Source organism: Microcaecilia unicolor, chromosome 1, assembly GCF_901765095.1.
Source record: "Microcaecilia unicolor chromosome 1, aMicUni1.1, whole genome shotgun sequence".
NCBI lineage: Eukaryota > Metazoa > Chordata > Amphibia > Gymnophiona > Siphonopidae > Microcaecilia > Microcaecilia unicolor.
The window spans coordinates 41,968,439-42,112,617 of NC_044031.1; the positions used below are offsets into that span (position 1 = coordinate 41,968,439).

Here is a 144,179-nt window from a genome sequence, read left to right on the forward strand (position 1 = left end):
CAAATAAAACACGTGCTTTCCCCAAAGCACTTCCAAATCGTGGTACAAGCTTTGGTACTAACGATCCGAGATTATTGCAATATCGTATACCTGGGGCTACCAAACAAATCATTCAAGACACTACAGATTGTAGAAAATGCACCGGCAAAACTGATAGGCAATGATGGCGTGACCACGCCACCCCTTATCTAATACTACACTGGCTACCACTTAAAGCTAGAATAGAATTCAAACTCATGACACTAACCTTTAAGGGAATATGGCTCATTACAAGAATACTTACAACAATATTTTAAAGTATATCAACATAAAAGAGCCCTCAGATCATCATCACAAGACATAAAACTATCTCCTCCTAATCGTAAAGCCTGCCCTTTAAAAAAGGCCTCCAACACAACACTACCAGGAAAAGGAGCCGAACTATGGAACACCCTACCACCAGAAATCAGATTAATATCGGACTATCTAAGTTTCCGCAGACTATTAAAAACCTGGCTGTTTCAAAGACACTACGACAGTCAAAACAACTCAAGATCCCAACCTTGCCTAAACTATCCTACAAGACAAGACTATTTAAAGTTTTTGACTGAGACTATGTAACTCTAACAATTTACCATCATTGCTCAGTGTTCCAACCTTAATTACTTCTATAATAATGGTGTTATTACAAACACTGCTAATACTACTACTACTATTTAGCATTTCTATAGCGCTACAAGGCGTACACAGCGCTGCACAAACATAGAAGACAGTCCCTGCTCAAAGAGCTTACAATCTAATAGACAAAAAATAATCAAATCAATTAATGTGTACAGGAAGGAGGAGAGGAGGGTAGGTGGAGGCGAGTGGTTACAAGTGGTTACGAGTCAAAAGCAATGTTAAAGAGATGGGCTTTCAGTCTAGATTTAAAGGTGGCCAAGGATGGGGCAAGACGTAGGGGCTCAGGAAGTTTATTCCAGGCGTAGGGTGCAGCGAGACAGAAGGCGAGAAGTCTGGAGTTGGCAGTAGTGGAGAAGGGAACAGATAAGAAGGATTTATCCATGGAGCGGAGTGCACGAGAAGGGGTGTAGGGAAGGACGAGTGTGGAGAGATACTGGGGAGCAGCAGAGTGAGTACATTTATAGGTTAGTAGAAGAAGTTTGAACAGGATGCGAAAACGGATAGGGAGCCAGTGAAGCGACTTGAGGAGAGGGGTAGTATGAGTAAAGCGACCCTGGCGGAAGACGAGACGGGCAGCAGAGTTTTGAACTGATTGGAGAGGGGAGAGGTGACTAAGTGGGAGGCCAGCAAGAAGCAGATTGCAGTAGTCTAAACGAGGTGACAAGCGTGTGGACGAGGGTTTTGGTAGAGTGCTCAGAAAGAAAGGGGCGGATTTTACGGATGTTGTAAAGAAAGAAATGACAGGTCTTGGCGATCTGCTGGATATGAGCAGAGAAGGAGAGAGAAGAGTCAAAGATGACCCCAAGGTTTCAAGCTGAGGAGACAGGGAGAATGAGAGAGCCATCAACAGAAATAGAAAACGGGGGGAGTGGGGAGGTGGGTTTGGGGGGAAAAATGAGAAGCTCAGTTTTGGTCATGTTTAATTTCAGGTGGCGTTGAGACATCCAGACAGCAATGTCAGACAAGCACGCTGAAACTTTGGTTTGGATGCAAGGTGAGATATCAGGGGTAGAAAGGTAGATTTGGGAGTCATCAGCATAGAGATGGTAGGAAAAGCCATGGGATGAGATTAATGAACCAAGGGAAGAAGTGTAAATAGAAAAGTAACCAATCAGTGTTACTACAAACATTGTTAATACCAAACAGATTCAAACTATCCCACACCACACGAAAAGATTGGTTACCTTCAACTGAGACTACCTAATTGCTTATTATGTAACACTTTATCCTATCACTGTTCAGTCAATGGCACAACCTGCCTCCTCCAAAACTGCTTATTGTGTAACTATTTCTTAAAAAGAAAAAAACCCTCATTCAACTGTTTCTTAAAACCTCGTTTACTATGTAACTGTTACCTATTTTATGCAACTTGGTCATGTGCTAGAGAATGACATGGGGATGGGGAACTGCAGTAACCACAGGGACGGGGATGAGGATAAGTACATAAGTACATAAGTAGTGCCATACTGGGAAAGACCAAAGGTCCATCTAGCCCAGCATCCTGTCACCGACAGTGGCCAATCCAGGTCAAGGGCACCTGGCACGCTCCCCAAACGTAAAAACATTCCAGACAAGTTATACCTAAAAATGCGGAATTTTTCCAAGTCCATTTAATAGCGGTCTATGGACTTGTCCTTTAGGAATCTATCTAACCCCTTTTTAAACTCCGTCAAGCTAACCGCCCGTACCACGTTCTCCGGCAACGAATTCCAGAGTCTAATTACACGTTGGGTGAAGAAAAATTTTCTCCGATTCGTTTTAAATTTACCACACTGTAGCTTCAACTCATGCCCTCTAGTCCTAGTATTTTTGGATAGCGTGAACAGTCGCTTCACATCCACCCGATCCATTCCACTCATTATTTTATACACTTCTATCATATCTCCCCTCAGCCGTCTCTTCTCCAAGCTGAAAAGCCCTAGCCTTCTCAGCCTCTCTTCATAGGAAAGTCGTCCCATCCCCACTATCATTTTCGTCGCCCTTCGCTGTACCTTTTCCAATTCTACTATATCTTTTTTGAGATACGGAGACCAGTACTGAACACAATACTCCAGGTGCGGTCGCACCATGGAGCGATACAACGGCATTATAACATCCGCACACCTGGACTCCATACCCTTCCTAATAACACCCAACATTCTATTCGCTTTCCTAGCCGCAGCAGCACACTGAGCAGAAGGTTTCAGCGTATCATCGACGACGACACCCAGATCCCTTTCTTGATCCGTAACTCCTAACGCGGAACCTTGCAAGACGTAGCTATAATTCGGGTTCCTCTTACCCACATGCATCACTTTGCACTTGTCAACATTGAACTTCATCTGCCACTTGCACGCCCATTCTCCCAGTCTCGCAAGGTCCTCCTGTAATCGTGCACATTCCTCCTGCGACTTGACGACCCTGAATAATTTTGTGTCATCGGCGAATTTAATTACCTCACTAGTTATTCCCATCTCTAGGTCATTTATAAATACATTAAAAAGCAACGGACCCAGCACAGACCCCTGCGGGACCCCACTAACTACCCTCCTCCACTGAGAATACTGGCCACGCAATCCTACTCTCTGCTTCCTATCTTTCAACCAGTTCTTAATCCATAATAATACCCTACCTCCGATTCCATGACTCTGCAATTTCTTCAGGAGTCTTTCGTGCGGCACTTTGTCAAACGCCTTCTGAAAATCCAGATATACAATATCAACCGGCTCCCCATTGTCCACATGTTTGCTTACCCCCTCAAAAAAATGCATTAGATTGGTGAGGCAAGACTTCCCTTCACTAAATCCGTGCTGACTTTGTCTCATCAGTCCATGTTTTTGTATATGCTCTGCAATTTTATTCTTAATAATAGCCTCCACCATCTTGCCCGGCACCGACGTCAGACTCACCGGTCTATAATTTCCCGGATCTCCTCTGGATGAGGACAGAGCTTGTGGGGACGGGGCGGGGACAGATCCCACGTGGACAAACTTTGTCCCAGAGTCATTTTCTACTTTGAAGCCTGTTAATGAACCAGACTGTTATTTATGTTTGATTGATGCCTACAAAGATATTTTGATTTTTTGGAAAAACAAGCAAACATACTGGCCACAACTAGCAAAATTTGAATGGGGGATCCTGTACATCCTGCTACCAGCACATCTTCTAAGAAGACAACTTCTATTCCAGGAAGGATTGTGGAAGACAGGAGAGCTAGATTGAATCCTGAGATTGTTGATGACTTCTTATTTATCCACAGATTAAAAAACCCTAACAGTGCTTCATAGGGCATATTTTTCCCTTCTAGGGCATATAGAACGGGTTGTATTTTGTATCCCTGGACATTATAACAGGGTGGATTAGGATTCCTTGGGGTAGTAGAAGTCAGCTATTGTTGGGGTTCGAAGGGTAGAGGGTGGTGGTGGGAAGGAGGGTTATTATAGCGGCTCATTGTTATTATTGTTTTCTATTTGTAATTTATACACAACAGTTGGACAGCATATTATTCCTTTTTATACTTTAATAAAAAGATTTAAATATAAAATCGTAAGTGTTCAAGGCTTCTGCAGATGAGGATAGAGCCCACAGGGATGGGTAGGGATGGGGACAGAACTTGCTTGTCCCTGTGTCATTCTCTATCATATGCCATGAGCTTGTTCAAAATATTTTTTGTTCTTCGCCTAGAGCTTAACGGTTAAGCGGATTATAAATGTCAAAATTAAATCAAATCATCTTTTCTTATGTCCAGGCTGGGCTGACTCAAAGCCATGGCTGCAGGAGATTTGCAAGGCTACAACATGGTCATCTGTCCACACTTTCATGTCTCACTATTGACTTGACCAAGAAAACCGACATGACAGTTGGTTTGGGCAGGCAGTCCTGCAGAATTTATTGTGTCTAGAATCTAACCCCACCCCCTCCTAGGCCTTGTTTTATTATTCCAGGCTGCACCTACGCAGCTAAGTGTATGTATATATATATATATATATATATATATAAAATTTCAGGTTGATTGAAGTTTCAGTCTCAACATTTCAAGACTATAATCTTAGCTTTGTTGCTTTCGGTGAGCCTGGTAGCTAGGGAGTCCCAGCTGTGAGAATAAGAAAGCCTGCTTGTCTTCAGAGAAAGCAAAGTTACTCACCTGTAGCAGATGTTCTCTGAGAACAGCAGGTTGATTATTCTCACATACCCTCCCACCTCCCCTAGGAGTTGAAGTTTTAATCTTTTGCCTGTTTCAGCTGACTGAGGTACCCGAACTTGCACATCAGGCAGGAAGACACCAGTGCATGCACGGTGGGATGCTGCTAGAATCGTCTGCATTACTGGCTAGTCAAAGTCCACACTGGGCACCGACAGATGACGTCATCCCAGATGTGAGAATAATCGGCCTGCTGTCCTCGGAGAGCACCTGCTACAGGTAAGTACCTTTGTATTATGTACCCTGCCTTAAGCATTTTGAAAGGGCACATTAAATATCTAATAAACGAAAAGAAGTATCGAATCAAGGGATGTGAGGACACATAATCAAGTCTACAGTTTCTTACCCTTAATTACTTCTTGAATATTTCTAAATTGTTCTTTATGTTGAAAGTGCATAGTTTATAGTGAAGATCAGTGAAAAACTACTTTAATGCATTTTGTATTTTATTTTTTAGACAGCAGAATGTGAAAGACATACAAGGGTGTGAAAACTTTTACAAGGCACAGTAAGTATTGTTTTTTCCTTTGCTGTTATCCTCTTCTCAATTATGTGGACCAAATTAAATTATTTTCCCTCTTGTTGCCTTTTTTGTTCCCCTTAAGGGTATCAATTTTCTGTGCTGTCATAGCATTGTTAGAAATCTTGAAAATTAAAAAAAAAAAAAATATGGAGGTTGAAAAATATTAACATCTCTGATCTACAAACACTCAAACATACATGTGAACTGGTAAGCCACCAACCAGAGAATCACTTGCATTCACCCCTCCCCCCATCCCCTTGTGAAGAAGTGCCTCCAACATGCAAGGTTCGTTCTCACAGCGCAAACCACCTAGCACTTTAGAAAGGCTTCTGCAAGAACCCCAAACAGTACACAGAGGACTGGGGGCCAGTAAAGGTAGTACCAGAATCACCCAACGTGCCATCAAGGGTTAGAGGTGGCAGCAGGATACACGAAGAGGGATAAAATAAAGGTTAATTCTGTCCATAGTAAAATGCATTTATTTTGCCAATTTAAAAAAAATGAATTACATGCTTTGGGGTATATTTCTTTAATGGAGTTGTCCAAATTGTTAAAACTCACTAAGTCACCACCCATAAATTATTTGTGAATCAAAGTGACCTTCTTAAAAATGTACACTTACAGATTTCACATTAAAAACCTCACTTGCAGACAAGTCTGCAACGGGTTGTGTCTCCCCTGGGACTTGCACGGTTTCCTCCCCATGGGCTGCTGTTCTAATGAATCCCAACCTCCTGTAGCAAGGCAGCTTGCTTCTAAAAACTGTCCCTGTGCCAGTAGATCTAGGTGCCCCTGGGCAGAGCAGTTTTTTTTTTTTCTTTAATAAGCAAAACATGTTAATAAGATTCGTCTCTTGTAATCCATTCAGTTCAGATCCAAACCCTCTGTCCTGTTCCTGGGGTCCTGTGGGTGAGGAATTGCTGACAGTCCCCATATTCCCCTTCCCCCAGCCAAACATGTTGGTGTCAGCTAGTGAAGGAGGGAAGAAAGGGGCTATTCCTACACATACGAGGGGTTCATTTATAGTAATCATTTATAGCAAAGACAATATAAAAACCAGGCTCCAGGGCAAAGTCTGCTTTCTTTCCTTCAGATCCACACTGTAGCCATGATGGTCATTCCAATAATTTGACTTATATGTCCCTTACTTCGCACATCATCTCCCCTTTAACCTCCTCAGTTTCTCTGATAAGGATTTCATGGAGATGACATAAAACAAAATTTTTAAAAGATAAGCAAGAGTTTGGGGAAGTACGTACATACATTATTTTCTCTCATTATCTTTCTTCACTCAATTTGGTTCAGCTCACAAAAAGCACAGTTTTGTCCTCATCATTTGATGCCATAGAATTTCAATGTATCCGAGAGCGCCCACGCGAACGCCCTTTGTTTCGCGACCGACTTCCTGACCAAGCCACTGCTGGTGGTGCGGGCTGTCCTGGAGAGCTCGGGCTAGGAGTATCATGTTGCGCCTGATCCGGTGAGCCGGGGCCAGAAACAGAAACAACAGGCTGCTCCTGATCCGGGGAGCCAGTGCCGGAAGTGGCAGGCTGCTCCTGATCTGGGGAGCCAGGGCCAGAAAGGGCAGGCTGCTCCTGGTCCAGGGAGCTCAGGATAGGAATGGCAGGCTGCTCGACAGCAACAGGTGATGCCTGTGGTGTGCCAGGGGCCTCTCCAGAAGAGCTAATGTAGGTTTGATTCTCCTGGCTGGCTGCTCGCTGCTCTCTCAGATGTTTGAGTTCATCCCGGATGTCAGTGAGAACACTCAGCAGCTGCAGCTGTAGCTCCCGGTCCTGTGCCCGTTGTTCACGCTGCTGAAGTCGATCTTCTTCCCACATGACCAGTTCCTGGTGGTAGAGGTGGTCCCACTGCTCCTCCAGCTCCAATAGACGGTGCACGTTAGTCCTCCACATTGTCCTCCGTTCCTCCCTCATGCAGGAGCAGTCTGCCCTTTCAGGCATGGCCGAAGATCCCGCTAGCACATTATCGCCCTCTTGTGAGGCTGAGGAAGGTAGAGAGTCCTCCCGGGCATTCTCACTGCGCTGCGGAGAGCCAGACTGCTGCTCCCACTCCTCCTGATGCTCCTGCCATGTGGGTGGTGCTAACACTCCTCCAGGCAGGGAGCTCATCTCCATTCCTTGGCTGCCGCCGCCAACTTCATTCTCCTCCTCTTCCTCTTCCTCCTTCAACCTCAGGGAATCAGATCCATGCAGCAGGCCCAGGGTAGGGTTCTCGGCATTGCCTTCTTGACCCCAGTCTGGATGAGCTGAGAGATGGCCCAGAGAATCTTCTGGTGAGGAGATCATTGAGCCCTGGGAGTCACAGCGAGAGGGTACATCCTGAGCTCCTGGCAGCAGGCCAGCATTGGCATCTTCTTCCACAGGTGGCCAGGTAGTCGGGCAAGGCTTGATATCAATGTCCATGTCGGGGCAGGGCTTGATGTCAATGTCCATGTCGGGGCAGGGTTTGATGTCAATGTCGGTCTCGGGGCAGGGCTTGATGTCAATGTCTGTGTTGGGGCAGATCTTGATGTTTGTATCAAGGCAGGGCTTGATGTCAATGTCTGTGTCGGGGCAGATCTTAATGTTGATGTCTGTATCAAGGCAGGGCTTGATGTCAGTGTCGGTGTCAGGGCAGATCTTGATGTTGATGTCTGTATCAAGGCAGGGCTTGATGTCGATGTCGGTGTCAGGGCAGATCTTGATGTTGATGTCTGTGTCGGGGCAGGGCTTAATGTCGATGTCTGTATCAGTCAGCATGGCATCGCCATCGCCATCAGGAGGCTCCTCCTTATGCCCTTCCTCACCCACGCCAATGAAGATTTGAGTTGCACCAACTACAGCAGGGGAGATCGCAGGTACTTCTGGAACTCTAGGTTCTGTCCGGGACAACACTGTATTGAAAAACAAAACACAATGTAACAGTAAATAAAACTGTATCACTATCTAGGGCATTTGGGTGGGGAAACAGAGAAAGTCAATTCCCTTCCTCTGGATTTATGTTTAGAAACACTTTACAGATGCTTCAAGGCTGGTTTTAACCCTTTAGTGTCCAATGTTCCTGTAATAAGCCATATGGGAACAGATTGATGGGAACATTGGCACCAACCTTGGACTATTTAGGTAGGCCTTTGATATAGATTTTACCTTGTTTGTCTCAAGTAGTCAGGTATGTCTTCCCTTGTTGGGCGGGGGGGGGGGGGGGGGGGGGGGGGAGGGAGCGAACTTAGAGTGCAAATATATATTTTTTTTCTTCTATTTGCTGTACTTTATTGATTGCAAATTTACCTTACACTACTGCTTGTTTCTATTTTGCTTTACTCTGTGTATGCATTATTTGTTTTTCCTTATAATCTGTAGTTTATTCAAATTTGTAAATTGTTGAGATATATTTCAATTTTGGTGGTGTATCAAGTATAATAAACCATAACCAAAGCTGATTTTTTTTTTTTAAATTTCCCATCCTATACTGTATGCTCGGCCAACATAAGTAACCAAAAATGTTGTATGGTAAAAGGGGTCCCCTCTGAGGCTAACCCTCAGTACTTTCCTTGTTTTGTTTTTTTTTTTTTTTTGGGGGGGGGGGGGGGGGGAGAAGGGGGATGGGGAGGGAAATTGCTGTTGCAGCTGCTCTCTCTCTCTAGGGCTGAGAACTGGCTTACAAAGTGTAATCTGCCCCTAGCAATATTCTCCACTTTGGTTCTGTGATTCTTACACCCACATCGCTGCTGCCTCCTGAAAACGGAACAAAGTTCAGATTTCTGTGGCTAGGATTACAAAGCAGTGATCCATGCAGTGGCTAACTCAGTGATTTTCAAACCTGTCCTGAAGCAACCCCAGCCAGTCTGGATTTCAGGTTCTCGGAGGACAAGCAGGCCATAATTCTTACGAGTAATGCGGTCCCACACTACCTGGTCCAGAGCTTATGACAAGCTTACAAGAGCTTTGTGGAGCACAAGACACACTCCACCGACCTTGCGCAAGTGTTTTCCTGCCCACCACAAGCGCATGGTTTCTACAGTTATTCTTCTACCCTGGTGAAGAGTGGCTGCTTTTGGTGGCAGCTCTTAACAGTCTGGTCTGGAAAGAGCTTTTTGGTGCCTTTCAGCTTGTTTTCCGCTTGGTTTCGGTGTGCTCGTGTTCGGGTCCCCTTTTCCTCTCCCCATACAGTTTTAGTTTCTTTTTTCCCCAAGTTTTAAGTTTCCTTTGTTTTCCATGTCATTAGGCCACGTTTAGGCTTCGATTTTAGTTGTTTTTTCTGGTGTCTTGTCCCTTTTTCTGGCACCATTGCTTTGTTGATTTACCTGCAGAGGTTTTCTATTCATGTCCACTCAAATTCCCAGTGGCTTCAAGAACTGTACCCGGTGCAATTGGACCATCTATGGCAAAGACATCCATTCTTAGTGTTTCCATTGTTTAGGGCCCGACCATAGCCCTGCTGTGTACTCTGTCTTTGGATGAAGAAACGGACACAAGTTGCCGGAGAGGCTCAACGCAAGAAGATTTTTGGAGCCAGGTCCAATTTCCTCAATATCGAGTACTGCATCGGAATCGTCGGTATGTATGGCTGTTGATAGGACTGTTGATACTGGAAGCAGTGGTGTGTCAAGTGGGTCTCTACCTGTCTTGATGCCCCCAGGACCATCCAGCGTCGGACCAGACCCTGAGGCAACGTGAGGATTTGACGTTGTCCTCGTCAGCACAAAGGAGCCTTGATGCAGAGCTTCTGGTGAAGGCCAAGAAGCATCAGTATTGATCATCCTCTATGAACGGTGCTGAGAGCTCTGGGACATCGAGGGATTCAGCACCCGAGAAGCGTCGCCACCGGGACTGCTCTCCCTCCATTCAGGAAATACCAATGCATTGGTCTCCTAGCAGCCTGGACCCAGCTCCCATCTTGGCCCTGACAGCTCTGCAATCTGTCTGTGAGCCAGCACTCCAGCTTTTCCCGGTGTCGGCACTTGATGAGCACATCCGGGCCTTTCTCCCTGAGCTCCTGGATGATCTCTTGCAACAGTGTGCATCGGCATAGGAGAGCCTGCCCTGCCTCCTGTTACACCACCGTTTGGCCCTCAGCCTGTGGTGCAGCCTCCAATGTCGACTGCTGCCCAAGCTGGCACTCCCTCGACGTTGGTGGAGAAAGCTTTGCCAGAGTCCAGGTGGGAGTCGACTCCTCGACATCCTTAAGGACATGGTTTCTCCAAGTCTACAGGCAGACTTGGTCTCAGCCCTCCCATGAGGAGGGATTGTCTGATACCGATAAGAAGCGCTCATGGCAGCTGGAGGAGGATCCACGGTACTTTTCAGAGGATGAGTCCTATAGCATTCCCTCCAAACCCTCCCCTCCATTTGAAAGGAGAAGATCCCCTCTGGAGAGCTTTTGAGGCATATTTTCAAAGCACTTAGCCTTCCAAAGTTCCATAGGTTTCTATGGAACTTTGGAAGGCTAAGTGCTTTGAAAATATGCCTCATTCTCTCTTTTGTGAAGGAAATGGCTAAGGCATTCCATTTCCTTTAGAGGTGGATGATGAGCCCAGAGCCAAGATGCTTGAGGTCCTGTACTACGAGTCTTCTCCTAGGGAGACTGTGACTGTCCCTCTCCATGAGGTACTCCAGGAAGTTCTCGTTTGGAAATGGAAGTTCCCTGTATCACTCCCGGTACTGCCAAAGAAGATCAACGCTATGTACCAGATCCACAACACACCTGGATTTGATAAGCCCCAGTTGCCTCATGATTCCATGGTGGTGGACTCCACCCTCAAAAGAGCCAGGATTTCTAGAGATTATGCTTTGGTACCCCTAAGCAGAGAAGCTCTTCACGAGCGTCTACTTGCGGAACTCAGTGCACATGATGCTGGACTTGACAGACTCTCTCCCAAATTTCTAAGCTGCATACAGTGCTGACGACAGATGCATCTCTCCTGGGTTGGGGGGGCTCATGTAGATAGCTTCACCTTCAAGGTGCTTGGTCCACCCAGGAAACGGATGTCTAGATCAATCTCCTGGAGCTTTGGGCGATCTGAATGTTCTAAAGGCTTTCAGAGATCTGATGTCTTACCAAATTGTACTCACTCAAACAATCAATCAGGTTGCCATGTACTACACCAACAAACAGAGGGGCACCGAATCACGCCCTCTGTGTCAGGAGGCAGTCTGGATGTTGTGTTGGGCTCGTCGGCATGACATGTACCTTCGAGCCACTTATCTGGTGGACAAAAACAACAGCCTGGCCGACAGACTGAACAGGGTTATGCAAATGCATGAGTGGTCTCTCAACGTGGGCGTTGATCTTTGCCACTCATATGAATCACAAGGTCCCTCAGTTCTATTCCAGGCTTCATGCCCACGACAGGCTAGTATTGGATGCCTTCCTCCTTCATTGGACAGGCCTTCTGTATGCGTACTCTCATATTCCTCTCATGGGAAAGACTTTGCTGAAACTCAGGCAAGACCGGGGGACCATGAGTCTGATTGCGTCTTACTGGCCTCAGCAGATCTGGTCCCTTCTTCTTCTGGATTTATCCTCCAAAGAACCCTGGAGATTGAAGTGTTTTCCATCCCTCATCAGGCGGAATGAGGGATTTCTGCATCCCAATCTTCAATCTCTGGCCCTCACAGCCTGGATGTTGAAAGCCTAGAATTTGCTTCCTTGGGTCTTCCAGAGGGTGTCTCCCGGGTCTTGCTGGCTTCCAGGAAAGAATTCCACTAAGAGGAGTTACTCTTTTTAAATGGAGGTTTGCCATCTGGTGTGAGGGCAAGCCCTAGATCCTATTTCCTGCCCTACACAGACCCTGCTTGAATACCTTCTGCACCTTTCTGAGTCTGATCTCATGACTAACTCCGTAAGAATTCACCTCATTGCAATTAGTGCTCATCATCAACGTGTAGAGGGTAAGTCCATCTCTGGACAGCGTGTAGTCGTTTGTTTCATGAGAGGTTTGCTTTTGTCAAAGCCCCCAGTCAAACCTCTGCCTGTATCATAGGACCTCAACGTCATTCTCACCCAGCTGATGAAAGCTCCTTTTGAGCCACTGAATTCCTGCCATCTGACCTGGAAGGTGATTTTCTTGGTGGCTGTTACTTCAGCTCGTACAGTCAGTGAGCTTCAGACCATAGTAGTGGATGCATCTTTTACTAAGTTTCATCACAACTCCGCATGCACCCTAAGTTCCTGCCAAAGGCTGTGTCTTGACTTGGGGAAAATCCACTGCTTATTTCTGGGATAAGCAGCATAAAATGTAACTTTTTCGGGATCTTGCCAGGTATTTGTGACCTGGATTGGCCACTGTTGGAAACAGAATGCTAGCCTTGATGGACCTTTGGTCTGTCCCAGTGTGGCAATACTTATGTAGTTTCATCTGAACCAGTCGATTGTCTTGCAAACATTCTTTCCCCAATCTCATGCCCATCCTGGCGAAAGTGCCTTGCACACCTTGGACTACACACGAGCATTGGGCTATTACATGGAGCGGACTGGGCCCCACAGTCCGCCCAACATTTTGTTTCTTTTGATCCCATTAGGATGGGGGTCGCCACAACATTCTTTCCCCAACCTCATGCCCATCCTGGCAAGAGCGCCTTGCACACCTTGGACTGCAAACAAGCATTGGCCTATTACATGGTGCGGACTAGGCCCCAACTTTTTGTTTCTTTTGATCCCAACAGGATGGGGGTTGCAATTGGGAAACGCACAATCTCTAACTGGCTGGCAGATTGCATTTCTTTTATTTGGCTGGGCTGACCCTGGAGGGTCATGTCAAGGCTCACAATAAGAACCATGGTGACCCTCAGGGGAAGGAATGCTGGCTTCGGCCTAACCCCTGGTAAGCCTTTCCTTGGCTGAGAGGTGCCCAGCTCTACCACCGGCTGCCTTTCAGGTGCTGTGGAGGCCTTGCAGCTCATCTGCATATCCTTACAGTCTTCTCTGGGGTGACTCCCAGGTCCACTACGATCCACTTGGGGCCTCTGCTCTAGGTGTCCAGCGCTCCCACCAGGTGCTGTGGAGGACTTGCAGCTCTTCTGCATATCTTCACAGCTGTATCCGGGGTGACTCCCAGGTCCACCCCGATCTTCCCAGGGCCCTCGCTCCAGGTGTCCAGGGTTTCCAGGTGCTTTTTGGCTAGGATCAGGCAACCCTCAGGGGGAGGAATGCTGACTTCAACCTAACCCCTGGTAAGCCTTTCCTTGGCTGAGGTGCCCAGCTCTACCACTGGCTGCCTTTCAGGTGCTGTGGAGGACTTGCAGCTCATCTGCATATCATTACAGCCTTCTCCGGGGTGACTCTCAGGTCCACTCCGATCCACTCACGGCCTCCGCTCTAGGTGCTGCGCACCATCGCATTTTCTCTTTACATTTATTTTTCTCCCAGTTACTACTTATGTGGCTCCAGTACACTTTTTCTTCTTGGTACTGTCCCTTCCTAATCTGTTTCTCCATCTGAAACCACTGTACACTGCAGGAACACATTGTCCACCCTCTGCACTCATCATCTCACCATCTCTTTTTTTTCCTCTTCCTTTTTCTCAGCTCTCAACCTTCAACATTTCCTTCCTTCCATTCAGCCATCTCCTTTCTATCGGAGTACATCTCGCCTTCGTCGCTGTCGTCATACCTCTAGTCCTACTCTTCTCCGTACTCTCTTGCTCCTTCTTCTGCTCTCCGCTGGGGACATTAATCCCAATTCTGGTCCTCCACATCAGCTCTCATCCTATTTGTGCAGGTCACACCGTGATATCTCCTATCTAATTTCTGTTCCTCTCCTCCCCCCTTCTTCCTTGCCTTTCTCTTGCGCTCTGTGGAATGCCCGCTCTGTCTGTAACAAACTTTCCTACATCCATGACCTCTTTATCTCTCGTACTCTCCATCTGCTTGCCATAACTGAAACTTGACTTTACCCTGAAGACTCTGCTTCAGTTGCGGCTCTATGCCATGGAGGTTATCTTTTCTCCCATACTCCTTGTCTGGTGGGCCGCGGAGGTGGTGTCGGGCTACTACTTTCACCCTCTTGCAGATTTCAACCTCTTCTTCCACCTCAGTCTCACTGGTTTTCTTCCTTCGAAGTCCACTCCATCCATCTATTTGCTCCTCTGCCTCTCCGAGTAGCAGTCATTTCTTGACCACCTGATAAGTCCCTTTCTTCCTTTCTCACTGACTTTGATGCCTGGCTTTCCTTCTTTCTTGAACCTTCATCTCCTTCCCTCATTCTTGGGGATTTTAACATTCATGCTAATGATCCCTCTGACTCTCATGCTTCCCAGTTTCTTGCTTTAACATCCTCTTTCAATCTTCAACTGTGCTCCACTGCCCCCACGCACCAGATTGGCCACTGTCTTGATCTTATCCTCTTCTCAAACTGCTCACTCTCCAGTTTCTCTGCCTCAACTCTTCCCCTCTCGGACCATCATCTGATAACTTTCACACTCTCCTCCCCAGTCCCGTCCAATCTTAACCAATACATTTAGGAATCTTCAGACTATTGACCCTTCTACCCTTCCTCCAGTGTTTCAAATCTCTTCTCTACCACTATGTTATTCAAGTCTGTCAATGAGGCTGTCTCTTCCTATAATACTATTCTCTTCTCTGCTCTGGATACTCTCGCTCCTCCCATTCCCCGTTCTGTAAAACGTACCAAACACCAGCCTTTGCTGACCTCTAGAATCCGCTACCTACGTTCCTGTGCCCGCTCTGCCGAACACCTTTGGCTGAAATCCCGTGCCCATGCTGACTTCATACATTTCAAATTCTTGCTGACCTCCTTCCAGTCTGCTCTTTTACTTGCCAAACAGGACTATTACATCCAGTTGACAAATTCTCTTGGCTCAAACCCTTGACGTCTCTTTGCCATACTGAACTCTCTCCTCAAAGTGCCTTCACCTCCAACTCCCCCCTTCACTTTCCCCCCCAGACTCTGGCTGAGTACTTTCATGATAAGGTCCACAAGATTAAACTTGAATTCTCAACCAGGTCACCTCCACCTCTCTTTCCCTTAGTCCATTCTCTCAACCCTCCAACCCCTGCCTCCTTTTCTGAAATCACTGAACAGAATACTACACATCTTATTTCCTCTTCAAACTAACTACCTGTTCCTCCGATCCTATTCCCACCCATCTACTTAACACTCTCTCTCCTACTGTCATATCCTCAATCTTTCATTTTCCACTGTGACTGTTCCTGATACCTTCAGACATGCTGTAGTCATATCACTCCTTAAAAAACCTTCATTGGACCCTACCTGTCCTTCCAACTATTGCCCCATCTCCCTCCTCCCTTTCCTATCCAAGATACTTGAACGTTCTGTTCACCGCCATTGCCTTGACTTTCTTTCATCTCAAGCTATTCTTGATCCACTTCAATCAGGCTTTCGCCCTCTTCATTCAACTGAAACAGTGCTTGCTAAAGTCTCCAATGATCTGTTCCTGGCCAGATCCAAAGGTCTCTATTCTATCCTCATCCTTCTTAATCTATCTGCTGCTTTTGACACTGTTGATCACAGCCTACTCCTTGATACGCTGTCCTCACTTGGATTTCAGGGCTCTGTTCTTTCCTGGTTTTCTTCTTATCTCTCCCAGCGTACGTTTAGTGTATACTCTAGTGGATCCTCCTCTACTTCTATCCCACGGGCTCTGTTCTTTCCTGGTTTTCTTCTTAGCTCTCCCAGCGTACGTTTAGTGTATACTCTAGTGGATCCTCCTCTACTTCTATCCCACTGTCAGTTGGTGTACCTCAGGGATCTGTCCTGGGACCTCTTCTTTTCTTCATCTATACTTCTTCTCTTGGTACTCTGTTCTCATCCCATGGTTTTCAGTATCATCTCTATGCTGATGACTCCCAGATCTACCTCTCCACACCAGAAATCTCAGCAGGAATCCAGGCCAAAGTATCAGCCTGCCTGTCTGACATTGCTGCCTGGATGTCTCAGCACCATCTGAAACTAAACATGACCAAGACTGAGCTTCTTATCTTTCCCCCCTAAACCAACTTCTCCTCCTCCCCCATTCTCTATTTCTGTAGATAATACTTTCATCCTTCCTGTCTCATCAGCTCGTAACCTTGGGGTCATCTTCAACTCCTCCCTCTCCTTCTCTGCACATATTCAGCAGACTGCTAAAACCTGTCGTTTCTTTCTCTGTAATATCACCAAAATTCGCCCTTTCCTTTCTGAGCACACTACCAGAACCCTCATCACCTCCTCTCGCTTAGACTATTGCAACTTGCTTCTCACAGGTCTCCCACTTAGCCATCTCTTTCCTCTTCAATCTGTTCAAAATTCTGCTGCATGACTAATATTCCTCCAGTGTCGTTATGCTCATATTGGCCCTCTCCTCAAGTCACTTCACTGGCTTCCTATCCGTTTCTGCATACAGTTCAGACTCCTCTTATTGACCTATAAGTGCATTCACTCTGCAGCTCCTCAGTACCTCTCCACTTTCATCTCTCCCTACATTCCTCCCCGGGAACTCCGTTCACTGGGTAATCTCTCTTATCTGCACCCTTCTCCTCCACTGCTAACTCCAGACTCCGGTCCTTTTATCTTGCTGCACCATATGCCTGGACTAGACTTCCTGAGCCGGTACGTCAAGCTCCATCTCTGGCTGTCTTTAAATCTAAGCTAAAAGCCCACCTTTTTGATGATGCTTTTAACTCCTAACCCTTATTCACTTGTTCAGAACCCTTATTTTATCATCCTCACTTTAATATTCCCTTATCTCATTTGTCTGTCCTAATTAGATTGTAAGCTCTGTCAAGCAGGGACTGTCTCTTCATGTTCAAGTGTACAGCGCTACGTACGTCTAGTAGCGCTATAGAAATGATAAGTAGTAGTACTAGTCGTCGTTGGTAGTCCACTTGCGGTCAGCGTCCACTGAAGAAAACTGCAAAACTATGACAAGGTCTTCAGTCCACACATTCACATCTCATTACTGCATTTAGCAGGATATTTGACGCAACAGTCGGTTCGGGCACTGTTGCAGACTTTGTTTGGGGTCTAGAATCAAACTCCACTCCCGGCCTGTTTTATTCTATTCTAGGCTGCACTCTCACTCAGTTCATATATAGTTTCAGGCTATTCTGAGTTATGTCCTCGTCACTGCAAGGCTTAATTGACCAATGTTTGTTGCTTTCTGTGCACCTGGATGCTAGGGATACCCACTTGTGAGACTTATGGCCTGCTTGTCCTCGGAGAAAGTGAAGATACTTATTGTAGCAGGTATTCTCTGAGGACAGCAGGCCTTATATTCTCACAAACCCACCCACCACTCCCCTTGGAGTTGTCTCCTGTTCTTCATTTTTATGCTGTAGTATTTAACTGCAGTAACTGTGATTTTGTGGCGGGCGGGAAGGCACTCTTTTAAAGCTTGTCATAAGCTCTGGACCAGGCAATGTGGACTGCATTACCCACCCACTTGCGAGAATACTTGCTACAGGTATCTTCGCTATATCCACAATGAATATGCATGAAATAGATTTGCATACCAAGGAGGCAGTGTATGTAAATTGATCTCATGAATAGTCATTGTGGCTATCTTGAATACCTGACAGGCTGGGGTTCACTCAGGACAGATCTGGGAATCACTGGGCTAAGTTATGATTGCACATAGGAGATCTATCAAATGCAACCCCTGTGAACTTTCATGTCTGATCTGTGGCCCTTACATTTCCTTTGCCTTGCTTCATGTGTGATGTCCATCAGGTAGATTTCCTATTTCTCTAGCAACAGAAGCTCTATAGAGACAAAGACAGCTAGAGATACTGCCAAACCTCACCAAGACAACGAACTGCAGGCCACATGGAGTTGCCTGCTGTGGAACAGGAGTAAGAGTTGTGAACCTTTAGAACATAAGTCTAAATGGCAGAGACCTACAGCTGTGATATCTCCTGTCAGTTCTATGCAGAGGGACATTTTTTGCCCTGTATTCAGCAGCATCATGGATCAACCTTGAGGACCAGCAGAACACAGGAGCAAAGAATCTGCTGGTACAAGACACAAAGTTAAATATCGACTCTCCTTTGTTTAGAGCTGAAGGTAGAACCGAGGAGGATGTCAGGGTGCAGCTGATCCTGGTCATACATCAGTTCTGCTATGCCATTCTCCCTAAGGTAACCAATGACTTCAGGGCCAAGACTTTACATGCTGAAGGTTTATTTAAACTTGTCTCTACATGAACTTGCATCCAATAGGAGGCACGACAGACTAATGGGAAGATAATTATACGAATTAATAATTTGTTGAATCAATATGTTGAGATCACCTCTGGAAGTAGATAGCTTGTTAACATATATGGTACATTAAGAAAAAAGGAACAGAGAAAAATTCAGAATCCTGTCTTTGTTTTATTTGGCTACCTTGATCATCTTCTGCAATAACTAGAAAGATGGCATATAAAACATTTTAAAATCAATCAATCTGCAGTAAGTCGTAAGTTTCTAATCATATATAAAAGTAGTTGGATTTATGACAGTGGGGTCTATGTGTTTACACTGGAAGGGGGACACCAGGAAGAAGGGAGCTGAGCTGGAATTATCTCAGATCTTGTGACTGGTGAAGCGAGAGTAATTGGGCAACACCCTGTGATTTAAAGAGTAACAAATGTTTCCAAATTTGGGTAATCAGAACAAATAAGTGCTATGGAAAAACAAAGGCAGATGTATTCTAAACGCTCCACCAAAACCTTCACAAAAGGCTTTTGATAAATGTCTTCTACTCATTTTTAGCCTGCTTCCCACGGTGGAGGGAACGGCTTGTTAATTTGTCCGTTTCCCACTAATAACTTTTCCATTCAATATCCTATCCAAGCCAGGGGGACAAAGATTTTAAAGGAGATAATTATTTTCAATCCAAATATTTAAGGATTATGAATGTGAATGCGTCCTTCCATAAAATCTCTTTTTGTTCTTTCCTACCCACAGATGCTGGAAAGAAATTATACAAAGGATCACAAAGTGGAGTGGAGGCTTGAGACCACTGACTTACCCATGCCTACTATTACTTCATTTCCTCCGGAGGAAGCCCTGGCAAAACAACTTCGTACAGAGGATTTGTACTGAAGACAATTTGAATTGAACAGATGTTATTTGATGGAACGTTTATTTATGGTATTGATAATTTGATCTCTACTGAGGACATATTTGACATTTTGGATTTGCTCTCTGATATCACAGTGGATACCACCCTTCTTGTGTAGTTGTGCTAGAGGAGAACCACCTGTGACAAGATAAGTTCTGATATACATTTATGATTTTGGACATTTTTCTGACTGTTGCTATCAATGGCTACATGTTTAGGTGCTGCTGCAATGACTGAAATTAATGAATGCCAGAGGTTATGGTATTCACTGATGGGTCTCCAGTTGTACAGATATTCAGGTGACCAGTTTTGTGAATTCTTTTCCCCTTATTATATATATTTTTTGTATTTTCCAAAGTAATTCTTACAATTCAGTGGAACAGGACTACATTTGGCATGGGGGAAAAATGGCGAACAGAGTTCAAACATCAGCTAGATCAGACTAAGGGCTCCAGCGAAATAATGCCTCCCCAGAAAATGGACCAATGCATCTCTATGGGAGAAGTAGCTCTGGATTCTGCAACACAGAAACTCTGATACAATTAAACAGGAAAAGCATGTGGAACATGGCTTATGAAATGCTTTCCGACTCCTCTGAATTGGTTTTGTTTTTGGGTTTTTTTTTGCAGCACAGATACTATCCCTTGGTAACTTTTCTGGCTGAATTAAAAAAAAATATATTGTGCAGCTGAGGCACAAGAGACATAACAGAGGGAAGGATCTAAGGCAGAAAGGGGGGGGGACTATTAGGGGAAACAGCATTTTCCATCATTTCTCCAATACATTTTATTTTAATGTACTGGGGTGTTTTACTGGTGCTTATTAAACATAGCATTAAAAGCCCCTATAGGAGAAATTGTTTTAGTAAATTCCAAAATGCATAGACAGCATAATGTTTTAAAGTAAATGTGATAACATAAAATGCCATGCATAATATCTACATTTTAACAGCTTGTTGTGTTATTGACTTTCTGTGAAATTACTCATTCAGTTCTAGGTTTTCTTTGATTTCTTAAATGCCAGTGGTAGGTTTCTGTGTACTGTGGCTGTGCTGTTCACAGGCCTTAGAACACCATGGCCACCTTGGCCAAATTTAGAACATAAGGCAGGAGTCTGTTTTTTTTTCTTAATGCAATCAGCACATTACATCCACGCTGCACATGATTATGGAGTTCAATGCCAAGACGAGTTGCTTAAATGTAAAAAAACAAAACAAAAATCAAGACATGACTGGTCAGATTCAGTGAAATAAGAAGGGAAAGGGACTTGACATACCGCCTTTATGTGGTTTTTTGCAACTACATTCAAAGCGGTTTACATAGTATATACAGGAGTAGCCTAGTGCTTAGTGCAGCGGACTTTGATCCTGGGAAACTGGGTTTGATTTTCGCTGTAGCTCCTTGTGACTCTGGGCAAGTCACAACCCTTCATTTTCCCAGGTACAAAATAAGTACCTGTATATAATATGTAAACGGCTTTGAATGTAATTGTAAAAACCACAGAAAGGTAGTGTATCAAGTCCCATTCCCTTTCCCTTATTTGTACCTGGGGCAATGGAGGGTTAAGTGACTTGCCCAGAGTCACAAGAAGCTGCAGTGGGAATCGAACCCAGTTCCCCAGGACCAAAGTCTGCTGCACTAACCACTAGGCTACTCCTCCACCTCATTCTGCTTCAAGAGCTGAATTTCAAGGATAAGAAGAAAGTCTTTAGAAAAGATCATTAATCACCCCCAAAAAGTGGTAAAAATTGTCAGTTTAATTTGTAATGTTATATTTGGACATACAGTAGATTACCCTGTATTCTGAACTTGGCAGGAAGTTTATTTTAAGTTTAGAGACCGAGTCCACCAGGGACAGAGAAAGTACCTTCATATAATAAATGTAAACTGCTTTTGGTTGCAGCATAGAAAGTTGGAATATCAAATCTATGACTCTTTAGCCTTTAATTATAATTTTAGTCGGCTCTTAATCACACAAGATGTTTCTTCTGTTTCTTAACTGCTCTAAATGTGTTTGATAATATTGTATTGAGTTGTATGTATGGTAAGATTGGCTATTTTACTATTATTTATGTTTTATATGGGATGGGCTTTATTTACAATGCTATATACAATTTACTGTTCACACTGGCTAATAGGGTCAGATTTTTGTAATTGTATTTGTGATATATAATGCTAAGAGAACTGTAGTATCCTGTATAAGCCTGTGGTTGATTATAACCTGCACCGATTGGGTAATTACACAGTGAATAGCAGAATATAAGAATTGAAGATAATTACATTTTTAACTGTAAACATATTACTTTGGCAACACATGTAAAATGGTCTGGGCCACTGCCTCCCCAAAACTCCACTGAATGGATCGCAGATGGTAATGAAGTTTTGTTGAAAGAAAAATAAATAAATAGAAATGTCTAATTAAGATACATACTGGTTAAAACTAGGCAGCAGTTACTGGGGCAGGGCTTCTCAACCCAATCTTCGGGGCACATCAAGTCCCATTGGGTTTCCAGGAATATTCATGAGATAGATTTGCATACCAAGGAGGAACTGCATGCCAATCTCATGCATATTCATTATGGATATCCAAAAAAGCCAATGGGACGTGGTGTGCCCACAGGACTGGGTTGAAAAGGCCTAGAATAAGGGAGCAGAAATGCTTCCTAATTAGTGATGAGTATGAGGGGGTAGAACAGACCACTCGACCCACTGTGCAATTTAATCAACAGGGCCAACACTGGCTCCCAAGAGATTGAACACGTGAAGATGGGACCTTTGTGGTCCTGACTGTGCATAGTAACATAGTAGATGATGGCAGATAATGCATGGCCCATTCAGTGTGCCCAATAAGATAAACTCATAGCATGTGTTGTAGTATAACATTTTCTTGATCATGATCTCTCCTTACCATTTTCAGAGCACAGACTGTAGAAGTCTACCCTGAACTAAACATACTCCCTAACTACTGGTGGTGCTGTTGAAGACCATTCCAGCTCTCCAGATGTGTCTAGCCATAATCGGGGCAAAGACAGTAGAAGTCTGCATGGCACTGGCTTCATTTTCCAGTTACTGAAGTCACTAAGCACTGTTAAGGTTTCTTTTGCTTCCATTCTCTTTCCATATCCTTTATGAATCCTTGTGTTTATCTCATGTATTTTTGAATTCTGATACTGTTTTCGTTTCCACCACTTCCCGTGGGAGGTTATTCCAGGTATCCACCACTCTCTCTGTGAAGAAGTACTTCCTGACATTACTTTTAAGTTGATCCCCCTGCAACCTCAATTCACATCCTCGTGAGCTGGAACGTCTTTGGACGATCCTTTTGTTGGGCCAACGAAAGCTGTCATATACCGCAAAGATCCAGCCTTCTCCAGGACCAATCCAATTATCATAACTCAGTGATAAGTTCATCCTCCAGACAGCTGGTTTTCTCATTTTATCTAATTTAACTCTGGAATCCTATCTGCTTGTATGGCAGTGATATTGGACAAGTGTATTACTGATGTTAATCCTAAAAAGTCAGGTGGCTCTCCCAACTGTCAGATTTCATTTTGGATGACAGGGAAGCTTGGGACCCGGTCTGAAACTCCCCCACCAGCTCATATCCCTGCTCAAAGAATAAAGTCCAAAATGCTGCCTAAACCTTCCTCATCCACTAACTTTCATGACCAATCCTACTCAAAGATGAGAAGTCTGCATGCACAAAAACCCAGAAGGCATAACTCCAAGAACTTTTATGAGAGATCATGTGATGTGTTTTGCTCCGACCCCCCAAAAAATAAAAAATCTGGCCCATCCATGACTAAAGCTCATTGTACTATCTACGCTTTTGCTAGTATCATGCATCTGGGCTTGTATGGATAGATATTTGGCCAAATCAGCAGAGGTGATGGCATCTTCAGGCAACAAGAACTCAACAACCATGCCTTTATAATCAGAGCTTTGAGAGAACATAGTACAGAACTGCTGTACCACATAACAGTCAGCAGGGTACTCCTTAACCCCTAGTCTTCCATAGTGGGATGCTGGACTAGTCTAGCAGGACTCAAGGAAAGGAAATTAACAGGTAAGAATAATTTTCATCTCCCTTATCTAGCTAGACCAGTCCAAACCAGTAGGATGTAGCAAAGCTTATATCTCCAGATGGAAGACAAGGTTTCCTATACAACTGCTTTACCAAAGGCATTATCACCTCTGACCCACTGAATCAGTTTGTAATACTTCACAAAAGAATGAAGAGAGGTCCAAGTCGCCGTCTGGCAAATGTCCTCTGGGGAGGCAGCCTCAGCCTAAGAAGTGGCACCTCAAATATTGTGTTCAATTCTGGTCGCCGCATCTCAAAATAGATATAGTGGAATTAGAAAAGGTGCAGAGAAGGGCGACGAAAATGATAAAGGGGATGGGACGACTTCCCTATGAGGAAAGGCTAAAGCGGCTAGGGCTCTTCAGCTTGGAGAAAAGGCGGCTGAGGGGAGATATGATAGAGGTCTATAAAATAATGAGTGGAGCTGAATGGGTAGATGTGAAGCATCTGTTCATGCTTTCCAAAAATACTAGGACTAGGGGACATGCGATGAAGCTACAATGTAGTAAATTTAAAACAAATCGGAGAAAATGTTTCTTCACTCAACGTGTAATTAAACTCTGGAATTCGTTGCCAGAGAATGTGGTAAAGGCGGTTAGCTTAGTGGAGTTTAAAAAAGGTTTGGACGGCTTCCTAAAGGAAAAGTCCATAGACCGTTATTAAATGGACTTGGGGAAAATCCACTATTTTTGGGATAAGCAGTTTAAAATGTTTTGTACATTTTTGGGATCTTGCCGGGTATTTGTGACCTGGATTGGCCACTGTTGGAAACAGAATGCTCCTTTGGTCTTTCCCAGTATGGCAATACTTATGTAGTTAAATGGGTTTCAAGAAAAACTGGAACCACCTTATTTGCCAAAATATAAGCATCCTCTATGGCAGCCAAATTTCAGTTTTGGTGCTAAAACTGGCCCAAAATCCATTTTCTGCATGGTTTCGGTTTCAGCTGAAAGGGTAAAGCCACTGTTTCAGTTTTAGCCAAAACTCTCTGTTTACAGTGGAAGCCAAACATTTGGGCTTTGTCCTGTTTCCCTCCTTTCTTCCTCCTTCCTCCAATCCATTTTCTGCATGGTTTCGGTTTCAGCTGAAAGGGTAAAGCCACTGTTTCAGTTTTAGCCAAAACTCTCTGTTTACAGTGGAAGCCAAAAATTTGGGCTTTGTCCTGTGTTTCCCTCCTTTCTTCCTCCTTCCTCCAAACAGGAATTACCCTCCACCTGCCCTTTGGCAGCACTCACCAACGAAGAGGGCTCTGAGTTTGGGCATGTCAGAGCTCTTCCTCTCAGGGGGACTTCAGATATTTCATAGCAATCTGCTCTAGCCAGAGAGCCTTCATCATTGGTCAGCTGCTGAGCTCAGGCATGTCATGGTCCTGCCCCTCGACAGCACAGCACATACTGAGTCTAGGTTCTCTAATTTCTTCAGGACCACCTCTGAAAGGTCCCAATGGAGGGGGAAGCTTTTCGATGGTTTACGGTAAACCGTGAGGATGGAGTGTGTCCCTTGTCTCCTCTGAGGGTGAGGTAGATAATCAAAGAATCTGTAATTTGATCAATATGGGCAAGAAGCGCATCCTGCCTGAAAAGCCTCACCCACAGAGGAATTTTTTTTAAACGCCTTTATTGGGGCTGCAGCCAAGGCTACCTGTAAAGCCTTCTCAAACTGATTTAGATAAAAAAAAAAAAAAGTATGATCACGTGACACCTCTTTTGGTGTCTCTTCATTGGTTGCCTGTAAGACCGCAAAGATTTTTTTTTCTAATCTGAACTTCTCTCAACATACAAAAATACACTGATATTTTTAAAATGCTTTAATTTTACACTTTCCATCGTTGAATTTTTGAACAATTTTTCTCTTTTCAGGCAGTCCAGATATGGCATGCATTATCCTCCTCAGACAGAACATCGTGCTACTTTACTTTCCAAAACAATTAAAAACGTGAGAGAGAGAGAGAGACTAATGGGCTCACCTCCTGCCTGCTGGAGACTGAGAAAATACTGAGGCTAAGGTCACATGGCCAGGGCTCTTATTGGCTCTCTAGAGTCACAGTTTTTTTCTCAGTCTCCACCTGCTGGAAGACGAGCACAACCCATCAGTCCAATCCTGGTCCAGTCCGGAGGGACGCAAAGGAAATTTCTTTAGTTTTATCATTGGTTAATTCATTGTGACCTTTTTTTTTACCTTACTGCGAACTGTTTTGGACCAATTATTGGGATTAAGTGGTCTATAAGAAATTAGATTAAAAGGGGAAATTAGGTTCTTACACCTTGATAATTTTCTTTCCTTTAGTCACAGCACATGAATCCATTAACTGATGGGTGTTATCCGCCTACCAGCAGGTGGCGATGGAGAACACTGAAAGCACATGGTGTTCCTGGATGCCCAGCCCCCTCTGCCTTCAGTATATGAAGTTTCCAAAGCAGAGTGAATAAAAAGGCAAAATAACAAACTTTCCTCACAGAGAACAAACGCCCCATGAACCGGAGCAATAACCAAACAAAGGAGGGACATTATCAACCTCCTGCAATAAAAACAGCATGTAGTCACTCTGATAGCTTGTCTTCAAGTACTCCTGATGAGGCACAATGTCTGTATCCAACATCTGTTAGATTGTAAGCTCTTTGAGCAGGGACTGTCTTTCTTCTATGTTTGTGCAGCGCTGCGTACGCCTTGTAGCGCTATAAAAATGCTAAATAGTAGTAGTAGTAAAAGTCAGACAGGTTTAGGGGGAAAGATAAGAAGCTAAGTCTTGGTCATGTTTAGTTTCAGATGGCGCTGAGACATCCAGGCAGCAATGTCAGACAGGCAGGCTGATACTTTGGCCTGGATTTCGGCTGAGATTTCTGGTGTGGAGATGTAGATCGGAGTCATCAGCGTAAAGGTGATACTGAAAACCATGGGATGAGATCAGAGTACCAAGGGAAGAAGTATAGATGGAGAAGAGAAGAGATCCCGGGACAGATCCCTGAGGTACACCAACTGACAGTGGGATAGAAGTAGAAGAGGATCCACTAGAGTATACACTAAAGGTACGCTGGGAGAGATAAAAAGAAAACCAGGAAAGAACAGAGCCCTGAAATCCAAGTGAGGACAGCGTATCAAGGAGTAGGCTGTGATCAACAGTGTCAAAAGCAGCAGATAGATCGAGATGGATGAGGATAGAATAGAGACCTTTGGATCTGGCTAGGAACAGATCATTGGAGACTTTAGCAAGCGTTGTTTCAGTTGAATGAAGAAAAAGCCAGATTGAAGTGGATCAAGAATAGCTTGAGATGAATGGGTTGTGTCCGCTCGTAGACAACTTCTGCTCCATGGAATGCCTCGTGTGGGGTACCTCAGGGCTCGCCCCTCTCGCCAACCTTATTTAATGTTATGTTGATACCTTTAGCCTCTGCTCTATCTAAATTAGACCTCAATCCTTTCATTTATGCTGACGATATTACCATCTATATCCCCTTTCATACCACCGTTGCACAAATCGCTACTCTCATCGATGCTTGCTTCTCCACTATTGATCACTGGGCCCAGGTGTTTCGCTTTAAACTAAACCAGGACAAACCTCAATGTCTTATACTCTCGTCCACCCATTCCCAAATAACTAACAGACAACACTTTCAGTGAAGGGTCACACTCTTCCAGTTGCTAACAGTCTTCGGCTTTTAGGAGTGCACCTGGACAAGCACCTCCAGTTGGATAACCATGCGTATCTGGTCTGTAAAAGAATGTTTAGTGCCATGTGGAGGCTCCGACGTATAAGATATTTCCTAACCAGAGATCTGTTCCGCACATTTGTGCATTGGCTTGTCCTCTCCCACCTAGACTACTGCAGCGGTATTTATGCGGGTTGCAAGGCCTCTCTACTGAAAAAGTTCCAAACAGTCCAGAACACTGCCACGAGACTGATTCTGGGTGGACACCGTTTTGCACATGCCGAGCCATTGCGCTTCAGACTCCACTGGCTACCTGTACAGGAGCGTATTTTGTTTAAGCTCTGCTCCTTAACCCACAAAATCATGTATGGGCTTGCTCCGGTCAATATGTTCCCCTTGACTGACCTTCCGCCCAGGAATGCTGCGCCTGCATCACGATCTTACCTCCATCTACACTTTCCAAGCTGCAAGGGCGTCAAGTATAAGAAGATTTTCTCCTCCTCTTTCCGCTACTGGTGCCCTAAATATTGGAATGCCCTCCCGCAGCACCTCAAAACGCAGGTGGACCACTTCTTCTTCAAGGAACTGCTGAAGACTTACTTATTTGCTAAAACTTACTCCCTCTACTACTCTGCTGATTGATATGCCCTTCATGATCCCCTCCCTGCTTAGTTTTTATTGTTAGTTGATGCTCCCCCTGTTTACTCCTTCTTCTCTCTGCTCTATTTTCCTACATTGTATACTTTCCTGCCTTTTTTTTTTTTTACTTACTGTAAGCCACATTGTGCCTGCATGAGTGGGAAATTGTGGGATATAAATGAACCTTAAATAAATGGACACAACCCATTAGTCTGGACTGGTCTGGTGTAGATGACAAGGAAATAGGATTATTCGTGGGGTTAGATATAGTAGAGGAACACTTTTTCACCCTACCCTGGAGAGGGAGAGATTATACACACATCACGAGCTCATGGAACAAATGTTGCTCATTGATTATATCCTAGTATCATGAGGGTTGCTTTCAAGGGTGTGGGAAGCCACACTGGGACCTAGTGAGATGTCAGACCATGCTCTCGTATTGGTGGATTTGGAGGGCTTTAGTGACGCCCCAGGGACGGCTGTTGAGAGATTCCCTGCGTATTTATACAAGGATAAAACTTTTAGGGATTACCTAGGACAGAAGTGGGAAACCTTTTTTGAGCATTGCCATCAGCATAATGACCAACCTATATGGGATACAGCAAAGGTAGTTCTAAGAGGATAGATCATTGCATATGTGAGGAACAAAAGGGGAAAAAAAAAAAAAGATAATGAATGCAATACTGAGGGTGAAAGAGCAACTGTGAACAAAAAGAGGAACCCTACTAGGGAGAACAGGGACAAGTAACTTGCCACACAATTCTTTTAATATGATTCTTCACGAAAGAAAAAAAAAAAAAAGTCACATTTTCACAATTATAGCACGTACAGACTCGGCAATAAGCAAGGTAAAAACCTTTTGCCCCGGCAACAAAAGTATGGACAAGGACAAAGTACGTCTTGGTCCTGAACTCCTCAGAGTGAGGGTTGGCAAATGATGCCATAGCTATTTCTGTGGTATTTAGAATCTTGTTACTAGAAGATCTATACTGAGGCAGTTTCTGAATAGTTGGCAACAGTAACTGGGTGTGATTATGCCTTAAATCAGGAGCCTGAGATTAATGCACCAACTGAGGCCTGAGAGCTGCAGCGAACCATTAAGAGTCTTTGAATTCATAAGGCTACAGACCCAAATGGGCTCATTGGACAGTTTAACAGGATCTTACAGCTTAAGATATGTGGGCTGCTGCTGAAATATTATCAAGTAAATAAAGCTCCAGAGGCCCCTGTATCTTATAAATCCATGTCATTGTTGAATATGGATGAAAAGTTGCTAGATTAAATAACAGCAGAGAGATTGGATAAGTATATCCCTCAACTGGGTGATGACGCCTAAGCGTAGTTTGGAATGTGCATAACTTGCTACCGATAATGGAGAGTACTTGTAAGGCAGCCACTCCAACCGTGGTATTAAATTTTGATGCCAAAAAGGCAACAGTGAGTTGGTCCTATTTGTTTAGTGCGTTGAGTAAGTCTGGCAATAAGAGTTATTATTTCTGCAAGTCCTGGAGGCTCCATATGTGAGTCCAACAGCTTCAGTGTGGGTTAATGGAATGATGTCAGACACATTCAAGTTGTCACGAGGGATGACAGAGTGTGGGACGTCCCTTTGACCTCTTTGTTACACCTCCTTAGAATTGTGCTGGCAAAATTACACACCAGTGAAGATACTGTAGGTGTACAAGTGGAAGAGCTGCAGATTAAATACTGACATTTTGATGACCTTAACAAGGACAAGGGACTCACTATGGAGTATTAGAGGTGTCTGGAAAGTCTTAAGCCTTAAATTTGTTAAATCAGAGGCTCTCCCACTGTAGAAAGGCCATAGGGAGAAATGGGGGGGGGTGGGGGAGAGGGGGGCTTTTCCCTTGAGTTGGGCAGTGGACACTATCACATATTTGGGTATTAAAACATAGTAAACATAGTAGATGACAGCAGAAAAAGACCTGCACGGTCCATCCAGTCTGCCCAAGAAGATAAATTCATATGTGCTACTTTTTTATTTGTACTGTCCTCTTCAGTGCACAGACCGTATAAGTTTGGCCAGCCCTATCCCCGCCTCCCAACCACCAGCTTTGGCACAGACCATATAAGTCTGCCCAGCACTATCCTCGCCTCCCAACTACCAGTCCCGCCTCCCACCACCAGCTCTGGCACAGACCCTGTAAGTCTGCCCAGCACTATCCCCGCCTCCCAACTACCAGTCCCGCCTCCCACCACCAGCTCTGGCACAGACCGTATAAGTCTGCCCAGCACTATCCCCACCGCCCAACCACCAGCCCCGGCACAGACCGTATAAGTCTGCCCAGCACTAGTCCCGCCTCCCAACCACCAGCTCTGCCACCCATTCTAGGCTAAGCTCCTGAGGATCCATTCCTTCTGCACAGGATTCCTTTATGTTTATCCCACACATGTTTGAATTCTGTTACCGTTTTCATCTCCACCACCTCTCGTGGGAGGGCATTCCAAGTATCCACCACCCTCTCCATGAAAAAATGTCATGCTAGATGAAGATCTCCGGCCTCTGCATTTTATTTACTTTGGAAGCATGGAATCTTCTGGCTAGTTGTCAGGCATTACCTATATCTTTAATAGGACACATATTCCTTACCATATGATGTTGCCCAAATGGCTTTGTGTGTTCCAGGTGTTGCCACTGGCCTGAATTTGAAAGAAATGCAAAATTGCATCAAGTGCTGGGGAAATTTTTATGGTAAGGGGAAAAGGTGAGGATCTTCCTACAAGTTCTTTAAAAGTCTGCAGGCAAATAAGGGCTGGAGCTTCCAGATCTCAGGCACTATCCAGGGCTGCCGGGGGAGGGGGGAAACATTCCCCCGGGTCCTGCCACCAAGGAAGGCCTGGTGCTAGCAATAGAAAAGCCACTTTCTTCAGGCTTCTGGTGGTAGGCACAGGCAGAAGGCTAGATTGATCTCCTGTTCCTGTGTGCTGGGGTTATTGCGTTAACTCTGCTTTGCCAGCCACGTCCCACCTCCTATGTGAAGTACAGGCAAAAGAGGACACGACAGGAAGAAGGACCCATGGCTGGCAAAGCAGAGTTAACACGATAACCCAGCACATAGAAGTAGAAGACTGATCGAGTGAGCAGTAGACTATTGCCAGGTGGAGGGCCAGTCCTCAAGATTGATAGCCCCGGGTCTGGCCTCTCAGTGGCCCTGGAACTACAGTCTTGCATGTGGTATGCAACATGTTAAGTTGGTTGAGGCAGACTAGCCATTACTCAGTTAAGGAGATGAAGGAGAAAACCTGGGGCCTATAGATTCAACCTATGTGTTGTAAGTACTGTAATGCTTATTGCCTAAGGAGATCAAGCAATATATCTTGGTGAGGGCATGTCAGATGAACATGGGGGAAGGTGGCTCTTCCTACACTTTTTGAGGATTTCACAAGCTTTCCAAATATGGATGATGGATCTACTTGTTGGTATGAAAGGATATACCAATCCAGTTGAGAAAGCCTGGAACGCCAGACATAAGTCTGTGGAAAATAAAAACGGTTTAAATAAGTACATAAGTAATGCCACACTGGGAAAAGACCAAAGGTCCATCAAGCCCAGCATCCTGTCCATGACAGCGGCCAATCCAGGCCAAGGGCACCTGGCGAGCTTCCCAAATGGTGATGCTGGACAAAATGGTCATGAATGAGAAGAACGTAACCAGTTAGGAGAGATTTTTAGGTGTATGGGAACCACTTTGGAACTTCTGCCTCATAAAACTAGAAACTCTTTGTTAAATGTGGAGAGTTCCTGTTGATTTAGATTCAAGGCAACTTTATATATTAGTAGTCTGGGACAGGTTGAGCCAAGTTACTGTGCTTGTGTTGCTTATAATGCTGTGTTAGGGGTAGTTTTTGTACTTCACTGTTGCTTGAGAGGCTGGGACATGAAAGAGCCAAAATGCACCAGTTGTATTATATTTAAGCAAATTTAATAAAAATAAAAAAAAACTTAAAAAAAAATTAAACATGATTACTTGGCTTTTCTTAAAGTTTTAAAATCTTTCCTTTTCAAAAATATTGCTCTGAATTGATCCTGGTGGCTAATCTCACCCTTATGTTTTATTATTGAATGGGTTTATATGTTTGTTTCATATTTTGTAATGACTTTTTAGCTTGTTAGCCACATTGAATTCAAAATTATGTGGGGAAAATGTGGAGTATAAATGTCAGGCTCACCCTACTCCCCTTACCTGTACTGTTCAGTCTGTCACCTCTGCTGAGCTCGCACATTCCTGAGGGGGCCCGGCACTGCAAGAATATGGACTGTCTTGGAGTACCTGCAGTTTGTAAGGATAAGGAGATGTGTTTTTGAGTTTATTACAGCAGCCTGCTAGAGCAAGGACTCCCATACCATGTACTTCCCATACAGCAACCTGCCAGAGTGAGGACGACTACTTCACCTTCCAGATCCATTGACATCCCATGCTGAGCATCCCTGGACACAACTCAGTCTTTCTTCCCAGACAGGAAACACCCAGGGGCTACCTTTAACTGAGGAATAACTCATATTTGTGACAATCTCTGGGAAACCATGACTAAAATCAGCAGAAACAAAGGTATTTAAAATATTGTGTTCATTTTTACTACTTGTCTAATATAATAATTTGCTCCTCCAACATTCCAGTGTGTCTCACTGGGATCGTAACCACCTGCTGACGTTACTCCTCCAACGTTCTCCGTCCCCCCTCCCTCCCAGTTCCATGGGACCCTGGTGGAGGGGGCAGGGGAGAGATGCTGCACATGGATAGATGGAGGGGGCCTTGTAGCGCTATAGAAATGCTAAATAGTAGTAAATAGTAGGGGGCAGGGCACAGAGGACGATGCCTGCATATGGATGAATGCAGGGGAGGGAGGGGACCCTGAAACTCTGAGGCAAGGAGGGAGGGGGACGACCCTGGAACTGGGAGGGAGGGGGGAGCCCTGGCACACACTCTCATGCTCACATACACACTCTCTCTCTCCCACAGACACACTCGCACCCAGTCTCACTCTCTCTCTGTCAGACACACGCACATTCACTCTCTCTCACACAGTCATTCCGAGGAAAACCTTGCTAGCGCCCGTTTCATTTGTGTCAGAAACAGGCCTTTTTTACTAGTAGATTAAATAATAAACCAAGCATGGAACTTAAACACAATACTGATTTGGACCCATGATATATCTGCCATTCTTAACATTTTGGATCCATGCTTTCAGTTATGTTTTTCCGGAGACTTGTCACGTTTACTAAAATGGTGAAATTAGATCTTACCTGCTAATTTTCTTTCCTCTAGACCCTCCAGACCGGTCAAGACGCGTGGGTTATGTCCTCCTACCAGCAGAGGGAGACTGAGAAAACACTAAGCTTTTGAAGCCTGTATATATAACCTGTGCAGAACCTCCACTAGCCAGTATACCCCTGACAAAGCAGAGAAACAAAAAACACTAACAACAACTAGCAACCCTGTACGTGGTCACAGTAAACTGCAAAAACAAGAAACATCTTCCGCTTGCTCTTACGGAAACATGTTCCTTTGCCTTTGATAAAACAGTTGGGCTTCTACAGGTGGACTATCAAAGAAGAGCCCCACCTGTCCCGGACTCCTATCACAAAACAGAAATAAACAGTCTGCAATTAGAGAAACAACAATTTACAGCAGCCAAGAATTATCCAACAAACACACCTCCTGGCCTCCAATACAGACAGGGCGGGCTCTTGACCGGTCTGGAGGGTCTAGAGGAAAGAAAATTAGCAGGTAAGATCTAATTTCACCTTCCTCAGCGACCCTCCAGACCGGTCAAGACGCGTGGGACGTACCAGAGCAGTAACTAACTTATGGGAGGGACCTACTAAGGCCAGAGGTCAAAATTGCTGCCCCAAAGCGCACCTCGTCCTTTGCATGCACAGGAATCCTATAATGCTTCACAAAGGAATGCAACGAAAACCAAACCGCAGCCTGACAAATATCTAACAGAGAAATCATACTATTCTCCGCCACGAGGCTGCCATTCCCCTAGTGGAATGAGCAGACCAGCCCCTAGGCACCACAGGACCCTTCACCAAGTAAGCAGATGCAACCGCCTCCTTCAACCACCGTGCTATGGTCACCTTAGGAGCCGCTGCACCCTTCTTTGGGCCACCATGAAGAACGAACAAACGGTCAGAGGCTCTGAAGTCCTGAGTTCCAGAGAGATAACAACTCAAAACTCTCCTGACATCCAGCTTGGCAATACCACGCTGCTCCGAATCTCCAGCCATATCACCCAACACTGGCAGAGAGATGACCTGATTAACATGGAACTCGGAAACCACCTTGGGCAAAAAAGGAAAGCACCGTCCGCAACGAAACCTTTCCCTCAGAAAGGACAAAAATGGTTCCCTAAAAGACAAAGCCTGAAGCTCTGAAACACTCCGTGCTGAAGTAATCGCCACCAACAAGACCGCCTTTAAAGATAAATCCTTACAAGATGCCGATACCAGAGGCACAAACGGAGGCCTGATCAAAGCATCCAAAACTAGCTTCAAATCCCATGGAGGCACCATCCGTCACTGAGGCGGACGCAGCAACTTAACACCCTTCAAAAAACGCACTACCTCAGGCACAGACGCGAAGGACTTTCACTGAAGCTTCCCACGAAAACATGACAAAGCTGCCACCTGAACCTTCAGTGTAGACAAGGCCAGACCTCTATCAACACCATCGTGCAAAAATTCCAAAACTTCCGCCACCGAAGAGTGAAACGGCCGAACTCGATGGTCTTCACACCAGTGCTCAAAGATTCTCCAAACCCGGACATACGCCAAGGAAGTGGATCGTCTACGGCAACTCAACATCGTAGCAAAGCCACTGGACGAAAGCCCCTTCTTCTTCAACTTGTGCAGCTCAAGAGCCAAGCCATAAGCGAAAACCGAGCCGGATCCGGCATGATTATCGGGCCTTGACACAGAACTGATCCCAACAAAGGCAGGGCCGCCGCCCCTGCCAACCGCACCAGGTCTCCATACCATGGTCGACGCTGCCAATCCGAAGCTACCAGAATCACCCGACCGGAGTGATGTTCGATGCGCTATATTACTCGACCGACTAACAGCCACAGAGGAAACACATACAGTCACTCCCGAAGCCAAGGCAACAGAAGAGTGTCGATTTCCTCCGCTCAAGGGTCTCTTCAGCGACTGAAAAAAAAAAATCTCTGAACTTGCGCATAGCGAGCCGTTGCCCTAAGATCACCGAAAGTCCCCAGACCGACACAACTCACTGGAACACTGACCGAAGAAAAGACCACTCTCTGGGATCTAGAGTGTGCCTGCTGAGATAATCTGCATCTATGTGACCTACCCCGGCCACATGCGCTGCCAAGAGAGCCTGAAGATGAGTTCAACTGCGCCGCCAAGGCTCTTTGTTCCCCCCTTGACGGTTGACATATGCTACTGCCATGGCATTGTCACAGAGCACTCGGACTGCCTTGTGGCGAACCACCGACGTCAAGGCCTGGAGCGCCACCCGAATGGCCCGAGTTTCCAGCCGGTTGATGGACCACTCTGCTTCTGCCCGAGACCACCGGCCTTGAGCTACCTGACTGAGACAATGTGCCCCCCAACCTTGCAGACTGGCATCCGTGACCATTACCAGCCCCTGTGGGGACTCCAACGGCATTCCTTTCCCAAATTGCGCGGACTGAGCCACCAGCGGAGACTGAGACGAGGGGCCACCGACAGCGGACAACACATTTCCAAGTCCTGCGACAGAGGGGACCAACGACTGAGCAGAGCTGACTGTACCTGACGCATGTGCGCCCTGGCCCACGGAACTACCTCTATGGTCGCCGCCATCAGGCCCAGGACCTGACGATAAGTACGGGCCGTCGGCGCCTTCTCTGCAAGGAACCGACGAATCGGACCCTGTAACTTGGAACCAAAAGGCTGCACAAAGGAAAGTGAAGATAAGCTTCCGTCAAATCCAGGGAAGTGAGAAACTCTCCTTTCCTGACCGCACCAGTGACCGACCGCAACGTCTCCATCCGGAAAGAGGGCACCTTGAGTGCCGCATTGACCCTTTTGAGATCTAAAATGTGACGAAAAGTGTCCTCTTTCTTGTGGACCACAAAATAGATCAAATAGCACCCTGAGCGTTGCTGATCTGAAGGAACAGGAACCACGGCTCCCAACGCGAGCAGCCACCGCAGAGTGTCCCTCACTGCTGCCCTCTTGCTCCAAGACCGACAGAGGGATTCCAGAAACACTTCGGGAGAACAGCTTTCGAATTCCAGCGCACATCCGCCTCGAAACACCTTGAGAACCCACTGATCTGACCTGATTTGGGCCCAACTCTGGTAAAACAGACTCAGCCGAGCCCCAACATGCACCAGAGCCTGAGCCCGCACACCTTCATTGGGAATTGTGGCCTGAATACTAACCTCCCGCGGAAAAGCCACGCCCTCCGCGACGACTCTCACGAAAGAACTGTGTGCGCTGGAAAAACCGACCCCTAGAGGTCCTACTACTATTAAACATTTCTATAGCACTACTAGACTTATGCAGCGCTGTACAAATTAACATGAAAAGACAGTCCCTGCTCAACAGAGCTTACAATCTAAATTGGACAAACAGACAGCTAGGGGTAGGTCCCACTCGATCTGCCCGGCCTATACCGCTGAGCCTCCCTAAACCGTCCCAGAGAGGAACTAGTTCTGGCCCCTGCCTTGAACCGAAAATCTGGAAGCCATAGAACCTTGGTATCACTAAGACCTCACACTAACTTGTCCAAATCTTCTCCAAAGAGCATAGCTCCCTTAAGTGGCAGAGACCCACAACCATAGCCATATTTTTTGTCTGAAGTAGGCAACAAATCATAAAAGCCTCAGACAAAAAGGATGAACCCATGTCCAAGTCGGCTAACTCCTGACCCCCAGAAGAACCAACATCTACCGAATCATCCAGGAGCTTCTCGGCCCAACGAAAACATGCCCGAGCTACCAGACCCCCACAAACCGAGGCCTGCAGGGCTAGAGCCGACAAAACAAAACTACGCTTGAGAAAAGATCCCAACTTCCTATCCTGAGGATCACGGAGAGCCGTTCCTCCATCAACCGGGATAGCCGTAGCTATAATTACTGCCGTCACTACTGCATCTACCGTGGGAGCCTTAAAGGAATCCCTATCGTCCTGAGGGAGGGGATAAAGCCTCGCCATTGCCTTTGCCACCTTACACGGCAAATCCCATTCCTGACAAATCATCTCCCGGAGATCCTTGTTCATAGGGAAGGATCACGCCTGACGCTGAATGCCCTTCACCAACGGATCCTGGACAGTTTCCCCCAACGCCACCTCAGGACCAAACTGAAGGGTGGACGACACCTGATCTATGAGTTCTGACAGCTCATCTCTATGGAAAATCCGCACTACTGAAGGATCCTCTCCAGGAATCCAACAATCCTGCTCCTGAGAGCCGTCAATTCCATCTGACTCCCCCAGATCACTAAGCGCAGCTTCTGCAGCTACAGGAGAAAAACATTGCCTGTCCTCTGACCACTCTAACCGTGGTCTCTCAGCCAAGATGGAAATAGCCCCCTCTTCCAATTGGGGGGGGGAGGGGGGGGTCCCGATCTCCAGGCCTGATACCGCGTCCAGACAAAATCTGGAGGAAAACCCACCATTCCTGGACCGTCATTAGGCCCTTTTGTGCCAAAAACGGAGGCCGCAGGCCCAAAACCAGCCGGCTCCATGGGCCGCGTCAGACTCAAGATGGCGGCTGTTCCCGCCGAAACTGTTCCCGCTGACAGCGGCCCTGCCTACGCTCCCGCTGACCCGGAGACTCCCGACACCATCGATCCCTCCGCGGTCAAGTCGGGGGGTGCCGCAGCCACCTTTATAGGTGCACCGCAAAGCTACACTGAGCGCCCGGCGCCTCTACCCCTCGCCACGAGCGACATCGGAGGAGCTGGGCCGCCATAAACCACGAGGGAAGGGAAAAGCTGTTCCACAAACGCGCCAACCAAAAACTCACTCACACTGCAAAAGCACTGGAGAAAGCGCTGCTCTCTCGTTCCAGCAAGGAATCAAAACCCCCGTTCGGTCCGCTGAAAATAAAGAAATAAATGCCCTTAAAGGCACAGTACTCCAACTCTGGCAGCTGGAAATTGTAAGGCACTCAAGGCTACAATACTGAGAAAGCAGCCGAGGCACAAAGCTGCCAAGCAAAACGAAATAGAATAACTGACCTTAAAGGCACAGTACTCTAATTCTGGCATCTGGAAATTGTAAGGCACTCAAGGCTACAATACTGAGAAAGCAGCCGAGGCACAAAGCTGGCAAGCAAAATGACATAGAATAACTGACCTTAAAGGCATCGTACTCTAACTCTGGCATCTGGAAATTGTAAGGCACTCAAGGCTACAATACTGAGAAAGCAGCCGAGGCACAAAGCTGCCAAGCCAACAGGGGGAGGGACCCAAACATAGGTGTAACACCCCAGGGGGAAAAACTGGGCCCCACCAGACCCAGGGCCCCAAAGCACTTTTTTTTTTTTTTACACACACGTACAGGGTACTGCAACAGAATAAAGTTTGGAAGGAAAAAATCCTACGACCCAATGACAAACTACCTCACCAGATTATTGGAGACTGCACAGGCTGTCAACTGCTACCTCTGCTGAGACTGAGAAAATACTGGCTAGTGGAGGTTCTGCACAGGTTATATATACAGGCTTCAAAAGCTTAGTGTTTTCTCAGTCTCCCTCTGCTGGTAGGAGGACATAACCCACGCGTCTTGACCGGTCTGGAGGGTCGCTGAGGAAAGTCTAAATTAGGCCAAGAACTGTGATCCTGAAATGCATTATCATCAGTGTACAGATTTAGGACTGAAATCCCATGCAAAAAAATGTAAAATTTTAAACTCTCTTGCATCTAGGAAGTTACTCAAATATAGGGATGTGCACAGCCCAAAAAGTTTAGCTAGTATTTATAGTTTCCAATTTTTGTGTTTATCTGTACATTGGTTTTAAATGGGCACTAAAACTTTGTGTGTGAAAATCAGCTATACTCATGCGTTAATTTATAGGTTTAAGAGCATACAAGCAATTTATACATACACAAACGTTTCTGACACCCAAATGAAACATATGTGCGATGATGAATGCACATTCCTACTAAACTACTGTTAGTTCTGCACTCAACCAGCATAAATTAGCTGACTCCCGCCTTCCTCAGAAGAAATCAGCCACTACCTGCTGCCCGCCCAACCTCTTCCCATCTCTCCCTTCTGCACTTCCTATGGCTGTACCACTGAAAAGCTGCACAGGAAGATTATGGATAAAAGATAGCCTGCCATATGCACTCATAGTACCACCAACAAAACGCATGCTTCCTTTCTGACCAGAGTACCAAAACCCTTACCCACTCTTACTGCAGCTTGCTCCTCACATGTTTCCCACTGGACCAGTCTCCGGGACACACCTAGCCAGTCAGAATTTCACTATAGCCACAATGGATATACAAGAGATAAATCTACATTCATTGTGGCTATCCTGAAAACCTGATTGGCTCAGTGTGCCCGAGGACTGAGTTGAGAACCATCTCTCTCCACTACAGTCTAATCAACATTTGCCTGCACATCCCTCTTCCAATGTCATTACTACCATTCACCTCTTCTTCCCAGGTCTCCAAGCTGGCTCCCACTTTGCAACTGCCTTACACCTCTAACCTCCCCCTACACCCCTCCTCATGAACTCCACTTACTCGTGCCCTTTCCAACTCCACACTGCACCAAACAATTGGAACAGACTTCCTGAACTGGTGCATGGTGCTCCCTCTATGTCCTTATTAAATCTAGTTTAAAAATCCACTATTTCCACAGTTGATTTTAATACATGAACCCTGGCTCTCCTGAAACATATTTTCTATAAATCGGTACACTTCAATGAGTTTGTCTCATCTTGGTCTGTTGACTACGATGTAGCAGGGACTTTCTCTTACATATCTATACCACACAGTGTATGTCTATTAGTACCACAGAACTTAGCTGTAGTAGTAGTTACTCCTGAAAGAATCCTGCGCAGGCAGCAGATCTCCTGGATCCCTTCCCGCACTGCAACCACATAGCGAGAGGCAGGAAATGACTGCACATCGGGCCATGTCCTCCTCCACCATCCTAGGCCCAACCAATTATTTGAACTGTGTGGGTGTATGGAGTCCTGTAGAGTTCAAATGAGCACTCGAGACCAAGATGGCAGAGGAGAACGTGGCCTGATCTGCAGCCATTTGCCACTTTCTCTTGCTGCACAACTGCAATGGGAGACGGGGGAGGGGAGTGAGAAGAGAAGGCAGAACAAGCTGGGGTATGTAACACAGGAATAGGGCTGGAGCACACTGGATGTGTGCAAGATGGAAAGGAGGGAGTGAATGCATGGGGGTGGGAAAGGAGAGGTTAGGGTAGGCACTAGGGGGGAAAGACCTTGGAAAAGAAGAGAACTCCCCTCCGAAGGGACACCACCTTGTAAGTGGTGGAGGGGCTATGCTGCAGGGTTACCCATATCAGACAGGCCTCTGAGGAGAAACCAGACAAAGAGTGTCCCAACCCGGAGGATCCAAGACGGCGTTGAGGGAGGACGTACGCTAGTTGAGTTCCGGTTTTACACCAGAATGCCTGAAGAAGAGGGCACGCTCCCCAGAGAATGGAGAAGAGAAAAGGCAAAGCCGTGGTCCTGTCCTCCTCGAACACGGCTGAGGTTCCCACCATTTCTCAGTCTATTTTGGAGAGATTCGGGGTCATAACGTCGGGGATATTGGTTCTTGCTTCGGGGAACAGCAAGGCTTTATTGCCAAATCTCAGTGGAGGGAGTGACTTTGAGTCCCCCTGTTGGCACGACCCCTCCAACACCCGGAAATAGTAATGCTTCGCTATGGAGGTCAATAATGGAAACGCCCGAAGTGGGTTAGGATTTTCATGTGACCCGAGGAGGTCCTGACGCAGCATCGACTCGGATAATAAACCAACTGGGGGATTGGAGAGTGAGCTCTTCTTCCCCCCCCCCCCCCCCCCCGAAGATATCTGGAGCGGTTTCTGTGGAGAAATTGGACTTGGTGAAGCCTATAATGTCGTAATGGACGTACTATAGGAATTGCAGCAGAATGTGAATAACTCTTCTTCAGATGTTTAAAATTTTTCACTATGTGAGTTAAAGAATTTATATTAATACTTATCTAACAAAGTGGAAGTCCAAGATATAGAAATACACACTTTGATTACGGAAATGGCTTCTCTATGAAAATCAGACAATTTGGTAATGAAGAATAGTTATCTTTCTTGTAAAAATTGGAATTTCTGGAGAACCAATTAAGGGAAAAAAAACTTGAGAATGATAAATTTACCTATAATATCCTATACGTCAGCTACTGCATTCTTGAAGAAATATTTCTCTGATACTTTGCTAATACCTTCTGATAGCCACCTCTTGGTGACTAAAATTATATTTCCTTTAAAATTTTCTTTATCAGAGAAAAGAGATGTAAGTTTAACTGACATTTTGGAAAATTCAGAAGTTATAGAGTTATATTATTAGTGACTTTCGTCTTTGATTTAGATAGGAACAATGTTTTGAAATTGTATTTCCGATACATGGTTGATAGTTTTTTGGGTTCAGAGATGCATATATTTCCTGACACATCAAGGGAATCGCAGACTGGGAGGTGTGAAGTCTTGGCTTTTAAGCCAGGAATCACTGCCCTAGGTGGGACCTTCCTAGCGCGATTCCCTTGTGTTTTATTTCCTTATTTGTTTGAACCTAAGAAATTATAAGAGTTGTGGAAACAGATGAAGAATCCTCTGCAGCAACTTCCTTCAGTTACCACTGTACCGGCTGCAATAACCGATTAACATTCGTCCCTCAGAAAATGTGAGTTTTTCTTATTTTCTTTAAGATTGTTTTCCTGATCTTGGATCTTCCAATTGTGGACAATTATGTAAATACTAGTAAAAAAAGGCCCGTTTCTTAACGCAATGAAACGGGCGCTAGCAATGTAACGAGTTCCTGCCATTAATGTTTCCACGGCTGTATTCTGAATATAATTGTTGTTTACATGTGTAAGATTTCTTTATATACAATATTTTTTGTGTAAACTGTGTTACAATGTGGTAAAAGTTTTCCTTGTTCAGGCTCTTCAATCAGTTTAACAATCACATCAGAAGAGCTCCTTACTTGTGAGAATGCAACATACAGTTGCCCATGTGAGAGACTTAGAGTGATAGTGTGTTTTACAGACAGTGTAAGAGAGAGATACACACAGAGTGATTGTGTGATGTGTGTGAGTGACAAAGTGATTAAATGTTTGTCTTCCCTTCCGTTCTGTGCACTTGCCTCCACTGATGTTTGTACCTCCCTGTATATGATTGTTTGTTAGAGATTCAATCCACTCCACTTCCCTCCTCCAAGTTCCGTTCTGTCTGATTGGTTCTTCGTTCCTTTGAGTTGCGTTTGTTTGCTTGGCAACTATGCAGCATTCCGTTTCCTCGACATGAGGGCGGGGACAGTGAGAGCCAATGAAACACAACTACAGACTTACGAACCCTACACTGCCACAGTGCCACTGAGTCAGCTTCAGAATGATGGAGGTGCTTTTTATTATATAGGATATATTGTTGAGAGAAAATGTTTTCCTTTTTATATTAATTTCTGTATTTCCTTACATTTATGTGATAAATGTGAATGTAATTAAGTAAAATGATAAAATAAACAAATTAAAAAAAAAAAGGAAAAGAAGAGAACTGGGGGTCTTTCTGGTGGTTAGAGATTTTCGGAGAGAAGAATGTGCTGGAAGGCAGAAAGGGAGAAAGCTGGGAGGTGTCCACCCTAGACAAGGGGTACAGCAACCTGAGGGCTGAACCTACCAGAAGGGAAGAGGTTCAATTTAAATTGGGGAGAGAGCTGGGACCTGGAGAGTGATATTGCTGGGGAGGGAAAAGGCAGCGGGGGGGGGGGGGGGGGGGATTTCAGGCATTATGATAGAATTCTGCACAAAAAAAATAGACTTTTGCAGAATTTCAAAATACAGCGAGTTGGGTTTTTTTTATGCAGAATCTCCCAGGAAATATATACTGTGACAGAGGACTGCAAAAAATTGATGCCAGGCAACCAATATCCTCAGGACAGAGCCAGATGTCTTTTGGAACCAACTGGAGTATGAAGGAAAATGCTGCAGCTCGATATCTTGGAGTTACATGGTGAAGATGAGGTGCATGACTTCTGCATCATTCCCAGCTCCATTTGCAAACCTAAAGCACTCAGCTTGCCAGAGTTTTGCTCTTCCACTAATACCCCACTCTCTGATGTTATGAACTGGGCTTCATGATCCAATGCCATTCTGCAGCAAGTGCACATGCAAAAAAAAAAAAAAAAGCTGACTTCATGTAGAAAACAAAGTACCTGGCAGAAATCCAATTAATAGCAACATTCCATGCTACCAGTCCTGAAGGGGCAAGCTGTGGCTTCCCCCATGTCCATCTCAACAACAAACTATAGACTTTTCCTCCAGGAACTTTTTCAAACCTTTTTTAAACCCAAATAAGCTAACCGCTGTTACTACATCCTCCGGCAATGAGTTCCAGAGCTTAACTATTCTTTGAATGAAAAAAAAAATTTCCTCCTATATGAAGTATTTCCATGTAATCGGTCTTTGTACTTCTTGAAAGAGTGAAAAAAATTGATTAAAATTCTACACCACTCAGGATTTTATAGGCCTATTTCCTCTCAGCAGTCTCTTTTCCAAACTGAAGAGCCCTAACCTCTTTAGCTTTTCCTCATATGGGAGGAGTTCCACCCCCTTTATCATTTTGGTAGCTCTTCTTTGAATGTTTTCTAATTCCGCTATATCTTTTTTGAGATACGGAGACCAGAATTGAACATAATACTCAAGGTCAGCTATTATAGTATTTTCAGTCATTTACCATCCCTTTCCTTATAATTCCTAGCAGCCTGCTTGCTTTTTTTTGGTCGCCGCCTCACACTGGGCAGAAGATTTCAGCGTATTGTTTACAATGACACCAAGATCTTTTTCTTGGGTGCCGACTCTCAAGTTGGGCTAGCATCAGGTAACTGATTTGGATTCTTCTTCTTTTTTTATTTGCTGCATTTGTATCCCACATCTTCCCACCTATTTACAGGCTTAATGTGGCGTACATTATGCCGCAATGGCAATCGCCATTAACAGGATGAGAACTTCAGATTATTGATACAATTAAGGTACATAAAAGTAACAGAAAAATAGGGGGTAAATAAATAAACAATTCATATCAGGCATATGAGATCAAGGACAAGGTATAACATTCAATAATAATAATATGATTAAAGTAACCTAATAATAAAAGAGTTCAATAATGGTTTGTTCTGGTGTAGTTTTGAAATTAAGTCTTTTAAGAAGGATTCATTTCATAAGTCTCTTTAAACAGGTTAGTCTTCAACAGCTTCCGGAAGGTTGTCAGATCATGTGTTGTTTTTATAGCATTCGGTAATGCGTTCATATTTGCGTGCAGATGTAGGAGAAGCTAGATGCACGTATTGCTTTATATTTAAGTCCTCTGCAACTTTTTGTATTTCTTGCTGGTAAATGTACTAGATCTGACATATATGATGGGGCCTCTCCATGAATGACTATGAACCAAGGTGCAGATCGTGAATGTAATTCGATCTTTTAGTGGGAGCCAATGTAATTTTTTTCGGAGGGGTTTGGCGCTTTCATATTTCGCTTTTCCGAATATGAGTCTGGCTGCAGTGTTCTGGATAGTCTGGAGTTTCTTAATAATTTGTGCTTTGCATCCTGCGTAGATGGAATTGCAATAGTCCAAATGGCTTAATACCAGTGATTGCACCAAATTGCGGAATACCTCCCTTGGGAAAAAAGGTTTCACTCTTTTAAGCTTCCACATTGCATGGAACATCTTTATAACATTTTTCACGTGACTATCTAAGGTAAGATTTCGGTCTAATAGGACACCCAGGAGTTTCAGGGTGTCTGCAACAGGGAAAGAGTGGCTTGGTGTATTTATAGTGGTATAGTTGGTTTTATTATATTGCGATGAAAGGATAAGGCATTGTGTCTTTTCTGCATTAAGCTTTTGAACGGGATATATATCGTATCATCAGCATAGATGTACGGGTTTAGGCTTTGGTTGGATAATGATTTAGCCCATGGTAACATCATTAAAGAGAATTGGTGAAAGCGGCGATCCCTGAGGCACTCCACATTCAGGTCTCCATGGTGGTGATATGATCAATTTGGATATCACTTGGCATGTTCTTGCAGTTAGGAAGCTACAAAACCAGTTCAATACATTTCCTCCAATTCCGAAGTATTCTAAAATGTTTAATAGAATACCATGGTTGACCATATCAAACGCGCTGGACATGTCGAATTGCAAAAGGAGAACGTTACTACCAGCTACAATTATTTGTTTGAATTTGGTTAGGACTGTTATAAGTACTTTTCTTTTGAAATTTCCTCGTAGATGTTTAATTTCCTTAAATTCGATTATGTTTTTTTTGAACTTAGGAAAATGCAGGAATTTATAGTTTCTAAGGAAAGTGGTGTTCATAACTTGGATACACCGACAGTTTAAATGCTGGAAATCGCTTGTATTAGTACTGCATTCTCCCTCTCAGTTATATTACATTTATAATTTCCTTATATCTTATTACCTTGTATCTTGTCTTAAATTGTTGTGGACGAAAGTATGATTAGTTTTCCATTAATGAACACATTCTAAGCTTTTCCTTGTTAATCTTTACTAATTTCTGTGCATTTGTGTATAAGGAATGTAAAATTGAAACTCATAACTTACCGAATATTTGAGTAATTTCTCAGTATTTACATGCATCTCATTAGGAAATTTCAAAAGAAAAGTTCCATTAAGGGCGATGATTCTTGGCTTCAAATCCATGAATTGCCGCCTTCTTCTTTTAGTTTCCTTACTTAAATCAGGAAATATTTGTATTTTATTACCGAGAAACAATGCAGCTATATATCTAACATATAAACGGAGTATATTGTTCCTGTCTGATTCAAAAGCAAAAGTCATAATAAGAGTTGTTTGGCCCGTTATTACCGCAAGGGAACTTTCCAAGAATTTAGTTAAATTTAACCCTTGTTGAGGTTCATTGGAAGGCCGAGTAATAGAAGTAATATATTGAGCTTTAACAATTGGTGGTATCGCTTCCTTCGGAATTGTCAGTACTTCCATAAAATATTTCTTCAGCATTTCAATTGGAGTAATCAAAGGAGATTTTGGAAATTTAAGAAATCTCAGATTGTTTATCAAGGTATTCAAGTTTCTTAGTCATGACATTACTATCATGAATAAGTGCTCCAATGGAACTTTGCAATTTTTTTCATCTCTACTTCATGCTTATCAATTTTTTGTTCATTTAGCTGGACCTTCTCAGTCACAGTTTGCTGAGAATATTTCAATTCAGACCATTCTTGTTTCATTGAATTAATTACCTGTAGGAATGATGTGTTCAGAGTCTGGAGTGGACTGCACCTCACAGCACTTCGAGAGTTACAACAGCTGGTCTTTGTATAGTCCCAGGACACGTAGAAGCAGCTCCCAGGCTAGGAGAAAGCAAGGGTATATCCACCCTTGAAATTCCCTTCGATGTTGAATCAACCGGGGTTGAAAAGTCGGCAGGGCCTCCCCTAGCTAACGGAGTGATATTATCCACTTCTGGGAAATCACTCCGCAGCTCTGCTGTCGGTGTCATTCTGCTTCCTGGCCTCAGGGGAGCTGGTTGTAGAGGCAGAATTAGTGAAGCCGCTTCCATGCTGGGGTCCTCCTGCAACACAGAGGAACCAATCATAGTAGTAGTCTGCTGCATTCCCGTTACTTGGGCTCCGAAATTATCAATCGTTGTCTGTCGAAGAGTAGGAAGTTTGCCGGGGTTTGGGGAAGCTATCGCCCTGAGCTTTCCTTTCCTCTTCCCCATTCTGTAGGGGAGAAGTACAAATCTTTGAAGACCGTGCTGGTAAGTTCAGGAGCACTCAAGTAACGTCTCCTCACGTAGGCGCCATCTTGTCTCTCCCTGGATTATTCTTCTTAATGTGTATCACTTTGCATTTCTCCACATTAAATTTCATGTGTCGTTTGGATGCCCAGTCTTTCAGTTTCCTAAGTTCTTTCTGCAATTTTTCAGTCTGCATGTGTTTTGACAATTTTGAATAGTTTTGTGTACTCTGCAAATTTAATCAACTCATTCATTCCATTTTCCAGATCATTTATATGTTAAATACCACCGGTTCCAGTACAGATCCCTGTGGCACGCCACTGTTCACCCTCCTCCATTGAGAAAAATGGCCATTTAACCCTCCCCTCTGTCTTCTGTCCAATAATCAATTCCTAATTCACAACAGGATTCCCCTCCTATCCCATGACTTTTTCATTTTCTCAGGAGTCTCATGAGAAACTTTGTCAAAAGCTTTCTGAAAATCTAGATACAATCCATGATGACTCTTGTCCCATCTTCGACTCCTCCCTCTCCTTCTCTGCGCATATCCAGCAGATAGCCAAGACCTGTCGCTGCTTTCTTATATCAGCAAAATTCGCCCTTTCCTCTCTGAGCACACCACCCGAACTCTCGTCCACTCTCATTACCTCTCGCCTTGACTACTGCAACCTACTCCTCACTAGCCTCCCACTTAGCTATATATCCCCCCTTCAATCCATTCAGAACTCTGCTGCACGTCTTATCTTCCGCCTGGACCGATATGCTCATATCACCCCTCTCCTCAAGTCACTTCACTGGCTTCCGATCAGGTACCGCATACAGTTCAAGCTTCTCCTACTGACCTACAAATGCACTCAATCTGCAGCCCCTCATTACCTCTCTACCCTTATCTCCCCTTACGCTCCTACCCGAAACCTCCGCTCACAGGACAAATCCCTCCTCTCTGTACCCTTCTCCACCACCGCCAATTCCAGGCTCCGCCCTTTCTGCCTCGCCTCTCCCTATGCTTGGAATAAACTTCCTGAGCCCATATGTCAAGCCCCCTTCCTGCCCATCTTCAAATCCTTGCTCAAAGCCCACCTCTTCAATGTTGCTTTCGGCACCTAACCATTATACCTCTATTAAGAAAATCTAGACTGCCCCAATTTGATTGACTGCACATTTTGTCCATTAGATTGTAAGCTCCTTTGAGCAGGGACTGTCCTTCTTTGTTAAACTGTACAGCGCTGCATAACCCTAGTAGCGCTTTAGAAGTGTTAAGTAGTAGTAGTAAACCATGTTTATGTTCTGTAATTTTATTCTTTATAATAGTTTCCACTATTTTGCTCCGCACTGAAGTCAAGTATTTTTACATGAACAACATGCTATAAGTAGAATGGAGACACTTACCTATTCTATATATAGTGCCCAAAATTGGATGCCAATTCAAGATGTGCACTAACTGGCTCACACACCAATTAGTGCCAAAAATTGGGTACTACTCAGTACCAATTTGGATTTGCACACACACCTTGCTACGTGCTATTCTTTAACAATGTGACCTCATTTCCCATGGTGCCCAACTCAAGAGGGTGTGGCCACAGGAGATACTTGGGCAGATCAGGGGCATTCCTAAAATTTAAGTGAAGTATTATAGAATACTGGAGTTGTAATCTGCGCACTAGGAATAACACCAGGTGTAAGTTTTGCCGCCTAAAGTTGGGCGCCGACATTAGTATTCAACGCTATTCTATAATGTACAACCATCATTGAGTGCCCTTTGCAGAATAGCATTGAGCGAATCTAGCCCTTTAAATTTTATTTAAGTTGCGATTACCTTAAAATGTCCCATTCTGGCAGGATTCCAAACTATTTATTAGGATAACAGTTATAGTCCCAAAATAGCATTTTGGGGGTCGTTTAATGCATTAACACTATCAGTATATGCTGCCTGCCTCAGGGCACCGAGGGCACATGCTGACCATTAGCAAATGACCCTCTTTGTATACCTCCTATTGCATACAAGTTGACAAACAGAAGAATCACAGTATTGTTCTTGGAGCCCTACAATAAGTGCTACATCCTACCAGATCTGCCATTTTGGATGGGCCCATCCTCCCCTTTTGTTCTGCATCTCTCTGCGCAACCCCTCCCCCCCCCCCCCCCCCAACAAGTCCCACTCCCCTTTCTACTTGGGAACCACCGGTGCCAGCAGCGATTCACATCTTCTGCCTGCACTGGCTCCGCAGGCTTCCCTCCTTCGCATCCCGCTCTCATGACATCACTCCATTTCCTCTCCGGTAGGAGGCAGAAGAAGGAAGAAGCAGGGCCAGCGCAGGCAGTGGATGTGAATCACTGCTGCCACTGGCAGTTCTCAGGTAGAGCAGGGGGTGGCGGTTCAGGGAGAAGTGGAATGTGCCAGATCTGACGCAGGAGAAGACAGGGGAGTGAGGCGGCCGCTGTGGAAGTGCTCTGGGGGCCTCACTGTCACTGCATCCTACAAGACATTAACATGTCATAAAATATCTCTGAATGCCATATTACTGTGCCTAACTATAAAACTGCAGCAGAGAAAGTATCTCCTCAGATGAGATAGTACTGGCAGGATGCCTCTCCCAAATTAATGAACCTATTAACTTGCTGATGGCCAGCACAGGTAAAATGCCAATGGCTTCCTTCTATGCTCTTACCTGGGTCAAGGTACATGCCATCTTGCTCTCCATCAAGGCTGGAATGATGTCCGATTGTAGAGGCCACAAGCTTCTCCATGGGTGTGAGACGGGAATCGTTAGGCGTTAGAGTCCCACTGGTGCCACTGCTGGCAGAACGTTTGGAGGTGATCTTCCGTTTCACATCTAGCCGGAGGTCCCGCCACTTGTGTTTCAGGTCATCGATGCTGCGAGGGGTGTAGCCCAGTTCATTGACATGCTTCTGGATCTGGTTCCAGAGCTGGCTCCTGCGCTGGTTCCTGCGGGTGGACTCTGTCCGCAGAGCCTCAGAGCCATACAGGGCACTGAAGTGCTTCACCACATGTTGCACCAGGGTTTCTGTCTCCTCGTTTGAAAAGTTGGCCTTCCTCTTCCTGCCTGTTGCTGACATTGAATCCCGAAAATGAGAAGTGACAACAGCACTGGCAAGAGTGATGGTGGGGGCTGCAATGGTGGGGGCTGCAATGGTGGGGGCTGCTACGGTGGGGGCTGCTACGGTGGGAGCAGAGGTGCTGGGGGCTACAGCAGCTGGGGCAGTAGAGGTGGATGGAGAAGAAGTGGACAAAGAGGGGGATAGAGAAGGGGTGGGCAAAGAGGCGGACCTGATACTCCGAGTAGAAAAGGGCAAATGAAGTTCTTGCACAAAAGCCCTGGCTAAGGAGTAGGACAACATTGTGGGGGTGGAGGAAGTCGAGGGAGCAGGGGTTGAGGTATTTGAGCTGGAAGCAGCGCCAGCAGCATCCTGCTGCTGGCGGTGAAAAGATCTAGTCTTTGTCCTCCAATGAGAAAAGCTTCCCTCAGACGACATGTTGGCGCCTCTCTCACAGCAGTATCATGACATCAAACCGGGAGGGGTGAAGAAGCCAGTCTCAGGGACCCTAAGAGCTTGCAAGAGTGTCATTACCTCCTCCAACTTGAACACACCTACAAAAAAAAAAAAAAGCAATGTTTGGGTGAAAGAATCCATACCAATAAAAAGGATGTGCTGCAGCAATCCTGACACCAGATGAAGACTGCAAGGCCCACCCAATCTGCCCACAGCAATGCCACATGCCCTCTTCAATTTCCTGCTTTCCCCCTCATTTCCCCCACAACCCCTGTAGTTAACCCCAAGCTTTCTTCCATTCTGATACTGTAAACTAAAGGTCCATCGAGACCAGTATCCTGTTTCCAACACTGGACAATCCAGGTTGCAAGTACCTGGCAAGTTTCCAAAAGAGTAAAACAGATTTTATACTGTTTATCCTAGAAATAAGCAGTGGATTTTCCCAAGTCCATCTTAACAATGGGTTATGGAGTTTCCTTTTAGGAAGTTATCCAAACCATTTTTAAAACCCTGCTAAGATAACTGCTTTTACCACATTCTCTGGTAACCAATACCAGAGTTTAATTACACGCCGAGTGAAGAAAAATTCTCTCTTGTTTTAAATTTACCACTTAGTAGCTTCATTGCATGCCCCCTGGTCCTAGTTCTTTTGGAAAGCGTAAACAAGCAATTCACATCTACCAGTTCCACTCAACTCATTATTTTATAGACCTCTATCATATCTCCCCTCAGCCGTCTTCTCCAAGTTGAAGAGCCCTAGCCGCTCTATCCTTTCCTCACAGGGAAGTCATCCCATCGCCCTTCTCTGCATCTTTTCTAATTCTGTTATATCTTGTTTGAGATGCAGTGACCAGAAATGCACACAGTATTCCAGGTGCAGTCACACCATGGAGCAATACAAAGGCATAACAGTGGCTCCCAAACCTGGTTCCTGGAGGCATCCCAGTCAGTCAGGTTTTTAGGATATCCAAAATAAATATTCATGAGAGAGATTTGCATGCAATGGATATTCATTAACATCCTAAAAATATGACTGGTTGGGGTGCCTCCAGGAGCAAGTTCTTAGATGCCGCTGCACAGTGAGCAGAGTTTCAACCTATCACCACTGATGACACCTAGATCATTTTCCTGGACGGCGACTCCTAATGTGGAACCTTGCATCACGTTGCTTTTGTTTGGGTTCCTCTTTCCCATATACATCACTCTGCACTTGCTCACATTAAATGTCATCTGCCATTTGGATGCCCAGTCTACTACTACTACTACTTAACATTTCTAGAGCGCTACTAGGGTTACGCAGCGCTGTACAAATTAACAAATGAGGACAGTCCCTGCTCAGAAGAGCTTACAATCTAAAGTCTCATAAGGTCCTCTTCAATTTTTCACAATCCTCTTCCGATTTAACAACTTTTAATAACTTTGTCTCATCAGCAAATTCAATTACCTCACTAGTTAGTCCCAGCTCTAGATCTGTGAAGAAATAATTCCTTAAATTACTTGTGAGCATACCCCCCACCTCCTATTCTACAGCTCAATCTGCAATCCTGGAGGTCTGAAAACCAATCTGGTTTTCAGGATTTACCTAATATTAATGAAACATATTTGTATGCAATTCTCATTAGGGATAATCTGAAAATCTGACCAGTTTGTCTGTCCCCATTTTAGCTTTTAATGCAGAAAGTATACATGAAATCTATTTGCATAGATCAGTGGTAGGGTATACAAATTGATCTCATGCATTTCTATTGTGGAGATTCTAAAAACTCAATTAGGTTGCTGCTCTATGGAGTTGCAGACAGTAAAAATGTAAAAGCTTACAACCCCCCCCCCCCCCAAAAAAAAAAAAAAAAAAAAAAAAAAAAAAACTTACATTATAAGGTTTGGTAAATATATCATTTTATGCATATATTTTTTGTCCTGGATCTAAAGCAGTAGTAAATAAAGGAGAAATTAGACCTTACCTGCTAATTTGCTTTCCTTTAGTCCCTCCGGACCGGCCCAGGATTGGACTGATGGGTTGTGCACGCCTACCAGCAGGTGGAGACTGAGAAAAAAAACTGACTCTAGAGAGCCAATGAGAGCCCTGGTCCTGTGACCCTAGCCTCAGTATTTGAATAACCAAGCAGAAAGGAAAAGAAGGACCTATATTCTGTGCCCTGAGGAATTTAAGCAGCCAGGAAGCACAAGAGAAACCAACGTGCTTAAACTACGGCTTCGCCGTGACCCTGGGCGCACCAATAACTCGGTTCAGAGCCGTGGCATGGCCAATTATGTACAGAAATGTGTATCCCATAAACTGTGCAAGTTGTATAATATTATGAACTGAATAAACAGATGAACTGAATAAACAGAGAACTTGCAAAACATTTAACTTGTAGAACATAATGTATTTCTTATAGACCATAATGTATCTCCTTTAACTGTCTAACTAGCAGAACAGCTCTGTAGACGACAGTTGCATCTCTGTACACAGTAAAGTTGAGAACCATAGAACACGGGAGGGTCCTGGGCCGGTCCGGAGGGACTAAAGGAAAGCAAATTAGCAGGTAAGGTCTAATTTCTCCTTCCTTAGCGTCCCTCCGGACCGGCCCAGGATTGGACTGATGGGACGTAACAAAGCAGTAGTCCTAAGGGAGGGACCCCAGCAAACCCGCTGTGAGTACGCGAGATGCAAAGACGGTCTCCTGACGACACTGTACATCTAGCCTGTAATGCTTAGAGAAAGAATGAAGTGACGACCAAGTCGCCGCCTTACAGATCTCTGCTGGAGGCACCAAGGAACACTCCGCCCACGAGGCTGCCTGCCCCCGGGTAGAATGAGCTTTAAGTGCTGCCGGAACTGGTCTGTCTGCTAAGAGATAAGCAGACGCTATCATTTCTTTGATCCACCGAGACAAAGTAGGCTTAGAAGCTGCCAGGCCCTTGCGGTGACCAGCAAACAGCAGAAAGAGGCGGTCCGAGCGACGAAAGTCCTCCGTAACCGCAAGATACCGTTTAAGTACTCTCCTAACATCCAGAGTATGCAACTTTCGCTGCTCCTGCGTTCCAGATGAGGATCCCAGAATAGGAAGAAAAACCGACTGGGACATATGAAACCGAGATAGTACCTTGGGCAAAAAGGAAGGAACCGGCCGAAGGACCACTCGCTCTTTAGAAAATTCCAGAAATGGAGATCTACAGGAAAAAGCTTGCAACTCTGAGACTCTTCTAGCTGACGCGATAGCCACCAAAAACACCGTCTTAAGCGTTAAATCCTTCAGAGAACATGCTTGTAAAGGCTCAAAAGGAGGCTTTGTCAGCGACGAAAGCACCAGATTAAGGTCCCAAGATGGAAAAACCGATCTGACCGGAGGACGAAGAAGGCTGACCCCCTTCAAAAAACGAGCCACCTCGGGAAGACTAGCCAAAGACTTACCCCTTATTCTACCTCTGAAACAGGACAGAGCTGCCGCCTGCACCTTCAGCGACGAAAGAGAGAGCCCCTTATCAAAACCTCGCTGTAAAAAGTCTAACATCTGAGGTACTGACGCTCGAAAGGGAACAATGTCAGCTTCTGCACACCAATCCTCAAAGATTCTCCACGTGCGAATATAGTTTAGAGAGGTGGAACGGCGACGAGACTGCAGCATGGTAGAAATCACTGGCGTTGAAAATCCTCGCTTAGTTAAACGAGCTCGTTCAAGAGCCAAGCCGTAAGACAAAATCGAGCTGGATCTGGATGCGAAACTGGTCCTTGAACCAGCAAAGTCTTGTGTGCCGGAAGACGAAGAGGAGACGCCACGGACAGACGCTGGAGATCCGCGTACCAAGGACGCCGAGGCCAGTCCGGTGCCACCAAAATGATCGGCCCCCCGTGGTCTTCGATCTTCTGTAGGAGACGACCTATTAGTGGCCATGGAGGAAACGCGTAAAGAAGGCCAGAGGGCCACTGCTGCAAGAGGGCGTCTACCCCTGCCGCCCTCACATCTTTTCGGCGACTGAAGAAGCGAGGAACTTTGGAGTTGAGCCTGGAGGCGAAGAGATCTAGTACTGGAAGACCCCAGCGCTGTACTATCAACTGAAACGCCCGATCGCTCAGAGCCCATTCCCCGGGATCGAGAGTGTGACGACTGAGGAAGTCTGCTTGCACGTTGTCCACTCCTGCCACATGCGAGGCTGAGATGGCCATGAGGTGAATCTCCGCCCACGCCAGAAGACTCTCCGCTTCCCGACACAGGAGACGGCACCTCGTACCTCCCTGGCGGTTGATGTAGGCTACTGCCGAGGCGTTGTCCGAGAGAACTCGCACAGCTGTGCCCTCCAGAAGAGAACCGAAGTGGAGCAGAGCTAACCGAATCGCCCTGGTCTCCAGAAAGTTGATGGATTGACCTGCTTCCAGCGGCGACCAGAGGCCCTGGGCCCACTTGTCCAGGCAATGAGCCCCCCAGCCCCGGAGACTGGCATCTGTTGTTAGAGGTATCCACCGCGGAGGCTCCAACGGCATCCCCACAGTGAGATTCTGCATCCGTAGCCACCAAAACAGAGAGATTCGCTCCCGGAGCCGCAAAGGCAGTCTCATCAGAAGGGAATCTGTTTGAGCAGACCACCGGGCCAGGAGAGACCACTGAAGAGATCTCATGTGAGCTCTGGCCCAGGGAACTACTTCTATCGAGGCAGCCATGGAACCGAGAACCTGAAGATAGTCTCGAGCACAAGGTACTTTCAGATGCATCAAATTCAGAATTTGAGACCGGAGCTTTAGGATTCTGCCCTGCGGAAGAAAAACTCGACCCCTCGCAGTATCAAAGGTGACCCCCAAATACTCTAGAGACTGAGAGGGAACCAAACGGCTCTTGGCTATGTTCACCACCCAACCTAGGGACTGCAGGAACGTTACTACTCGCTCCGTGACCTGACAACTTTCTTGATAAGACTTTGCCCGTATCAACCAGTCGTCCAGGTAGGGATGAACCAAAATCCCTTCCTTCCTGAGAGCCGCTGCAACCACGACCATCACTTTGGTAAATGTGCGCGGCGCCGTCGCCAGGCCGAAAGGCAGAGCGCGAAACTGATAATGCCGGCCTAGAATTGCAAAACGCAAAAACTTGTGGTGAGCAGGACGAATGGGAATATGCAAATAGGCCTCCGTCAGGTCCAAGGCTGTTAAATACTCTCCCTTGCGCACTGCTACTATGACTGACCGAAGGGTCTCCATACGGAAACTGGTGACCTTGAGAGCGCGATTGACAGCTTTGAGGTCGAGAATAGGACGATGGGAGTCCTCCTTTTTGGGCACCACAAAGTAAATGGAATACCGACCTCGCTTGTACTCGGCAGGAGGAACTGGATAAATCGCCTGAAGATCTAAGAGCCTCTGTAGAGTCTCCCGAACCGCACGCGCTTTGAGGGGAGAGCGACAGGGAGACTCCAGAAAGGCGTCTGAAATAGGCCTTGCAAATTCTAAGGCATATCCGTCTCGAACCACCTCCAAGACCCACTGATCTGATGTAATGTGGGCCCACCTCTGATAAAACTGAGAAAGCCGAGCTCCGACAGGTACCAGAGAAGGGGCCCTCGCACCTTCATTGGGAAGTACGCGCAGGGGAGCGAAAATTGCCGCTTGAGAATCTGCCTCCTCTGTGGTAACCTCGAAAGGACTGGTTCCTGGTAAAGAAACGCGATCTCTGAGGCTGAGAAGCTTTATCAGGCTGAAATCTACGGAAAGACCTTAGCCTACCACGTCCAAACAAGGCACCCCGACTGGACAGGCGAGGCCGATCTTCAGGGAGACGAGGCACCTTAGAGTCTCCTAGGGAGTGAACCAATTTGTCCAAATCCTCTCCAAACAAAAATGAACCCCTAAAGGGAAATTTACTTAACTTAGACTTGGAGGCCGCATCTGCCGACCAACCTTTCAACCAAAGAGAGCGGCGAGCTGCAACTCCCAGGGCCAAAGATTTAGAAGATGCCCTCAACAGGTCATACAGAGCATCGGCTAGAAAAGCATAGCCCGTTTCAATCTTTGCCACCTCGACATCTATAGCTGCGAGATCATCCGAAGATCTATCCAGGACTCTCTCGGCCCAACGAAAACAGGCCCTGGCCACTAAAGATCCGCAAATGGCCGCCTGCACTGCCAAAGAGGAAACCTCAAAATTATGCTTCAAAAGAGAGTCCAAACGCCTGTCTTGCGTATCTTTAAGCGCCGTTCCTCCATCTACTGGGACTGTGTTGCGTTTAGTAACCGCAGAGACCACAGCATCAACCACTGGGAGCTTAAGAAGTGCTTTATCAGCTTCGGGCACCGGATATAGACGAGACATAGATCTAGTAGGCCGAAAAGCAGCATCCGGGACCTCCCACTGCGCTTTAATGACATACCAAATGTCCTCATGCATAGGAAAGGTCTTGCTGGAAGCCCTAGAGCCCTTAACCAACAAATCAACCTTTCGGACTTGTGAAGCTGGAGGCTGATCATCAAAATTTAAAGTAGTAGCCACCATAGCAATAAGATCCTGTAAATCTTCCTTATGAAACACTCTAGCCACCGAGGGATCTTCCCCCTGGCCCAAAGGAACAGTGTCAGGATCTAAAGAGGAAGGATCCTCCCAAGCCAGCTCATTAAGTGCCGGTCCTAAGTCTTCCTCTTCCTCCAAAAAGGGCATGTCTGAACTATGCTCTGGTACCAGATCTGAAGGAAACTCACATGTCCTAGGCTTAGCTGCAGTAGGAACCGAACTGCCCATAGCCCCTGACAGCCCCGCTGTAGCCCCTGCCAGCCCCGCTGCTGAACCCTCTCGCTGCATCAGGAAGGCCTGGTACATCTGAATAACAAACTCAGGGGGAAAACCTCCTCCCTGAGTGGCTGTCGAATGTACCAGGACCTCCGTATTTAAATCTCCCAAAATCGCGGAGTTTAAAGGGCCAGACGCGGCACCCGACGTTGAAGGAGCAGGAGACAAAATGGCCGCCGTTCGCGCCACTTTCGCTGCGGGCGCTTCAAGAAGCCAGAGGCCTCCGAACTAGGAGCGAGGGAGCGCGACGGCGAAATCGGAACCCCCGACGGAACCGAAGACAAAGTCGGCGGAGGAAGAGAAACGGCGGGCATGTCAAGCGCTGTACAAAATTTACAGGCGCCGGAGGCATTAACCCCCCGACGCTGACAGACTGCACATCTTTTCAACTTTTCCGCCATCGCGGAAACAAGCGAGCACTCGCGAGAAAGCGGCAACGCGGTTCGCGCCTTTTTAAACAGCCTATTTAGCAGCTAAAAGAACCCCGAGGGCTGACAGGAGCAATAAAAGGGTACTGGCTTGCCTTCGTTCGCTTCCCCTATCTTGTAGCTCTTTTTCTTTTTTTTTTTTTAAACAGGTGCTGAAAACCCCACACAAAGTTGAAACCAGAGCTGCCTGACAGAGCTGCCTGCTCGTTAAGTCAGCGGGGAACAGATAACTCAGCTGTTCAGTTCTTTTTTTTTTTTTAAATAAAATTCCTGGGCACAGAAGAACCAATAAAGAAAATATCTACAAATACCAAAAAGAGAGACTAATAGGCTCACGTCCTACCTGCTGGGAGACTGAGAAAATACTGAGGCTAGGGTCACAGGACCAGGGCTCTCATTGGCTCTCTAGAGTCAGAGTTTTTTTCTCAGTCTCCACCTGCTGGTAGGCGTGCACAACCCATCAGTCCAATCCTGGGCCGGTCCGGAGGGACGCTAAGGAAACATATTTACTAACACTTAAGATTCAGAACAATTTTTTTTTTGTATTTTATTTATGCATTTTTCAAAATTATACAAAACCAGATTCAAAACACTACATTTCTCCTAGATACAACATCCTATCAGATATATACAGTGTCATTTCTGAATCAATATCAGTAATATGCCATCTGGTATTCCTCTCAGTTCCCCTCCCCCTCTTGCAAATTTCACAGTGGTTGCCCTCCAGGCTGTGTAAGATTCCCAAATCTTCTGGTGCTGAGCCATGTACCCTTTTCTCAGGGCAGTAAGTTTGGACATTAATTGAATGTACTCCAGTTTTTCTAGCACAACGGGAATGTCCAGCAGTCTCAGTTTTTTCCACGCCGCTGCCAATACCAGCTTGCTCGCCACAAATGCCTGCGTGGCAAATTGATGTATATGCCGTGGTATCTTGGGTGGTTGAAGGTGCAGCAAGCAGTACTCCATTTTCAGTTGATATTGTATAGTGGTCACTGAGCAGATGAAGTCTATGATGCTTGCCCAGTATCTCTGTGCATATGCACAGGACCACCAAACATGATACATATCACCATCATCCCCACATTCCCGCCAACAGCTTGCTGAGCTTAATGTAAACATTTTGGCCAAGCGACTGGCGGTGTAATACCAGCTATATAAAATCTTATGTCCATTCTCTACTATCTTGCTGGACACCGACACCCGGAGCAGGGACTTAAAAAATCTGTGCCCATTGTTGAGGGTCATAAGTTATTCCAGGTGCTAGCTCCCATTTTTGTGTGTAATATCCTACTGGGTACTCTCGATCCAGGAGAGCCCTGTAGATTCTAGTGATGCACCCTCGGCCTCCTCCTCCAGTCATCCCCCTCTCCAGTTGTGTTTCTGTTAGCTCAAGTTCCTCTCCTGCTTTTCGTTTAAGAAAGGTTTGCACCCTGTGATAATGAAAGGCCTGTAGCAGGGAAAGGCCATACTCTTGACATAACTCCTGATAAGTGGGCGTCCCAGTTCACATAACCTCCATTTCTTCCCAGTCCTTATACACACTATCATATCTTCCAGGGCCAAACTAAGATAAGTATGTTGGAAGTAAGTGCGCTCTGGAAAGAACTGCTCCCTAATCTTAATCCAAACTGCTAATGGCCATTGTAGGAGGCAGGGGCTTCTTTTAATTAACTCCTTAAGTGTACGTTTGGGCGACCATGGGATCGCTCTAAGTGGATATGGTTCCAGCCAATCTATATCTTCTCTGTATTCTGAAACCAATTTGCTAATAGTATGAGGTGTGCCACACAGTAGTACTCGTAAAATGAGGGGACTCCCATACCTCCTCTGTCTCGAGGTTGGTACATCGTGTCTCGTCTTACCCTGGGTGGTCTTCTCCTCCAGATAAAGGAGAAGACTTTGCCTTGTAAGCCCCAGAAGAAGTTATCTGGTATCTCTATTAGCAGTGCCATGAACGGATATAACAGTTTCAGAAGTTTTATCATCTTAATAGCATTAATTCTGCCCACCCATGATAGTGTCAGTCCTTCCCATCTTTCAATTTCCCGAAATAGTTCACGCACCTTACACGGGAAATTATCTACTATAATAAAACGCACCCTCAACGTTCTGAGGATACTGACGTCACTGCAGGCACTCACACACCAGTTCGTAACTTCATGGTGGTGAAGCCACAACACTCACCATGTCTGCATGCCCCGCCCTTGCGTCACACGTCATGACGTCGAGGGCAGAACACGAAAACAATGCAAATCAACGCACGGGGAGCAGTCCCTACTCCTCCCCTTCCAACAAATCCCAGCCGCAAACGACGACTTGCCCATCACCCCGGCCCCTTTCACCACATCGCCCCGTCCCTTTCAAGGTACCAGCCCACCCCCGGTACCACACTCTTCCCCTCATCACCTTCCCTCCCCCCTGTCACCTCCCATCCCTTTACGCCACTATCCCTGGTGGTCTAGCGGTACCTGTTCGCTCGGGCAGGAACGAAGGAACCCCTGCTTTCCTGCCCGGAGCGCTGCTGCTAGCTGCCCGGCTGCATCGTGTCTGAGTCCGGCTCTCGGCGAATCAAAATGGCCGCTGAGAGTTGAAGCTGCCTCGCGAGACTTCAACTCTCGGCGGCCATTTCGAAACGCCGAGAGCTGGACTCCCACACGATGCAGCAAGGAAGCTACCAGCACCGCTATGGGCAGGAAAGAGGGGGCTCTTTCTTTCCTGCCCCGACCGAACAGGTACCTCTAGACCACCAGGGAGACAAGCGTAAGGGGAGGGGAAGGGAGTCCGGTGCCGGCTAGGACCTGTTTCATCAGCGGCAGAAACGGGTCTTTTTTACTAGTATTCAAATAAGTCCTCTACCCGACGAGGTATATTTATCCCCAGATACCTAATATATTTAGTAGCCCATTTATAAGGGAATTGTCTTCTCAATAAAGTTAGGGCAGAGTTGGGTATGTTTACATCAAGTGCCTTAGATTTGTCAAAGTTGATTTTAAAGCCTGACAGCTCCCCATACTTTTGTATCTCTTCTCCTACCACTGGGAGGGCTGCCTGAGGGTCCTTTAAGGTGAGCAAGATATCGTCTGCAAAGAGAAGTATCTTAATCTCTATATCCCCTCCCCGGAGGCCCCTGATCTCCCGATTCCCTCGGATCCTAGTAGCCAATGGTTCCATCACCAGGGCAAACAGTAAGGGCGACAATGCGCAACCCTGTCTGGTGCCTCTGTGAAGGGGAAATGGGCGCGTCAGTGTCCCGTTAATGCGTACTGCTGCTGACGGGGTCTGGTAAATGAGATGCAGCCAATCTGTAAACCTCCCTTCTATGCCCATCTTTTTGAGCACTGCAAAAAGAAAAGGCCAGCTGACTCTTATCGAAGGCCTTTTCGACGTCTAGAGATAGTATACATAGTGGAGATTTGAGTATATGGGCCCCCTGGATCACCTGTAGTGTTCTCCGGATATTATCAAACGTCTGACGTGTGTGGACAAAACCTGCCTGATCTTCATGTATAAGTTGTGGAAGGTATTTCTGGAGCCGTGTGGCCATAATCTTTGTGAATATTTTATAGTCCACTCCCAATAGTGAGATAGGTCGATATGAGCTGCATAATTGCGGGTCTTTGCCTGGTTTAGGCAAGACCGTAATCGTGGCCATGTTCCATGTAGGTGGCAGGCTCATGTTCCTATCTAGCGAATTAAACACTTGTAGTAGCATTGGAGCGAGCAGCTTTTCATATGTTTTATAGAATTTGGAAGTGAACCTGTCTGGCCCTGGGGCTTTGTCTGGGGATAGTGCTCGAATCGTCCGCTCCACTTCCTCTAGTGTAATGGGTGCTCCTAAGGTCTGCACAGCCTGTTCCGATAACTTCGGGAGGTCTATATCCGCTAAGTATGCCCTTATCTCCTCTTCTCCGCCTCCTCCCTCTGCGCTATATAATTTTTGATAGTATCCTCTGAATGCTGATTCCAGGAACTCAGGCTCTGAATGCACCCCTCCTCCGGCTTCTCTAATTCCCCCTATCATATTCCTGTTGGTATGCTGTGCTAATTTATGAGCCAGTAGCCTGCTCGGTTTATCGCCAAATTCAAAGTGTGTTTGGCGTACTCGTTGTAATATTTCTGCTAATTTGGCTAGTACAAGCTCATGCAACTGAGTACGTAGCTCATACGCCTGTCCCCTGAGTTGTAACGGATTTTGGGCTGTCCCCTCCTGCAACTGCTTCTCTACTTGTGTTAGCTGCAAGCGCAGGTCCTTGTCTTTCGCGCATCTCTCCTTCCAACGCCTAGAGCGTAGGGCTATCAAATGACCTCGGATCACTGCTTTGAACCCCTCCCAGACCATGGTTGGGGAGACTTCCTCATTGTCATTAAATTGGATGTATGCCCGGATATAATGTTCTATCTGTGGTATGTTTGCTGGGTCCGCCAGCAGGGCGTTATCTAAGCGCCACTGTCGCCACATTCCAGGTGGGCCCAACCCCCGGGGAGTGATCCGACCAGGTCCGCGGTAGGATAGAGTGTTCTCCAATTGCTCCTAATAAAGAGGTATCCCCCAACCACATATCGATTCTAGATGCAGACTGATGGACCGTGGAAAAATATGTATAAGCCCTCTGGGTGGGGTTGTCTCTACGCCAGTAGTCATGAAGTTGAACTCATGAAACTGTCTTCTATCACTTTTTGCATAGTTTATTCTGTATTATCTACTTGTGGGTTCAATGTACGATTAAAATCCCCTCCGAGCAATAGGGACCCTTCTATGTGTCTGGTAAGTGTTTGATCTAGTTCTCTAGTGCCAAAACGATCAACAGATACCGCCCCCCTTTATCCTTTATGACTTTTTTGATCTCCCAGGGCTTCCCCCTACTGAAAGCTATAAGGACACCTTTGTTTTTCGTGTTATCAGTACTTGAGGCAAAGTGTATAGTGGGATATGCCTTATGCGTGCAGAGGTGCTCGTGTTTAGTTTTTAAGTGGGTCTCCTGTATCAACCCTATGTCCACCCCATGCCGTTGCAGTTCCTTGAACATCAGCTGTCTTTTCCTGGGTATATTTAGCCCCCTGACATTGAACAAACACTTGATGTCTCCCATTCCTCTTAATATATATGAATCATTCCTTTAGCTTCTCCAGTCGCTTTAATCATTATCCTATATTCAACCTGTGTCCTGTACCATGCTGATCTGGCTCTCCTCCCAAACTCCCCTCCCCCCTCTAAAGTTTAGGCATCCCTTGTGACCCAGTAGATGCCTAATCTCGGAGGAAGGAACAACCTGCCCCAATCCAGTCACCCCACAACATTTCCCAAACTTCCTTGTTTGTCCTGAGCTGGAGAGTAGCTCATCATAAACAACCTCTTAAACAACTCTTACTTAATATCCCATAACTTTACCAACAATAACGTCCTTGTTTCTTCAGGTAATTCGTGCTGCGGATTGTTGGCGCTGTAGTCTTCTAGGTCCCTTTCCCACCCGTTGCCACTTCGGTGGGGGTGGGTGAGAGCCAGGCTTTGGTCCAGAGCCCGTCCCTGGCCGGTCTTCTGGTGTCGCTGTCTCCGGGAAAAGTTCTCATGCTTCCACCAGAGATTTAATTTGGTGCAGCTTTCCAGCTTTATAAAATACTAGAGCAAAGGGATGCCTCCATCTGTATTGGATCTTGAGATCTCTGAGATGTCGCGTGAACGACTTCAATTCCCCTCTCCTTTTCAACGTCGCTGCTGCCAGGCCCTGGTATATTTCAATAGCATATGAGTCCCATTTAAATTCCCGTGTTTGGCGCGCTAGTTTCAGCACTTGTTCTTTTTGTTTGTAACTGGTGAAACTGGCAATAATGTCTTTTGGCTTATTATTGCGGGTTACTCCTAGTGCCCGGTGCGCTCGTTCAATCTGTACTGTCTCAAGCTCCACCGTTTCGCCGTTCGCAAGTCACGCACTATTTTTTGTACCACCCATTCACAGTCCTGGTAATTTGGGGTTTCAGGGAGGCCCCGGAATCTAAGATTGCTGCAGCGCCCCCTATTTTTCAAATCTTCTACTTTATCCAGCAACTGTTGTTGTTCGCTCTGCAGCTCTGCAATATGCTGGTCCAACGAGCCCAGGGCCTCTCCGTGTGCCTCTGTCTCTTCCAGGCGTGCACCCAGACCCCGAATCTCGCCCCGCAAGTCCGCTCCCATCGTCGCCACTTCTGCCCGTAGGGCTTTGAGATCGGAGCTGATGTTCTGTAGCCATTGCTGCAGGCTTGGCTGTTTCTCCTCTGTTGGTTCCGCAGTCGCTTGCTTTTCCAGCAGGCTGTCGTGGGGCTGAGCGCTTCCCGCCTCCGTTGAGCCTTTCGTTTTGCACGCGTCCGCCATCTTGTTTTTAAGCTGCGATGCGGCACCCACGAAGGCAAACCGGGAAAGATCTGCCGCTGTCTGGTGCAGTTGCATAGGTAAGCATCGCGCTGTGCTCAGGGTCCGGCGGGTTGTCTTTTTTAGCTCTCCAGCTGTGTTTAAGATCGCGGTTTTTGTTGTTTTCGTCGTGGGTCAGCCGGAGCTAGCCTTTCAGGCGTCCATCTAGGTTGGTGACGTCACTTCCTCAAGATTCAGAACAATTTAAAAGGCTAATAGCAGTAGGAGTCAGATAGTAGAAAAATAGATTCAGAGTTGATGGTTTGGTGTACTGACTTCACAGACCTATACTGAGGACCAAAGTTGCCCACCCATACATTAGTGCATTATGTAGGGGGTTCTTTTTGCAAGTGCTTATGAACTGTACATTTAGGAACTTATTTTCCAGCTAATTAGGATCTCTGCAGATATTTTTTTTAAACATCAGTGTTTTTACAGCACAGGTACTAATTTTATTTATTTGAAGCATTTATATCCCACATTTTCCCACCAATTTGCAGGCTCAATGTGGCTTACATTATGCCGTAATGGTGAACGCCATTTCCGGGTAGAGAAATACTAATGGTATTACATTAAGGTGCATGCATGGTACAATATAATACAATATGGTATTGCATAGAAGTTCCTGAGTGATAAGAGTAAATTAAAGCATAAGTTAGATAGTCTGTTTTTGGCTACTTTGCTGAATCAAAACACTTGTACAGCTGAGAAGCAGACAAAGAAGAGGCCAAAAGAGTGTGGCGAATCCAAGACAAGCACAGGATGGGGTGAGGGTACTAGGGAAGTGGTGTTTTGTTGTTGTTTTTTTTTGCATCAAAGGGTGTGTTAGACAAAAACCTAAAATCAGAAGCTCTAATCACATATTATGGATCCCCATTACAGTCCCTCTCCTCTAGAGCAGTGGTTCCAAAATGTGTCCTGGTAGCCCTACAGCCATCTCCCCCCCCCCCCCCCCAAAAAAAATATTGGGTTGGGGGGGGGAGTTAAGCACACATGTAGTTTGCCTCTACATTAATCCATTTTGGAGCCAAAATATGCAAATTAACCTTGTGTATATTTACAGTGCATATGCTTCAAAATCAAATTAGTTATGGGGTACACAAGAGGAATGGGTTTAGGCAGCCCTGGTCTAGTACAGGAATATGTTTGTATCAAGTCTCACAGAACATGCATACCGATTGTGGGAAATTGTGGGGGCCATCCTTTGAATTGTTTCAAATCTGTGTGTGTCTGCAATCAATCATTCTTCCAGGCACATGGACTCCAGAACTGGCCAAAATACAATCAATGAGGACTACAGCAGCTCTGGAAAAGCTCTCACCTAACTATAATTTAAAAGAACAAGATACACGTGCTTCCTAGGCGAATGTCACTAAAAACTACCTAACGATCCAACTTAAATGCTCAAACTCCGCAACACATCAAAACCAAAGTACGTAACGGCGTAACACAACCCTCGCGCTTTATGATACCCTACCGAGACTGTTCCACGAGAACCTATCTTACCACACCACCATTTTGTATCTGTTCACACCGGAGTACTATTTAAGCCTCACTGAGCCTGCAAATAGGTGGGAAAATGTAGGATACAAATGCAACAAATAAATAAATTCCAGCATCACAGTAAAATGTAGAGACTTATAAGAGGAGCGGACAGGGGTGTGCTGGTAAATTTTTAACAACAGGCTCTTTCTCCGGCGTAGCCAGCTCTGCAGTTGGAAGGGCCAGGGGTGGAGCAACACTTGCCTCTCTCTCCTCCCTCCCTCCGTGCGGGCACGCTAGGCATACCTTTGCTGGCAGCCACCACTCCCAATGTCTTGCTCTGAGCAGCATGGTGGAACTTCTCTCACATGCTCGAGAAGTCTCAGCCTGCTGCCCTGAGCTGGAAACAAGGAGCGGGGAGCAGCAGTAGTCTATTTACTTGGCTGGCAGGGCTCAGCATCCCCACCAGCAAAGTAAAAGAGAATTCAGCAGGGGGCCCAAGCCCACATTTTGGGAGCCAGTTGTTAAAGTAGCCATAGAGGGCCTTACTTTAACAACCGGCTCCCAAAATTCTTAAAAACTTAACAACCGGCTCTTGCGAGCCTGTGAGAGCCTGCTCCAGCACACCACTGGGAGCGGAGGACGGAGCACCCACTCAACACACAGGCCAAGGCCTAGGATAAAAGTCAACCCCCCCCCCACCCCACCCCCGACAAAGGAGGGGAATAATTTCTCCAGGCAGACATGAAAAATAAATCATGGGTAGTAGTAGTGTGCCTCACTGCACTCCCAACCTCAAAGAAGATGAAAATGCAATGCCAACTCACTCCTGCCTCCAAAGATACCAAGTCACGTATTCGACTGTACTCACACTCCAAACACCCCTCCTCAGGGGCCGATCTCGTCACACACATTCGGGACTCGGCCTCCCCCTCTGCATGATCTGCCATCTCTCCCTCTATCCGCGTCCACAATACAGCACCTCTCCCTCCCCGAAGAAACTCATACCTGAGGTCACCCACTACCAATCCCACAGCTTTCCTCCTCCGGCGCCCAGGCCCCTACCATAGCCTACTTACTACACACATCTTCTTCTCTCTCCCTCTACATCCCGCCTGCTGCCGCCTTGCCGGAAACAGGAAGTTGCGTCAGCGCAGCAGCATGTCCGAAATACCGCTGGACGTATTAATATGGATTGACTTAAATAAAATGGAAACAACACGTGGAGGAAGGAGTATCTTATTGTACAATATTTTCGAGTATACGGCTCATAGTGTGGCAGCGCTTGAAACTCATCAAAACGGCGTGCTGATGCGACTGTATTCACAAGATCACTTTTCCCATGCGATATATCCAGCGCGGCTGCACTCGCTTTCAAAGATAAGTCGCACGCATTCGCCTGTGTACTCTCGCACGCCAACCCCCCCCCCCCCCCACCTCCTCACGCGCATTCAGGGAACGGGGGGGGGGGGGGGGTGGCCGGTTTCCCCTCCGCGTGATCTGCCATCTTTCCCTCTTATCTTCCACAGTCTCTCCTCCTTGGGTCCGCGCGGTATAGCACCTCTCCCTCACCACCCCACCCCCACCCGATCAAACTCATACCTGAGGGTCGCCCTCTAACACTCTCCCACAGCTTTCCTTCTCCGGTGCCCCGTCCCCTACGATACACTACTACCTACATCATCACACAACTTCTCCAGTCTCCATCCTCCCGCCTTGCCGGAAACAGGAAGTTACGTCAGAAGCGAGCGCAGCATGTCCCACAATATTGGCAGCATTATGGATTGATTTAAATAAAATAGAGTCAACACCTTGGGAAGAAATTGTGGGTGTGGTCGAAGGTGTATTTTATTATAGTATACGGCTCATAGTGTACCAGCGCTTGAAACTCATCAATACGGCGTGCTGATGTGATTGTAATCAAAAAGAGGGTTTTTTTTTCCACGTGATATATTCAGCGCAGCCGCACTCGCTTTCTGCCGGGTGGGTCTGATACAGCAAAGCTTATTACTAACGAGATTTCGCCATGATGGACGAGATCTTACGGCCATACAGGTATCATTTTCTTTTGTTTTATTTCTATTGATAACCTTTAAAAGTGGGCTAACACGGCTACCACACCTCTCTACATAAACGGAAGGAATGACCTGTGCCACTTTTTTGTCCCTTCACGAGTTTATTATTTTACCACGGCATTTTACCTCTTGCACTATGCCCTGCATGCCACCAAGGACTGGATCCAAAATAGCTCCCCGTCTTGTCAGTTCCTGGACCAGTTGCTCCAAGAATCAGTTGTTTATTACTTCTAGGAATTTTATCTCCCTGGCATTCCCTGATATAACATTTATCCATTCAATATTGGGGTAGTTGAAACAAAAAATAATCCAACAATTCTACCCTTTACTCAACGTGTTTGAGGGTCACAATGGCTGGCAATAATGAAAAAAGTTGAGAAAAAAAGAAGACTTCTCAGAAATATCGGAACGTCCTCGTTCTTAAAGGACACGCCTTTTGTATAATGAGGAAACCTCTTCAATCATGCGTCTTCAAAAAAAACTCCACTATCACATCTTCACAAAAAACAAAGCCATTGTACCCTAACAAACATTTGTATGGAGACTTAATTCAAATTTGACAAAAACTCAAAGAGAGTACTTAGCTTGGATGATGAAATCTTCATAATTTTAATAATGTCTAGCCTTGTACAGGCATTCTTTTGATAGGGGAACCCTGTTTCGTTAAATTATAGCTGCTTCAGGGGAACTCTCTTCACTCAAACACCTCCAAGCCACTCATGTCTCATCGTCTCCGTATCACCCTGGTAGTACTCCGTTCTACCCGAAAGGGCGTGGACCGGGTCCCATTGATCAGTACCTGTGCAGTAGTATTCTTATAGAGAGTCTGCACCACCGCCAGGAACCACCCTCCCATCCCTTACGAGAAAAACTACACAGGCTCCCACTTAAAGAACGCATCACGTTCAAAATATGCTCCTTAGTCCACAAAATCATTCACGAAGATGCACCAGCTTACATGTCAGACCTAATAGACTTACCACCCAGAAATGCCAAAAGATCATTCCGCACATTCCTTAATATGCACTTCCCTAACTACAAAGGTGTAAAATACAAACTAATGCACGCGTCAAACTTCACCTATTTGAGCACACAATTATGGAACGCATTGCCGCGAAATTTAAAAACGATTTACGAACTAACGAACTTCCGCAAACTGTTGAAGACCCATCTCTTTAACAAGGCATACCACAAAGTTCAACCAATGTGAACACACACAAATCCTCCACATATATTCAGAACTGTTTTACAATATCTGCCTGTTATACTTATTATCTTGTTTTATCATTATCACGTTGCCCAAGATCCTGCTGTAACACTAAATGTCTATTTTCTATGTTTAAATAATTTTTATTCAAAAGCATTCACTTAATATAACTAATTATCTCAACATTCTGTGTTCTACCAAATAGGCATTTATTTTTCACCGTCCCCTCCCCCTGCCCTAGTCTCCTCCCTCCCTTAACACCCTTATACCCTCCTCATCCCCTCTCTACTCCAGTCATAGCATATCACCCTCCATTTTGCAAAGTAATGTACTCAGAAATTCAGTAAGTAACTTCTTGCTGTCGGAGTCACTGTATTCCAGAGTGGACTCCAGCGCTGCTGAAATGCTTCGCCTACTTTTGAGTCAAGGTCTTTTATGGCCATTTGCTCCATGCGCAACAAGAGTATCGTACGTGTTCGCCACTGTTGCCATGTAGGGGATTGGTATGACATCCACTCAGTCAGTATCGTCTGCTTGCCAACTAATATTGCTCTGAGTACGAATGCTTTATAACCTCGTTTAGGCACCTTCCCCAATTTTGGCTGACCAAAGAGCATGGAAACTTCATAGTGCCATGGTTGTCCCCATATATTAACCACATTGGCTATAATCTTTTTCCAAAATTTCTGAATGTCCGCACAATGCCAAAACATGTGACCCACTGTTGCACTGAGAGCACCACATTTTACGCATTCACCCCAGGGCGAGAGTCCCATGTGGAATGCTCTCTTTGATGGAATATGCATAAGTACATACATAAGTACATAAGTAATGCCATACTGGGAAAAGACCAAGGTTCCATCGAGCCCAGCATCCTGTCCACGACAGCGGCCAATCCAGGCCAAGGGCACCTGGCAAGCTTCCCAAACGTACAAACATTCTATTCATGTTATTCCTGGAATTGTGGATTTTTCTCAAGTCCATTTAGTAGCGGTTTATGGACTTGTCCTTTAGGAAACTGTCCAACCCCTTTTTAAACTCTGCTAAGCTAACCGCCTTCACCACTTTCTCCGGCAACGAATTCCAGTTTAATTAAACGTTGGGTGAAGAAAAATTTTCTCCAATTTATTTTAAATTTACTACACTGTAGTTTCATCGCATGCCGCCTAGTCCTAGTATTTTTGGAAAGCGTGAACAGACGCTTCACATCCACCTGTTCCACTCCACTCATTATTTTATATACCTCTATCATGTCTCCCCTCAGCCGTCTCTTCTCCAAGCTGAATAGCCCTAGCCTCCTTAGTCTTTCTTCATAGGGAAGTCGTCCCATCCCCGCTATCATTTTAGTCGCCCTTCGCTGCACCTTTTCCAATTCTACTATATCTTTCTTGAGATGCGGCGACCAGAATTGAACACAATACTCAAGGTGCGGTCGCACCATGGAGCGATACAACGGCATTATAACATCCTCAAACCTGTTTTCCATACCTTTCCTAATAATACCCAACATTCTATTCGCTTTCCTAGCCGCAGCAGCACACTGAGCAGAAGGTTTCAGCGTATTATCGACGACGACACCCAGATCCCTTTCTTGGTCCATAACTCCTAACGTGGAACCTTGCATGACATAGCTATAATTCGGGTTCTTTTTTCCCACATGCATCACCTTGCACTTGCTCACATTAAACGTCATCTGCCATTTAGCCGCCCAGTCTCGTAGGGTCCTCTTGTAATTTTTCACAATCCTGTCACGATTTAACAACTTTGAATAACTTTGTGTCATCAGCAAATTTAATTACCTCGCTAGTTACTCCCATCTCTAAATCATTTATAAATATATTAAAAAGCAGCGGTCCTAGCACAGACCCCTGAGGAACCCCACTAACTACCCTTCTCCATTGTGAATACTGCCCATTTAATCCCACTCTCTGTTTCCTATCCTTCAACCAGTTTTTAATCCACAATAGGACATTTCCTCCTATCCCATGACCCTCCAATTTCCTCTGTAGCCTTTCATGAGGTACCTTGTCAAACGCCTTTTGAAAATCCAGATACACAATATCAACCGGTTCCCCTTTGTCCACATCTTTGTTTACTCCTTCAAAGAATTAAAGTAAATTGGTCAGGCAAGATTTCCCCACACAAAAGCTGTGCTGACTTGGTCTCAGTAATCCATGTCCTCGGATGTGCTTTGTAATTTTTTTTTTTATTAATAGCCTCTACCATGCAGATGGAGGGCCATCTTATATTGCAACTCCCAGTGTACAGCAGAGTCTGTAACTTTTCTTATCTGCAGGATGTGAGTTTGCAGCTGTTGTGCTGTGATTGTAATTTGTAAATCCTTGGTCCAGGCCTGCGCTAGTCCCTGATAGTCCAACTCCAGAGTCGTGTCTCATATATGTCTATGGTGGTATGCCATGGGCACTTTCTGCTGTGACTCCAAGGAATAGTCGGAGAATAGTTCTTCCTGCACGTCCTCTGTCAGTGACGTCCACGGTAGCGTTGATATGTAATGTCTTAGCTGTCCATAAAAAAAATTATCGCTTGCTGGCAAACCGTATTCTTTTTGTAAGTCACCGAATGGTCTAATGTGACCTTCTCTGTTCACCACTTGAAGAAGATATACAATACCCTTGGCTTTCCATCTCCGAAATACAGAATACATTTGTCCAGGTACAAAGGTACAGTTATCACATATAGATAAATATGGTGTTGTTCTAGGTGAGAAACGATGCAAGCGGCGTACCCATCCCCAGACTGCCTTAGCAGTTGTCAGTATCCCAGAGGCTCTCAGAGGATATGGCATGGGCACTCCCACACTGTGCAAATAATTACTGAAATGTATCCCTTGTGTTAAACCCAACTCCAGGGACGTGTTCGTATAGTCACTTGTATGCCTGAACCAATCATTTATATGTGTCATGCCACTAGCGACACTCAGGAATCTTATATTTAATAATCCCAATCCCCCATATTCCACCGGTATACCTAAAAGAGGGATGGGGAGGCAGGCTCTTTTCCCTTTCCAGAAAAATTGTTGTAAATGGTGATGCAATAATCGCTCATCCCCTCTTTTCAAATACAGCGGTACTGTTTGAAAAATGTATGTCCATCTCGGGGCAATAACCATATTGAATAACGCAATCCTACCTAATAGGGATACCGGAAGTGTGTTGCAGGCCCGTAAAGTCTGTTTAGTCTCGTGTAGTAGCTTATATATGTTAAGCTCATAGAGCTGAGAAAGGTCTGCCGGTATGCGTACTCCTAAGTACTTGATGGAAGTCATTTCCCAGGCAAGGGGAAATTTATCTTTCCAGCCCTGGTGTGTACCTTTTACTATTTTGAGGGCTACTGATTTAGTTAAGTTTAATTTAAACCCTGAAATCCTACCAAAGTTTTTTATTTCCTGTAATAAAAACTCCATCGACCTGGGGGGGGTCTGTCACCGTCAGTAACAGATCATCGGCAAAGGCCAGTACTTTTATGGTCTGGCCAGCCACTGGTACACCTGAAATTTTTCCCTGGCTCTTCAGTGTACGTGAGTGGTTCTAATGACATCACGAACAGTGCCGGTGAGAGAGGGCAGCCTTGTCTGGTGCCCCTCATTACGCCAAATTCAGGTTCTTTTATCCCATTAACAAGTACACTGGCTCCTGGTTTACAGTAAAGAGATCTAACTGCCTGCGTGAACCTCCCTTCAATCCCCATCGCTTTCATAGTCTGGAATAGGTATTCCCAACCCACTCTATCGAACGCCTTGTCGGCGTCTACACTCACCACTACTGAGGGAACGTCTCTTTCTTGATAAGACGCCATGGCCAACAGTAGGCGGCGGACATTATGTGTTGCTTGTCTATTTCTAATAAAGTCTACCTGTTACGGGCTAATCAGTTTAGGTAGACACTGTGCCAGTCTTTCTGCAAGCATTCCTGCCAATAATTTGGTGTCAACGTTTAATAAAGATATGGGACGAAAGTCCTCTGCTTTATTCAATGATTTCCCCGGTTTGGGTATTAACGTAATTAAAGCTGAGTTGGCATATTTTGGAAATGCCCCTGCAGCTATTACTTCTTCATAGTATTCCAACAATACTATTTGCGCCTCTAGGGGCAGGGTCTTATAGAATTCCCCTGTATAACCATCAGGGCCCGGCGCTGATCGATACTTTAGTTTTTTAATTGCCTGTTGTAGTTCCTTTAGGGTCAATGGGGCGTGTTGCGAGGTCTTCTTGAGTTAATGTTGCTAGACCCGTTTGTGTTAAATATTCCTGCACCAATTTCTCGTTTGGCGGCGGCCCAGCCGAATACAGCTCAGCAAAATGTTGAGTGAAAATTTGTCTGATTTCCTTTTGCGCTACAGTTAATTTACCTCGCCCATCCTGCAGCGCTGCCACCACCCGAGGACCACCCCAGTTCTTTATGACTTTAACAAGTAGGCGCCCCCCCGCCTTATTCCCAAAGCGGTGTAATTTATATTTTTAATATAGCGAGGATCTAAGCTCATTTTCATGGAGCAGGGTATTGAGAGTGATTTGTAAAGTCTTCATTTGCTCTAGTGTGGTTTGGGAGGGCCTGCGGATATGGGCACGTTTAGCTCTAGCTATTTGCTTTTCCAACTGCAATATAGTTGCCGCTCGGCATTTCTTTCTCAGATTACAGTAAGCAATGATGTCCCCTCTAAGAACCGCTTTCAAAGCAGACCAGAACAAAGCTGGGTCTGTTTGCACATGTTCCTTATTGTGAAGTGCATATTCTCCCCATTTTGTCACCAGATACTCTTGGAATTGAGGGTCTTTGTCTAGACATTGTTTTAACATTGTTTTAACTCTAACCCTCATAATGTAACCATAATCATGTAATAATTTATTGTACTTCCATTGTTACAATGTACTGTAAGCCACACTGAGCCCGCAAATAGGTGGGAAAATGTGGGATACAAAAGCAATAAAATAAATAAAAATAGATATGCTGGATATCTCCATCCTGCACCTCCTGCACTGTCTCCCGGCACCTCTAAGTCGATCCACACCAAGGCGTGGTCCGATATCTCCTCCAGTCCTATACAGGCTGCCCGCACTTGATGAAACATGGTCTTTCTAAGAAAATTTAATCTAATCTCGATAGTGTACCATGTGCCCTAGATCTATGCGTATAGTCATGCTCTCCAGGGTGTAACACCCTCCACACATCTACTAAGCCTAGAGTTTCCACAAACATTTGTAACTCCCCTGCCCTCTGCCCTGAATAATGTGTCGATTGAGGATTAGTGGTATCTTCATTTAGATCTAGAACTAAATTGAAGTCCCCAAGTGCTAGGATCCTACTCATTGACTGCTGGAGACACCTGCTCCCCAGGGTGCGGTAGAACTCTTTATCATGCTCATTGGGGCCATACACTCCAACCAGTAAGAATTCAAAGCCCTGTACCCATACTCGCAATATTATGGATCTCCCGTTTCCCTTTCTCTACCACTGTCACCTTACAAGCCAATCCTTTATGGAAGAGTACTGCTACTCCTACTACTACTACTATTACTACTATTTAGCATTTCTATAGCATACTCCTTTTTGTCCCTTGGCGGCGACTGCATAACAGTCGCCTACCCAAGACCATTGTAACTTAGCGTGCTTTATATCATTAAGTCGCGTTTCTTGTAAACAGGCGATGTCCGCTCGATGTCTTTAAGGGCCGTTAGTATTTTACTCCGTTTTATAGGGGACGTTATGCCCCCTACATTCCATGTTATTATTCTGAGTGGCATATCTGTGTTGTCATGTTTAAATCCCTTTTTCCACTAGTTATGGAGTGTTTTGTTACAGGGAGCCCTACAGATATACCGGTAAATGAACCCCCACATGTAACGCTCGTGCCCACTTCCTTTATAGACTCCATATCCAATTCCTAATACTTGTTTCCTGGAGTAGATCCTTCCCCCCCATTATCCCCAATCCCCCATCTCCCCAACCACACATATACCCTTTTCCAGCCATCTAGCCAAGCCAGGCGGATGGATTGGGACCCCAGTGAACATTTGAAGCCCCAAACTCCATAGGTCTTCAAAACATTATACATACTTTAACTAAATAAAACATTCACTATTCGCATTTTGCAGCGCGCCTCACCGGTCCTTAAAATAATCTCAGTTCAAGCAGCATCTAGAATCTTGTTGTCTATCAGGTGTTTCCTTGCGTCCGCCACTGAGGAGAATGAGTTCCATTTGTCCTGCGTGTACACTTTTAGTTGGGCTGGGTATTGTAGACAGAATCGTACATTCTCTTGCACGATTGTCGAATAAGCTTGAAAAATCAAAACATTTTGTTTATTATATTTTAAAGATTCTCGTTTAAGCTTAAAGCCTTGCAAAATTTCAAGTTTGTGGCGATAGTTTAGCAGTTTCGCAAAGGTGCGCCCATTCAATAACAACTAGGCCCATCGTGTCTGTAAGCGCTAATTCCTTGGACAACCAAGATTCCAGCCATGTTTCGAGATTGCGCTCTGGAAGTGCTTCATCCAGTCCAATAATGCGAATATTATTTCTGCGCGCTCTATTTTCGTAATCATCGAGGAGACTGCGTTGATCCGTTAATTGTTGTCACAAAGTTGTAATGTCGGGACCATACCCGCGGGAGTCATCCTCACCCACTGAGACCCTAGTCTCCCAGTCGAATGCCAAAGCCATCTAAGGTTGTTTGATAAGTCTCCAATTTGTTGTTCAATGCTATCCACTTTGGCTCCCAGGCCCTTTCAATCGCCTGTGTTAACTGTAGCAATTGAGTCTCCGTAAATGCGGGCCCTGGCATTGCGGTCTCCTCTGACAACTTACTGTCTCCACTGCCCATTTTGCTCCCTTTTTTCATGGATTTTTGCGCCATAGTTGCGGGCGAAGTTTTAAGAAACGTTTCCATATAATGGAGCCGCGCTGCAACGCTTCGATCTGCACAAAATAGTTTTTTTACGGGGTCGGGGCCTCGGAGTTTCGGATGCAAGCTGCACCTTAGCTCATGACGTCACCGGAAGTCTCCAAATGTCTATTTTCTAATATATTTCTACTATTCTTGATGTATTGTAAGCCACATTGAGCCTGCAAAGAGGTGGGAAAATGTGGGATACAAATGCTATAAATAAATAAACATATACTCAAGGACCTGGAACAAATAGTCCCAGTTGACCTTCTCAAAGGCTTTGGCCGCATCTAAGCTTACCATTAGTAGAGGGCCGCCTGTGGCTTGCCCGTATGCTACAGCCAAAGCACTTTGTGCACATGTGTAACAGCCTGGCGGCCCTTAACGAACCCTATCTGATGTTCTCCTATCAGTCTTGGAATGTGCTGCATCAATCTGTTTGCCAGCACTCGGGACAAGATTTTTATATCTACATTGATTAGTGAGATGGGTCTATATGAGTTTACTTGATCTTTTGGTTTACCCGGCTTTGGAATTAGTGTAATCAGCGCCTCATTCTCCTTCTGCGAGAAAACCTCCCTTTCCACTACCGCATCAAAATAAGCAATCATGGGCCCACACACTTGCTGGTTCAGCATTTTATAGTACTCATTGAAGAACCCATCAGTTCCCGGCGTGGAACCCTGCTGCAAGGCCCTCAGAACCTTTTGCACCTCTTGTGCCCGGACAGGTGCTGACATTGCCTGCTGTGCCTCCTCTGTTAACCTGGGCATTCCTGTATTTTCCAAATAGTCCCATGTCAGGGGCCCCTGAAATCTATCCTTTGGGGCATACATTTCTGCAAAATACCCTTGAAATTTATCTATGATGTCCTGCAACTGAGTAACTCTAACCCCCTGGGGGTTCACGACCGCTGGAATGAATTGGTGTGGCCTATGCACTTTAGCTACCCTCACCAGAAGTCTGCCTGACTTATTACCAAAGCGCTGAAAATTCAGACGTCTTGCCGTCAGCTGTTTCATGGCTTGTTCATGGATGAGGAAATTTAATGCTACCAGGGCTGATGACATCAAATCTCTATTGGCCGCGGTAGGACTAACCAGGTATTTTCTCTTTGCTATCGCATATGCTTTCTCCATTCTTAGAATACCTGTTGCCAGACGTTTCGCCCTAGCACTCATAAACGCTATCACTTCCCCCCTCATAACTACCTTAGAAGCCTCCCAAAATATCACTGGTGACTTGCACGATGCAAGGTTTGTGTCTACGTAAAGTTGCCACTTCTTATATAGGTGATCTTGAAATTGCCTATCCTGACACAAGTAGGTGGGGAATCTCCACCGCCTGCCCGCCGGAGCCCCCGCTAGGTCCAAGTCTATCCAAATCATATTGTGGTCCGAGATCTCCACTGGGCCAATGTTAGCTTTCTGGACTTTATGTTTCAATAGTTTTTATTGAAGATATATCACATTAACCAGTCAACAATCTTTGCTCATAGTCATTTGTAACAAGTCTTTCCTGGCAAAACAAAGGAAACACATCATCACATTTTCCCCCCTTCCCCCCCACCCCGCTCCCCCACAAGTTAAATAACAACAAATTATCCACCTTGACATTGTAATTTTTGTTAACAACATTAATTAAATCATCTAACTTCATTTTACAGCAAACTATTTCTTTTCCAGACAGTGGTTCAAGTATCTAAATCTCCCCTTCCCCTTCTTCCTAACAGCACAACTACCCACCCTTCCCCCCTACCCTTCTCTCTGCATTATTAGTTATCTTCCTACTGTGGTCACAGACAACAACTCAATCAAATGTTTAATAAGTAACTTCTAGCCGCTGGGCTCATGGTGTCCCAAAATGGGCTCCACCTTTGTTGAAATTTTTTCCCTTGTTCAGAGTCAAATGGTGTTGCACCAAGTCTCTGCTTTCTGGACTTTAAAAAACCAGGGTTGGGATATTAGTATGTAATCTATTCTCGACCAAGAATGGTGGACCTTGGACTGATGCGTATAGTCCTTTGTGGTGGGGTGGAGGGAGCGCCAAGGATCTATTAAGTGTAGGTGTTTACATAATGCTGGCAGTCCCCTCCCTTTCCCCACCCCTGGGATGGCCTGGGGGGATAGTCTGTCCAGAGCTGGGTCTTGTACTTGGTTGAAATCCCCAGCCCACACCCAGGGGGCATCTGTGTGTTGTAAGCCTAGTGCGATAAGGGATTGAAAGAAACTAGAAGAGTACGTGTTTGGGCCATAAATTGTGCACAGGTAAAACTTCTGCCCCTGATAATTTATGTGCAGCAATTCAATGCGTCCCTCTGAGTCCTTATACACCAGTTTGGTTTTACAGGGCAACCCCTTCATCAATATTATTGCCACCCCACTTTTCCTGTTACCTGACGAGGAGAAGTGACACTCCCCCACCCATTGTTGGCAAAGTTTCTCGTGTTCTATGTCCGATAATTTTGTTTCCTGTAAGCAGGCTATGGCCGCATCCTGACTCCGTAACTGGGACAGGATCTTATAGCGCTTCACAGGTGACGTTATACCCGAGACATTCCATGATAGTATTTTAATACCAGGGTGACTAATCCTCTATCCCCTCTCCCACAAAATTACTCTCAAAGTTCCTTTTCCCAGAATCCCCGGGGACCCAGCCCCTCCCCCAGGGACACTCATGACGTAGCGAGCAGGAGACCACCCTGTCATCTATCCATCCATAGCAAGCTCCACTGAATCCTTTCACACACCCCCACTCCACACCCCTCCCCCATCCCCTCTAATTCCCGTTCCCCCTCTGCCCCTCCCCCAACCCCCCACTCTCTCCCCCTCCCCCACTGCCCCCCCTTCCCAAACCTTCCCTTTACAAACATATCTGGAGTCACTTACATGCAGAGGTCCCCCAAACCCTTTCAAGACAACAACATACAGTACCCTGCATTCTTCAGATACACTGTCCCGCAAACCTGTTTCTGGAAGTCACTCACGCCCATCACATGCCACTAGGCTGCAATGTCGGAGGCCAGCAAGTCAGCCTGTATTGTTAGTGTTATCGTTCTTTTCTAGGTCCCCCACATAGTCACTGGCGGTGGACTCCGATGTGAAGGAGCGCCAGGTCCCGTTTTGTTTGATTTTTAGAACAGCTGGGTAAATTAACATGAATTGGATCTTCAGGTTGTATAGGCAACTGCACAGCGGAGTGAATGCTTTCCTCTTTTCCTGCAGGGAGGCAGAATAATCCTGATAGATCCTCACTGGGCTGCCTTTAAATTCCTTTTTTAAACGATATCCATTCAAAATTTCTACTTTATGTAGGTAGTTGTGCACCTTCACGATCACTACCCTTGGTGCTTGACAACCTTCTCGTACCCGTCCCAGCCTATGGGCCCTCTCCAGACATAATGGCCCCGCATGGTCAGACAGTGCAAATTCGTTTTTTAACCAGGCTTCCAGTTCCGAGGCCAAGTTCCTGTCTCCCACAGATTCCGGGATGCCAATCAACCTGAGGTTTGCTCTCCGCGACCTGTTTTTGAGGTCGTCGACTTTCTCCGTCAATGATTCAATTGTGTCTTTCAGTTGTTTGATAAGTGGGGGCGTCAACACCGTGGCATCTTCCAAATCTGATACACGCTGTTCAATTTCATCTGTCCGCCGTGCCAGCTCAAGTTGCGCCGCCTCGAAGTTAGTTATTTGAGTTGAAAGTTTCTTCAACTTGGGTTCCATAGCTGCTTCTACCACGGCGGTGAGCTGTGTAAGTTGTTCTTTGGTGAACCCCGCGCTCCCGTTCTGTGGCCATTTTTGTTCCGCCATTGCCTCTTCCTGCCTGGTTTTGTCTTTGTTGCATTTGCTAACTCTGCTGGCCATCGGTTTCAGAATAGCCTCCACAAATTTGTCCATACCTAGATTATGCCACTTAGAGCCTGTGGCGATCCCTTTGCAAATTCCGGGTGTGTTTTAAAGCAAAGAAGGGCTCGGGCTCCTCAGAGAGAGCAGATCGCATGTCCTGCTCCCTCTAACACATCACGTGACTCGGGACGCCCAAGTTTTGTTGAGGACGTCCTCGCAAAACGTCCCGATAGAGGGTGATATCGAAACAAGATGGATGTCCATCTTTCATTTCAATAATACGGTCGGGGATGCCCAAATCTTGAAATTTAGGTCATCCTTAGAGATGGTCGCCCCTAGACTTGGTCATTTCTGATTTTCGGCGATAATGGAAACCAAGGACGTCCATTTCAGAAACGACCAAATGCAAGCCCTTTGGTCGTGGGAGGAGCCAGCATTTGTAGTGCACTGGTCCCCCTGACATGCCAGGACACCAACCGGGCACCCTAGGGGGCACTGCAGTGAACTTCATAAAATGCTCCCAGGAACATAGCTCCCTTACCTTGTCTGCTGAGCCCCCCAAACCCCCCTAAAACCCACAACTGTACACCACTACCATAGCCCTTACGGATGAAGGGGGGCACTTAGATGTGGGTACAGTGGGTTTCTGGTGGGTTTTGGAGGGCTCGTTGTTTCCTCCACAAATGTAACAGGTAGGGAGGGGGATGGGCCTGGGTCCACCTGCCTGAAGTGCACTGCACCCCCTAAAACTGCTCCAGGGACCTGCAAACTGGTGTGATGGACCTGAGTATGACATCTGAGGCTGACATAGAGGCTGGCACAACATATTTTTAAAGATGTTTTTTGAGGGTGGGAGGGGGTTAGTGACCACTGGGGGAGTAAGGGGAGGTCATCCCCGATTCTCTACGGTAGTCATCTGGTCATTTCGGCCACCTTTTTGTGCCTTGGTCGTAAGAAAAACAGGACCAGGTAAAGTAATCCAAATGCTCGTCAGGGACGCCCTTTTTTTCCATTATGGGTCGAGGACACGCCCAAGCCCCGCCTTCGCTACGCCTCTGATACGCCCCCTTGAACTTTGACCATCCCTGTGACGGAAAGCAGTTGGGAACGTCCAAAACCGGCTTTCGATTATACCGATTTGGACGACCCTGGGAGAAGGACGCCCATCTTCCGATTTGTGTCAAAAGATGGGCGTCCTTCCCTTTCGAAAATTAGCCTTTTAGTCTCTCTCTCTCTTTTCTGTTGTTTCTTTAGCTCTTAAACTTAAAAAAAAGTAGAATAATACTCCTTCTTAGCATGAACAAAGGCTTTCTTATAAATATTTATTGCCTTTCTCCAGTTACACTTATTTACATTCCATATTTATGAAGCACTATAAAACTAACTTCCAAGTGAGAAAGAAAACAGAATAATGGAGATTGTGGTAAAGAAAGAAAACAAGGAAAGAAGAGGGAGAAAGAGAAAAGAAAGGAAAAAAGGAGGGAAAGAAGATCAATGAAGTGGGAAAAAATGGGGGAGGGAAGAAAGAAAACAGTGTGGGGGGAGGGGGATACATTAGATTATGTTATAAGTACATAAGTATTGCCATACTGGGAAAGACCAAAGGTCCATCGAGCCCAGCATCCTGTTTCCAACAGTGGCCAATCCAGGTCACAAATACCCGGCAAGATCCCAAAAATGTACAAATCATTTTAAACTGCTTATCCCAGAAATAGTGGATTTTCCCCAAGTCCATTTAATAACGGTCTATGGACTTTTCCTTTAGGAAGCTGTCCAAACCTTTTTAAACACGGCTAAGCTAACCCGCCTTACCTCATTCTCTGGCAACGAATGCCAAAGTTTAATTACACATTGAGTGAAGAAAAGTTTTCTCCGAATTAATTCCTTTTCACAAGATACATAGTCGTCTAGCAGCGACCATGCTTTGTGGAAAGATGAGAAGTGACTCAATCTCATGGCAGCCAGGTCCTCATATCGCCTATATGAGCACAGCAGATTCCACCATTCATGAAAGGAAACAAGCTGATTATTTTTCCAATGCAATGCAATCAGATGAGAGCGAGAGAGGAAATCATTAAGTATTAAACAGTCTGGCATATTTTGAGGAATGGGCAAACCAGGAGTCAAAGCCTTAAGGATTAATATTTTAAAAGACAGAGACTCTTGGATTGTAAATATTTTCTGGGTAGTGTCCCAAACCGAACTCCAGTACGACTGTAGGTTACAACAAGAGAGAAGCAAATGTTCTAGGGTACGCACTCCAGACTGACAAGACCAACATAGATTTGAAACACTTGGGTATACTTTAGCAAGCTTTACAGGCATCCAGTAGGATTTATGAACAATGTAACAGGTAGACTGTAGGAGGGCAGCTGAAAGAGGGGAACGCATAGTTTTTTGTCCAAAAAAAAATCCCACTCCTTACTGGACAGCGAGACATTTAATTCATTTTCCCAAGTGGAGGTAAGGCCAGAATATATATCAGGTTTTGACAGTTGCATGAGTTTGTATAGTTTAGATGCAGATTTTGGACCCATAAGGGATTGACATAAACTACTGAAACTTGAGATTGTAGATTGATGGTCTGATGGAGGATAGCGATGCTCAATAATCTGAGTCAGATTTTTCCAAAAAGTGTTATGCGATTGGGGAATGTTATAACAAGTACAAAAATCTTGAAAAGGGATAATAGCAACACCTGACAACAACTGACTTGGCGACCAGATATTGGCTAAATGCCATATTTTGCGAAGATTGAGTGGAGGTTTGAGCGAAAAAGTAGAATTATACCAAAGAGACATATCAACAGGGCTTGACCATTTTAACTCTAAGAGAGAACATACAAAGTTTATTGAGCGTGCTAAATTTTTAATCACCAGGTGGTGGGAGGTGTAGCGGAATCTATTCATGGTTGGAAGTAAATTCAATGGTAGTGGAAATATTTGTTCTCTTTCAAAAATTACCCATCTGGGGGTATCGGCTGAGAATGATGAATACCATTGTTTGACCATGTCCACCTGGAAAGCCAAATGATAAAGCTTAAAATCTGGCACATTTAAACCCCCAAGGCTTTTGAGCAGTTGAAGTTTTTTAAGAGAGATTCGAGGCACAGAAGATTTCCAAAGAAATGTAGTAATTAGCCCATGAAGCTTCTTATAAATTATTAATCCATGCTTTTGAATATGCTCTGTAATTTTGTTCTTAATAATAGTCTCTACCATTTTGCCGGGCACCAACATCAGACTCACCGGTCTATAATTTCCCAGATCTCCTCTGGAACCTTTTTTAAAAATCAGCGTTACATTGGCCACCCTCCAATCTTCTGGTACCATGCACGATTTTAAGGATAAATTACATATTTCTAACAATAGCTCCGCAAGCTCATTTTTCAGTTCTATCAGTACTCTGGGATGAATACCATCCGGTCCAGGAGATTTGCTACTCTTCAGTTTGTAGAACTGCCCCATTACATCCTCCAGGTTTATAGAGAATTAATTTTCTCCGACTCGTCAACTTCAAATACCATTTCCACGTTAATGGAAGAGGAGGCATTAAGTTACAGTATCGGTGGAAGCAAAGAGGTTTGATTGGAAACAGGAGATGGCATGATGTCAAAAAGTTGAAGCCACTTAGGTTAGTTGTGTTTCCCCTTCTTCATGCAGCGTACTGCGTACACTCAAAACAAACAAACCTATGAGCTGCTGCATCCACATTGTCGTTCTTTATTGTTGTAGCATTTTTATTTAATCTCACAAAACATGCCAGCTTGTACAGCATATGGATGTACACAGAGGAAGTATAATAATAGAATAACTTTTCATAGGTAGAGTAGTAATTGTTTATAAATCATAATTTGGAGGGACTGGTTATAGGGGCATTCTAGCATGTGTTATATTTGTGCAAAGATTTTTTTTCTCCTGGTAAAAGGCCACTAAAACAGACATCACGTTATGAGAATCAGGTGCTCAACATTCAGTTTCTATTTATTTATTTACTTATTTATTATGACATTTATATCCCACATTAAATATGAATTAGGTTGAAACCTGAGAGCATTTAAAATCTTTTTCTTCCTGTGTATACCTGTATCACATGCTGAACTGTTAATAAAAAATTGTTGAAATTTAAAATCTTTTTCTTCCTAAGCCTAGATCAAAATAGAAAGATGGTTTGTGGGAGCTTGTATATTATAAAATTTCACTTAATATTGTTTATTACTACCATTTAAAAGAGAGATATTCAATAATGAGGGCAGCGCTACCTTCATGCAGAAATCCACAGTCAGTATGCCAACATTTTCCAGTTCTGTGATATGTATTTATGTCTTCTTCGGGTCATTTTTCAATAGCATTTTCTCAGTTATTACCCAAATGTGAACACAATTATAACGTTAATGAATATGTTTTGGATGTTACTGAATTATATTATTCCGTTTCTCTGTTTTTCCAGTTTTGTCACAAGGACACAATATATGAAAACCAATGAAATGGATTAAGGGCTTATAGCCCATTTAGTTATCTTTAAACAAATGAGAGATCTGCATGAAACAAAATATATTTTTATTATTATTTTGATTTATGAAAACCACTTGTCCCTGAAACATGCTCAAAATAGAATAATCCATTTGTACAAAAGAGATGAGGTGAAAATGTGATTCCATTTGCCACAATGAAAGGAAAGTTTAATTTTACTTCCAATCTTTATAACACCAGGGTTCCCAAGGTAGATTACAACAACAGTTAAGATTAACCCATCACTAAACAGGATTGTATAGAACAGTGTAGGAAAGTGCGCACAAAATGCAGCTTTTATTAGTGCTGTTCCCACTTATCCCCACTTTTATAAACCTTATTTTCTAAATTGATATTAACATAATAAGCTGATAGTACGTTTCCTCTTGCCCAAATTATTGTTATACCTAAACCAGGAAGGGACCCCTGTTAAAAACTACAGGCCAATTTATTTGAAATACTTCACAATATAATACACCCAGTCCAAAACGGTTTTATGCCAAAACGGGCCACCACTGATAATGCTTAATTATTCTGTAATATTTTATCTACTCATAAAAAATGCTCTAATCACTTAGTAGCTTTGGCTTTAGATGCAGAGAAAGCCTTTGATAGAGTAGAATGGTCATATTTATTTGAAACCCTTGTTTGGTTTCAGCCCTTTATTGCTTAACATGATCAGATTCATATACTTAAATCCTTCAGCTATGATGTATGTTAATGACCAACTTTCTGACACAAGACAGGGCTGCCCACTTTCCCCTCTCCTTTTCAATATTGCAACTGAAGCATTAGCTATAGCCCACAGATTTCATACCAATAGAAAAAGTTTCAATTTGAAGGACACCAAAATCAAACTATCCCTCTATGCTGATGACCTCATGCTTTGTACTACCATCCCATCTATAGTTCATGTGCTTTCAACCATTGACTCATTTTCTCAAATTTCAGAATACAAAATGAATTGCTAAAAGACAGAATGCTTGTCCATTCATGACATCAATATCCAAGATTTAGCTATTTTCCTTTTTACATATTTAGGCTTATTATTCTGCCATACATTTTGTGAAACTATTGATAAAAATATACACATTTTACTTCATTTTATAAAATCCTCTATTTCATGTTGGTCTCCTCTTTTTCTTAGTTGGTGGAACAAAGTCGAAACAATGAAGATGACCCTGGCTCCCAGAGTTAATTATCTATTAAGCATGCTACCACTCTCACTATCACTCTGTTTCTTCAAACAGACAAAATTCTACCAGACTTTCTCTGGAAGCAAAAACCTCTCTGCATATCTCTAAAAATACTGAAACTCCCCAGATCATTAGGAGAGCCCAGATTTTATTCAGTATCACTCAGCCTTCAAGATAAATCAAGGCAGTCAATGGTTTGGCACAATTCTATCTTTTTCTTTACCTACATGGTTAAAATTAGAGACAACTTTCTCACCTAACATTCCACTAAGGGCCCTGTTTACTAAGGTGCGTTAGCATTTTTTGAGTGCACTAAAAACGCTAGTGCGCCTACAGCACAGCTTAGTAAACAGGGCCCTAAATGTTTTAACACACGTCTCCTATTTTCTTGAAAGTCTCACTGGTTCTAAGGTCTACTCTCACATCATCTTAGCCTTTAAATGGTATATTAGAAAATAATTCTAATATATTGTACAATTCTGTAATTTGGAACAATTCAAAATTATTAATTGCCAAATCGATAATAATTGGTAGCTTTGGCAATCCCACCACATTTGGTACTCAGATCAATTGCTAATAAATGTTACATGCAAAACTTTTGGCCAACTCCAAACTGAATTCAACCTTCCAGACTCTGAATTTATTTTATTTATTTGTTACATTTGTACCCCACATTTTCCCACCTATTTGCAGGCTTACATGTAATGTGGCTTACATAATACCGTAAAGGCGTTCGCCAGTCAGTTGATAACAAATACAAGGTTATGTTGTGGTCGAATGAGGTAGTTGTGTGTCAGGTACCATGAGGGTCGGAGGGAGTGAAGATTGTGTATTGTCCAGTACGATCATTGGTTATACTGTGTTGCTGGGTGTGAATTCCTCCACTTCCTACAAATACATCATTCTTTGAAACAACTTTTCAAAAATTATGCTTCCTCCAATAATGAATTCCCACTGGATACTTTTATCTAAAAGATTATCCATTGCTGTCATCGTGCTTCCATCATCTACAAGACCTTCCAACTACATAAAAGAAACTTCAGCCTAGGAACTCAAGAAGTTTGGGAAAAAGACTTGACTGTTCATCTGTTAGACAAAATATGGCAATCATTTTGGGCCTTAGGTCCTAGAGATTCTGTGTCTGCTTCTGTCTATTTTATCACTGCTCACTGGACCCCCCCAGGAAAGGTAAAGCTAGTGGTCAAACTTCTGATCTATGTTGGTCTTGCAACTGGTACACTTTCCCATATGTTATGACTGTGGCAATCTCCGTATTTTCTGCTCAGAGAGACATATGGAATAAAGTTTCAGAAATATTTATCTACTAACATTTCCTTTAAAGCCACAATTTGGAAGTCCTTCATCATACCTGAATTATCTGAAGAATCAGCTAACTTTTTGTTTTACTTTCTAATCTCTTTAGCCATTAAACTTATCGTTAATCACTGGAAAGATAACTCATCTCTTACCTAATGTGGTGGAATAGGGTTATTTTATATAAGAACTATGAATCCAACCTCCGATGTCATAGTTTCCCAAACTGCAGGAAAGTACTGAAAACGAAAGATAATATATTTCTAATTTGCAAAGGTCAGCAGCAAACCACTTTTGAGTCTGTCTGCTAGAACTCCGTCCTTCGTTATACTTCTTAATACTCATGCTTGCTTCTTGTGCTATATTTGGTTACTTTGTTCTTACAATTGCGACACTTATATAAGTCATTCACTTAATGAATGTTATTCATATTTTTAATACCTGAAACTACAATAAAATATTTTAAAGGAAAGGTGTGTGATAGGTTGTCGTGGAAGAGGGTGTGGCATCAGGATCCGTGCGTGTTAGGGGAAGGGACGTGCCGCCAAGAGTTAGGCCATCGCTGATGACGTAACAGGCGGGCGGTAGAACGTGCGCCTAGTGTGGGCGGGACTTCCTGTGTTCGGCGGAGCAGGGAGCACTGCGAGGCCCCCAAGCTCTTTGCTGAGCCTGCACTCAGTTAGCGCCATCAGCGGCGGCGGCCCCGGGCCACAGGGAGCCGGAAGCGGCGGCGGAAAGATGCCGGAGGGAGACGCTGCGCAGGTAGGTGCAAGAGTGTGTGCGTGCCCGCCCGTCACGGAGAGAGCGCGCGACGGGAGCGCTTCCATTTTCTTTAACTTCCTTCTTTTTTTTTCTCTGTCGTCTCCTGTGGCCAGGCCTCTCTTCTCCCAGCACCTCTACCTCTCTGACCACTTTCACTCCAGTTTCTTGTTTCTCTTTTACCACTCACATTGCTCCTTCCTTTCTCTCTAGTAGTCTAGTGGTTAGTGCAGTGGACTTTGATCCTGGGGAACTGAGTTCAATTCCCACTGTAGCTCCTTGTGACTCTGGGCAAGTCACTTAACCCTCCATTGCCCCTGGTACAAAATAAGTACCTGAATATATGTAAACCGCTTTGAATGTAGTTGCTAAGACCTCAGAAAGGCGGTATATCAAGTCCCCTTTCCCTATTTGAGATTCTACATGGAATGTTGCTACTATTGGAGATTCTAGATGGAATGTTGCTACTATTTGAGATTCTACATGGAATGTTGCTATGCCACTAGCAACATTCCATGTAGAAGCCTGCCCTTGCAGATCAGCAACGCTGCCGCGCAGGCTTCTGGTTCTGTGAGTACGTGCAGGACGTCAGACAAACAGAAGCCTGCGCTGCCGCTTTGCTGATCTGCAAGGGCAGGCTTCTACATGGAATGTTGCTAGTGGAGGAGTAGCTTAATGGTTAGTGCAGTGGACTTTGATCTTGGGGAACTGAGTTTGATTCCCACTGCAGCTCCTTGTGACTCTGGGCAAGTCACTTAACCCTCCATTGCCCTTGGTACAAAATAAGTACCTGACTATATGTAAACCGCTTTGAATGCAGTTGCAAAATACTACAGCAAGGCGGTATATCAAGTCCCATTTCCCTTTCCCCTCGTGCTCGAGAGGCTGCAGTGACTTCTCATGCCTTCTCCATCACCACTCTTTTCTCTCTATTTCTTGGTTCTTTGCTCTTCTCCCCCTCTCTCTGTGTGTATGCCATCTCTCAGTGCTGACTGAGTTGGAGCTGCACTGAGAGTTGGCACTTCTGCTTTGCACTAAGCCTGCATGGTCCCTCACTGATGTATGTCTAGGTGAAGTGACCTATGCAACAACACCTTGGGGGCCAGGGGTTTGACGACTGTGATGTTTGAACTGAGTTTTGATGGCCACCAGCATTGTGTGAGCTAATGCTGAGGTTTTGTAAACTGAGTGTATTATAGAGGTTTGGGGATTTTAGTGGCACAACGATAGAATGGAGGGGATGGGGTGCTGGGATGTAGATGGCATTATACAACAGAATGACTGTGCCAGGTGTGCTGTGGCTTTGTGTTGGAGCATGTGCATGGAGTTTAAACTAGAATCATTGGGGATGGGTGAACACAGCCCCCGGAAACTAGGATCAGGAACAGCAAACAGGAAGAACCTCTACATCAAATCATCCAAACTAGCGTAGAGGCAGACCAAAGGATGAATCCAACACTGTAGATAGTGTTTAAAAGATGCTTTATTTCCTGCTTGGACAAAAGGACCTGGCTCGGTCAGTGTTTCAGCGTCACAAAACGTCTGCCTCAGGGGGCATTTCCATTACAATGCTCTGATGACCAGATGAAGTATTTGGGGGCTTATATACCATCTGATATCAAACGCCTGTATGCTTGTAATGTGTTTCCTTTACTGTCCAATACTAAGCAATTGTTACAGCTCCGGGGCGCCTATCCTCTTTCCTTATTAGGCCGCATTTCATTGTTTAATATGATGTTGCATCCTTGCTGGCTGTACCTTTTTCAGATGCTACCATTGTTTCTGAGGAACTGCTGCTTGGAAAGGAGATTCAGCGTTTTTGTGGAGTTCATGGTGGTTTGGGATTATTTATTGTTAGATAGATACCTAACTATAGCTTTCTCCATGCGACATATTTATGACCGGCTGATGGGCATTCTCGGTACTTCTCTCGAAACCTCCTTGGATTCTTCAGTACATATTAGCTGACTTGCACAGCATTCTGGGAGAACTGTTCCAATACTGTATCATAACCCATTCTTAGGTTCTGCCAAGGCGGCATGGCGATGGCTGTGTAAACACCAATCCCTCTCTGCAGCGTCAACACCATATTTGTCCATCTACCACAGTCCTGATTTTTCACCAGGCATTCCTCAGTGTTTGCCCATTGGCTTGCACAGGGTATACAGTATTTAATACAACTTTAAACAAAGAAGGCAAATTAAAGACATTCGATGTTCTACAATAGGAATATAATTTACCTCATACAGACTATTTTGCCTATATTTTTTGTTACATTTGTACCCCGCGCTTTCCCACTCATGGCAGGCTGAATGCGGCTTACAGGTACTTATTTGTACCTGGGGCAATGGAGGGGTAAGTGACTTGCCCAGAGTCACAAGGAGGTGCCTGTGCCTGAAGTGGGAATCGAACTCAGTTCCCCAGGACCAAAGTCCCCCACCCTAACCACAAGGCCACTCCTCCACACAGTTGCTCCATTCAGTTGCTGCGTTAAGTTTCTGAACTGGGATGGAGAAATCTAAGTCAGGATCTCCAAGATATTTTAAACACAACCTTACTTTGCGATCACAGAACTTAGTGCCCTTATGATATCATCGCTATGTTTTAAATGCAATAGAAGACTTGGACTATAACTAGTTGGCAGCGGCTTGCAGGCTTATTTTCAAAAGAAGGGCACCCATCTTTCGACACAAATCGGGAGATGGGCGTCCTTCTCTCAGGGTTGCCCAAATTGGCATAATCGAAAGCCGATTTTGGGCGTCCCCAACTGCTTTCCATCGCGGGGACGACGAAAGTTCCCGGGGGGGGGGGGGGGGGCATGTCGGAGGTGTAGCGAAGGCGGGACTTGGGCGTGCCTAACAGATGGGCGTCCTTGAACTATAATGGAAAAAAGAAGGGCGTCCCTGACATGCACTTGGGCGATTTTACTTGGTCCATTTTTTTCTTACGACCAAGCCTCAAAAAGGTGCCCAAACTGACCGGATGACCACCAGAGGGAATCGGGGATGACCTCCCGTGACTTCCCAGTGGTCACTAACCACCTCCTACCCCGAAAAAAACTTTTTTTGCCAGCCTGAAATGTCATACTCAGGTCCATCGCAACAGTATGCAGGTCACTGGGGGGGGGGGGGGGGGGAGTGGTATGTGTGTGTCAACTGAGGCATAGAAGGTGTGGACGTCCTTCTTTCAAACATTTTGGACCTTCTGAACTGCCCCCCCTCCACAGGGACTGCCAGATTTGAAGGGAGTGGAGTGGAGGAGTGGCCTAGTGGTTAGAGCACTGGTCTTGCAATCCAGAAGTGGCCAGTTCAAATCCCACTGCTGCTACTTGTGATCCAAAATCCAAATAAATAAAGGTTGTCGGAGGCACAGCAAAGGCATGGACATCCTTGGATGTTTATTATTTATTGCATTTGTATCCCACATTTTCCCACCTATTTGCAGGCTCAATGTGGCTTACATAGTTTTGTTATGACATTGTCATTCCAGGATATCAGATACAATTAGTGATGTGCAGAGATTAAGTAAGGGAAGAAAGAAGGAAGTGATTAGGGGGTAAGTATAGAAGGTGGACTTTCAGAACTGGGTGGGTTGGTGAAGTGGATTGGTGAGGCTATAGGTTCTCTTTATAGGCCTTGTTTGAAGAAATATGGCTTCAGAGATTTCTGTGAGGCGGACAGAGGCAGGGACAGAGGCATAGCGAAGGACGTCCTTCACCCATACTCCTAAAAAAAAAAAAAAAAAAGAAGACATCCCTGACAAGCACTTGAACGTTTTCACATGGATTTGTATTTTTCTAAGGTTGTAGATGGCAATTTATTTAAGGTTGTAGACGGCTATTATACATGCAGCTTGTCTTTGGCATGCGCAGAGCAGCCAAGTATAATGCTTGGCTGCTCTGCACTGGCTTCCCCTCCTTAGGAAGGAAATCGTGTGCAAATGAGCTAACAGTGAGCAGCTCATTTGCATACGATTTCTTCCTTGCATGCCCGTTCCTTTCCTAATGGCTAAGGGATTGGTAAGGGAAGGGCTTTTTCTGTTCAGTTAGTGCATCAGTCCACTGCAGTGCCCCCTACGGTGCCTGGTTGATGTCCTGACATGTCAGGGGGACCAGTCTACTACGAATGCTGGCTCCTTCCACGACCAAATGACTTGGATTTGGTCATTTTTGAGATGGGCGTCCTCGGTTTCCATTATTGCCGAAAACCGGGGACGACTATCTCTAAGGTCGACCATCTCAACATTTAGGTCGACCCCGACCGTATTATCTAAGTGAAAGATGGACGCCCATCTTGTTTTCGATAATATTTATTTATTGCATTTGCATCCCACATTTTCCCACCTATTTGCATGCTCAATGTGGCTTACAGAGTCCTGTTATGGCTTTGTCATTCCAGGATGTCAGATACAATTAGTGATGTGAAAATATTAAGTAAGGATTACCCCACCCCTTTGCGGGGACGTCCTGCGAGGACACCCTCAGGAAAACTTGGGCACCCCCCCCCCCCCACCCCCCTCGTTCGATTATGCCCCTCTTGGTCTGCCGAATTGGTGGCGACTGTCACTTCAGAACAAATAACAGTTTACTAGGAGTACAGTAGTTATTACCATCAGTGAGACTTTGAGAAATACAATATACATTTGTTCTTCATTTATACATTTCCCCTGCCAGAGCGCTTCGGGCCACCTTCGGACTTCCGGGGACATGTCCTAAATGTGATCAGGGTCTTGCAACTCTAAGACACGTGTTCTGGAAGTGGAAGCACATTTTCCATTTGTGGTCTCAAATTCTATCATTCATTTCCTCACAATGGGCACAGAAGATCTCGGTGTCACCAATGATGCTAATTATTCACTGCCATCTCCATTAGGGCTCCTTGCTTTTCTTAAAAGGGCTACTTTAACTGGAAAAAAAGTCATTTTGTTAAGCTGGCGAGAGCCTTCGGCTCCGATGCTTGCTATGTGACGTAGACTCATGATAAACTTATTGAAGATGGAATGATTTGCTGTTGGTGACATATCTTCAGTTAAAGGTCAAAGCTTTCAACAGATCTATGAGCGATTCAGGGACACATTGCAACCAACTACACATAGCAGAATTCTCAGTCAAACTTATTTATTTATTACATTTGTACCCCGCGCTTTCCCACACATGGCAGGCTTACATAGCAACAATATAAACAATTGCAAAGTCGTACAAAGAATTTACAGTTTGGTAAACGCAAAACAATGGGGTTAACAGAAAGTAAGTTTAAACGTATGAGGAATTGGGTTCAAAGGAAATGAGCGTTGGGAGGTAGGCGTAGAAAGATGGAAAGGAATGGACATGGGTTAGCAAAAAGGATAATGGGGAACATGGTCAGAATATAACTATTGTCAAGAAGAATCATATGGGCAAGTTTTGGTTAGGTTGGATCGTTAGGGTAGGCTATCTTGAAGAGATGGGTCTTCAGTGCTTTTCTGAAGGGCAGAAGGCCGTTAATGGTACGGATAGATCTTGGTAGGGCATTCCAAAGCTGGCTACCTAAAAAGGAAAAATTGAATGCGTAGAAGGATTTGTACTTGATACCTTTGCAGTTGGGGAGTTGTAGGTTAAGGTAAGTATGGGAAGACGTCAAACTGTTCCTGGTTGGGAGGTCAATAAGGTGATTCATGTAGGTGGGAGCTTCTCTGTGTAATATCCTGTAAATCATTGTGTGGACTTTAGCCTGGAACCTTGCTAGAGAAAGTCTAGAAAATCATGATTTGCAGTCAGAGGCCTTACCAAACTCTGATAGTGGGGAGGGGGGAAACCTCTGGAGTTTGGAATGGGAGTGTGTGAAGATGATTCCCCTCCCCCCAATAGAAGCATGGTTGCAGCACAGATTTTGTTACATTTGTACCCCACACTTTCCCACTCATGGCAGGCTCAATGCGGCTTACATGGGGCAATGGAGGGTTAAGTGACTTGCCCAGAGTCACAAGGAGCTGCCTGTGCCAGGAATTGAACTCAGTTCCCCAGGACCAAAGTCCACCACCCTAACCACTAGGCCACTCCTCCACTCCATACCAGCAAAACTGACATTTAAACACATATGAACCAAAGGACGCCCATCTCAATTACATATTCTTCCTCACCTCCATTTAATAATACTTAGCTTTTAGGCCATCTGAGAATAAATTGTACAGACCTACAATTCCATGCAAATATACTGAAAAAAATTACAAATCCTCTTCCCAACAAAAATTCAGAAGCTATTTCCAGGATCCCCCTCCCCCCCACCCCCATCCAAAAACAGCAATTCCTTATGATTATTACATGAGATTCCTGTTTTCATAGTGTCTCTTGAGTAAGAAATAAAAAGCTCTTCCTGTTACTGCTCTCTGACTTCCAGCCCTGATACCCCTCCCTGTATTGCACAGTGAAGGGGAAGGGTGACTTTAAAAAGACAAAAGAAAATATGGAATAGAGCGTTCGTTATGGGATGGTCGGGCTAATAACTGCTTTGACTTTCGTCACATATGAAGCTGGTATTTTGTGTGTGATGTCATATTGCACACAAGATTTTGTCTGCTTAAGCTGTACATGTGGCAACATCTTATATGTAGTAAGAGTTACTGAGCGTGATTCCTGTTGAATCCCTGTGAAATGTCAATCACTTTGACATTGGTGTTTTGTAATCTCTTTGGCTGTCCAAAAGTGCCATTCCAGTACTCGTGGCAATGATTGTTTATCCAAAGCAGTTCAGAGGTGGGGAGAAATGTCAAGCTAGTTGAATGACCTAATTGGCTAGATAAACCCAGGTCTGTTAGAAGCCCACATTCCTACATCCGATTAGCTTGCCTTCTATCAGCAGGTCATGCCTTTGTCTGTCAGGGGCTAATGTTTTACAATAATAAATCCTCCCCCAAATTTCTGTGTCGTTCAGATCTCTGAGTGAATTGGCTTGTGCTTGCTTCGGTTAAGCTAATGATTAGAGGTCAAAGTTTTCTCTCACCCCCACCCAGTACGTACAAGATAACAAGGATATGAAGTTCTGGCGTGTTCGCTCTCCAGATATGTCATCTGTGGCAGCCAGCTGTAGAAAGTACCCTTCCCTTCACTGTGCAATACAGGGAGGGAGTAATCAGGGCTGGGAAGTCAGAGAGCAGTACAGGAAGAGCTTTTTTACCCAAGAGACACTATGAAAACAGGAATCTCATGTAATACTCATAAGGAATTGTTTTTGGATGGGGGTGTGTGTGGGGGGGGGGGGGAATCCTGGAAATAGCTTCTGAATTTTTGTTGGGAGAGGATTGTAATGTTTCAGTATATTTGCATAGAATTGTAGATCTGTACAATTTATTCTATTACTGCTACTTAACATTTCTAGAGCGCTACTAGGGTTACGCAGCGCTGTGCAGTTTAACAAAGAAGGACAAAGGAGCTTACAATCTAAGGACGAAATGTCAAGTGGGGCAGTCTAGATTTCCTGAATAGAGGTATAGTAGTTAGGTGCCAAAGGCGACATTGAAGAGGTGGGCTTTGAGCAAGGATTGAAGATGGGCAGGGAGGGGGCCTGGCGTAGGGCTCAGGGAGTTATTTCAGGCGTGGGTTGAGGGCGAGGCAGAAAGGGCGGAGCCTGGAGTTGGCGGTTGGTGGAGAAGGGTACTGAAAGGAGGGATTTGTCTTGAGAGCGGAGGTTTGCGGGTAGGAACGTAAGGGGAGATGAGGGTAGAGAGGTAAGGAGGGGCTGCAGATCAGGTGCATTTGTAGGTTAGTAGGAGAAGCTTGAACCTGTATGCGGTACTGATTGGAAGCCCGTGAAGTGACTTGAGGAGAGGGGTGATATGAGTATATCGGTCCAGTGGAAGAAAAGACGTGCAGCAGAGTTCTGAACGGACTGAAGGGGGGGGGGGGGGGGGATAGATGGCTAAGTGGGAGGCCAGTGAGGAGTAGTTGCAGTAGTCCAAGGCGAGAGGTAATGAGAGAGTGGATGAGAGTTCGGGTGGTGTGCTCAGAGAGGAAAGGGCGAATTTGCTATGTTATAGAGGAAGAAGCAACAGGTTCTTGGTTATGCTGCTGGATTTATTTATTCTCAGATGGCCTAAAAGCTAAGTATTATTAACGGAGGTGAGGAAGAATGTGTAATGAGATGGGTGTCCTTTGGTTCATAACTTGTGTTTTAAATGTCAGTTTTGCTGGTATCATGCTGTCCAGTGCCAGGGTGTCATTTCATTTCTCCGAGGACAAGCAGGCTTATAAATTGCAACAAGGTGGGTGACGCCGATCCACATCACATAGTCCGGAATTTAGCAAAGCTAAATGAGAGCTTTGTGGAGCATGAGACGTGCGAGTGCGAGTGCCTTCCTGCCCGCCGCAAGAACACGATCTTCTCGGTTTTTTTTTCTGTGTGAGGAGAGGGGCTGTTTCCGTTACCATCTCCTCACGTCACTTGGTCTTAGAGAGCTTTTTTTTTGTGCCTTCGACTATTTTTATTGTGTTCCTTTTGGAACCTCCGTCTTTTATTTCCTTTAATTTTTATTGAATTTTTGCCTGGTTTTTAAGTTTTATTTGTTTCCGTCATCAGGCCACTTTTAGGCCTTGAATTCGGTCAGGAACTTTCCCTTTCTTTTTCTGTTCCTTACCCCTTTTTTTCAGGCACCATCACGTTGTTTAATTAGCTGAAAAAGTATTTCTGTCCATGTCCACGAAGATTCCCAGAGGTTTCAAGTGCTGTACCTGGTCAATTGGATAATCTTGGAAAAGAAACTCATTCTTGGTGGTCAACAGTGTCTTGGGCCAGACCATAGCTCCGCTGTGTTCTCTGACTTCACATGAAGAAGAGGACCCAGGTTTCGAGAGAGGACTTTGGAGCCAAGTCCGGTTCCTTGACGTCTTCATCGACATACTACTATTACTATTTAAAAATTTCTAAAGCGCTACTAGGGTTACGCAGCGCCGTACATTTAACATAGGACAGTCCCTGCTCAAAGAGCTTATAATCTAAGCATCACACTGCATCAGGAGCATCAGTAAGCATGGCACTGGGAGCAGTGAAGCATCGAGTGGACCTCCACTTGCCTCGAGGCCTCCTGCTATGCAGGGCCCCCAGGACTGTCCATCGTTGGACCCGACCCCGAGGCAACGTGTGGATTCCAAGTCGTCCTCGTCGGTACCAAGGAGCCTTGATGACACGCTTCGGGCAAAGGCCAAGAAGCATAGTTATCGGTCACCCTCAACACATGGTGCTGGGAGCTCCAGGGCATCGAAGGATTTAGCACCCAAGAAGCATCAATGCCAGGAGGACCACTCCCCCTCCATATAGGAGGTGCCAATGTGCCTGTCTCCTAACAGCCAAGATCTAGCTCCCGCGTTGACCCCAGTGCTTCTATGACCGCATCAGCTGGCACCCCAGCTTTTCCCAGTGTTGGCCCTCAATGAGCACATCCGGGCCTTGCTCCCTGAGCTACTAGATGGCCTCATGCAACGGTGTGCATTGGCATTGAGGGTGCTTGTGTCTACCCTGCCTCCCATTGTGGCCCCGCTTGTGCCCTCAGCCTGCGAATATGGCCTCCGGTGTTGACTGTCACCCAAGCGAGCACTATGATGTCAGTGGAGGAAGCTTTCCCAGAGTCGAGGCAGGAGTTCACTTCTCAACGCTGTTCTTGAGGACATGGTTCCTTGGCCATTCGTCTTCACACTCCCATCAGGAGGTATTCTGTGACACTGAAGAGGAGCACTCATTGGATTCAGAGGAGGATCTAAGGTACTTTGCCTCGGAAGAGTCCTATAGGATTCCCTCCGAACCCTTCCCCTCCACCTGAAGGAGAGAGTGCTCCTCTGAGAGCCTTTCATTTCCATCTTTTTTTAAAGGAAATGGCTGATGCCATTCCATTTCCTTGGAAGTGGAGGTTGAGCCCAGGGCCAAGATGCTTGAGGTCCTGAACTGCATCTCCTCCTAAGGAGGCTGTAACTGCACCTCTGCACGAGGTACTCAAGGAAATCCTCGTCAGGAGCTGGGCATCCCCTCTGTCGGTCCCTGTCATGCTCAAGAAGATTGACACCCAGTATCGGCTGCATAATGCGCCTGGTTTTGGTAGTTGTCTCACAATTCCATGGTGGTGAACTATGCCTCAGCGCCCTCAGGTAGAGAAGCTACAACCTGGACTCTTTTTGGGAGACTTCAGTGCTTATTTCCAGCTCTTCATGAGTGTCTACTTGAGAAACTCGATTCGCCAGCTGTCAGACTTGATTGAGATACTCCCTTTGGAGTAGGCCGAGCCTTTTCGCCAGTTGGTCAAGCAGCAAAAGGTGTGTCGAAAGTTCTTGGCCAGGGACACATGACACTTTTGATGTGGCATCCAGGATATCTGCTCAAAGTATAGCAATGTGCAGACTCTCATGGCTGTGTGTTATTGACTTGGAACATTCTGTTCAGCAGAGGTTGGCCAATGCCCCATGCCGGGGAGACAAACTTTTTGGAGAGAAGGTTGAGGAGGTCTCTGACCAAATCAACAATATCTCTTCTCTCTCCCACTGAGCGCCTTCTGCATTAACCTCTTCAGCTAGGAGGACTTTTAGCAAGCCAAGGATGAGTTCTATTACTACCCTAGGCATAGGTACAACCCTTTGGCTTGCTAGCCTACTTAGGCTCAACTCCAGCACGCTTTTCATGTTAACAGCATGCGCCTAGGCCCCTGCTGCTCCCCAGTCAAAGCAAGAGACGAGCTTTTTACTAGCTCCCGCAGAGCATAGCTGCAGTAAAAGTGTCTGTCCTGGACAACTTGCCGGGGGGGGGGGGGGGGGGGCGGCTAACATTTTTTCACTGAAGGTGGCCTCTTAGAACCCCCAATTGGTGGGTTCTTCAAATAGTCTGTCTCGGATATACCCTTAATTGGCACCTCCAAATTGCCCACCGAGAGCTCATTCAGCTCTCAGCACAGGCAGGTACTTGCAGAGGAACTCTTCCCTTCTGAAGGCTCATGCGGTGGAACCCGTTCAAGAGGGGAAGAAGGCGAGGATTCTGTTCCAGGTACTTCCATGTTGAAAACAAATAGGGGGGGGGATGCGTCGCATCCTAGACCTAAGGGCCCTGAACAAATTCCTAGTCTGAGAAATGTTCAGGATGGTTTCCCTGGGCACCCTTCACCCAATGATTCAGGAAAACTATTGTCTATGCTCTCTGGACTTAAAGGATGCATATACTCACATCCCGATACTTCCAGCCCACAAGAAGTATCTTCAATTTTTGTCTGGGAACACATTGCCTTCAGTACCACATGTTGCCTTTTGACCTTGTGTCAGCTCCTAGGGTCTTCACAATATGTCTAGTGGTAGTTGCAGCATCGTTACGCAGACTGTGAGTCCGTGTGTTCCCATATGTCAACAATTGGCTGGTGGTGAGCACCTTGGAGGATGGTGCTCAGGAATCCATGCGGATGACTATTCAGGTGCTCGAGCTACTAGGGTTCATCATCCTCACTTTAATATTCCCTTATCTCTTATATGCTCTCATCTCCAGGAGGTAGGCTCAAACCTTCGACGTGTCAAGCAGGGCTCCTATAAACTCCAATCGCTGGACACAGTGGAGATGGGATTTGCAGTAGTTTCTAATACTAATTATCATTTCTATAGCGCTACTAGACATATGCAGCGCTGTACACTTGAACATGAAGAGACAGTCCCTGCTCGACAGAGCTTACAATCTAATTAGGACATTAGATTGTAAGCTCTGTCGAGCAGGGACTGTCTCTTCATGTTCAAGTGTACAGCGCTGCATATGTCTAGTAGCGCTATAGAAATGATAATTAGTATTAGAAACTACTGCAAATCCCATCTCCACTGTGTCCAGCGATTGGAGTTTATAGGAGCCCTGCTTGACACGTCGAAGGTTTGAGCCTACCTCCTGGAGACGAGAGCATATAACCTTGTCTCACTCGTGTTCAAGGTTTGTGCCTCTCAGCAGGTCACAGCTCGGCAGATGTTGAGATTGTTGGGCCACATGGCTTCCACAGTGTACGTTACACTCATGACACATCTTCACACGAGATCAGCTCAATGGACTCTAGCTTTTCGGTGGTATCGAGCTACAGGGAGTCTAGAAGATGTCATCTAAGTGTCTCCAGAGCTTGTTTACTCTCTTTAATGGTGGACCATTCAATCCTATTTGACTCTGGGACTTCCGTTTCAAATTCGTCACAAAAAGTGCTGATGATGGATGCATCTCTCCTGGGATGGGAGGGGTCGCTCATGTAGATAGACTTAATACTCAGGGAGCCGGTTCTCCCCAGGAAACAATCTTCAGATCAGTCTCCTGGAGCTTCGGGCATTCTGGAATGCTCTAAAGGCTTTCAGAGATTGGCTATCGCACCAAATTGTTCTCATCCAAACAGATAATTGGGTTGCAATGTATTACACCAACAAACAGGGAGGCACTGGATCACACCCTCTGTGTCAGGAAGCCATCCAGGTGTGACACTGGGCTCGCCAACATTGCACGTTTCTTCAAGCCACTTATCTGGCGGGCAATACCCTGTCCAACAGAGTGAGCAGAATAATGCAACTGCATGAGCGGTCTCTCCACATGGGTAATGTCCGCAAGATCTTCCAAGCATGGGGCACCTCCTTGGTGGATGTTTTTGCCACTCAAATCAACCACAAGGTCCATCGGTTCTGTTCCAGGCTTCATGCCCACGACGATTAGCATCAGATGCCTTCCTCCTCAATTGGGGGACAGGTCTTCTGTATGCATATCCTCCAATAACTAGTTGGAAAAGCTTTGTTGAAACTCAAGCAAGAGCACGTAACCATGATTCTTATTGTGCCGTATTGGCCTTGGCAGGTATGGTTCTCTCTTTTTCTGGAATTATCCTCCGAAGAATGTGGAAATTGGAGTGTTTTCCAACCCTCATCATTCAGAACAAGGAGTCACTTCTACATCCCAACCTCCAGTCTCTGGTTCTCACAGCTTGGATGTTGAGAGCCTAGAATTCGCTTCCTTGGGACTTTTTTGAGGGTGTCTCCCGAGTCTTTCTGGCTTCCAGGAAAAATTCCACTAAGAGGTGTTGCCTTTTAAATGGAGGAGGTTTGCCATTAGTTGTGGGAGCAAGGCCCTAGATCCCCTTGCCTTACACAGACCCTGCTTGAATATCTTCTACACTTATCTGAGTCTGGTCTCAAGACCAACCCCGTAAGGGTTCACCTTGGTCAATTAGTGCTTATTATCAGCGAGTAGAAGGTAAGCCTATTTCTGGACCGCCTTTAGATGTTTGCTTCGTGAGAGGTGTGCTTTTGTCAAAGCCCCCTGTCAAACCTCCACCAGAGTCATGGGATCTCAACTTCGTTCTCGCCCAGCTGTTGAAAGCTCCTTTTGAGCCACTGAATTCCTGCCATCTGAAGTACTTGACCTGGCAGGTGATTTTCTTGGTGGCTGTTACTTCAGCTTGTAGAATCGGTGAGCTTCAAGCCTTAGTGGTGGATTCACCTTGTACTAAGTTTCATCACAACAGAGTATTCTCCGCAAGCACTCTAAGTTCCTTCCGAAAGTAGTTGCTAGTTCCATCTGAACCAGTTGATTGTCTTGCCAACATTCTTTCCCCGTCCTCATTCCCATCCTGGCGAAAGTAGCTTGCACACCTTGGATTGCAAGAAAGCATTGGCCTATTACATGGAGTGGACAAGGCCCACAGACATTCCGCCCAGCTTTTTGTTTCTTTTGATCCCAACAGGATGGGGGTTGCCATCGGGAAACGCACCATTTCTATTTGGATAGCATATTGCATTTCCTTCACTTATGCCCAAGCTGGGCTGGCCTTGGAGGGTCATGTCATGGCTAATGTCAGAGCCATGGGTGCGTCAGCCCACTTGCAGAAATTTGCAAGGCTGCAACATGGTCTTCATTCCACACATTCACATCTCATTACTGTCTTGAACAGTATACCAGATGTGACAGTTGGTTCGGGCAGACAGTGTTGCAGAATCTATTCGGGGTCTAGAATCCAACTCCACTCTCCTAGGCTCATTTTGTTCTGTTCCAGGCTGCACTCTCATTCAGTTTGTATATAGTTTCAAGTTAATCTATGTTATGTCCTTACTGTTACGAGGCCCAATTGACCGATGTTTGTTGTTTTTGGTGAGCCTTGATGCTAGGGATTCCCCACGTGAGAATTATAAGCCTGCTTGTTCTCGGAGAAAGCGCAGACAGTTACCTGTAGCAGGTGTTCTCAGAGGACAGCAGGCTTTATATTCTCAGGATCCCTCCCACATCCCCTTGGAGTTGTCGCCGTTGTTCTTTTTACTTTGTTTTTTGCTGTAGTATTAAACTGAGGAGACCATGTTTTCGCGGCGGGCAGGAAGGCACTCGCGCATGCACAGTGGTGTGCATCTCGCACTCCACAAAGCTCTCAGTTTTAGTAAATTCTGGACTGGGTGACACGGATCAGCATCACCCACTTGTGAGAATATAAAGCCTGCTGTCCTCGGAGAACACCTGCTACAGGAAAGTACCTGTTCTTTCTGGTAAATTTTATCAGTATGACAGCTTCCCAGGGAGCCATGGGGAACAACAGGAAGTTAACCGTAGGGCCTTCCAACTTCTACATGGTAACATAATAGATGATGGCAGATAAAGACCTATGTGGTCCATCCAGTCTGCCCAACATGATAAACTCATTGTATAAGTTATGATGTAATACTACCGTATTTTTCGGACTATAAGACGCACTTTCCCCCCCCCCCCAAATTTGGGAGGAAAATGGGGGGTGCGTCTTATAGTCCGAAGGTAGAGATTTAGCAGGCTGCCTGCCCTCCCGCCCTCCCTCCGAGTTCGGGATCGCCCTCCCTAGGGTTACCCCCCCCCACCCCCCCCCCGTCACCACCTCTCCCCTTACGCGATCTTCCCTGGTGGTCTAGTGATGTCGGGGCAGGAAAGAGCCCCCTCTTTCCTGGCCAGCGTGCTGCTCTGCATCCTCCTGTATGCTGCCTGTGACGGTCTCGGCGAGATTCAAAATGGCCGCCGAGAATTGAAGTGGCCTCGCGAGACTTCAATTCTCGGTGGCCATTTTGAATCTCGCCGAGACCGTCACAGGCAGCATACAAGAGGATGCAGAGCAGCGCGGTGGGCAGGAAAGAGGGGACTCTTTCCTGCCCCGACGTCACTAGACCACCAGGGAAGATCGCGTGAGTAAGGGGAGAGGTGGTGACAGGGCCGGGGGGAGGGGAGGTAACCCTAGGGAGGGCGATCCCGAACTTTGGAGGGAGGGATTCGGACAAGACGCACCGGAGCACCTAGGTTTTAGAGGAGGGAAAAAGTGCGTCTTATAGTCCCTCCTCTAAAACCTAGGTGCGTCTTATGGTCCGGTGCGTCTTATAGTCCGAAAAATACGGTATATACTTATGTTGATTTGTCCTTGGAATTCCCAGGGCACAGACTGTAAAAGTCCTGGCACTGGCCTTGCTCTCCAATTACTGAAGTTGAATCTGTCCATCCGTGATCAGGCACAGACAGTAGAAGTCTGCCCAGCACTGGCTTCGCTTCCCAATTATTGGTATTTTGCCACCTAATTACCATTAAGCTTCTATGCCTTCTATACAGGATTCCTTTGTGTTTACCCACGCATTGTTGAATCTCGTTACTGTTTTCATCTCCATCACCTCCTGCGGGATGGCATTCCAGGTATTTACCGCCCTTGCTATGAAAAAGTACTCTAGTTCTACCACCTTTCCATCTCTGGAAAAGGTTTGTTTGTATATTAATACATTTCAAATATTTGAATGTCTGAATCATACTGCCCCTGTCTCTCCTTTCCTTCAGGGTATACATGGTCAGGTCCTCAAGTCTGTCCTCATACGTCTTTCAGTGTAAACCCCATACTATTTTGGTTGCTTTTCTTGAACCGCTTCAAGTCCTTTTTCCGTCCTTAGCAAGATATGGCCTCCATAACTGAACTCAGTACTCCAAGTGGGGCCTCGCCAATGATTTGTACAGGGGCATCAACACCTCTTTTCTTTTGTTGTTTATACCCCTTCTGCTCACTATTTGACCTTTTAATGAGCAGTATGTAATGCTCGCTCTTTTTTTTTTGTTTTGTTTTGAGATTATAGATTGGAACAGTGGCATTAGCTGGTGCGTGCGACTGGTAGCGCTGTACAAATGATTTGTAGTAGTAGTACATAAGTATTGCCATACCGGGAAAGACCAAAGGTCCATCAAGCCCAGCATCCTGTTTGCAACAGTGGCCAATGCAGGTCACAAATACCTGGCAAGACCCCCCAAAAAAGAACAAAACATTCTATGCTGCTTATCCCAGAAATAGTGGATTTTCCCCGTCCAATTTAATAATGGTCTATGGACTTCTCCTTTAGGAAGCCGTCCAAACCCCATGCAGTTGGGAGTGTAAAAGGTTTGCTGGTATTGCATATCTAAACACTGCCTTTTCATGTTGCAGGGATCAAAGGGCACTTCTGTTGATTTTTTTTTTTTTTGGTTAGCTCGTGTCTTTTCAGTAATAGCTGCAGGCAAGTTACTTGCAGTTTCAGTAATAGCTGCAGGCGAGTTACTTACAGGTAGGCTATATATTTCTCTGTCTGGGGGAGGCTTGCAATCTTAAGTTTTGTAACTAACACAGTGGAGAGTTAAGTTACTTCCCTAAGATCCCAAGAAGCATCTGTGGGATTTGAGTCCTGGCTTCCTGGCTCTCAGTTTACTAATGCTGTTCATTAGGTTACTCTTTCCACCTTGAGATGAGAAGGTGTTATTTTTCTTTTGCACAGAAAGTTGAGCTGATGCTTACCATACTTATCACTATTTGTCTTTCAGTGCCAAAGGCTTCACTTTTTCTTTGGGCCTTGCTTGCCACTCAGTTTTCTTCATCTTTTATGTGCTTGTAATGTTCTTTGTCTTGAGACCTGATATGTGTGGTTGCTGTGTTTGTTTATTATGTATTGTTCAGGGTCGGCGCAACGTGGTAAGCATGGTAGGAGGGCGCAGACCTCTGAAGGGCGCCACAAGCCATGCTTACCGGTAGCTCCCAGTCCCAGCCCTCTTCTCAGCTGCTAGTTCAGCGTGCAGGGACCAGACCGTTAACCAGGCGGGGAAAACCGGAGCTCGTAGTATCCGGGACCTGGACAGTAAAGAACCGAATCGGACTCCACCAAAGAAGAGCTGAGAGAAACGAACCGGAGCCAGACTCTAAACAGAGAATCGGATCATGCAGGAATCGGTTCCGCAGCAGAGAAGTGGACACCTGGAGGACCAGGAGATGAAGGCCACAGCCTTCTTCTCGTTTCTGCTGCCCGGCGCCCTGCATTTTTAAAATCTTTGAATTGGCAGCACAGTGCCAGCGTCTGTGAAAGAAGCAGGTTGCCTCGGGCCTTCCCTCACTGTGTCCCACCCTCCTTTGATGTAACTTCCTATTTCCACGAGGGCGAGACATTGAAGGAAGGCCCAAAGCAAATCGCTTCTTTCACAGATGGTGCTGCGCTGCTGATTCAGAGGTTTTAAAAATGCAGGGCACTGGGCGCCAGAAACGAGAAGGGGCTGCCGAGGAAGCTGAGGGTGACTGGCAGGTGGGGATTGGGGGCTGAAGCTGAGGCTCAAGCTAGTAGCTAAGATAGGGGCTAGGGCTGGAACTCGGGGAGGGGGCTGAAAAGGGGGACTCAGATGGGAGAAGGGGACTGGAACTGGGGGCTAAGAAAGGGGCAGGTGGGTGAATGGGGCTATGGCTGGGGCAGGTGGGAGAATAGGTCTGGGGCTGAATAGGAGAGCAGGTGGGAGAATGGGGCTGGAGCTGAAAAGGGGGTCTGTAATACAGGGATAAAGGGGACTGGAACTGGGAGTTGAAATGGAGGGTAGGTGGGATAAGGAGGCTAGGACTGGAACTGGGGACTGAAAAGGGGAAAGGGGCTGAAACTCGAGACTGGTGGGAGAAAAGGGCTGGAACTGAAACTGGTAGGATAATGGGGCTAGAACTGGGGATGAAAATGGGGGCAGGTGGAAGAAGTGGGCTGGGGGCTGAGGCTTGGCATTGTCCCTGATTTAGGGGCTAGGAGAAGTTTGCTGGGAATGAGGTAGAAGAAGAAGTGGTCTGATGCTGGGGACAGATGCAAGAAGGGACTGATGCTAGAGCTGGGGAAGAGAGAAGGGGAGACCAGAGCTTTGGGGTTGGGGTGGGAGAAATGGTCTGAACCCTCACAAGGGGCAGATGGGGGTTGAGAGCTGATGCAGAGGCTGGAAGTTGGAAGAGGACAGATACTGTGTGGGGGATGGGGGAAGCAAGAAAAGGTGAAGATGGAGGGGCAGAGGGATGGGTGGAGGGGAGTTAAGGTAGAGGAAAGAGAGTAAATAAGCATTGGAGAAGGAGATAGGTGGATGGAGAAAGAGGTATGGGAGAAGAGGCAGGGGCAAATGATGGGAGGAGTGGCCTAGTGGTTAGGGTGGTGGACTTTGGTCCTGGGGAACTGAGGAACTGAGTTCGATTCCCGGCACAGGCAGCTCCTTGTGACTCTGGGCAAGTCACTTAACCCTCCATTGCCTGCCGCATTGAGCCTGCCATGAGTGGGAAAGCGCGGGGTACAAATGTAACAAAAATAAAAAATAAAATAAATAAATTAAAAAAATACAAAATAAGGAAAAAGGCAAAAGAGACAGAGTTGTGAAGAGGGTGAAGGACAAATGAAGGGGATAAATCTTTGAAGGAGGTGAGAAAGGGTGGAAATAAAGTTGGAGAAATGAGAGCCTGAATAAGGGGATAAGACATAAAGGGACTGAAGCTGGAGAGGGGATGTGTGGCAGGGAAGAAGCTGGAGGTTGGTAAGGGGTAAGAGGCAGAGAATATAAGCTGGGGAGGCAATGAATACAGAAAGTGGAATGGGCAACTAGAAAGTGAGTGGAATACAGGTAGGAATGGGAGAACTAGGAAGGTAAGTGAAAGAAGTAAAAAAGCTGTTAAGTAGGGGAATGACAGACTTAAGATTTGGGGGGGGGGGGGGGGGGGGGAGAGGAATAAAATTTAGCTACCTGTAGGTTAAAAAAAAAGAAGAAAGCAGATGAGAGAAATGGAGAAAAATGAGACACAAGGATTTGAGCCAGAGATAGCTATAAGATTAGAGAAGAAGATGGACCGTGAAAAGCAGAAAATGGAAATTAAATCCTAAAAAAAGACTTGAGAGAACATCAAGAAGAGGATGTAGTAAGGACAGACCACGACCAATCCAAGTGGAAAAACAAAATGGTTAGACAACAAAGGTAGAAAAAAAATTTGATTCTCACAATTTAGAGAAATGAGATGTCAGCTTTAAAAAGGTGCTAGATGCGGGGGGGGGGGGGGGTAGGGGTGGGAGGAGGTGTTGGTTGGGAGGAGAAAAGCGAGAAAGAGGATATGCTGGATGGGTAGGGGCGCCTACTAATAAGCTGCAGGGGGGTGCCAGGAAACCCTAGTACTAGCCCTGGTATTGTTTATGTACAAGTTTCTTTTCTGCCTAATTTGAAAAATAAGGCAGTTTATAATCTAAAGTAAATAAAAGAAGAGAAAAGAACTCCATAAAAGTAATAAAAACAATCAAAAATCTCAAGCAGATTACATTTGCCCCCTATTAACTTCATAGAAATGAAGGAGGGGAAATGTTCAGTTCCTTAGCGTCAGCAGCAGATGAATCCAGAGACTTGTGGGTTGTGGCCATTTACCAGTAGGTGGAGATAGCGCTGAATTGCACTCTCTTATAGGATGGAATGCTCCTTGGTGATTCAGTATTCTGTATCTCCAGCAGGTGGACGGATGGTCTCTCAGAAGCTCTTGGTCTCATCTGTTTGCAGCTCCTGTTCAGTTGAGCTGGGTGTGTATGTGCAGCTGAGCGGTGCCGCCTTTAGGGGGTACACCTGGTCACCCCAGGTCCCTCCCCACCCGGATACCCTCTCCAGCCTCCTCCATACTCCTTCCTCACAAAAACAAAAAAAGAAAAAGAGAAGAACCTTAATATCATATTGACTCCTGGAGCCCCCAGTATCAGGGCTAGGAGTGGAGAGGGTAGATATGTGTCTGTACTGGACTCTGGTGACCCAAGGCAGAGAGCAAGTGGGTCAGCAGCAGGCCTTCCAAGAACTTCCTGGGGTGAGTTCTTTCTTGCTGTTGAGCTTATTTTTTGGTGCTGTGTTCCCAGTGGGGAACCCTACAGTGGTACATGCGTTCTATAGATATCACAGATCAACAAAGTGGTGTGGCTGTCTTTTTTTTTATTTTTAATTTCTTCCTACATTCGACTGTTACTGTTATGCAGGTTTAATGCTTATAGTCTATCAGAGGATTTTCAGTTAATGATTCAGGTACTGATTCTGTCCTGACTGGATTACCTCAGTGCACTATATTTGAAGTTGCCTATGATCTCCTTTGAAGGACTACAACTAGCGCACAGTGAGGCTCAAGACTGATATTAGGCACCTGTCCAGTTTGAACACACAGGGGGGAAATTCTACAAAATTTTCCAAACTGCAGATTAAGATTCGGTTATAGAATGCTAACATAAATGGGAATTTATGTGCTATCATTTCCTCATATCATATCCTCAGAAGCTTAGACGAGATTGGGTGGCAGAACCGTGGGGGAAGGCGGGGCTGGTTGTTGGGAGGCGGGGCTAGTGCTGGGCAGACTTCTACAGTCTGTGCCCTGAAAATGGCAGATACAAATCAAGAAACAAGATGACAAGCGATCCGCAAAATCCAATGTGGAGACAAACAAAGCAGATCAATCAGTGATATGGTTCAAAACTTTATTTTCAGAGGTTCGCCCGACACAGACTTTGTTTCGCCCACAAGGGCTGCGTCAGGGGCTAATAGTCCAAGCAGGACATGAGATTGAAACGTAAAAAACCAGCAGGGTGCTTTCCTCAATCAAGGTGAGGACACTCTCAAACTCTACACGTCTGAATTGGGCATTAATTGCTGCAAAAAGCAACAGTCCACTATGGATCAGTTTCACTTTGATCTCCATAGTGGACTGTTGCTTTTTGCAGCAATTAATGCCCAATTCAGACGTGTAGAGTTTGAGAGTGTCCTCACCTTGATTGAGGAAAGCACCCTGCTGGTTTTTTACGTTTCAATCTCATGTCCTGCTAGGACTATTAGCCCCTGACGCAGCCCTTGTGGGCGAAACACAGTCTGTGTCGGGCGAATCTCTGAAAATAAAGTTTTGAACCAGATACAAATCAAGGTCAGGTATGCACATAAAGTAGCACATATGAGTTATCTTGTTGGGCAGACTGGATGGGCTGTGCAGGTCTTTCTCTGCCGTCATCTACTATGTTACTATGTAACATAGTAACATAGTAGATGACGGCAGAAAAAGACCTGCACGGTCCATCCAGTCTGCCCAACAAGATAACTCATATTTGCTGCTTTTTGTGTATACCCTACTTTGATTTGTACCTGTGCTCTTCAGGGCACAGACCGTATAAGTCTGCCCAGCACTATCCCCGCCTCCCAACCACCAGCCCCTCCTCCCAACCACTGGCTCTGGCACAGACCGTATAAGTCTGCCCAGCACTATCCTCACCTCCCAACCACCAGCCCTGCCTCCCAACCACCGGCTCTGGCACAGACCGTACAAGTCTGTCCAGCACTATCCCCGCCTCCAACACCAGTCCCGCTGCCCACCACCGGCTCTGGCACAGACCGTACAAGTCTGTCCAGCACTATCCCCGCCTCCAACACCAGTCCCGCTGCCCACCACCGGCTCTGGCACAGACCGTACAAGTCTGCCCAGCACTATCCCCGCCTCCCGATCTTGACTAAGCTCCTGAGGATCCATTCCTTCGGCACAGGATTCCTTTATGCTTATCCCACACATGTTTGAATTCCGTTACCGTTTTCATTTCCACCACCTCCCACGGGAGGGCATTCCAAGCATCCACTACTCTCTCCGTGAAAAAATACTTCCTGACATTTTTCTTGAGTCTGCCCCCCTTCAATCTCATTTCATGTCCTCTTGTTCTACCACCTTCCCATCTCAGGAAAAGGTTCGTTTGCGGATTAATACCTTTCAAATATTTGAACGTCTGTATCATATCACCCCTGTTTCTTCTTTCCTCCAGAGTATACATGTTTAGTTCAGCAAGCCTCTCCTCATACGTCTTGTAACGCAAATCCCATACCATTCTCGTAGCTTTTCTTTGCACCGCTTCAATTCTTTTTACATCCTTAACAAGATACAGCCTCCAAAACTGAACACAATACTCCAGGTGGGGCCTCACCAACGACTTATACAGGGGCATCAACACCCCCTTTCTTCTGCTGGTCACATCTCTCTCTATACAGCCTAACAACCTTCTAGCTACGGCCACCGCCTTGTCACACTGTTTCGTCGCCTTCAAATCCTCAGATACTATCACCCCAAGATCCCTCTCCCCGCCCGTACCTATCAGACTCTCCCTGCCTAACACATACGTCTCCCATGGATTTCTATTCCCTAAGTGCATCACTTTGCATTTCTTCGCATTGAATTTTAATTGCCAAACCTTAGACCATTCTTCTAGCTTCCTCAGATCCTTTTTCATGTTTTCCACTCCCTCCCGGGTGTCCACTCTGTTAAAGATCTTGGTATCATCCGCAAATAGGCAAACTTTACCTTCTAACCCTTCAGCAATGCCACTCACAAATATATTGAACAGAATCGGCCCCAGCACCGATCCCTGAGGCACTCCACTACTCACCTTTCCTTCCTCCGAGCGAATTCCATTCACCACCACCCTCTGGCGTCTGTCTGTCAACCAGTTCCTAATCCAGTTCACCACTTCAGGTCCTATCTTCAGCCCCTCCAGTTTATTTAAGAGCCTCCTGTGGGGAACCGTGTCAAAAGCTTTGCTGAAATCTAAGTAGATTACGTCCATAGCTCGTCCCTGATTCAATTCTCCTGTCACCCAATCAAAGAACTCAATGAGATTCATTTGGCACGATTTCCCTTTGGTAAAACCATGTTGTCTCGGATCTTGCAACTTATTGGCTTCCAGAAAATTCACTATCCTTTCCTTCAGCATCGCTTCCATTACTTTTCCAATAACCGAAGTGAGGCTTACCGGCCTGTAGTTTCCAGCTTCTTCCCTATCATCACTTTTGTGAAGAGGGACCACCTCCGCCATTCTCCAATCCCTCGGAACCTTTCCCGTCTGCAATGATATATTAAACAAATCTTTAAGAGGACCCGCCAAAACCTCTCTGATCTCCCTCAATATCCTGGGGTAGATCCCGTCCGGTCCCATGGCTTTGTCCACCTTTAGCTTTTCAAGTTGTTGATACACACTTTCTTCCGTGAACGGTGCTCTATCCACTTCATTCTCAATTGTATTATTTCCAGTCCATCGCGGTCCTTCTCCAGAATTTTCCTCTGTGAAAACAGAACAAAAGTATCTATTTAGCAAATTTGCTTTTTCTTCATCATTTTCCACATAGCGGTTCGCAGTATCTTTTAGTCTCACAATTCCCTTTTTAGTCATTCTCCTTTCACTAATATACCTGAAGAAATTTTTGTCACCCCTCCTTACATTTCTAGCCATTTGTTCTTCCGCTTGCGCTTTTGCCAGTCGTATCTCTCTCTTGGCTTCTTTCATTTTCATCCGGTATTCCTCCATGTGTTCCTTTTCTTGAGTTTTTCTGTATTTCTGGAACGCCAACTCTTTAGCCTTTATTTTCTCAACCACTTGCTTGGAGAACCATATCGGTTTCCTTTTTCTCTTGCTTTTATTTACTTTCCTTACATAAAGGTTCATTTAAAGGGCCAATGACAGTATTCTGTAACCTATGCATGTAAATGTTTAACATGCCTATTCTTCTTCCCCTTGCATTTACATCCTGTGTAGCTTGTGAACTCACATTATAGAATATGCTGAGAGTATACCTAACAGTTATGCATTGTGAATGTTGCATTCACACACATAAGTACTAGCGTTCTATAATCATATCAAATGGCCTTACATTTAACGCTGAGGTTATAGAATTAGGGGGACAATGCCATGTTTGCAAGCATTGTACTAGCTGCTGATAAACTGGAGATAACCGTCATCTGTCGGGCCCTGTAAGCAGGGAAGCATCACATTATATCGGCACTAATTTAAACATTTGTAAACTATTGTATGCCTTTAGATCTAAGGTAAATAATTGACCCATATACGATCTACCAGGCAACGTCATTTATTAGAAGTCCCTTGTTGCATCTTTTCAGTCACAGGACTTGTATAGTGGATGGAACAAACTACCTTTGCGGTTGAGGGTGATTGAGGTGCTGTTAGCCTTTATGAAACTGTTGATGTCACTGTTTTTCAAGCAGGCATTTTGGATGCAACCAGTTGTTATAACTGTTTCATAAGTTGGAATATTGACCAATAAACAGTATCGCACCAGAATGTTAGAAGCCCAAAAAGATGCTACAAAAAAGGTTTTCTGTGTGTTTTACTGTACTCTGCTTTGATGTTTGAATAAGGTGGAATTTAAATGATCAAAGAACAAAGAAAAGTGGAGTCAACCAACACGAATCGGAACCAGATGCTTCTTTATGAATATCGTCAACTGTAAAAGCAGGAAGATCCGACACAGCTGTGTTTTGGCATAGACGTATGCCTGTGGCAGAATAATGTCTCTCACTTTACAGGCCCCGCTGTTGAGCGGCATGATTAGTGTCATCACGAACTATGATAAGGAAGTCAGAGCCAGCTTTTGATTCATTTTCTTGAAATTGTAAAGTGAGGCATTATTCTGCAGGCATATGTGTATGCAAAAACACAGCTACGTCGAGTCTTCCTGCTTTTAGAGTTGCTGGTGAATCATCTCGTTCCGATTTTGTGCAGGTTGACTCCATTTCTTGTTTGCTCTTTGGCTTGTTCCAGTCGTGGAGATATTTCTTCCTTCGGTTTTTGCTGGGAATTTAAATTATTAAATAAATAAAAGTGCTGCTCTGGAATCAGAATGCAGTAACTGGACCCAACTATCTCATCAGTCACCTCTGGTTAATGTTGCAGGGTTTGTATCAGATTCTGTTTTCAATGTTTGGCTCGGGGGGGGGGGGGGGGAGAAATATAGGGGGCATTTACAGTCACAGGAGGCATGGTAACCTATATGCAAGTAATGGGATGATCATGCGAATATTGAAGGCAGGGTATAAGGAATTCTCGATGATGGTGAGATGAGAAACCTCGCTGGAGGGTATAAATTTTGTAGAAAGAAAATAAATCGTTGAGCCAAGCCTTGAGGTAAGAATGGCTATCTGGCTTTGTGATAACCAGCTCTTATTCCTTCCACCAGACTGAGTTCTAGGATCTTGGCGTATCATGCAAGTGAAAGGAGCTCACCTTCCTGCTACTTGTTTCAGGTGCCAGTGACCTTTGATGATGTTGCAGCATATTTCTCAGAAGAAGAGTGGAAAGACCTAGAAGAATGTCAGAAGGAGCTTTACAAGGACATGATGAAGGAGAACTATGAACCTCTGATTTCCCTGGGTAAGGATTGCTTTTCCTGTTAGAAAATGAGCCATATCAGGCAGCATTCTGTGCTTGCATTAGTTCTGGACCACCGGAACTGAATTTCAGTGGTAAGATGTAATGGAGTACCTAGGGCACAAATGTAGCTAATTGAGGCAGTTTTCCTATTAATGCCTTTTATTGTACCGTCCCTTGGATTCTTGTAACCCAAGTGCATGACCCTGCATTTTTTTAGCATTAAATCTTAGTTGCCAATTATGAAACCATTCTTCAAGCTCTGCTAGATCCTTCCTCATGTCAACCACACCCTACGGGGTGTCCACCCTACTACAGAGTTTGGTATCATCTGCAAAGAGACAAACCTTACCAGACAGCCTTTCCGCAATATTGCTCACAAAGATGTTAGCCGGCCTGAGGAACGATCCCTTTGACACACCACTGATTACATCCCTTTCCTCAGAGCAAGCTCCATTTATCACTGCCCTCTGTCTCCTCCCACTTAAACAGTTTTTGACCCAGTCAGTCACTTCAGGTTCTATACTGAGGGCACTCAATTTATTTATCAGTCACCTGTGCAGAACCATGTCAGAAGCTTTGCTAAAATTCAAGTACACCATATCTAGCGCTCCTCCCACGTCCAACTCTTTGGTTACCCAATCAAAGAAATCAATTGGATTTGTCTGACACGACCTGCCTCTAGTGAAGCCATGCTGCCTCAGGTCTTGCAGTCCATTTGATTTGAGAAATCTCACAATTGTCCGCTTTACAAGCGTTTCCGTTAGTTTGCTTGCCACCAAGGTCAGACTGGCAGATCTGTAATTCCCAATCTCCTCCTTCTGCTCTTATGCAGAGGGACCACATCTGTCCTTCGGGACCACTCCAGCCTCTAAGGAAGCATTGAAAAGGACACACAGCGGAGCCGCCAGAACCTCTCAATTCCTTGAGCAACTTCGGATGTATGTCATTGGGCCCCATTACTTTGTCTATCTTTAGTTTAGTTACCTCCTCACGACCACAGTCTTGTGTGAATCGGTCCTGGTCTACCATACATCCATCCATCCCCATTTGCATTTGTTTTCTGCGGTCCTTCCCCCAGCCTTTCATCCGTGAACACAGAACAGAAATAATCGTTAAGCAGTTCAGCTTTATCCTTATCAGCTTCTACGTATTCCTCCCCCTCAGCTTTGAGTCTCACAATGCTATTATGGCATTCCCTCCTGTCACATATCTAAAAACGGCCTTGTCCCCTAATTTTACCATATCGGCTGTCTTTTCTAACGTTTGCCTCTTCGCTTTCCTAAAAACTTTTCCAGGTACTTTTGCCTGTCTCCCTCTTTCTGAGACATCTTGTAGTGTGGAAAGGTTAACCTTCTTTCCCTTACCTTTTCAGCTACTACGTTTGAGAACTAGAGAGGCATTTTTTTCATCTTTTATATAATTTTCTAGCGTAAAGGAAAGCGAATAGAATGTTGGGTATTATTAGGAAAGGTATGGAAAACAGGTGTGAGGATGTTATAATGCCGTTGTATCGCTCCATGGTGCGACCGCACCTTGAGTACTGTGTTCAAATCTGGTCACTGCATCTCAAGAAAGATATAGTAGAATTGGAAAAAGTGCAGCGAAGGGCGATTAAAATGATAGTGGGGATGGGACGACTTCCCTTTGAAGAAAGACTAAGGAGGCTAGGGCTTTTCAGCTTGGAGAAGAGACGGCTGAGGGGAGATATGATAGAGGTATATAAAATATTGAGTGGTGTGGAACAGGTGGATGTGAAACGTCTGTTCACGCTTTCCAAAAATACTAGGACTAGGGGGCATGTGATGAAACTACAGTGTAGTAAATTTAAAACAAATCGGAGAAAATGTTTCTTCACCCAACGCGTAATTAAACTCTGGAATTTGTTGCCGGAGAACGTGGTGAAGGCGCTTAGCTGAGCAGAGTTTAAAAAGGGGTTAGACGGTTTCCTAAAGGACAAGTCCATAAACCACTACTAAATGGACTTGGGAAAAATCCACAATTCCAGGAATAACATGTATAGAATGTTTGTACGTTTGGGAAGCTCGCCAGGTGCCCTTGACCTGGATTGGCCGCTGTCGTGGACAGGATGCTGAGCTCGATGGACCTTTTTGGTCTTTTCCCAGTATGGCATTACTTATGTACTTATTGTTTAAAATAGCTCCTTTCAGTTTTGCCCACTGCTGCTCTGCTTCCTTCAGCTGCTCCTATCCAACCAACTCTTCCTTGAGAATTTCCCCATCTTGGCAAAGTTAGTTTTTTTGACATCCAGGACTTTCCTTCAATTTTGAGTAAGCCCTCTCCTTTGTTTTAACATTGAACCATACTGTTTGATGATCACTAGATGCCAAATGATCTCCCACTGTAACATCAGAACCATGTTCCCTGTTTGTAAGCACCAGATCTAGAACAGCTCCATCCCTCGTCGGTTCCGTTACCCGCTGCTGAAATAATTCTTCCTGTAGAGAATCCAAGATTCCTTTGCTTCTAGACAACCCCGCAGCATGGACACACCAGTCGATGTCCAGCACATTAAAATCACCTTTCCTTCTCATCAGCAGCAGATGAATCCATTACGAATGAGTTGTGTCCACCTACCAGCAGGGGGAGATAGAGAACACTGAAAACCATAGTGCCTCTAGGACGGCTAGCGCCATCTGCCTCTCATCATTTCTCTATCTCCCAGTAGGGTTGGACGCAGCTTGTTCAGCTCCTTGAAGTTTCTGCCTGGGGTGGCTCCTGTGCTTTTGCCAGTTGTAGCAGGGGTGTTGTGGCTAAGTGGATCCCACTTTAAAGGCACATAGGTTCGCCCTTTCCCTGCCTTACCCTCCCCCCATGTGTGGATGCAGGCATATAGGTTCGTCCTTTCCCTGTCTTTCCCACCCTCTTCTGTCTCTGGAGTGCCTCTGTAGCTGTTTGCCTCCAACTTTCCTCACAGCGTTAAAAAAAAAATGCGCTTTTCAGCTTCTATTTCTGAGGCTTTTCCTGACTGTGCAGCGTGACCGGAGCTTGTGGACTCGGTCCTTTGAGGTAAGAGCGGTACTCAGCTCCTCCAGGGAGGGCCCGCGGACGGCGTTCCGATCGGGGTGATTTTGGCGCAAAGCCGCCATTTTGAATTTTATTCCGCCGTTTTTCATTGGTAGATATTCTGGGTTTTTTTATTATATTTGTTTTTATGAATTTGTGTTGTGTTTTTATATTATGAATGTTTTATTTGGAACCTGCCTAGAATGTTAAGATAGAGCTGGCTATACATTTTTAAAGAAATAAAAATAGTTGGCAGTCAAGATTTTAAACGTATTTTATCACTTCTGTAGGATTATTGAAGCAGATTGATGCCAGATGAGGATGGCAAAACCAATCCCTGATGATATACTGGACAGGCTAATCATTCTCAGATTCTCTCTCATATTTGAGGGTCTTTGTTTATCCTTTATCTCTTCTGGGTGGCAGTTCTATGCATCTATCACCATATCTATGAAGAAGAAACATTCCCTTATTCTATTCACTAGTAAATCAGGCCCGTTTCTGACACAAATGAAACGGGCGCTAGCAAGGTTGTCCTCGGAGTGTGTATGTTTGAGACAGTGTGTGTGAGACTGACTGTGACAGAGAGAGAGAGAGAGAGTGAGTGTGTGACAGAGAGAGAGAGTAAGACTGGGTGCGAGAGTGTGTGTGTGAGAGTGAGTGTGTGTGCCATGGGCCCCCCTCCCTCCTTCCGAGTTCTAGGGTCTTCTCCCCCCCTTCCCTCCTTCCTAGTTCCAGGGACGTCCTCCCCCTCTGAGTTCTAGGGTTGTCCCCCTCCCTCCCTCCGAGTTCCAGGGTCGTCCCCCTCCCTCCGAGTTGCAGGGTGGACCCTCCCCCTCCGAGTTCCAGGGTCACTCCCCCCCTCCCTCCCCTCCGAGTTCCAGGGTCACCCCCCCCCTCTCCCTCCCCTCCGAGTTCCAGGGTTCCCCCCTCCCTTCCTTCGAGTTCCAGGGTTCCCCTTCCTCCCAGTTATAGGGTTGTAGTCCCTCCCTCCCTTCCAGTTCCAGGCGCACTTAAAAATCATCATCATCATCTCCTATCGAATAAAATGCACCTCCAACGTTTTGAAGCTGCCTCCCTGGTGGACCGTGTCTGAAGCTTCCAGCGCTGACACATTACGTACTTCCAGACCAACGACACCAGCATGCGGCCCCACCCCTGCCGCCCTTGCCGCAAGGCCATGCCCCCCCCCCCCCCCCAGTTCGCCACCCCCAGACGTGCATGCTCAGCCCTTCTCTCTCTGTTAGTTCTGGTTCCGCCCTCATTTCCTGTTTCCACAATGAGGGCGGGACCAGAGCTATGTATATACTTAGGTCTGCCTCACCCAATTGGGCAGCGGAAGCTATGGGCTCTCTGTACTATCCTAGAGAGAACGGCAAATCCCCTCTAGATGCTTAATTACCCCAATCCTGTATCTGCGCATGGCAGGTCTGCATAGACCAGGCTGTAGCTAGGTCTGTAATTAGAAAGGAACCCAGTATTCAATAGATATAATAAGATAGTTTATTATAATCTTGCCAATAGCAGTACAGGCAAGTCAAGCATTCACATAGTGGAACCGCATATCATGGCATGTCCTCTCTCTCTAGCCTTCTGGAGTCTTCCTTCTCTGTTCTTCTTCTCCTCTTGTCTGATTTAATACCCCTCAAACTGCTCCTTATATACAATTTTGACTTCATTGGTTCCAATGGACCCCAGTATCTCTCACCAGGGCTCTTGGTTCTTATCAGTTGATCAGAATGACTTCATATGTTCCCAAACCTTCCTCTAGCCCCCCCTTTGGATGTTCTCACCCGGGGTGCAGCTGACCCAGTACTATCTCTACATAACCATAGCAACTCTTGCTCATGACGTCTTGCAGGTGCCAGTCTCAGGATTGTTTATAGAGTAGATTGCCCCCACCCTTGCCAGCTCTCAATTACCTCATCTCAGCACTTGCCACAGTGAAATGTAACTGTGTCAAAGGTGATAAGTACATAAGTACATAAGTAGTGCCATACTGGGAAAGACCAAAGGTCCATCTAGCCCAGCATCCTGTCACCGACAGTGGCCAATCCAGGTCAAGGGCACCTGGCACGCTCCCCAAACGTAAAAACATTCCAGACAAGTTATACCTAAAAATGCGGAATTTTTCCAAGTCCATTTAATAGCGGTCTATGGACTTGTCCTTTAGGAATCTATCTAACCCCTTTTTAAACTCCGTCAAGCTAACCGCCCGTACCACGTTCTCCGGCAACGAATTCCAGAGTCTAATTACACGTTGGGTGAAGAAAAATTTTCTCCGATTCGTTTTAAATTTACCACACTGTAGCTTCAACTCATGCCCTCTAGTCCTAGTATTTTTGGATAGAGTGAACAGTCGCTTCACATCCACCCGATCCATTCCACTCATTATTTTATACACTTCTATCATATCTCCCCTCAGCCGTCTCTTCTCCAAGCTGAAAAGCCCTAGCCTTCTCAGCCTCTCTTCATAGGAAAGTCGTCCCATCCCCACTATCATTTTCGTCGCCCTTCGCTGTACCTTTTCCAATTCTACTATATCTTTTTTGAGATACGGAGACCAGTACTGAACACAATACTCCAGGTGCGGTCGCACCATGGAGCGATACAACGGCATTATAACATCCGCACACCTGGACTCCATACCCTTCCTAATAACACCCAACATTCTATTCGCTTTCCTAGCCGCAGCAGCACACTGAGCAGAAGGTTTCAGCGTATCATCGACGACGACACCCAGATCCCTTTCTTGATCCGTAACTCCTAACGCGGAACCTTGCAAGACGTAGCTATAATTCGGGTTCCTCTTACCCACATGCATCACTTTGCACTTGTCAACATTGAACTTCATCTGCCACTTGCACGCCCATTCTCCCAGTCTCGCAAGGTCCTCCTGTAATCGTTCACATTCCTCCTGCGACTTGACGACCCTGAATAATTTTGTGTCATCGGCGAATTTAATTACCTCACTAGTTATTCCCATCTCTAGGTCATTTATAAATACATTAAAAAGCAACGGACCCAGCACAGACCCCTGCGGGACCCCACTAACTACCCTCCTCCACTGAGAATACTGGCCACGCAATCCTACTCTCTGCTTCCTATCTTTCAACCAGTTCTTAATCCATAATAATACCCTACCTCCGATTCCATGACTCTGCAATTTCTTCAGGAGTCTTTCGTGCGGCACTTTGTCAAACGCCTTCTGAAAATCTCTGATTTTTACAAACTAGCTCTTTTTTATATCAGAGATGGTTTTGATTTTAAGAAGCCTAGCTCTTATTATGAGCCATTGGCCTGTATTTTACTGAGAGCAAGGGCTAGCATAACTCTTCATTCCCCTCTTGCCAGGCCCCTCAGGGGGGGCTGGCACACATGACTACTAGTGTGGGTGTGGCCGTCCTTTCCAGAGGGCTGTTAGAGTTCTGTGGGGGGGAATGTATAGGGTTGAGGTGACAGGGGTGCTCTGTCATGACGTGGGACTTAGGCTATAGCAAGAGTCAGCATGTGGATATATAATTATATGCTGGATGAAAGGCAGCATTAGGTTTCCCCTTTTATCATAGTCCCACGTCATGACAGAGCACCCCTGTTACCTCAACCCTATACAGCTAACACAGAGAGAAGGGCAGCTCTGCTTTCGCTTTCCTGTGGGCGGCGACCTGGGGGGCGTGGCGTGGGCGGCAGGGGCAGGGCCTCATGCTGTTGTCGTGGCAACAGGGGCGGGGCCTCATGCTGATGTGTGTTGGTCCGGAAGTACGTAACGTGTCAGCGCAGGAAGCTTCAGCCACGGTCCACCAGGGAGGCAGCTTCAGAACGTTGGAGGTGGATTTTATTATGTAGGATGAGGCTGCCTTCCTTGAGTCAGATCTGCAGAGAATAGGAGAGGCACACGGTGCAGTTTAAATAGGTATGTTTAGTCAGAGTGTAGCACTGCTACATGACCTGATGTCTGAAGGAAGACTTCTCATCAGTTCTAGTTTTGAATTTATGTCCTAGTGCACTTAGGTATATATAGTTATGCTTCAGTACTATAATTACTGAGACACATTAGCAAGGTGTCAAAAATCAGGACTTCTTCCAGGCACTGGGTCACTTGGCAAGACTGGAAATAGTCTTGTTTTGCTTTTTAGAACAAAGCTTACAGTTTTGACCCTCGAGGATAATTGCACATTTATGTCCCAGTGTTAACAGGTTTATTGAATTCAATATGATTGAGAGTTGAAGCAAGTAGCAGTAATTGGGTTTCTTTTCTCAGTAAGGCGTGAAATAATGTTTGGCTCTTTGTTTTTGTCCAACAGATGATGGACCCATGAATGAAAAAGAGAAGCACCATCTGAAATACAATGAGAAAATAGAACCTAATGAACCATTGCCTGTAACTGTCCTGGAGGATACCACCCAGTGTTCTGACATGGGCCAAGGCTGCCGAAGCCAGCACAGCCTGAGCAGGCTACAGAGGAATGGGACCGCAGCCCGACTAGAGAAACCCAGCCTCTATGAAGGGAACTTCATTCCAGCCGCAAACTCTGCAGGGTCCCAGAAAGCAGAGTCTGGAGAGAAGCTCTACCAGTGTAATGTGTGTGGGAAAAGCTTTGGGAAGCGGGACAGTCTCAAACGTCACCAGCAAACTCATACTGGGGAGAGGCCTTATATGTGCATAGAGTGCGGGAAGAGCTTTATCCAGAAGCAGCATTTGGTCACTCACCTGAGAACCCATACTGGGGAGAGACCTTACAAATGTGGGGAATGTGGCAAGAGCTTAAGCACCAATGAAAGACTGAAAATCCATCAGAGAATCCACACGGGTGAAAGACCCTATAAATGCGGAGACTGTGGGAAGAGCTTCCGGGCCCATCGAGTCCTTAAAGTCCATCAGCAGATTCACTCAGGGGAGAGGATGCACAAGTGTGAGGAATGTGGAAAGCGCTTTAGGCATAAACAGACTCTTATGGCCCACCAGAGGACTCACACAGGGGAGAACACATATCATTGTGGAGAGTGTGGGGAAAGCTTTCGAACATTTAAGCATTTGAAGTTCCACCAGAAGCTGCACAAGGGGGAGAAGCCCCACACATGTGATGACTGCGGAAAGACCTTCAGGAAACGGGAGCACCTGAAGCGTCATCAGCAGATCCACACTGGGGAGAGGCCCTACAGGTGTACTGAATGTGGGAAGGGTTTCATCCAAAAGCACCACCTGCTTAGGCACCAGCGAACGCATACGGGAGAGAGGGCCTTCACAGTTGTGTTCATGGAGGAGTTTGCCTACCCTGCGGCATCCTGCCGGGGAAATCCCCACATCTGCAGTGAGTGTGGAAAGAGCTTCACCACCTACGACCACCTGAAGAGACACCACAAGATCCACACGGGGGATAGGCCCAACAAGTGTGGAGACTGCGGCAGGAGCTTCAAAACTCAGAAGCTGCTGAAGACCCACCAGCAGAGCCATGCAGAAGGGACAGACCCTGCAGCAGAGGGTGAGGTGAAAAGTGTCAAACGGAGGAAAAGCAGTGTGGCACAGAAGCATGCCGAGCAAGCACCAGAGAAGACTTACGAGTGTGGGGAGTGCGGGAAGACATTCCGCGTAATTAAACATCTAAAGCTCCATCTTCTTAGCCACACTGGTGAGAGGCCGTACAAGTGCAATGAATGCGGGAAGACCTTCAGGAAGCGTGACTGCCTTAAACGACACCAGCAGATCCACACTGGTGAGAGGCCCTACACGTGTACTGACTGTGGGAAAGGCTTCATTCAAAAGCAGCACCTCATCAGGCACCAGAGAACCCACACGGGTGAAAGGCCCTACATATGCAGTGAATGTGGAAAGACCTTCAGCACCTGTGAGCACTTGAAAATCCACAGCAGGACTCATACAGGAGAGAGACCCTATAAATGTGAGCAGTGTGGCCAGTGCTTCAGAAAAAGGGAATATCTGAAATGCCATCAGCAAACTCACACTGGAGAGAGGCCATTCACGTGTTCAGAATGTGGCAAGAGCTTCATTCAAAAACACCACCTTATTGCACACCTTAGAACCCACACAGGAGAGAGACCTTATCAGTGCAATGACTGTGGGAAAACCTTTAGGCACAAACAAAATCTGACAACACATGAGAAGACTCATAGAGGTAGCATGGGCATGTGAAGCATAGTCAGGGTGAGGGAGGGGACGTGAACCAGGAGCTTGATAAGAAAAGCACACCTCTGACGTTTACAACTTCCAAATTGAGAGGGGAATGAGCGTGGAAACATTCTGAGTGTTAGACCAGTCTTAACCACCTCCGAATGGGTGCAGATGAAAGAGTGAACCAGATTTATTAGTATGATTGGTTATCAATAGAAATTAAACAAAATAAAACATGGAAAAGAAAATAAGATGATACCTTTTTTATTGGACATAACAATACATTTCTTGATTAGCTTTCGAAGGTTGCCCTTCTTCGTCAGATCGGAAATAAGCAAATGTGCTAGCTGACAGTGTTTATAAGTGAAAACATTCAAGCATTACTATGACAGTCTGACAGGGTGAGAGGATGGGGGTGGGTAGGAGGTATGCATGGGGACATCAATGCATATCATTGATATTCTAACAGGATGGGTGTGGATAGGTGAGGGGTGGGGGTGATCAACAGAAACATACAGCTTTATGGTTTATAATGGGCTAGGAACCCCAGATCCTTGTTAAGTCCTTTCTGTTGGGTGTTAAAATATTCAGCTAGCACATTTGCTTATTTCCGATCTGACGAAGAAGGGCAACCTTCGAAAGCTAATCAAGAAATGTATTAAGTTATGTCCAATAAAAAAGGTATCATCTTATTTTCTTTTCCATGTTTTATTTTGTTTGATTTCTATTGATAACCTTAAGAGTGGACTAACACGGCTACCACACTCCTCTACTTAGTATGATTGGTGAAATCCAAATTATCTTAGCTTACACTGAGGGCAGAGTGTTACCCAGGTAAACACACCTGTACTTGGGTAACACAGTAAGATGAAATGATTGTATGGATGAAGTCTGTAAAAAGCACAGGCAGCCGTGGGCACATCCTGAAACGCCTAAGAAACCCGAATAGATTTCTATTGGCTAGTTGAAGGAGGGGGAACAGTGAGTTGTTAGAGAGAACAGCCATTAACAGAAGGTCTGTGTGCATTGGTGCTGAAGGCAGGCTTTGGTACATGGAGAGCTTTAATATAAAAAGTATGTTTGACGGAAATGAGACTAGTCACAGCAGGGAGAGACTGGGTACAAGCACTGAATAACATTTTATAAACTCACCAAAGAAACAATGATAAAGAGAAGGATGAGGCCAGACACCTGAAACAGAAGTGATAGAACAGCAATAAAGACCTGAGTCAAGCATGGCAGGTATAGAAACTTGTTCCTGAAAGAAAATGTGTTAAGAGATCATGGAAACCTAAATTGTAAAATAACGTTTATAAACAGAATGGAAAATTGAGGCCGTACGAGAGTATTTTGTAAGAGACCTTGGAAGAGTCCTCTTGCACTGCATTGAAATTGGATTAAGGCATAAATATTACCATCTGAAAAGGATCAAATTAAAATGTGATTCGGAGGCAGAACTCAACCATGAGTAATGCTGTGTTGGAATGTTAGTGAGGACCCAGGCACGATTGTCTAAATACCATTCTGTGTTTTGTGGTATGACGGTTTCATTAGTTTGTCGTCTTTGCCTTTGTGTGTGTGTCCATAGAACTGCTGGTTGTTAATAGTTGCATACCTCTCTCCTGCTGCATTACTCTCAGAAGTTGGGCTTTGATACAGGTGTATTTGGGGAGGAAAAATCTTATCTAATTAATGGCTCTGACTGCAGATATTCTCTCCGCGTTAAATCCATTTCCCTGGGCAGGGCATGTGTTTTCTTACTTCAGTGCTCTAGAGATACACATTGAGGCAGTTCATTTTGTTAGATCAGGTTCTGCAGGCCAAACCATTGCCTTTCATTACATCATTAGCAACCATTTAGCAACTGGGAATTTATAGGGATGGTTTTTTGAGAGGTGGCATGTTGAGGAGGAAGGGAGAGCAGAAACTAAATCCACATGTGAATGCAGTCCCCATCCTCATGTAGTTGCTTTGATTCACAGAGTTCTCTTTTAGGGTTGCCATGGTATGGCTTCTTATGACATGGGTACCAGATTTTTGCTGCGTAACCTGACCCCGCTCAAGGGTGACACCTTGTGGCTGACTTAATGTCCACATCAACTGGGTTCCAAAGGAAGCTGTTTGCTGTTCTGGCCTAGAATTTGTGCTGTGGTAACTGGGCTGAACTGGGAGGGAATATAAAAGGAGGGGGAGCGAAGTCCTATGGCACCATATTCCCAAAAGAGATAGCTTGAAGCTCCAAAGGTTGGGAGAAAACTGCAGGGTAATAAAAATAGAATTAACACAAAATTTGCACTTGCTGTACACTGCCTTGAGTGAATTTCTTCCCAGATACGGTAAATGGTTGGAAAACATTTGCCAGGTATTAGGTGCTCTCCTGCATGTGCTGAGTTCTCAGCTAGCAAGGGCTCGATATCACGTGGATTTTAGAAGGTACTTTCATCACAGCATGTGTTACTCAGGTGTTGGTGTAATTCTCACAAGTGAAAAATAGTGGTTTTTTTTGTTTTTGTTACATTTGTACCCTGCGCTTTCCCACTCATGGCAGGCTCAATGCGGCTTACATGGGGCAATGGAGGGTTAAGTGACTTGCCCAGAGTCACAAGGCGCTGCCTGTGCCTGAAGTGGGAATCGAACTCAGTTCCTCAGTTGGGAATCGAACTCAGTTCCTCAGGACCAAAGTCTACCACCCTAACCACTTGGCCACTCCTCCATTACCACTAGGCCACTCCTCCACTGTTGCTACTATTTGAGATTCTACATGGAATGTTGCTATTCCACTAGCAACATTCCATGTAGAAGTCGGCCCTTGCAGATCACCAATGTGGCCGCGCAGGCTTCTGTTTCTGTGAGTCTAACGTCCTGCATGTACGTGCAGGACGTGAGACTCACAGGAGCAGAAGCCTGCGCAGCCTTCTACATGGAATGTTGCTAGTGGAATAGCAACATTCCATGTAGAATCTCCAATAGTATCTATTTTATTACATTTGTTCCCCGCGCTTTCCCACTCATGGCAGGCTCAATGCGGCTTATGTGGGGCAATGGAGGGTTAAGTGACTTGCCCAGAGTCACAAGGAGCTGCCTGTGCCTGAAGTGGGAATCAAACTCAGTTCCCCAGGACCAAAGTCCACCACCCTAACCACTAGGCCACTCCTCCACTCCAGTTCATGCAGTTCAAAATGGTTTGGTATTTTATGTTCTACGGTATCTTGCTGCTTTTACCATAATGATGGCATCTGAAGAAAAGATCTATGTGATTTTGAAAGCTCATGAATGAATGTCAATTTTTGGAATAATCGTTACATTGATGTGGTTAGCCGGTATTGTGTCTTTGGATGGTCTTGTGACACATCTAGCATATGCAACAAAGAGTGTCCATATTGTCTCGTGGCCTCCAGTGACTGTGAGCACATTCTGAAAAGAATTGTATTTTTGCTTTACAACAATATTTTCCTATAAAAAAACAAACAAAAAAAAAAATCTCTAGCAACAAAAGAATCAAGTGCTCAGGAACCCACCTATGTACTAACCTGAAGTCTCAGATCAAGGGTTTAGGTACCTACAGCCAGCAGGCTTTGGATTTATAAAGCACCTTCATACCAGAGGAAAGCTTGAATTTGGGTGCTTGATAGTCGTATTACAACTGTTAGTAATCACATTTTTGTAAAATATTGAAATACTGTGATAGTGCTTGATGAAAAGCATCAGTGTTAATTTTGTGCCATACAGCAGAGATATAATGCTTTCTGCAGTTATGTTGGATTACTACCTCCCAGGAGTGGCAGGAGAGAGGTCGTACTTGTATTCTATATGTACTATAAAAGTCTGGTTTGGGGAGCTGTACTATGCAGACTTTTCTAGGGGGAAGATTTTGGTTCCTTTGCACTAAGTATCTAAACATCCTGTTGGTGAGTCCAGAAAACTAGTCCAGTAAAGGTTATGGTGCTTTTTAGTCTCCATACTCGTGTTCATTTTTCACAATTCAAAAGGCATTAAAATGTGAACTTTTCACTACCGTATATGATGTATGAATATGAAAGAACAGCCATTGGCTCCGATTACCTTTTGCACACAGGATAAAATGCTGACATTGTCTCACAAAGTTATTTTTTTCAGAAAGTCTGACCATCTGCTCTTTAATTGTCCCATATAGACCTATGCGCTTTCTGTGGTCCTCAACTGGTAACCAGCTGTCTATTCCTGCACTAATGCACAGTAGACTTTAAACTACTTGCCGCTCTGCTTTTTTCGCATTAAGTCCCTGTTTATGAAATTCTGCCTTTTGCAGTCCTTATGGAACAGCCTTAGCAGTGTTTTAAAATAGCCCTAAAGACCTCATCTGTTCACTAAAGCTTTTTTTTTTTTTTTGTTACATTTGTTCCCCGCGCTTTCCCACTCATGGCAGGCTCAATGCGGCTTACATGGGGCAATGGAGGGTTAAGTGACTTGCCCAGAGTCACAAGGAGCTGCCTGTGCCTGAAGTGGGAATTGAACTCAGTTCCTCAGTTCCCCAGGACCAAAGTCCACCACCCTAACCACTAGGCCACTCCTCCACTGTTGCTACTATTTGAGATTCTACATGGAATGTTGCTATTCCAACATTCCATTTAGAAGTCGGCCCTTGCAGATCACCAATGTGGCCGCGCAGGCTTCTGTTTCTGTGAGTCTGATGTCCTGCACATACGTGCAGGACGTCAGACTCACAGAAGCAGAAGCCTGCGCAGCCTTCTACATGGAATGTTGCTAGTGGAATAGCAACATTCCATGTAGAATCTCCAATAGTATCTATTTTATTACATTTGTTCCCCGCGCTTTCCCACTCATGGCAGGCTCAATGCGGCTTATGTGGGGCAATGGAGGGTTAAGTGACTTGCCCAGAGTCACAAGGAGCTGCCTGTGCCTGAAGTGGGAATCAAACTCAGTTCCCCAGGACCAAAGTCCACCACCCTAACCACTAGGCCACTCCTCCATTACCACTAGGCCACTCCTCCACTCCAGTTCATGCAGTTCAAAATGGTTTGGTATTTTATGTTCTACGGTATCTTGCTGCTTTTACCATAATGATGGCATCTGAAGAAAAGATCTATGTGATTTTGAAAGCTCATGAATGAATGTCAATTTTTGGAATAATCGTTACATTGATGTGGTTAGCCGGTATTGTGTCTTTGGATGGTCTTGTGACACATCTAGCATATGCAACAAAGAGTGTCCATATTGTCTCGTGGCCTCCAGTGACTGTGAGCACATTCTGAAAAGAATTGTATTTTTGCTTTACAACAATATTTTCCTATAAAAAAACAAACAAAAAAAAAAATCTCTAGCAACAAAAGAATCAAGTGCTCAGGAACCCACCTATGTACTAACCTGAAGTCTCAGATCAAGGGTTTAGGTACCTACAGCCAGCAGGCTTTGGATTTATAAAGCACCTTCATACCAGAGGAAAGCTTGAATTTGGGTGCTTGATAGTCGTATTACAACTGTTAGTAATCACATTTTTGTAAAATATTGAAATACTGTGATAGTGCTTGATGAAAAGCATCAGTGTTAATTTTGTGCCATACAGCAGAGATATAATGCTTTCTGCAGTTATGTTGGATTACTACCTCCCAGGAGTGGCAGGAGAGAGGTCGTACTTGTATTCTATATGTACTATAAAAGTCTGGTTTGGGGAGCTGTACTATGCAGACTTTTCTAGGGGGAAGATTTTGGTTCCTTTGCACTAAGTATCTAAACATCCTGTTGGTGAGTCCAGAAAACTAGTCCAGTAAAGGTTATGGTGCTTTTTAGTCTCCATACTCGTGTTCATTTTTCACAATTCAAAAGGCATTAAAATGTGAACTTTTCACTACCGTATATGATGTATGAATATGAAAGAACAGCCATTGGCTCCGATTACCTTTTGCACACAGGATAAAATGCTGACATTGTCTCACAAAGTTATTTTTTTCAGAAAGTCTGACCATCTGCTCTTTAATTGTCCCATATAGACCTATGCGCTTTCTGTGGTCCTCAACTGGTAACCAGCTGTCTATTCCTGCACTAATGCACAGTAGACTTTAAACTACTTGCCGCTCTGCTTTTTTCGCATTAAGTCCCTGTTTATGAAATTCTGCCTTTTGCAGTCCTTATGGAACAGCCTTAGCAGTGTTTTAAAATAGCCCTAAAGACCTCATCTGTTCACTAAAGCTTTTTTTTTTTTGTTGTTACATTTGTTCCCCGCGCTTTCCCACTCATGGCAGGCTCAATGCGGCTTACATGGGGCAATGGAGGGTTAAGTGACTTGCCCAGAGTCACAAGGAGCTGCCTGTGCCTGAAGTGGGAATTGAACTCAGTTCCTCAGTTCCCCAGGACCAAAGTCCACCACCCTAACCACTAGGCCACTCCTCCACTGTTGCTACTATTTGAGATTCTACATGGAATGTTGCTATTCCAACATTCCATTTAGAAGTCGGCCCTTGCAGATCACCAATGTGGCCGCGCAGGCTTCTGTTTCTGTGAGTCTGATGTCCTGCACATACGTGCAGGACGTCAGACTCACAGAAGCAGAAGCCTGCGCAGCCTTCTACATGGAATGTTGCTAGTGGAATAGCAACATTCCATGTAGAATCTCCAATAGAAGCAACATTCCATGTAGAATCTCCAATAGTATCTATTTTATTTTTGTTACATTTGTACCCTGCGCTTTCCCACTCATGGCAGGCTCAATGCGGCTTACATGGGGCAATGGAGGGTTAAGTGACTTGCCCAGAGTCACAAGGAGCTGCCTGTGCCTGAAGTGGGAATTGAACTCAGTTCCTCAGTTCCCCAGGACCAACGTCCACCACCCTAACCACTAGGCCACTCCTCCACTGTCGATCCCTGAGGTTGGCAAACTGACTGGCAGTTTCAGGCTTCCTATCCTCTTATCTCCTATCTTTAATCTGTGGCTAATACTTATTTCAATTTTAAATTTAAGTTGGAGTTCTTTTCTTCTTATGATTTGTAAATTTATTGGTAAACCGCCTTGATTGTACAAAAAGCGGTATGTTAAATTTTAAATAAACTAAACTATACAAGGTAATTAAGAATAAGAAATCAAAACATTTGATTGCATTAAGTTCATATCCCTTGACTCAAAACTTGCTGGTAGTCCCCTTTTGCAACAGTAACATAACATAGTAGATGACGGCAGAAAAAGACCTGCACGGTCCATCTAGTCTGCCCAACAAGATCAACTCACTATATTTGGAGTTGCCTATTATCTCCTTTGAAGGACTACAACTAGCGCACAGTGAGGCTCAAGACTGATATTAGGCACCTGTCCAGTTTGAACACACAGGGGGGGAAATTCTACAGAATTTTCCAAAATGCAGATTAAGATTCGGTTATAGAATACTAACATAAATGGGAATTTATGTGCTATCATTTCCTCATATCATATCCTCAGAAGCTTAGACGAGATTGGGTGGCAGAGCTGTGGGGGGAGGCGGGGCTGGTGGTTGGGAGGCGGGGCTAGTGCTGGGCCGACTTCTACAGTCTGTGCCCTGAAAATGGCAGATACAAATCAAGGTCAGGTATGCACATAAAGTAGCACATATGAGTTACCTTGTTGGGCAGGCTGGATGGGCCGTGCAGGTCTTTCTCTGCCGTCATCTACTATGTAACTCATATGTGCTACTTTTTGTGTAATACCCTACCTTGATTTGTACCTGTCCTCTTCAGGGCACAGACCATATAAGTCTGCCCAGCACTATCCCCGCCTCCCAACCACCAGCCCCACCTCCCACCACCGGTTCTGGCACAGACCGTACTAGTCTGCCCAGCACTATCCCCGCCTCCCATCCACCAGCCCCGCCTGCCACCACATAAGTCCATGTGTGTAAACGTTTGTCAGCTTTGCACAGGTTGATGGTGCCGTTTTTGATAGTTCTTGGCCACATAGCTCAAGCTCTTTCAGGTTGGCTTGGCATCCTTTGTGGACTGCAGTCTTCAAGTCTTGCCACTTATTGGACTCAGGTGTGGACTTTTTACCGGGCTACTTAGACATTCGCTTTTGCTGAGTTGCTTTTCCCTTTGTGCCTAGGATCATTGTCCTTCCCAGTTCCAGATCTGTGGTTAAGTGGAACAGGTTTTCCTTGGGATCTGCCTGTACTTTGCCCCATTCATTTTTCTCCATGCCACCATCCCACGAAGATCAATCAAAATTATATGGACTCAATACTTCAAAAATAGGGATATCACATTTCAAAACAAACACAAATCCCAGTTATATATCTCTTAGAGCAGTGTAAGCACTATACAAGAACTTTACTTAAAACATTTTGTGGCAAACCCAAAGCATCTCAAATTTTTATGCAGTGGTTTCCAGATCGTCATATGTCAGGTTTAGATTGTTTTTTTTTTAAACTCTTATAGCAACGTTGTTTTACTTTAAATATATATTAAATCTATTTAAACATAGTAAACATAGCAGATGACGGCAGCAAAAGACTTAGCTTTAGTGCTGCTAAGAAAATTCAGACTTGCTGCCGACATGGCCAGGTTTCGATCCTTTTTCAGGGTAGCAGTCCGAGCATATCAAAACATATGGCTGCTAGCAAGAGTGAACTGATTCGATATGTTCGGACTGCTACCCTGAAGAAGGACCGAAACCTGGCCATGTCGGCAGCAAGTCTGAATTTTCTTAGCAGCACTAAAGCTAAGTATTGACATAAAAAGAACATAGAAAGATTTGATATATTTTTTAAGAAAAATAATGATGCTATAAGACTTAAAAAAAAAAAAAAATCTAAACCTGACCGATTACTATTTGGAAGCCACTGCATAAACATTTGAGATGCTTTGGGTTTGCCACATACTGATGGTCACAAAATATTTTTTTAATGTAAAATTCTTGTATACTTCTTACACTGTTCTAAGAGCTATATTACTGGGATTTGTGTTTTTGACCAAGCCATAAAGGCCCAGTCTTGTGGAGTAAGCTTGAAATTGGGGGAAATCTTGACTGTTGTAGTTCTAAGTAATCTTAGGTCTTGTAATAACTTTTCTCAATGGTTTCCTTAACCCACAGCTACTGATTTTGGAGGAATGGCGTGATTTGAGTCCGCGTCTTGGTGCCAGCCTATTTTCACATTACAGTGATGGACCTGACGGGATGTTCAGTCACTGAAATTTTCTTATAGCTGTCTCCCAATTTGTACCTTTGAATAACTATATCCCAAAATTCTTTTGGCAGCTCTGTGTTCATGCTTAGACCTTTGCTTCAGATTCACTTCATAAAACAGAAAACCCTTGATTCTTCAACTAGGATTATTCAAATCACTCAACTGTTGTGATTGGTGGGCTCTGTTTAACTTACTATGCACCTTGCTACAGCGATATTTGGAAACTAAATACATTTGTGTTTGCTATGACAAATGGTGTGAAAACTTATGCAATCAAGACTTTGGTTTCCTATTACTGATTTTTAAAATATTTCTGCAATTGTCCTTTCACACTGAAAGTGTAGAGTATGTTGTGAAAATCCTATTTTAATGCATTTTTAATGATATTTTTTAGACATCAGAATGTGAAAAATGTACAGGAGTGTGAAGGCTTAATATTACCATCAATTTCCATTTTTTTTTATTACTTAAAACAGATAAGTTGCTTTGGGGAATCATTCTTCTCTGATCCACAGTGGAATGATTCAGGTACATTTTATGGGGATAAGAAGTAGGTAATATGCCAGCTTTTGAGCAATTTGACAGAACACCCCCTGAGTTTTAAATTTAAAAAAAAAAAACTTTTTTTTTTTTTTTTTTTTTGTTGAAAACTTTTCAGCTTATGAGAGTGACCATGCCAGGTATTCTAATAGAGGTGGTGTTCGACACAGCTCTTAAAATTAACCCTATCGCACGCTACATCTAGCACTATAGAAATAAGGAATAGTACCATTAAGGGTCTTAACTCGTAGCATAAGATTTAAAGAATAAGTTGGCAAGTGTTATAAGTTCTAGAGAGATGCTGGTGTCTTGTTCCAGTCCCTTTGCAGTTGCTGTTTCATGATGATTGCCTTGCCCAGTTATCCTCAGGAAGCCCATGTACATTGACCCTAATGAGGTTGTATTATTTCATTTGTTTGTATGTTAATTTATCCTTGCAACTCTTGTATAGTAATAGATGCTTCCTGTGTGGAAGGGCAATACCTTGTAAGTGCTCTCTCTCTCTCCTGCTGCTAGGTTGGACTCATTTCTTACTATAGATCACTGATACTTTTGCCTTCAAGAGGGCTCCTGGAATGGGAGGTAATATATGATTGAAATGACCCCTCCCCCCAATGCACAAAAGACCTCAACACAGAAGGCAAAAGTAGAGACTAATAGACGATTCACCACTGGAGATGTGAGTCCAACAGTCTTTATTATATCAGAGATAACGACCCGACACAGGCCGTGTTTCGACGCTAAAAAGCGTCTGCATCAGGGGTCAATAAATACACCAAGTAATGAATGCAAAACGAAGAGTCCTACTTGTATATGTGTTGTCAACTCACTGATCACGTAGCACCAAACAGAATATGCTGGATACAAACTATCAGAGCGTCGAAACACGGCCTGTGTCGGGTCGTTACCTCTGATATAATAAAGACTGTTGGACTCACGTCTCCAGTGGTGAATCGTCTATTAGTCTCTACTTTTGCCTTCTGTGATTCGTCATCGTAGAGAACTTTTCCTGTTCTATATTTTGCAAAAGACCTCAAAACAGATGTTGAGAATTGAAAACAAATATATTGCACTTTGGATTGGGTAAAGTGTGTCAAACACAATGTACAAAAGAAAACCGTTCCAAAATGTATAGATCAGTCTAACTGTGTAAAAAAAAAAAACAACAACCATGTAAGAAAATAATAACTTGGAAGTATTATGCTTTGGCACCTTTCTGGCTTCTGTACTTTTGCGGGGCTCTGTGGGCAGCTCTTTTGTACCTTTTGCTTGGAAGATGTCTGCTTATCTCTGCCGTACAAGAAAAGTATTGTAACTTTCAAAAAGGGTTTTAAATTATTTAAAAAAAAAATAATGTACCACCAAACCCCAGCAATCCCAAAGCCAGTTGCACTGATGACATTATGGTTTGTATGAAAATGAGAGCTGCTTCTCCTGCAATGCTGGCCATTATGTTGGTCATGTGACTCACCATCCCCATTTTGATAGGACATGATGCGACAGCTTGCAGCTCCTTAAGGTTTACTTTGAAATGTGGGATGAGCAATCACTATAAAGAGAAAGTGTTGGAGACTTGGGAACTCAAAGTTTAATCAAAAGTCTCATATTCCATTGAAGCCAAGTTTTTTTTTTTTTTTCCCCTGAACCTCAAGAATGATTAAAAGTTGCCAGTGATGGGAACAGTATTGACCATAGTAGCATTTTTACCACTGTTGCTATTTACAATGTATTATTTTCTATGAGAATTCACTTTTTAAATTTTTCATATACTTGTAATATATTGTATCTCTAAAACACTTGCTACCTATTTTCAATATGCAGATTCATTTAGCTTTTGATGTGATTATAGTTTAATTTTGCTGTATATAATCTCAGGAAAACTGCTCTTGTGAATTTTAAGAAAAAAAAAATCTGATTTCCTGGTTTAATTATTTTCTTTTGCTTTGTCCTAATTGTAAATCCATTTTCATGACTAATTAAAAAAAATTCTATCTCCCATGAGACTTATCTTTTGTAGTGTTAATACCGTGTTTCCCTGAAAATAAGACACTGTCTTATATTAATTTTTGCCCCCAAAAATGTGCTAGGTCTTATTTTCAGGGGCTCTCTTATTTTTCGTGGAAACATCGGGGTTGGCCCGCCCGCCCTCCGTCGCTCCCGGAACTAACCTTAAATGCCTTCTTTCACCTTCGCAGCAAGCAGCAGCAGGGCAGGCCACTCCTTCCATGTCCTGCCCTCGCCTGACGTAACGTCTGCGAGGGTGGGGCACGGAAGGAAGGAGAGGTCTGCCCTGCTGCTGCTTGCTGCGAAGGTGAAAGGAGGCATTTAAGGTTAGTTCCGGGTGGGTGGAGGGGGGGGCCCGGCGACCTCGGGTGGGGGGGGGGCGGCCTTGTCCGGCTCTCGGCGGCCCTGCTTTCAAACAAAAATTTGCTAGGTCTTACTTTCGGGGGAGGCCTTATATCTACCAATTCAGGAAAACCTCTACTAGGTCTTATTTTTGGGGGATGTCTTACTTTCGGGGAAACAGGGTAGCAGTAGTGTGCTGTTCTGTCGGCCCTACAGATCTTAGGGTGGGCATGGAGGAAACTGGATCCTCTGAAGTCTGATACCTTTCATTACACCAGCATAAGACTCCGTGAGCTTCAGAGACCACATAGGTCCCTTTTTTAGATAATTTCCAACCGATACGGTACTATGTAAGCCACATTGAGCCTGCAAATAGGTGGGAAAATGTGGGATCCAAATGTAACAAATAGATAAATAAATTTGTGTATTGGTTTAGTAAAATGAATTGCACAGTGGATTGCAGGGATTTAGGAATGGGTTAGGGGGAGATTGATTTGCAGTCTTTCTTTTTCATTTATGCAGAGGGGAGAGTCGGAAGAGTTAGAACTCTCCACTTCTTGATGCACTTGATTTGTAAGATTTGGAGGAGTTCTCTAGGGGATGGGAATGCTATCGATTGTTATATTGGAATATGTATGGGGAAGTGGGGATGGGAGGGGGGACTTGGGGGCAAAAATAAAACTTTTAATGATGAGCTATACGGTAATGTACTAAAATGACTTGTATGACAAGTGTTGTTACTACCTAGTCATCAATAAAAAAAGTATTCACCTTAAATTTCAGGGATCATACATCTACTGAACTCTGAAAACACTATAGCAAGATATAGATTGGACTTGTTCGGGGAGGAGAGAAATAGTTGCTGAGCCTTAGAGTGGACCGTTCAAGTGCTGAAGGATAGATGTGCTGGTTTCTCTCTTTGTGTATCTTGATTTTTTGTTTACACCACATTGGCTAGCTGATGCAGCTGAGGCTGTGCTCAATAACTATGTTTAAATAAAGGGAAATGGGACTTGATATACCGTCTTTCTGAGGTTTTTGCAACTACATTCAAAGCGGTTTACATATATTCAGGTACTTCTTAAAGTGGGGGTCAAGGACTTAAAAGCTTACAGGGTCCCTAGTACTTAATGGAGTACCTGCTTATACTACAGTCTGGAAAGGTGAGTAAAGAGAGCAGCAGGCTGACAACTAAGGAAGCAGGGTTCAAATCCCACTGTAGCTCCTTGTGATCTTGGACAAGTCATTCAACCCGCCGTTAACCTCAGATACAAACGTAGATTATGAGTCCTCCAGCAACAGGGAAATATCTATTGTACCTAAATGTAACTTACCTTGAGCTATGCGTAAGATGTGTGCCAAATCTAAAATAAATATAGATGTAAAAATTCAAATCCATATCTATTAAACATTCCAATAAATGTGTACCCTATATTACTAACTGTAAAAGTTTAGAACTGGTAAACCTCATGGGCTTCAGAATCTCAGATTTAAGGAGTCACACCACTCCTCAAAAAACCATCACTTGACCCTACCTGTCCCTCCAACTACCGCCCCATTTCCCTCCTACCCTTCCTCTCCAAGATACTTGAACGCGCCATTCACAGCCGCTGCCTTGATTTTCTCTCCTCTCATGCCATCCTCGATCCGGCTTTCGCCCCCTACACTCGACAGAAACAGCACTATCTAAAGTCTGCAATGACCTGTTCCTTGCCAAATCCAAAGGCCACTACTCCATCCTCATCCTCCTCGACCTATCCGCCGCTTTTGACACTGTCAATCACAACTTCTCACCACACTGTCCTCATTTGGGTTCCAGGGCTCTGTCCTCTCCTGGTTCTCCTCTTATCTCTCCCACCGTACCTTCAGAGTACACTCATGGTTCTTCCTCCACCCCCATCCCGCTCTCTGTTGGAGTTCCTCAGGGATCTGGCCTTGGACCCCTTCTTTTTTCAATCTACACCTCTTCCCTGGGCTCCCTAATCTCCTCTCATGGTTTCCAATATCATCTTTATGCTGATGACACCCAGCTTTATCTCTCCACATCAGACATCACTGCGGAAACTCAGGCCAAAGTATCGGCCTGCTTATCCGACATTGCTGCCTGGATGTCCAACCGCCACTTGAAACTGAACATGGCCAAGACTGAGCTTATTGTCTTCCCTCCCAAACCCACTTCTCCTCTCCCTCCACTATCTCAGTTGATAACACCCTCATCGTCCCCGTCTCATCTGCCCGCAACCTTGGAGTCATCTTCGACTCCTCCCTCTCCTTCTCTGCGCATATCCAGCAGATAGCCAAGACCTGTCGCTTCTTCCTTTATAACATTAGCAAAATTCGCCCTTTCCTCTCTGAGCACACCACCCGAACTCTCGCCTTGACTACTGCAACCTACTCCTCACTGGCCTCCCACTTTGCCATCTATCCTCCCCTTCAGTCCGTTCAGAACTCTGCCGTACGCCTTATCTTCCGCCTGGACCGATATACTCATATCACCCCTCTCCTCAAGTCACTTCACTGGCTTCCGATCAGGTACCGCATACAGTTCAAGCTCCTCCTATTAACATACAAATGCACTCGATCTGCAGCCCCTCATTACCTCTCTACCCTCATCTCCCCTTACGTTCCTACCCGTAACCTCCACTCTCAAGACAAATCCCTCCTTTCAATACCCTTCTCCACTACCGCCAACTCCAGGCTGCGCCCTTTCTGCCTCGCCTCACCCCATGCCTGGAATAAACTCCCTGAGCCCATACGCCAGGCCCCCTCCCTACCCATCTTCAAAGCCTTGCTCAAAGCCCACCTCTTCAATGTTGCCTTCGGCACCTAACCACCATACCTCTATTCAGGAAATCTAGACTGCCCCAACTTGACATTTCGCCCATTAGATTGTAAGCTCTTTTGAGCAGGGACTGTCCTTTTTGTTAGACTGTGCAGCGCTGCGTAACCCTAGTAGTGCTCTAGAAATGTTAAGTAGTAGTAGTAGAGTGGCTGTATCTCGTATATAACGGGCTGTTTCCCCTTGCAGGACTTATCTTTAATGAATTACTCTATGTTTGAAATGTGTGAACATCAGTACCAGTCCTCAAGGCTTTAAACTTCTGCCATGGGAGCCCTTTTGTGTTATGCTACCATTTGTCATGCACAAATATTTTTGTGTGTGATCCTAATACAGCACCATCTGAATGTTTATTCTGCCTTCCTGCAGGCTGCTCCAGTGCCAGCAGAGGGCAGAGCACCATCATTTTGGGTAATGAAAGACTTTTATGCTGCGCCCACACAGATCATTATCATTTCAGTGAAAACAGGCTGGAAAAGAGTGTTCCATGATTCCCATAGTCAGCCTTGAAGGACAAAATGTGGGCTCAACCACACTCTGACATGGAGACAGATGTGCAAAATGTTATTATATACATTCAGACCAAGGTAAAGACAAAAGGAGGTAAGCAGCATAAAAGAAAGTCCCTGGACATGGTTAAAGAAGGGGAGAATAAAGGTCAGGGACGGCCAAATCTCTACTAAAGGTCAGAATGTATGTTACACAGAAGAGTCTCAACAAATGTTAGAGAGTATTAGTACTATGTAACACCACAATTTCTCTCATAACCACCTAAACTTCCGGAAATCACTAAAAACTTACCTGTTCAAAAAGGCATACCCTACCGACCCAACTTAGTAGTAGTAGTAGTAGCAGCATTTGTATCCCACATTTTCCAGGCTCAATGTGGCTTTTCCGGGTAACAGAATTACAAATGGTATTACGTTAAGGTGCATACATACATGGTAACATACATGGTACATAGCATATATGGAACTGATCATGGTATATATATATAACGTGTATATATAGATAGATAGAAGAATACATTAGGGTATTGCATGAGGGTTACGTTGGTTGTAACATACATTTGGTCATCAACTATAGAGAGACCTTGAACCCTGCAACACTACGAAACCAAAGCACATAATGGACATAACGTAACTCTTCCTCTATACGATTCCCTAATATGTCTGTTCCACATGAACCTCATTCTACCACAACATCACTGTGTAACTGTTTATACCGGAATTGGCGAATACCTTTATGGTACTATGTAAGCCACATTGAGCCTGCAAATAGGTGGGAAAATGTGGGATACAAATGTAACAAATAAATATAATGGCAATGAGTACTTTCATGAGACTATAGTTCTGTGAAGTGCATTCAAAGCACTTGCAGGTTGTTCATTACATTTGAAAATTAAGCTAAGTAATTTATTTTTATTTATTGCATTTGTATCCCACATTTTCCCACCTCTTTGCAGGCTCAATGTGGCTTACAATGCATCATGAATAGTGGAAATACATAAGAAATTATACATTTAGTATTACAGAAGAATCTTGGGTAGCATGATAATGATAAAACATGGTAGTAATTTAACAAGCAAGTATTATAAGACAGTTCCGGATATAAGTACAGGAGTTCACATTTGTAGATCTTTGTGATATGCCTTGTTAAAGAGATGGGTCTTCAGTAGTTTACGGAAGTTAGTTAGTTCAAGGATCGTTTTTAAGTTGCGCGGCAGCGCGTTCCAGAATTGTGCGCTCCTCTAGGAAAAGGTTGACTCATGCGTTAGTTTGTATTTTAGACCTTTACAGTTGGAGAAGTGAAGATTAAGGAATGTGCGGGATGATTTTTTAGCATTCCTGGGTGGTAAGTCTATCAGGTCTGACATATAGGCTGGGGTGTCTCCGTGAATGATTTTGTGAACTAGGGTGCATATTTTGAACGTGATGCGTTCTCTAAGTGGGGGAGCCAATGTAGCTTTTCTCGTAGGGGTTTAGCACTTTCATATGTTGTTTTACCGAATATGAGTCTGGCTGCAGTGTTCTGAGCTGTCTGAAGCTTCTTGATTATTTGCTCTTTGCAACCAGCGTACAGTGCGTTGCAGTAGTCTAGAAAAAAAAAAAAAAAAGCAGTATTTCTAGTGGATTCATAATGAGCATTTTTAGAGCTGGGAAGGACAAGATGGTGATCATTAATAGACCGGAGAAACCTTGTATTGTTAAACGCGCAACTTAATCTGGGAGATCAGTTCCGAGTGCCTTAACAGTAAGAAGAGCTATTTTATAGATTATGCGTTTTTTGACTGGTAACCACTGTTTGAGTAAAGGTGTTACATGATCTGAGCATCAAGCACAACAGAGTAGTTTAATTGCAGTGTTCTGGAGTTTTTTTCATTGAAGAAATATGAAGACAAAAATTGAGCTGGGAACTCCAAAGAGTTAAACTCGGAATGTACTGTGACACCGGGGAAATAAAAACAAATGCATTTCCTTTCTTTTTTGTAACTGAAAACAGCAAAAACATTCGCAATGCACATTTTCCAAATCAAACATATTTTGAATTTATTAACTGGAGCAAAACACTTCTTTGTACCTTTTGTTGTATGGATGCTTTATTTTTCCATCATTTTGGTCCCAATTACTCTCTGCTGCTTTCCTGTCTCTCTTCTACCAACTCTTTCCAGTGGCTGCAGCCCATTTGTAATTTTTGTCTCTTCCTGTCTTGTTCCATTCTCTCATTCCCTCTGTCTCTGACATATTGATTTTTCCATTTTAGTTCGTTCCTCTTTCTTTCATTTCTGCTTCTCTGTCCACTCACATTTTTTTAACCCTTTCTTACCCTTCTCCTTTTTCTTTTCCTCAACTTATCAGCTTTCCTTCTTTTAACTCCATGCACTCCCTTTCCCTGTCTCCCTCCTTCCCCAGCCTCCTATTCCATCTTTCATCTACTCCCCATTAACACATTTCTATGCTCTCCTCATACTCATCTCTGACAACCCCCTCATGTCCTCTCCCACATATTTCCACCATTCCCAGCAACTCTCATCCCTCTCCCTTTCCCCTCCCTTCCTCTACCCTTGTAGTCCATCATCTCCTCCTCCTCTCCTACGCTCTCTTCCCCAGCCCTATAATCTCACATTTCCCTGTCCTTCCTCTCTACCCTTCTGCATATTCCTGTTCCATCTCCCTTCTCTCCTACCCCCCATGATCCAGCATCTCTCCCTTTCCTACCATCTTACCACCCCCTATGGTCCAGCAGGTCTTCCTTATTCCTTTTCACCCCTGGGTCCAACATATTTCCTTCCTTCTGCATCCAGCATCTCTCCTGTCACTTTCCTCTATCTCCCTCCCCCCATTCTGGTTTTCCTCCTCTCAAACCCCCTCTCCATGTCTACATGAAATTTGTCTTTCACCTGCACTGGTGGTGATGTGCATTGTAGAGACTTGCACGGGAAAGGTGTTCGCGGGAAATCCTGCGGAATCTGCGGGATTCCCGTGGGGACGGAAGCAGTTCTGCAGGGATCCCGTGGGGACGGAAGCAGTTCCTGTGAGGTTCCCGTGGAAGTGTATGCTGCACTTGCGCCAGCCTCTCACTTACCGAGTACCAAGTTCTTTGAGTGCTGTCTCCTCCTCCTCCTTGCTTTAACAGCACAGATGTGGAAAGCCCCCATTAAGGAGGTGGTACAGATACAAATGGTGACGAAATTCAAAAGGGCATGGGATGAAAACAGAGGATCTCTATTTAGAAAATGGAAGTTTCTGTCCCCATGCAACTCTCTAGTGCATAGGCCACCTGCCGCTGGCCCTGGAGCCTTCCTTCTGACATGTCCCACCCTCCTTTGATGGATTATCCTGTTTCTGTGTCTGTGGGATGCATCAAAGGGAAGGCTTCTATGTGCATCACTGCCAGTGAAAGACAAGTTTAAGGTAGACTGGGGAAGGGGGTTTGAGAGGGGGAGAAACCAGAATGTGGTTGAGGAGGAGATTATACACCTGGAATAAACTTCCTGAGCCCCTACGTCTTGCCCCATCCTTGGCCACCTTTAAATCTAGACTGAAAGCCCACCTCTTTAACATTGCTTTTGACTCGTAACCACTCGCCTCCACCTACCCTCCTCCTTCCTGTACACATTAATTGATTTGATTACTTTATTTTTTGTCTATTAGATTGTAAGCTCTTTGAGCAGGGACTGTCTTTCTTCTATGTTTGTGCAGCGCTGCGTACGCCTTGTAGCGCTATAAAAATGCTAAATAGTAGTAGTAGTAGTAGAGATTATAGAGAGAGGTGCTGAACCATGGATCGGGGGAGAGGGAAGTGGAGGAAGAAGTGCCGTTGCCAGCAAAAGACAAGGTAGACTGGAGGGGGAGATGTCCTTGTGTGTGTGTGTGTGGGGGGGGGGGGGGTTGGAGGAGGGGGTGTGGCAGCAGAAGAAGAGTGCAGTGCAGAGAGAGAGATGCCATACTGTGAGTGGTGAGGAAGGGAGTGAAGGGAGAGATGCTGGAATGCATGTGAAGACAGGTGCTTGGCGAATGAGGGCAGCTAAATATGCGTGTCACATACTTAACGCATGTGAGTTGGCACCTCTGAAATCTGCATTCAACTACAGATTTATTTTCATTTGTGTTGTTGTATCTGAAGTTAAAAAAAAATATGTACCTTTAGTTGGACATCAGATGTTGAAGGGGATATGATAGAGGGTAGATGCAAAATAAATGGTAGAAAATATTTTTTCACTCAACATATAGTTAAGCTCTGGAACTCATTGCCAGGACAAGTAGTAAAAGCAGTTAATGTGGTTGGGTTAAGAAAAAGTTTGGATATGTTTCTAGAGGGACAGTCCATAAACTGCCAATGCTTGTCCCTGGGGGGGTCTGTAGCATAGAATGCTATTGAATGCACCTAAAACAGAATTTCTATGAATTTGGAGAGATAACTGTACATTTTCTTTTCCATCTTTATTGTGGGAAGGGACCTCTATAGTAACAAAGGATCAGGTGTACTCCTGGATGCTGGGTTAACGTTTGATAGCCATATTTCTCAATTGTTTTTTTTTTTCTTTCTACTATTTGCATTAGTTGCGTCTCGGGGGCTGCTTTTTCAGAGTCTGATTTTGCCCAGTTGCATTATGTTTATCTAATCTCGTGCATTGATTATTGCAATGTGCTGTTTGTGGGTTTGCCTGACAAGAGATTGAAGTGGCTCCAGCATGTTCAAAATATGGCAATTCAGCACTTTAAAAAAATTTGGCATTGTGTGATCATGATTCATCTTCTCTTTTATCAATGCATTGGCTTTCTATCAGCAAATGGTGTATTTGTAAGATGTTAGTATTAGCTTTTAAGGGTTTTTTAATGATACGTTTCCAAATTATATGTCTAAGAAGTTGCCAATTTATGCACTGAATCAGCTGTTATGTGCTCAGTGTGAGAGATGTCTTCTTTTGCCCTCCGTAAAGTCTTTTCAGTTGGAATGTGCTCCTGGTCGAGTAGCCTAGTGGTTAGTGCAGTAGACTTTGATCCTGGGCAACTGGGTTCAATTCCCACTGCAGCTCCTTGTGCCTCTGGGCAAGTCACTTAACCCTCCATTGCCCCAAGTACAAATAAGTACCTTCATATATTATGTAAACCGCTTTGAATGTAGTTGCAAAAACGAAAAAAACCCACAGAAAGGCAGTATATCAAGCCCCATTCTCTTTCTCTTATTCATTGGTTTGGCTAGTCAATAGGAAGGACTACAAAATTGAATGAATGAATGAATAAATAAATATTTTTGGGGATTCTGTTATGCATTTTTGACCAGCTTGTCCACTATTACCTAAGAACATAAGAGTAGCCATACTGGGTTAGACCAATGGTCCTTCTAGCCAGTATCCTGTTTTCCAAACAGTGGCCAAGCCAGGTCACAAGTACCTGGCTGAACCCAAATCGTGGTAACACTCCATATTACAAATCCCAGGCAAGCAGTTGCTTCCCATGTCTGTCTCAATAGCAGACTATGGATTTTTCCTCCAGGAATTTGTCCAAACCTTTTTTAAACCCAGAAACGCTAACCGCTGTTACCACCTCCTCTGGCAGAGTTCCAGAGCTTAACTATTCATTGAGTGAAAAAATATTTCCTCCTATTTGTTTTAAAACATTTCCATGTAACTTCCTTGAGTGTCCCCTAGTCTTTGTACTTTTAGAACAAGTAAAAAATTGATTTACTTCTACTCATTCTACACCACTCAGTATTTTGTAGACCTCAATCATATCTCCCCTCATCGGTCTCTTTTCCAAGCTGAAGAGCCTTAACTTTTTTAGTCTTTTCTTATACAAGAGGAGTTCCATCCCCTTTATCATTTTGGTCACCCTTCTTTGAACCTTTTCTAATTCTGCTATATCTTTTTTGAGATACAGTGACCAGAACTGAACGCAATACTCAAAAGTGCGGCCTTATTTACCATCCCTTTCTAATAATTCCTAGCATCCTGTTTGCTTTTTTGGCCACCACCACACACTGAGCAGAAGATTTCAGCGTATTATCTACATTGTCACCCAGATCTTTTTCTTGAGTCCTGACCCCCAAGGTAGATCCTAGCATCAGGTAACTATGATTTGAATTAATCTTTCTAATGTGCATCACCTTGCATTTGTCCACATTAAATTACATCTGCCATTTGGATGCCCAGTCTTCCAATTTCCTAAGGTCTTCCTGTAATATTTCACAGTCCACATGTGTTTTAACAACCTTGAATAGTTTTGTATCATCTGCAGATTTGATCACTTCACTCGTTTGATTTCCATATAATTTTTAAATATGTTAATAGCACTGGTCCCAGTACAGATCTCTTTGGCACTCCACTGTTCACCCTCCTCCATTGAGAGAAATGACCATTTAACCCTACTCTCTGTTTTCTGTCCAATAACCAATTCCTAATCCACACCAGAACCTTGCCTCCTATCCCATGACTCTAATTTTCTCAGGAGTCTCTCATGAGGAACTTTATCAAAAGTTTTCTGAAAATCTAGATACACTATATCAACTGGCTCACCTTTATCCACATGTTTATTCCTTTAAAGAAATGAAGCAAATTGGTGAGGCAAGACTTCCCTTGGCTGAACCCATGCTGACTCTGTCCCATTAAACCATGTTTGTCTATGAGTTCTGTAATTTTATTCTTTATAATAGTTTCCACTATTTTGCCTGCACCAACGCCAGGCTTACCAGTCTATAATTTCTTGGATCACCCCTAAAACCCTTTTTAAAAAATTGGTGTCACATTGGCCACCCTCCAATCTTCAGGTACTATGGACGATTTTAAAGACAGGTTACGTATTAATAACAGCAGATCAGCAATTTCATGCTTGAGTTCTTTGAGTACCCTTGGATGTATGCCATCTGGTCCATGTGATTTACTACTCTTTAATTTGCCAATTTGGCTCAGTACATCTTCCATGTTCACCCAGATTTCTTTCAGTTCCTCCGCATCATTTCTCTTGAAAACTATTTCCAGTACAGGCAGATGTCTTACATATTTTTCCGTAAAGACTGAAGCAAAGAATTCATTCAGTTTCTCCGCTATGGCCTTATCT

At 45.0% G+C, this 144,179-nt stretch overlaps 2 protein-coding genes and 1 long non-coding RNA gene across 8 annotated transcripts; 1 reads left to right on the forward strand and 2 right to left on the reverse strand.

The window, feature by feature from the left end:
• Positions 1–5,265: 5,265 nt before the first annotated feature.
• On the reverse strand, positions 5,266–67,110 carry LOC115465711. Of its 6 annotated transcripts, XM_030196433.1 has the most exons (5): positions 67,034–67,110; positions 49,957–50,387; positions 49,446–49,926; positions 31,999–32,085; positions 5,266–8,256 (listed from the first exon to the last, which is right to left on the reverse strand). In XM_030196433.1, the coding sequence occupies exons 2-5, from the start codon at positions 50,269–50,271 to the stop codon at positions 6,716–6,718; spliced, it is 2,424 nt and encodes an 807-aa protein (XP_030052293.1). In that variant the 5' UTR covers positions 50,272–50,387; positions 67,034–67,110; the 3' UTR covers positions 5,266–6,715. The 6 variants fall into 6 exon arrangements, with proteins under 6 accessions (XP_030052293.1, XP_030052251.1, XP_030052260.1 ...); XM_030196391.1 differs by having other exon boundaries at positions 49,446–50,387; XM_030196400.1 differs by having other exon boundaries at positions 49,446–50,387; positions 66,957–67,040.
• A 19,941-nt stretch (positions 67,111–87,051) lies between these two features.
• On the forward strand, positions 87,052–121,974 carry LOC115465743 (zinc finger protein 184-like). The gene is made up of 3 exons (XM_030196445.1): positions 87,052–87,166; positions 112,472–112,598; positions 119,927–121,974. Exons 1-3 carry the CDS (start codon positions 87,143–87,145, stop codon positions 121,771–121,773), a joined length of 1,998 nt encoding a protein of 665 aa, XP_030052305.1. The 5' UTR covers positions 87,052–87,142; the 3' UTR covers positions 121,774–121,974.
• A 9,568-nt stretch (positions 121,975–131,542) lies between these two features.
• Positions 131,543–133,411, reverse strand: LOC115465774. Its single transcript, XR_003941460.1, has 2 exons — positions 132,468–133,411; positions 131,543–132,062 (listed from the first exon to the last, which is right to left on the reverse strand). It is a non-coding gene; the product is annotated as an uncharacterized LOC115465774 (long non-coding RNA).
• Between the last annotated feature and the right edge of the window lie 10,768 nt (positions 133,412–144,179).

Bases quoted from the DNA above. Each gene is read 5' to 3' on its own strand.
- LOC115465711 (XM_030196391.1), bottom strand. From the start codon at position 50,271: ATGTCGTCTGAGGGAAGCTTTTCTCATTGGAGGACAAAGACTAGATCT. The intron at 32,086-49,445 runs GTAAGAGCATAG...TACAAACTGCAG, and splicing joins TGGCATGTACCTTGACCCAG to GTACTCCAAGACAGTCCATA. The intron at 8,257-31,998 runs GTAAGGGGAGTA...TTTTCAATACAG, and splicing joins TGACAGACTGAACAGTACAG to TGTTGTCCCGGACAGAACCT.
- LOC115465743 (XM_030196445.1), top strand. From the start codon at position 87,143: ATGCCGGAGGGAGACGCTGCGCAG. The intron at 87,167-112,471 runs GTAGGTGCAAGA...TACTTGTTTCAG, and splicing joins CGGAGGGAGACGCTGCGCAG to GTGCCAGTGACCTTTGATGA. The intron at 112,599-119,926 runs GTAAGGATTGCT...TTTGTCCAACAG, and splicing joins TGAACCTCTGATTTCCCTGG to ATGATGGACCCATGAATGAA.